General features: G+C 38.9%; 10 protein-coding genes, 2 long non-coding RNA genes and 1 pseudogene across 14 annotated transcripts in view; 4 read left to right on the forward strand and 9 right to left on the reverse strand.

The window, feature by feature from the left end:
* The first annotated feature begins 2,197 nt into the window (after positions 1-2,197).
* On the forward strand, positions 2,198-12,755 carry LOC144635349 (uncharacterized; annotated as a pseudogene). Its single transcript, XR_013567355.1, has 5 exons — positions 2,198-8,810; positions 9,000-9,120; positions 10,538-10,852; positions 11,141-11,319; positions 11,948-12,755. The product of XR_013567355.1 is annotated as an uncharacterized LOC144635349 (transcript).
* A 64-nt stretch (positions 12,756-12,819) lies between these two features.
* On the forward strand, positions 12,820-13,611 carry LOC144634302 (uncharacterized). Its single transcript, XR_013567181.1, has 2 exons — positions 12,820-12,887; positions 13,115-13,611. It is a non-coding gene; the product is annotated as an uncharacterized LOC144634302 (long non-coding RNA).
* Positions 13,612-14,913: 1,302 nt separating this feature from the next.
* Positions 14,914-21,555, reverse strand: LOC144634301 (uncharacterized). The gene is made up of 6 exons (XM_078493219.1): positions 21,433-21,555; positions 20,941-21,031; positions 18,250-18,435; positions 17,148-17,267; positions 15,988-16,149; positions 14,914-15,503 (listed from the first exon to the last, which is right to left on the reverse strand). Exons 2-5 carry the CDS (start codon positions 21,016-21,018, stop codon positions 16,030-16,032), a joined length of 504 nt encoding a protein of 167 aa, XP_078349345.1. The 5' UTR covers positions 21,019-21,031; positions 21,433-21,555; the 3' UTR covers positions 14,914-15,503; positions 15,988-16,029.
* A 1,621-nt stretch (positions 21,556-23,176) lies between these two features.
* On the reverse strand, positions 23,177-28,411 carry LOC144634754 (kelch-like protein 28). Its single transcript, XM_078493772.1, has 5 exons — positions 27,357-28,411; positions 26,093-26,463; positions 25,194-25,402; positions 24,691-25,053; positions 23,177-24,103 (listed from the first exon to the last, which is right to left on the reverse strand). Exons 1-5 carry the CDS (start codon positions 27,990-27,992, stop codon positions 23,874-23,876), a joined length of 1,809 nt encoding a protein of 602 aa, XP_078349898.1. The 5' UTR covers positions 27,993-28,411; the 3' UTR covers positions 23,177-23,873.
* A 3,489-nt stretch (positions 28,412-31,900) lies between these two features.
* LOC144634449 (RNA polymerase-associated protein RTF1 homolog) lies at positions 31,901-44,583 on the reverse strand. The gene is made up of 17 exons (XM_078493400.1): positions 44,456-44,583; positions 44,268-44,378; positions 43,475-43,598; positions 41,304-41,811; positions 40,514-40,594; positions 39,943-40,033; positions 37,581-37,663; positions 37,196-37,283; positions 36,270-36,377; positions 35,647-35,724; positions 35,337-35,458; positions 34,287-34,344; positions 33,828-33,899; positions 33,535-33,633; positions 33,093-33,125; positions 32,841-32,988; positions 31,901-32,058 (listed from the first exon to the last, which is right to left on the reverse strand). The coding sequence occupies exons 1-17, from the start codon at positions 44,555-44,557 to the stop codon at positions 31,949-31,951; spliced, it is 2,016 nt and encodes a 671-aa protein (XP_078349526.1). The 5' UTR covers positions 44,558-44,583; the 3' UTR covers positions 31,901-31,948.
* Positions 44,584-44,702: 119 nt separating this feature from the next.
* On the forward strand, positions 44,703-60,418 carry LOC144635177 (zinc finger FYVE domain-containing protein 1-like). The gene is made up of 11 exons (XM_078494255.1): positions 44,703-44,864; positions 45,062-45,169; positions 46,335-46,863; positions 47,568-47,785; positions 47,961-48,058; positions 48,818-48,929; positions 49,514-49,611; positions 51,262-51,379; positions 57,307-57,477; positions 58,652-58,860; positions 59,862-60,418. The coding sequence occupies exons 1-11, from the start codon at positions 44,751-44,753 to the stop codon at positions 60,259-60,261; spliced, it is 2,175 nt and encodes a 724-aa protein (XP_078350381.1). The 5' UTR covers positions 44,703-44,750; the 3' UTR covers positions 60,262-60,418.
* A 1,056-nt stretch (positions 60,419-61,474) lies between these two features.
* Positions 61,475-66,554, reverse strand: LOC144635237 (uncharacterized). Its single transcript, XM_078494332.1, has 6 exons — positions 66,285-66,554; positions 64,880-64,965; positions 64,160-64,198; positions 63,408-63,500; positions 62,635-62,727; positions 61,475-62,187 (listed from the first exon to the last, which is right to left on the reverse strand). The coding sequence occupies exons 1-6, from the start codon at positions 66,373-66,375 to the stop codon at positions 61,570-61,572; spliced, it is 1,020 nt and encodes a 339-aa protein (XP_078350458.1). The 5' UTR covers positions 66,376-66,554; the 3' UTR covers positions 61,475-61,569.
* A 28,277-nt stretch (positions 66,555-94,831) lies between these two features.
* On the reverse strand, positions 94,832-102,775 carry LOC144635702 (uncharacterized). Its single transcript, XR_013567395.1, has 3 exons — positions 102,489-102,775; positions 96,138-96,188; positions 94,832-95,151 (listed from the first exon to the last, which is right to left on the reverse strand). It is a non-coding gene; the product is annotated as an uncharacterized LOC144635702 (long non-coding RNA).
* LOC144635591 (uncharacterized) lies at positions 96,300-97,820 on the reverse strand. Its single transcript, XM_078494681.1, has one exon. The coding sequence runs from the start codon at positions 97,818-97,820 to the stop codon at positions 96,729-96,731; it is 1,092 nt and encodes a 363-aa protein (XP_078350807.1). The 3' UTR covers positions 96,300-96,728.
* On the forward strand, positions 98,502-99,576 carry LOC144635701 (uncharacterized). The gene has a single exon (XM_078494782.1). It carries the CDS (start codon positions 98,538-98,540, stop codon positions 99,531-99,533), a length of 996 nt encoding a protein of 331 aa, XP_078350908.1. The 5' UTR covers positions 98,502-98,537; the 3' UTR covers positions 99,534-99,576.
* Positions 102,776-114,366: 11,591 nt separating the features above from the next.
* Positions 114,367-143,686, reverse strand: part of LOC144635250 (uncharacterized) — a 91,281-nt gene continuing 61,961 nt past the window's right edge. For both annotated transcript variants that reach the window (XM_078494350.1, XM_078494351.1), the window contains 2 exons: positions 115,485-115,577; positions 114,367-115,167 (listed from right to left, as the gene is read on the reverse strand). In XM_078494350.1, coding sequence (XP_078350476.1) covers positions 114,532-115,167; positions 115,485-115,577 — 729 coding nt within the window. In that variant the 3' untranslated portion in view covers positions 114,367-114,531. The remainder of the gene's footprint in view (positions 115,168-115,484; positions 115,578-143,686) is intronic.
* On the reverse strand, positions 116,612-119,273 carry LOC144635592 (uncharacterized). The gene is made up of 2 exons (XM_078494682.1): positions 118,956-119,273; positions 116,612-116,793 (listed from the first exon to the last, which is right to left on the reverse strand). Exons 1-2 carry the CDS (start codon positions 119,218-119,220, stop codon positions 116,612-116,614), a joined length of 447 nt encoding a protein of 148 aa, XP_078350808.1. The 5' UTR covers positions 119,221-119,273.
* Positions 141,739-143,686, reverse strand: part of LOC144635594 (uncharacterized) — a 3,893-nt gene continuing 1,945 nt past the window's right edge. The window contains exon 4 of the mRNA XM_078494684.1: positions 141,739-142,437. Coding sequence (XP_078350810.1) covers positions 141,814-142,437 — 624 coding nt within the window. The 3' untranslated portion in view covers positions 141,739-141,813. The remainder of the gene's footprint in view (positions 142,438-143,686) is intronic.

The following is a 143,686-nucleotide window of genomic DNA, read 5'->3' on the forward strand; positions in this document are numbered from 1 at the left end:
ATGACGTGTTGTTTTGAATTGTGCCCCTTAAAATGCAACCTTATTTTTTTGTTATTTCTGTAAGCGATAGGAAACAACCGCGAGTGTTTTCTGGAATATAGTAGTGATGTCTCTAGTCTTTTTTTTAATGCATCTTTATTTAAACATACAACATTACACTCGAGGGGCCCTATATCTCCTCAGAGAACACAAGAGCAGAGTCCATTGTGTAACCCAACTTCGAATTTTTGTGAAAATTTCATGTGGCAGTTTTTTCCCTTTGTCCACGAGTTTGCAATACATATTGTTTTCATTTTCACACAAGGTTTGGAAATTGTAGATTGTGAATATCTTGCTTCTATACTTTTGTTTTAGGCTCGTCCCAGTTGATTTGGTAAAGTTTTGAGCAAGTATACTGAGTTAGGACTGAGATTTGAAGCCTTTTATATTGCTGTCCAAGATTTTATATTGCTGTCGTTGCCGACCAGGACAAGCCGATTCTCTGAAAATTGATTATATTGTGTTTGGAATTGCTTCCCAGCCAGACCACATAAGGTCCGTTATTCACATGAATTTTGCTTTGTTTATGTGTGTTTTGTGACACATTTCACGGATGAGCAGGCGCACTTGCTTGCCAGCGGTGTCACTCACTAGTTTACGTCGCTTCCGTTTTTCCGTGAAATCTTTCGATTTATTCCCGGAAGTGAAAAACGCTTACAAAGCACATTCGTTGATTCGTTGTCTGTTTCAGAGGGAGAAATGTAAAGGTAAGGAATCTAATCTCAAATTATGTTTCATTTCATGGAAAATTATCTTACAGCACGATCATTTTAATTCTGTTGAAATATTCCTTAATAAGGTCGAGTGTATGGGATAAAAATTTCTCAGAGATGCTCGAAAACTGCCCGAACGCAGAGCGTTGAGCCGGTCTGGCATTTCATATTTAAATGGGGTTTGAATTAGTCTTGAAATTTTTATTCGAAGGTGGAAAATCCCAAATGACAAGTTGATTCTCAAAGAAACTTAATAGTGTATTTTGCTGTAAATTAAAGAACAAAAATGACGGCCGAAATATGTCGCTTCTGTTAATGTTTAGTGTGAATGGACGGAGTATTTTTATTCCTTGCAAACGGCGAAGTAATATTTTGAACAGGTTTTAGTCACATATTTATATTAATTTTATTAATAAACCACACGTTGCTTTCTGTTAAGAAATTGACTGAATTGTTCGACTTTGTTCTGCTGTACACATATTTGGGAAATATAAAACTCATTATTATTGCTCGATATTTATTTCATATGACATCGCTTCAAAAACGTATTTAATAGTTTAATATTTTTCTTTATTAAATCGTGAATGGTTTTACGTACTAGCCAAAGTGTTTCATTCGCGCGAACGTAGCTACGTAGCTTTTGATTTGTTCATATTGTAAGTTTTCACAAATTGTGCTTTTAATCGCGGTATTTTCAGTCATATTTCTCTTAATTTATGAAATAAAGTTAAAAACCTCTTGCCCTAAAGCCGGAATGCGAGAGGTGTTTTGAAACATATTGATGGAGAGCCAGTTCAAAATACATGCGTGAAAATCATTATTCAGTTGAAATTTAGAAAGATAGTGGCATTTAATTAACGTTGGAACACACGAAGGGACAATTTCTCGGGACAAGTCCCAGGGGAAAATCTTCTGCAAGAGAACTTCCTTAAAGAATTCGCACAGGGGTTTTTCCCATTGCAGGTACACAGCAGGGGACTTCCCGCACAGTGCCGACAAAGCAAAATCTTGGGACAAAGGCTATTATTCTTTCATTCTGTGCCTTACAAAAGTGAAACCAAAATTATAAAGTTTGCAGTGCAGCACTGAAATAGATAAGTGACTACACATTGTTTAACTCTATTATTCAGTGCTTATTAGTTTCGATTTCGATATTAAACGGGTCTTTTTAGCCCGGTGATCTGGATATGACCAATACAGAAGCAAAAAAGGTAGAAAAATTGAAGATCCATAAATTTCATTAAATCTGGCCAATACATCCACTTGATTTATCCCTCTCAGAGGGCGACTTTTTTATATACCTTAGAGCACAGCTTTTTTTATGTTATTCAGGCTTCAAAATTATTCACTGCATTAATTATTCGCGAGCCGCCGTCTCGAAACAAGGTTTATAGGGAATTATAGATCTGTGATTTAGTTTAGTTTCATTTGAGGGACATGTCCCACGATAATCAGTTCACACGAGGGAACAAGCACAATTTTGAGAAACAAGTTCCCTCATTTCTATTAAAAAAACGGTTGAAATTGTGAGACAAGTAGTAGTTTCTTGTAAGAACTACATTTTGGAAATTCTCGGTCAGTTTAAAAAAAAAATGAGATCTGAAGCCCGTGCTTGTTTGCAACGAAAATTAGACTGTTCACAGCCCTCTATTTTTTTTCGTATTTTTTCGATCGAATGAGCGCGGGAAAAGAACGGCGAGAGAACTGGACGCCAGCGCAAAACGGGAGGCGCGAGGGGGGTGAGGGGCGGGGAGCGTTTCGCTCGCTTCGCTCGCCAATTCTCTCGCTTTTTTGCGTTGAAAAATAGAGAGGCTGTGGACAGTCTAACGAAAATAAGCTCTTTCCATGCCCCTCGCCCCACACCCCATAGAATTAAACTCATGAACGAAAAAAATAAAGCTCAGGACTTAAAAGGGTTAAAAGCATGTCGACAAGTGTTTCGGCGATCTTTTGATATATTCGGTGGTAAGAAGTCGGTGTACATTTTTAGTTTTCGTTTTAACGTGACCGTCACCTTTTTTTTTGTTTTAAGGAAACTGTGGGACTTCCCTTGATGACAATGAATAACAAGATTGTCGAAACGCATGATTCCATGTGTGACAGCATTGAACAAAAGATACAACAGATCTGGAAGCAAAGCCCAAATCTTCCTGATACCACTGTCGAGGAGCTAAAAATAATCCTAGCAAGATTAAAATCGCTTCCGTTCAAAGATGAAAAACAGCGGGCTTCACTGTTTGAAAGCGTCAAGTGCTTACAAGGCTACCACATCATTCAGATTTTCAATGTAGGTGTTGCTCGTCTCCAACAATCCACAAAAGAGTCCTCGAAATGCATAGCAAAAATAATAAAGCTGTTTGAAATTTGCTCTTCTTTTTGCTACACCGCTGACGTGTCGAAGCGGATTTCTTTTGAGTACTATCTCAGAGCTTTAAAGCTTTGCTTTCCCTCGGATCCGAAGAAACTCCACTTTTCAGCCGAAATCATTTCCATGTTACTCAAACTTGTACAGATTCTCCAAGAAGAAAAGCTTTGCACTTACCCGTTTATGGATTTAGCAAAACCAGATTTGTGCCTCAAAGGAGCAAGGGATCTGTTCAATGAACTTCTCACGATATTAGAGTCGCGATCGTATGACGAGTCAGATATCATCGACATCATCAGTCAAGCCTTGAGGTTAGCTTCTGCTGATGCTGAAAATCACCCCCGGCCGACCCAATGCCTCTAATGAAGGAATTGCCTGAATTACCTTTTCAATTTGATCAAGCAATGCCTGCTGTTTTCTTCCAAACGTGGATTGACCTTCTTCAGTTAACCAAAGCGGCTGATGTAGCTTTTATTATTCGCGTAGCCAGTGCAGATTCCCTCCGTCCCCCGTCTCTACTAACCGTGTCTCCTCTCTGTTATATCGTAAATGTTCTGCGAGGAATCAAGGCGAATGGAGATGAAGTTGACCTCTCCTACGAGGAGGAACGGCTGGATGGTTTCTTCAGGAACATAACCATTTATTCCAAAACGATTATGAAACAACAGTTGCCTTGCTGAAAATACTTTCGTTTAAAAACATCAGCGATACAGTCTTAGCAGAGGTTTACAAACTGTTTTTGTCCAATGGGTGTACGATACCTTCGCATGTCACAAGGCACAAAGCACAAACCTTAGAATCCATCAGGCAGCTACTCTTTGCACTTCCCGAAGGAAGTCTGGTTGTAAGAGTTCTTAAATTTTGGAATCACGTCTTTCCAAACGATTCAGACTACACCGCCCTTAAAAGGCTACTGGACCTCTTTACAGCACTGAAAACTAAAGGATCAGGTAGCACCGGAGTTTGCTTGGAAGAACGAGCTGAACGTCTGTTGAAATTCATCACAAATGTTCTTTCTCCTGCCATAATGCCCTTTGTTCATTCTTGGGCCAATTTTCTGGGGCTTTTGACTTCGATATTTCCAATTTCGTTTGACAAACTTCCAGTTGTATTGAGCTTCATTGAAAAAGCCGTGCAAACTGCACTACCCCAAACTAAAGCATCGGAGGAATACCAGAGCAAAACTTGTGTTTTTCTGAACTGGCTCTCGCAACAGAAATGCAGTGAAAAGGTCAAGGAAAATATGGCTGTCCTTTACTTGCGTTCCGTCGATCCTATGTCAGGCTATAATTCTCTTTCAGTCGATCTCATCAAATCGTTGTGCTCCTGCAAGCCCTTGTCTCTCAGCTTCATGGAGACTTTTATTCAGGAAATGGTCGGTTTTTCCAAATACTTCGAGCCCTGCCAAATTGACATTATCCGAGATTTCGTGTCCAAGGTCGCCTCATCTAGACAAGGCCTCGTTAACCACGAGGACATCTTCACTGAACTTTGTAACACGATGAAGCACTTGTTTGACGAAAACAAAACTCCAGCGAAATATACTAGAGTGGAAACATTCGAATTTATTTCATTGCAAGCCAAAGTTCCTCTTTCAAGCCTGCAAACAGTGAGATTATTTCAGCTGTCAAGGAAGTCCACGGATGGTCTGCGATGCTGCTTACGCTATTTGCAACTTACCTCCTCCACATCTGCGATTCTCAAAGAAAGAGCTTCGGAACATTTTGAACTTCTATTTACCGCAATGTTTGAGACACTGGATGGAAACAAAAACCTCTGTGAGACCTTTTACATCCATCATTGTAGTTTCACTGAATTGTTTCCTACCAGTTGCCTTTCCGTTGATCATTACTGAACATTTGGAGTTTTGTAGTTGCTGGGCTTCTGTCTTTGGGTTTGTTTAAGGAGAAGGTTGATTCACAGTGCTGCATGCCAGTTCTTGCGAAGGCAACGGGATTTGATTGTCCATACCAAGCTTTACAACTTTATTTCCAGTTAAGGTCAATGTTTTCCAGGGTCATCTGCTTTTTGGCGAGAAAAAATCCCAGTTGGTCTTTTAGCCAGAGACAACGCAAGGATGCATCGCCTTCCAATGCAAAACCTACTCCGATTGTCAACTTAGTTGAAGCTTTGGGTCTAATTGTGCAGTCAGACATCTTAACACCTGGGACAAAACTGCTGTTAATCGACAAAGTGCATGAAATAGTTCTAAGCAATCCGCGGATCATCATTGGAAACATTTTACTCTCTGCACTTGGAAATGTCATTCCATTACACCATACGATCAGCCATGAAGACATTGTCCCGGACCATTTGGAACTTCAACATATCGTTACCATCCTTGAGCGTCCTGGAATGCTTGTGCAACTTGCCAAAATACCATCAGCACAATCCAACTCTCTACATTCCGTTCTTTGCTCCAAGATTCCCAATCCACTCTCTAAAGATGATGTTGTGGAGATCTATGAGTGTATTGCCTCCCTCAAAGATGAGAATAAAGAGTTCTTTTACCACCTGTTGCCGCTGTTAGAATCTATCACCAAAATGTGCAGTTCAGTCAGTGAGATACGAGACCTCCTAATCGAAGCGGAAACAATTCTTCGTCAAATCCCTCCGGAACTGATTCCTCTTTCCGTTTTGATTTTTTCGCATCTTGTAGAAAGCAAGGTAACCAAAGACCACAGAGCAGCATTCATCAAACTGGTTGCTTTGAAGTGGGAGATACCGTGCCATTTGGACGTGTACACCTACTACGAAATTCCTCAACTGCTTTGGAAAGCCCACCAAAGCGCTAGTGGTGCAGGAGGAAAGTCTGAAATAATAGATCACATCCATGAAGTCATCGTGCGAAGCAAAGATCTGGAAGCACATGTACTGAAAGGACAAAACTCTAAAATGAACTGTGTGCAGAGGAGCATTGCTTGTCGTGACTTAGAGTGGCTTACTCTCCATTCCTCTTTAACGTGTGAAGATGTCGCCCTGTGCTTCCATCTATCTTCCTGTTATCCAGGCGTTCGTGCTTTGAAGTGTTTCAATTTAGTATCAGGCGTGCAAATTCAAGATGGCTGCATAACACCAATCCCTTTTCAGCAAAACGATGCACGCAAGCTATCAGACGACAAATCTCCATCGCGCGTCAAAGATGGTGCACAAGATTCGTTTGACGAACGAGCCACACCATCCGAAAAACTGCCGTCACTCTTGACACCAGCTGCGATTGCACACAAGTTGATTGTTGAGTTGAGGCGTCTGCTTGGGGACGACATCAACCTCCGTGATATCGCGGTGCAGCTTTGGAACTCTTTGTTCAACAATCTTTGCCCGCGGTGTCCAGACGATGTCTGCAAATCTTCAAACTGTTTGTCTACTTGTGACGAGTTTGTCAGTGCCTTCCTTTCGGTTCTGGAGAAGGCTCCATACTTAGAGGTTGTTCACCCCTGGTTCAGCAATAACAAAAGTCAGCATCACGTCATACAATGCTCAAAAGTCATTTTGGAGTCGTGTGGATGGAACGGGGAAAACGTAGACAAGGAGGGCCATCTCCGCATCCAAGCTGAGGTCATTGTAACACTAGAGGTCCTTAGAAGTGTCAGCAATGTCCCAATGCTCCCGCTCTCGTGCTTCCGTCTTTTCCAGCCTCAGTTAGAGTGCCTTCTTTGCATTCTTCAAAAGCGATTGCCATTTGAAGTGACAGCAAGCCTTTTGAAACTTGCGAGAATCGACTGGAAAGCCGCAGCCGCGATCACTGCAATCGCTTCGCTCTGGTCTTCCCAGACAGAGAAAGTAGAAATTGTTAGAAGGGAGTGCATAACCTATTCAACGAGGGAGAGATACTTCTGTCCCTTCCATTACAAAGGGATTTTGTTTGGGATATGCTGGAGGCGTGTGGTCGGGTTTACGAAGATTCTTCTAAAGATCTGCTGTACAGGCTTGATTGTCTTATCAATTTGCAAAACCCAGATGAAGCAGATTACGGCCTTTATCGGCTTCCAATGTGGCGAAAGATGATGACAGCAGAAGGATTCCCTGCTCACGTGATTGACAAGTGGTGTGTAGCTTTCCTGTTTACGCCAAGAGAAAATCTGTCATCACGTGATGTTGATGCCGTTCTTGATCTCAGTCCCAGTTCCTTGCAGCTGATCGCACCTGTGCTTCAAAGCATTAAACAATGTCTATTTCCAGAAGATTTTCAAGTTACTGAGGGAGAAGGCATCAAAGACCACCTGATCAAGGAACGCCTGCGACTTGCGAGGTTGCTTGGCGAATTTGTCAATATTCTGAAACTACGTAAGTCCAAAGAGGCTCCCAGCGATGCTGCTGTCACAAACATTGTGGTGGACGCTTGTGAGGAACTTTGCAAGAGCTATTTAGACAAAAACACCAGTAAGAATCTCTACAAAATACACCGCCGAAAGCTTAAAGATCTTTTCGCTAAAGTTTTCGGTAAGCACTCTACGTCCGACGATGAACGAGTCAGTCTTCAAGAGTGTGGTAGAGCAAGTAACAAAGAAGAAAACGAATCAAGAGTAACAGTACCTGAACCATACGATGGCGAATCAAGAATGGCGGTGCCTGAAGCACACGAGAACAAACCAAGGGCGGAAGTCCCTGAAGTACATGAGGATAAATCAAGAGTGGCAGAAACTGAAGCACACGAGAAAGAATCAAGATTGGCAGTTTCTGAAGCACACGAGAAAGAATCAAGAATAGCGGTGCCTGAAGCACACGAGAACGAATCAAGAGTAGCGGTGCCTGAAACACACCAGGACGAATCAAGAGTGACAGTTCCTGGAGCACACGAGAATGAATCAAGAATAGCGGTGCCTGAAATACACGAGAACGAAGCAAGAGTTGCAGTGCCTGAAGCACACGAGAACAAATCAAGAGTTGCAGTGCGTGAAGCACACGAGAACAATCCAAGAGAGGAAGTTCCTAAAGTACATGAGGACGAATCAAGATTGGCAGAAACTGAAGCACACGAGAAAGAATCAAGAATAGCAGTGCCTGAGGCACACGAGAAAGAATCAAGAATAGCCGTGTCTGAGGCACACGAGAACGAATCAAATGTACTGAAGCGTGTGGAAGTGTACGAGTTAATGCTGGTGCTATTGCGGCGCTGGTTATCGAGCATTACTAACAAGCCAGCTCTCGCCTCACTCACTCTAGAGATTGTACAGCTACTTTTATCAGAACACTCTACAAAAAAGGGTTCTTCACTTTTGGACGAATTACACCACAAAATCCAACCTCACATTTTATACTTCCCGGCAAACCAGATTCTTATTTCCCAATTGCAAGCAGCGGGTTACAACCAGACAGATCCAACTGACAACCAAGACCTGTGGGCTTCTTCTTCTGTCGAGCTTTCCTGCTACCTCAGCCAGCGCGAGTCTCTAGGGGAAAAAACACTTGAAAAGAAGTTAACAAATGTCCTTAGACGTCACTGGATGGAGTGGAAGAACCTGCTTTTTATGCTAAATATTGCTGAGATAGAGGTTAGCGAGACCAAGGTGCGGACGAAAGATCTCTTTGGGTTCCAGGCCTGCTTGAAAGAAATGGAGAATCAGGTTGCTGCCGTAAAGGAAAGAGTCAGCCAAGTCCATTCCGAAGACGTCGACAGAAGAGTGAAGCAGCTGATACGCCAGGAGCAGAGACATCGTTACAGGATTAACGAACTCTACAAGAGCAGCAATGTGAGTATATAAGTTACCTCACTATATGCATTCACATCATAATACACACTTACGAAGAACTCATTTTTTTCTTTTGTCCTTTTTTATTCATTTTCGTACCTGGGACAAAGCACTTTTCTTTTTTTAATTTACGGCTTTTATGCATAAATTAAAAAGTATATTATTTTCTTTATTTGCACTTTTTTTCAGGCTGGAGTAGGGACGACAGAAGGCAAGAATGGTAAAGAGAAAAAGAAATTTACGAAATTTGTGGCCGTGTGGGAAAACCAATTTCTAGGCAACGTTAAACTGTGCTCAGAGCGAATCCCAGGTAAGAAAATAAAATACAGGAAATATCAGTGGCAAACCGAAATCATAGAGGTGAATTCATTTCAAATGACAGAAGTAAATTCTCGGCAATAATTCCTTTCTTTTGCATAATCGACTTCGACCAAATATAAAAGATGGCAGAAACTGCATTTTTGCTTGAAACAGTTGTTCCCACGGTTATTTTCCACTCTCAGGCCAAACTACGTTTTGGTTAATTAGGGACGGACCATTAGAAAAGTGATAGGGGGGGTGGGGAATTTTCGGCTTGCACGAATTTTTTTTTCTGTCCATTTCTTGTGCACGAATTTTTTTTTTCGGGTGAAACCCTCTGCTCGAATTTTTTTTAGACAAATGTTTTTTTTTCAGACAAATGCCATGTATTGTTACTTTATGCCATGTTTTTGACAAATGTTGCTTTGTTGATTACTTGCTTAATAGTTTAAATATTTTAAAAATGCTGTTGTTCATTGATTTCATCCGTTAGGGACTGTCAATAAGTACTGAGAGGGGGGAGGGGGGGGTCAAGGGGCGGTGCAATTAGAAAAGTGGAGGTCGAAAAATATGTGACCCACCCCTTCCTTCTAGCTCAAAATTGACTGACCAAGCCCTGATCGAGGGTTGGAAATTACATGATCCACCCCTTTCTACAAAAATAGTTAATAAGGAAGAAGTCTTTTTGATTGTCTGTAATGAATTAGAGGTTTGAATTGATATCAGCTTTTAAAGTGCGATCCCAATCATACATCACCCTGTGTCCCTAATGGACACTGTAATTCTATGTACATATTTTTTTTTAACACACCAAAGCAGGATGAATTTCTCACTTCGTATAACAGATTGGTGTTTTTCACATATTTCTGTGTAAAGTCCATGGGAAAACTTAGACATAAACATATGCAAAAACTAAAACAAAACGTAATAGAAATTCATAACGAATTACTGCAGAAATCATATTTGACAGGAATTGACAACAGAAACTAAAACCACTGTATATCGACCATTCATGCTTTTGCAATCTGTTTGAGAAATGAGTTAACTAGTAAGCAATCTACGCAGGCTGGAGAGAGACGATGTAAGGGAATGTTATGATCACAATTGATGTAGGGGGGTCTGGGGGCATGCTCCCCCAGAAAATTTTGAAATTTCTATGCTCAGAAATGCTATTTTCAGCGTTCTCCACCATATATTTCGTCGAATAATTGATCTCATCAAGTGATAAATGATAACAGGTATTTTCAGAGCTTAATAGGACCTTTCCTTCTGCACGAATTTTTTTTTCTTTGCCTTCCCCTTTGCACGATTTTTTTTTCTTATCATTTTGGCTTGCATGAATTTTTTTTTTGTTTTTTCCCCACCCCCCCCCCCCCCCCATCACTTTTCTAATGGTCCGTCCCTTACTAGCTGTTGTTGCTTTTCAGGATGTTACGCCCCCAATGGTTTCCACTCCGAAAAGCCTGTGATTTGTGCTTTGTCCGTGGACAACAGGATCTTGACCATTTTCAAGGAGGAGAAGCCAGGTCGCAGAGAAGAAATCGAAAATGTTGAAGTGAAGCTTTTTGAAGCTGGTTTGTACGTGTATGGACTGCACCCGAGCGGCCATGATTACGTCACTGATGAGCTGTGGGCCGCATTTTACAAGATGCTGCTGGAAAAGGGATTGGTGCCTAGCATTGTTTTGTCCAATGAAAGTCCGGGGTTTGACTGGATAAAGAATTCGAAATTTGTACAACCTGGTGAGGAAATAATTTCGAAGGGATACTCAATTTTATCTTTTTTTTTTATTTTTTATTTTTATTATTATTCATTTCAATAGAAAAAAAAATGCACAAATATAACGTACAAATATACAAAGAAAATATACAATATACATATACAAGAAAAAAAACTTACAAGTATAATATAGTTATTACTAGATCGAAAATTACAATACATCTTTGGAATAGTGACGCTATTACTCATCTTACAACACACTCTTATTTCAATTTTATCTTATCTCACGAATTTTTTTCTACTTTTTTTAGCGAAAACTCATCCCTGTACGTGGAAGTGGGAATTGCATCGCGGTATTGTTCCACCACAGGAAGATTATTTTGACTACCTCCCAGTACATGCTGCCCTGTGGCCTTTTCTCCATGGACACAGAGAATACCTTACCTTAACAAGGGAAAGCGTCGCAAGGTTCCACTTCAGTGATTTCAAGGTAGCAACATTTAATGCCGGTGCTTGTCTGTCACTTTGTCACCCAGGGATTTTCTTTGGAATATCGTAAACGTCTCTGTAAGTAAGCCCCCCCTCAAGAACACAAAAGTGTCGTCTCGTGGGTTATTTAATTTTCCTGGTTAGCTCATCATCCCATCAGTACAAAACGTAACCTTGGTGGCGCCATCAACACGAATCGAGAGGGGGTTTAAACCCTGACTGCTATCGCTGTTGTATGTTTGTTGGGCAGAACTTAAATCTCGCAGTGTTTTCTTTCAACTCAGGGGTACAGAAAGTTGGCAGCAAATGGGTGGATTAACCTGAGAAGGTGATGGGGATGAATAAATGACTTTTACACTGTGGGTTGGTGTGCAAAGGGGACGCGTGGGGGGGGGGGGGGAGAATTGCAGAAATACTTCTAAGTGGCCTCGTCCTACGGAAGGCAGAAAGCTATTCCATGTCTGGTTGAACACAACCTTACCATTTGTGGAAGGAACCTGTTAACGGGGGGAGGGGGTGGCTATAGGTAGTCACGGGAAGGGGTCAGGGGTGGGAGAAGGCGGGCACCAGCAATTTCCATTACAAAAAGCCTATCTTTGAGAAACTAACTTTTCATATCTTAAACTTAGGACGCCAAAGTCGTCGAGAAGAAACAACAAAAAGCAAAGGCAATAGCTGGAAGCTTGAAGGCCAATCGCCAATTACAGCGTGAACTACATTCGTTGCACGGAGACGAGGAGCTAATCGAGACACTGGCGGGAAAATTGGCATCTGCTGTCAACGGCACAGTTCACAGCATTGTTAATGGGGAGCAGCCTACTACAGAGAGCGTGAAAAAGCTCATTGACATGAAAAGACTTGCGTTCGTTAAATGTAAAAAAGCCTGCAAATCAAATGTAAAAAAGTGTGATTGTAAATTTAACGAGGCTCTAAAAGGTGCAGAAAATTACGCAGCTGTGGTCCTTCGCGTGTGTGCTGGTGTCCAAGAAGCATTCTGTGATACCTAGTAACCGTTACCTCAAACGCACAGAAATTTCTGTCGATGTTTTGGAGCACACCTTATTTTTCATGAATAGAAGTACAAGACCTTTGCTGGCATGTCCGGCAGTGACCAAATAGTCCCAGACAATTTGTTTTCCTTTTAAGTTTTATCGCGTTTAAGTTAAATAAAGGTTTATAGCTAGTCTTTACTGTATGCGCATCGTTAGAGACTAGGCCCAGTACCTCCGTTTCGTTTGGTCGCGTTCCATAACATAAATACAGTATTGGTTTTAGAAAAAGAAATATTGATTCGCAGATGAAACGAAGGTACAGCGTTATTCGGCATGAATTCTGAGCGTTTTATTTGGCTTTGTAATGAGACCATGGAATTAGGGAGGGATTCACGCAAACAGCGGTCGATGCATTACGCGCGCGCACTTCCCTCCAAAACTGCTGCTTTTTCCCAAAATCTTGTACTTTCGAAGCCAAAAGTCACTGAAAAGATTAGCTTTGTACACTGCATATGCATAGAAATTTAGTACTTGCCATCTATAACTTGTCTACTGCAGGACGTGGCGTTAGATTTTTGTTTGACCGCTGTGAAGGTTTAATAGATTAGTTGAATTTTTAATACCATGTATAATGTAAGTCGCAAAATCTGACATCCTGCAAGCGGGACAGTCAGCGGCAGTATAAATGACAAAAAATGTAAATACTACGCTGTAGTCAAAAAACTATTCCCGACATTTCGGCAATGCTGCCTTCTTCAGGGGGACAAAACTATTTCTTATAAATTCAGCACCTACGCTGCGCAGTGTTTCGAATTTTTATCACAGTCAGCGGCAGTTTTGGCGGGAACGGCGCGCGCCGTCCGCACGCGCAGACCGTTTGCATTGACAAGACTGTTCTCGAGCAATGGAAAGTTCCTTAAGTTTGTAAGGTACGTAGGAAAAAGGGTAATAAAGGGTAAGTTCTCGGTGGTTTGTCATATGCTGAACAATGATAACAAGATTTCTTAGAAAGTTTTTCTAGCTTTTTCAGCAATAATCTTACATAGCAGTTTGTCGGTGGTCGTCGGTTTTAAATAGCTTGTTTGGTTTAATTCGCAAAATACAGATCAATACAATGTAGTAACATAAATTCATTAAAGTGATAAACGAACCAATTCTCACAGATCAGAATTAGGCAAGTTGCATTGTAAACCTCTTAAATCCATTTTTTTACTTTACTTCTTAGTGTATTTTATTATTAAGTATTCATTCCACTAGCCTACAGTTGATGAAATGCTCTAATTTAAATAAAACTAAAACTACAGTATGCGTTCTCCCAAAATGTTGTTACAAGAACTTTTATTACTATGGTCTTATCTTGTCAAATCTGCGTATACCTCTCCTCTCCTCTCCTCCTCCCTAGGCATATTCCAAGTTATCAGTTCCCGATTAGGATGGGACACGCTGTGAGGGCACTTTCCATTAGTCAGAACTGGCCGGCTGGTCCGGTGGTTTTGAATATGAAATGGGCCTTTTGCACGGGATTTTCCCCCAAATCCACCATAACGATGTATAATATTTATTGACTGATTTGACGGGACAAATCTGACTAACAGCGGAATTCTGTTCTCAAATATACCGGTCTGGCCAGTCAGTTCTGACAAATGGAAAGCACCCTAATACTTCTAAAACTGCCAACCCATTTTAATATACACATGCGGAAAGAAAGTTATTTTTGCACCATTTGAGTAATTTAAGAAAGTATACAAAACCTACAAAAGTCCCTGACTGCTTAAAAATAACTCCCCCATTAATTTCTACCACATCACATGCTAGTAGGGTTTGACCCTTTTTTCTCCATTCCGTGGCTTCATTTGCACGACAGTCCCTATAGCGAATTTGTCTTGCCCAACAAACCCCACTTGGGGCATTGGGGCATAAACACATTTTTGGATGCAGAAATACCAGATGCCTGACAAAACTTACAGAAGGGGAGACTGATGCATTAGCTTAAAATTGATGTACACCTTATTGAAACTCCTATACTAACTGAGCAAGAAGTGGAGGTATAGATTGAGATCAATTTAATCACTCCAAACCTCTGCAGGTAAAGCATTCTCTATGAATTTATTTTTAAAAATACAGACAAATATTGTGCAGTTCTAGAAAATTATACCTACCCGCCCCATGGATGGTTATTCCATAAAATTCTGAGGGGGGTGGGGACTCATCTACGAAAGTATGAAGCTAAACAGAAAATTTTGAGGAAAGTGGGATAAGGGATTCAGAGGTTTTCTGGAACAAGACATTACAGCGAAATGGACCCACATCAGACAAGCCAGTTTGAGTACTAATGTGTGGCACCATAAATTATCCGTACCTCCTGCAGCGAAGGGATTTTTCTAAAGGGTCCCCCCCCCCCTCTGGAAATTCGAATTAAGCTTCATACATTTCCTTAACGTTTTTGGCCTTTGAGACCCCTCACACTCCCAGGAATTTCCAATCCCTTCTGTGGGGAGTATGGACATTTTCTGGAACCACACAATACTGATTAGAAATACTGCACCACAGAGGGGTGAAGATGCTACTGTACAATACAGTAAGTCTGACTACAGATTGCGAAATCCGTTAGGCAATGTTCAGCTGTATTATATCATTACCCTAGGCATTTTCAATATAAGGGTACATACATTATTAAATACTTCACTTGGTGTAAGGATTGACAGGCCCAACATATAGGAGAGTTAACAGGGCTTTGTCATGGATTCTAGCAGATTTTTGAACAGCCAAAATATATATTTGTGTCATAGAAAATTAAGGTTATCTCTTCCTTCTGATGTTCGAAGATAATGCTTTTCATGGGTTAAGTTGCCTACCACTAATTTTTAGAACAGTTTAGGCCAAAAATCTGCGTAATACCTTTGACATGAAGCTCCTTCAAGGTTCTTTGACATGCAAAAGAACAATAAAATAATTTTTACTAGGATGTTAAACATGTACCAACTAGTGAGAAAAAAAAGCAAAATAATACAAACAACTTAACATTTCAGTACGAATAACAGTGCTGTTAAACAAGAAAATTATGCACAAACATCTTTTTTTTTTACAAATACATACATCAAGCAAATGTACATCTTTGGTGGCGAACAAATTCTAATTCTAAATCCAAATTCCACACTCTCTTCTCAAACATGCAGCTGTTAAATGGCAAGTACTAAAACCTGAAACAACGAAACAAAACGACCGAAACCGCCGAAATGACCAAAACGAAACCGCCGAATAAACCAAAACGGCCAAAACGATCGAAACGAAACAAAATCACTGAAACAAGCAAAACTTCAAGATTTTCGCCACTTACCGTGCTATACACTCCGTTTAGCCTACTATACACTCCGGTTAGCCTTCTATACACTCCGGTTAGCCTACTATACACTCCTGTTAGCCTACTACAGACTCCGGTTAGCCTACTTTTCACTAAGGTTAGCCTACTATGCACTCCGGTTAGCCTGTTTACGGTTAGCTCTTAATAATTGTTACAATGGCTTTTGCTTGTTTCGGTGATTTCGTTTCGTTTCGCTCGTTTCAGCAGTTTCGGTGGTTTCGTTTCGGTCGTTTCGGTGGCTTCGCTCGTTTCAGTCGTTTCATTTCGGTGGTTTCGTTTTGTTGTTTCGGGTTTTAGTACATGCCCTGTTAAATACATGTACACATTTCAAAGTCCTCTGTCATCATGATTTGTTCATCTAGGCTCTAGCTGATTTATCCCCTTCCCAGGCCACCTCAGTCAGTCTGATTTTCCTGACTCGGCGATAGTATATTACACACAGGATAAAGAACACAATTGTCAGGATAAAGCCACAGATCTGCAAGAAAAAAAAAGAAATAATGTTATGGAAGCAAAAATGATTATTGTCTTCCCAATAAACTTCAAGTAGCTTGATCCATACACACTTGAACTGGGCCCACCTTTTTAAACCGTAATTAAGCTAATCTAGGATTAGTGTAAATTTATATTTCAGTTTTATAACTAATGTCACTGAGGTTTTCTCTTTATATTTTTGGGCCACCAAAAGAGGCAATAATCATCATCATCATCATCATTATCATCACTATCACCACCATCATAAAACAAAAAATTATAAGAAAAAAACTGTCCATCAGCTTTGACTTAACAAAACATTGTGTGTATGCAGTTTATAACCATACCCTGCTGACAGAAGGTCACTGTAAATCCAAGGGAGTTCAGGTGGGAGGGGGGGGGGGGGGTCTCAAAAGCCAAACATTTTAAGAAAAGTATGAACTCAAGCTAACAGGAATTTCTGGTCTGGAGAAGACAGGCATTTAAACCAAAAACCTTCCATGCAGAAGGTATGGATATTTTTTGGATGTAACACATTAAAGCAATGAAAAACACTTTTAATTAATCCTGGATTAGTGTTGGGTCGTCACAAAGTGCGAGGCAGTGAGGTGTGCCATCGATTTTGGTTAGCCTAAATATATTAATAGCACTCGGTTAGCCTTATATTGTTAGCTTAGGTAGCTTGCGGTTAGCCTTTTTATTTGGAATAGGGATTTCTGCCCCTCATGCCTTGCATGCCTGGCTGCCTCGCCTTGCATGCCTCGCTGCTTCACACATTTGTAAGACTCATAAGTGCTTCATGTACAATTGTAAGGTAGAAAAACACCATAAATTATAAGTTTTTATTAACTGGAAAAAAAGGATGGTTAAGAATATAAAAAATTAAGACAACTTCAAGTGACAAACTTGGAAAAAAAGGCTCTACACCTACATTGTGCATGTAGATTTATGGTATAACATCAGACTCAGTATGTGGTAAAACCTTTTAGTTCAGTGACTTACTGCAGCAATGATAAACTCCGCTTGTTGTTCTCCACCCACTTCTGTCCACTGAGACAAAAGAGCAGAGGAGAACAGGAAAAAGAAGAAGTACGACAAGGAGTAACTCAGCAAAAATATCCACTGTTGAAACACAAAAACAATTAAAGTAGTATTAGTTCAGTGCTTTTATTAAAACTGTTCTCAGCTGTTAAGCGCCATTAAAGGAGCTACGTCATGGAGATTGATCTTGAAAAAACTGGCAAGTTTTTTGGATGTTTGTTTGTAATAGTTAAAACCATCCATGGTTGTTTTAGCATTTTTATTACTCCTTTGATGTTTTTTTTTATGTTAGAAGACTATTATTTTGAGGTTTCCTTCAACTTGGAAGTACCTTATAACATGAAATTTTCGCGACACGTTAATTTCGTGATTTTGAGGTACGGTATTTCGCGACACTCAAATTTCGCGATTTTGCGAAAGTTTTGTATTTTAAATCACTTAAATTTCGCGTTTTTGAGTAAGACACAATTGACGTTTCCTTGGCAATTATTATTTAACAATAACGTCAAAATTTACAAAAACGCAACGGCGGGACTAAATGTCAAAAGTAACAACAGAGAAATGTCTACAAGTAGGTCATGCTTGTATGTGTCAATTGACCGCAACATCCATTGTACATTGAAAATTCCTCCCTTCAATGGTACTAAACTCATTCTTCCTTGATTATTGACATAATGGGAGTCACTTAATTTTTGCGTCATGTTATGTTCGCGACACTTATTATTTGTGTCAGTTTAATTTCGCGATTTTTTATAAATCGCTTAAATCGCGAAATTAAAGTGTCGCGAAAATTTCATGTAATAAGGTAATCAGAAAAAATATTGTGACACTGCTCCTTTAATTGAACACGCATATTTCACTGTAAAACTAAAAGAAAACCTGTGTGTAATCAGCCCACTATCGTAGCTAGAGCAGGTTGTTTTTTTTTTCAGTCTGACTAGTAATGATAAGTGGAGTGCAGAGATTCTTAAGGTAATGCCTGAAAATGAACTACTATTCCAACCAGCACTTGTACAGTGTACTAGGTGAGTCAAAAATAATTATTAATATTTAAAATATTCACCAGAGAATACTCTCTCTGCCAGACACCAAGTATCTTGACTTTACAGCAGCCAACCACATGGAACAAGATGATGAGAAATGCTCCAATCCAACACAGACCACTGACGACGATGAAGAAGCCATAATGAGAGAAAAGACTGGAAGCATCATGACTCAGAACCAATGCAAATGCGATGATGCCAAGAACCTGAAGATGTTTTAAAATTAAAAATTAGTGCTTTGTAACTTTTCTGTCAACTGGTTAAGGGAAGATCTAAGGCGCGTTTACATGACAAATAAAATTTGGTACGGACCCATCAAAAAATTGGTCCGGACCTGACGACTTTTGTAGAGAAACAGTCAAATCAAAACGGGGCCATAGGCGGCTATGGCCCCGTTTTGAATTGACTGTTTCTCTACAAAAGTGGTTAGGTCCGGACCAATTTTTTGATGGGTCCGTACCAAATTTTTCTGTCGTGTAAACGCGCCTCTAGAGTCCCTTTTAGGGCTGGTCACAGATTTGTAAGAGTAGGGAGTTACCCTCAAACTCAGAGAGAGAGGGGGTTACTGAAAAAATTATGGGGGGGGGAGGGGGGGCAAGAATCCAATAACTTATTGCAATTTAACACCACTCCCTCTATCAAAAAAATAGAAAGATAAATAAACCAATATTAATATTTTTTTATGGCATACATGTATCACCCTTAAATCTGCCTTCCGCTCTCCCACCAAAAACAAAAATTCTACATGTTCCTCTCTCACCCAGTCCCTAACACAAGATAGTAAAAATTTTAGGTGTCCAAAAATTTTTCTAATGGTGTACTTAAAGCAATTTATCTGACATCCTTACACCTACAATTTGTACTGTTCTACTACATTTTTTTAAAAGATGATTTGGAGATGATTGGCACCAGATTTTCTAGTTTTAGCTTAAACAGACGTGAGCTCAATTCATTCCTTGCATAACAGTTGTTTAATTGCATTTTCAATTGGTTGTTGTGTGGTTTAAAGAACACAGTCACTGTATTCAGAGGAGAATCTGATTTCTCAAAACTCCAAGGGAAATGAAAATTGATTCAAGAAATAATTGTGACTTTGAGAAATCAGTGGAGGGAGGGAGGGGGAATTGCTTTGATCGACTGAGTCCCGGCCTGACCAATCGATGAAAATCAATGATCGGAAATCAATCAATCAATCGATAATGGTTAGTTAAATTATATCGATTGGCATGAGTCAATTGATGACCAATTGATAGTCACGAATGAAATTTCCTTAATTACATCAATTGTCATCGATAGCCATCGATATCTTGCAGCGTACAAGGCATCCCCAGAACAAGTGTGCATTTTACTCAAAGCTGCAGAAAAGCAAAATTGATAAATAAATGAACAGAAGCTAGAAAACAGGCTAACCAGGTGACCATTGTGAAGCTACCATCAACAGCAACGACAACAGAGCCGCCGTTGACGACAGAGATCAATTCCTTCTCGCAAAAAAACAATTGATCAATCAATCTCAATGGTTAATTTATATTTTGTCGCAGCGATTTGTCGCAGACGTGTACACACGCTGCAACAATGCTGCTATCGCTCATTTTGTCGCTGTGACGTGTCGCACGAATTTAAACATGTTTGAATTTGTGTAGTTAACTAGCTGGCCGTTTCTGTAAGACCGAAAAGCTCCAGGTCCCTGGAAAGTTTCTTTACTGATAACACTTGATCAAAGGCGGCTTGACCTTCAAGCAGACTCCTGCCGGATTTGTGTTCTGAATGCTGAAATGTCACAATATCCTCGCAAACAATGAACAGACAAGGGCACTAGTAAGTTTTTCTTTGATTTGCAAGCCAAAAAACATGGCCGACTGCATAGCAAGGACACACAAGAGCTGTCAGATTTTATAGGTTTGTAAAGCATCATGAGTTTGAGTGCGGATACAAGTCATCTGACAAAAAAATTGTCACAACAAAATTTGTCCTTAGTTTTGTAACGGACAATAATTCCAATTTTGTCTGCTAGTGCAGAGAGGCCCTATGTCTTCAAATTTGTTTACCATGTGAAACCAAACCCTCAAATCGTTACACTTCTGTTGATATTGCATTTTGCATTATTAATTAACAAATAATGTAGATTTTTAGACCCCCCTCCCCATCTACTACTTGTGTCAAAGAAAACGCTATACTGACTCATTTATCACTTATAAAATAAAATAGCTTTGTCACAAGCCATAATATAGTTAGCCAGTTACGTGAAAGCAGACATCATCGCCTGAACTAAATTACGTTTTAATGACGATTACGTAGGGTTTAATTGTATATATGCATATTATATATAAATTATCAAAATATGTGATTTGTTTGAGAAAACTTTAAGCTTCTCTTACAGGCAAACTGCAAGTCATATTTTTTATATCACATCACCTTGGAATGATCTCGAATTATTTTTCAATCTCAAAACAACGTAACATATCTACGCTACATGTTTTAGACACGCGAAATTTCGCAGTTCACTTGGAAAGAACAGTAGTTGCTGGGTGCGGTGAACAAATTATGATGTTCAAAAAAATACCTGCATATTTAAAATAACTTCGTAGGCAGTAAAATACCTTACTAACACAAATAAAATGTACGCATCAAAACACATAAAATCCACTTAAAGGTATCAAAAGTATACGTAGGACGATTGGATTAACAGAAGTCGTTCGACTTTCACTTACAAGTTGCACCAAATACAGGAGTCCCTCGAGTGAAATCAAAAAATACGTTTTACATCCATAGCTGTCGCCTTCAGCCATCGTTCAGGTAAATCTGTAGCGAAAAAAATGTAAGTGGGAAAGACTATTAAAGTTAAAGCGCTGTTTTCGAACGATACATCGAGAACAGATTGTAAACAATGCTACATTTCAAACTGCCCGGCTTCCGTAGTACAAACGAACAGTCATCGATCTTGAATGAGCGTCGATAGAATCGATAAACTAAAATCGTTTGTTCATGAGCTTATACCCTAGGATGCGAAATAGCAATTATTTCGTAGCATGATGGCAATTTTATCGGAATTTTAACCGGTAAACTCGAAATATGACAAAATTCAGGTCCTAGCCGATGGCATTTCGCTGTCAACAAATACACGACGCTTCCAAGTACAGCGAAAGATCTGTATCGTTACAAAAATTTCCCGCTGCTCTCAGAAATTGCCACTTAACACTTACCACAAGTTTCAGTACAACAAACGTTCACTTAGCCAGCGACAAAAACGAAAACAAACGCTCTTGCCGAAGAGCTGATTCCCGTGTGAAAAATTAGTTTGGAACCCAACAACATGCAAAGCAGACATCCAGCGGATTCTGCATGATTAGCATAATTATTTGCATAAATTAGCATAAAAACCCTCCAGATCATTCCGTTTATGTTTTGAGATGCCACAATCCAAAGTACTTACGTCACGATATTTTCACTTGACTGATTTAGAAAACTGCGAACAGTAAAATCTATCTTGGTTATGGAAATGTAAACGTGTTTGGATCAACGCTCCTTTAGCTTATTTCGAAGTGTCTCTTTTTTTATTCCCCTCATAACATCCACCCCCACCCAGCACCCTGCACCCCCGGATATAAGCCCTCCCGTTTATAAACCCAACCAACCCACCCAAAACTCCTAACGAAGTTGTAAGCCAAGGTTTATAAGCGGGATTTTACGGCATAAGCAAGTGGACGGTGATGTAGCCAAAAGGTTCATTTTTGCAAAAACAACAAAAAAATGTCAACTTTTTTTTCTCTACGTTCTCTTTCAAATTTTAATAAAAGTGTTCACGGTTTTCGTATTCTTTTTTTTTTCATCTAATTTACAAAATTAATTTTACAGTGATGTTCTTTTTAGCTTAGATCTGAATGAACCAATATAAAGGAATAAGGAAGCAGTCCCATAACCTCCTTCAGTCGCTGGTTAGCTATAGGTTTATAGGTTTGCTGTAAGATGAAAATGGACTGAAGTTTTGCATGCATGTTTAGAGCGCTCTGATTTACTAGTTCCACATGAAGAACGTTTTTCGACTCCACTAGACAACGAGCAGCCGGAGCACAGGGTGGTAAAAGAGTTATGCGTGACGCGTGATTTGAGCTAAAATAAGCGCGTGATACGTGAAAACAACTGTCTGCTAGCCGAGTCTGGCATGGCATAACCTGAGATCATGTCTCTCTCATCTTTGCAAGGGAAAAAACGCCTGATCGCAGGTTAGGCATGGCGCTACTGCCAGTCCCTGAACTCTATGTTAAAGGGAGTTCGCGTGATCTGGTTTTTTTTTATTCAAACTGATTTTCGTGAAAACCGAAAATAAATTATGAAGTCAAAGACTGATCTTGTGTGGATTAACTCTTTTAGGGCTTGCCTCACATTTTGTGCCTCCCTGAGAGAACACGCCTTCTACTTGTTTTGAAAGGTAAATACCACGCAAATTAAATAACCAGTAGAAGCTCATTTGAGAAATCGAGGGTTCGAGAAATCGGGATTTCAAAGTTTTCCTTGCCTAGTTCCTAGGTCTCTATTTTTGTCCAGGTAACCCGTCTCGGGTCACGGGTACGAAGGAAAAAGTCATCGAAACGAGTAGTGACGTCATACGATACCGTGAAGGCATACACAGTCTACAGGAACTAAGCAGTGTATTTCCTTAGTGTCTCACTCAAATACTGAGCATCCATTCTCGTTCTTTTATATGCCTTTTCTAATAAGGGGATGGGGCGCATAGGAGATTCCTACTTTTATTGTCAAAGCAAATTTTGGTCCAATCGTGGCTCAGAAGACTTTGATATATCCTAGATCCATTATCGAGACAGGTACAAGACAGAGGCACACAAGCCTACAAGTTATTTTCTGGACTTCTGAAATCTTTTACTTTCAGCTCACTCACATACACCGCCGCGGTACACTACAGAGCTCTTAATTAAATTTGTTTTAATTCAGTAAATAGGTTTTCCATCTTTCTGTCGCAAAAAATCTATGAAAAATACTAATAATTACATATAATAATGATGTATAAAATTTACGCAGAAAATTAAGGCAGAAGTGTACTATACATCGGCTGCATGCGCAGATCTTAAATGTGTGTGCGTACCTCCGATTAAACCAGCATGATGCTTACTTTGTTTGGTCAGTTAATGTTTCAGATATCAAAATGTACCGAGAATATTTCAAGGTCTTTCAATTTTCACATCTTCTTGTTTGCCATAGAAAAATTGCAAATTTAGAAAACAAGAGACAACTTTTTAAAGGCATGTTTAATTTCGACATCAGACTTACGCCACATATTAACGTCTTCATCTCCATTGCTATTTTTGTTTATGCAACTGTTACTAATATTAAAAGTCATGACGAAAAATGTGTTTAAAATTATAAGTTGTGTTGTCAACCTCGTCCCCAGGGCCTTCTCGATGACGAGTTTTCAAAATGGTCATTTTGAAAACTCGTCACCGAGAAGGCCCTGGGGACGAGGTTGGTTGTGTTGTGTGTGTGTTTGCGAGCCATTATAATGGCGGCAAAAACGGTGGCAAACTCAGCCAAAAACCCTTCGACTGAAACCATTGAAAATCGTTTTCAGATTTAGTAGTTTTCGAGAAGAGTACATATTGTGGACCAGTCTTTTTGCTAGCACTGCTGATTACTTTAGTTTCATTGGAGCGAGATGATCACGACTCACTCTACAAGTCACACACCGGAAGCCTTCTCTCGCTACTGGAACTGACGTCACTCGGCTCCATTCTCCTTCCGATATATCAAAGCATTCTATGGAGTCCAGTACTCGCTCGCCTTTATAGTCTCGGCCACCAATGACGTAGATCTTCTTGTTTAGCACGACCGCCTCGGCATCTTGACGAAACTCTGTCATGTCTGAAATATGAACATGAAAACGTATGTTATTGTTATTTGTAATTTAATTGCCAACACGGACATTAAAAGTATGGAAAACGAACCCACGCTCCTTGCCCAAACGAACTCTTCTCGGTGCATTCTCGTCCCTGGCTCTTTTCGCTTCACGTAGCCGGCAGGGCCTCTGCACGAGAAACGAAGGGCTTTGAAGACACAGGATTTCCAGTCCTAGATTCTAGGACTTCCTGTCTTCTTCATGTATGCAGTCATGATACTCCCATATACTCTATGTGACATGGCGTTTTTAACTTCCGTTCAAAAAGATTTCTCTGTTTTTAAACAGTCAATCAAAAATATTCCAGTTAATTCAAAACTCCTATGTTCCCAGAGCCCTTCGTTTCTCGTGCCAAAGCCCTGCCGGCTAAGAGAGCGAAAAGGGCTGTATATATGGGGATGAGGATGTTCTCGGGGGTGGGGATGGGGGAAAAACTGATGACTCGAAAGACCTCGGAAATAGAGCCTATACCTATCCGGACCAATTCCTCATTAATATTTAATTTTACAAGTAAACCGCTAACCAGTGCATGGATACATTGATTAGCAATTACCTTTAGCCATGTTCCACTGGTGAGTATTAACATCATAAACCTCACACTGTCGAAGCGTGGTGTATCCGTTATATCCGCCGATGACGTAAATTTTTCTTTCCAGCTCCACCACGCATGCGCCAACTTTCCCACAATTCATTGGTAAAACAAAGCTCCAGAGGTTGACCGCTGGATCGTATCGCTCCATGCTGATCTCGGGCTCGATTCCTTGGCCCTCACCACCGATGACGTAAACGTGCGTTTCCGTGGCAACCATTGCATGACGACTTCGCGGGATTGTGGGAGGGGAGAGGAATTTCCATTTGTCGTTGATTGGATTGTAAACTTCAAAAGAGTTGCCATGGGAACCATTTGTGATTCCACCTAAAAGAAGAAATGCTTGATAATTTGAACGCTCTCCAATTTTACCTCAACGAGAAGGCCATTGCCAAGATGTTGGGCCAAAACGAAGCACTGCGTATTGCCAAATCTACTAGTTTCAGTGAGTTCGGACCTGATCTTACCTGAGACATAAAGCAGTCCCTCGTGTTCCGCTGCAGCAGCCTTAGCTCTTGGTTCTTGCATAGGAGCCACGAAGTCCCAATTATTAAGGTGCGGATTGTAGCATTGCACCTTTTCTTGAAGCAGCAGGGAAGCCTTGCCCTCTACGGACCCGGCACTTGCGTATACAAATCCATCAACTGCGGCTACCGCATGGTCGTACAACTGTGTTCTAGAAAAGGAATAAGCATTGGTAAGCTAAGACCTATAACCTACACATAGTTAGAACTGGTACATGGAGGAAACGCACGTCTCGATCTCTTGCCCCGCTCTATATGGCGGCGTGGTGGCCGTGGTGTGCTGAACTCGAAAAGTAAATTAAAAAGGAGAAAATTCAGAGTCGAGTGATAGCCAATCAGATACTACTTCTATAAACATCGACAGACTTTGAAACGTAAACTTCTGTCTTTGTTTGTAAGCTGTCTTAGGTAAATCTTGAGGAGAGTAAACGTTCGGCCAGAAATCGAGTCAAATAGTCGTCAGAAAGTAGAAGGACTGGACAGGTGGACCACAGTTTTTTATTAAAAAAACTAGCTATGCTGTATAACAATTCCTGAGTTTTCATTGGTTTACAGGCCATGTTATATGAGCCCATACACCATAGACTAGAAATATGGTGCTCAAATATTGCATTTCTTTGGGTGTTTTTAATAAAGCAATTATTCCACTCGCGCTTGTTGGATATAAGGTAGTTACGTTACGCTACGCCCCTCGTTAGCTATAACTCGGGCTTTCTACCATCTCATATCCAACATGCGCTCATGGAATAACTAAGAATCAGTTTGAGTTCTCGTAAATCCCTCTCGTCTGTGTTAAGTAAAAAATTAAACAAAAATTTCGCTACGGATGTGCCAGCACTTACTTTAAAGGGGCTAAGGAATACCACTGGTCATCCTCAGGCTGGTAACAGAACGTCACACGACCTTCTTTGGGGTGCCTCCCTTTACCCCCAACAAACAGAATCACGTCCACTAGAGTCGAACAAGTTCTAGGCAAAGTCCTTGGACTACTCAAACTCTTTTTCTGGCTATCGTGCGCCGAGTTGAATCTTAGGGCTTCCAGAACCATTTCTTTAGCTGTTGGTGAGCGCTGCACTAGTTGCTGACGCTCGACATGGTCCATTAGCACGCTGGTGGGTAGCAGTGGTAGTCGAACGTGTTGGAGTAATTTGGCAAAGTGAATGCCTCTTTCTTTGCGGTCGTGCTCGGTCCATCTCACCAGGCTGTCGAAAACCTAAAAGAAATGGATACAGCATACAACAAACGTTCTCATCACTAATTGCGTGAACATAGTTTCAAATTAAACCAAAGGTCAAAAATGGTTTACCATCATCTGAACGTAGGAAAACATGATGTAATAATGAACTAAATAACACTGACAACGTTTATTTGAAATGCAAAATTACTAGTTACTACTGCGTTAAACAGCCTGAAGCAGTGGTGTTCGAGAACGAGGAAATTAAGATGGATTATACTAAACAAACCTTAAAACCTGGGTATCACGTGAAAGGCTTGGGGAATGCTTGTCGGAAAATTCGAATTAAACCCCCATTTTCCCATTTTTCATTTTCTGATCGGTCTAGACCGCAAACACAGTATACAGTGAGACCAAAATGCTAGGTTACCTCCCCCCTCCCCCCGCCCCAAGGCAAGACTGAGTAGGAGCATTACCATACCTTTCATACGAGAGCCCAAACTTCGGGAAACTGATCAATCCGAGTATTATCAGTGGCACGCGTTGACTAAACTGCAATTTTAACCGTCCCAGCTTCGAATATATATTACAGCTGTTTTGGCTTTTTAAGGCTGCACAGTTATCGGACGAAAAAAAGGCGGAGACATAATGGAACAGTTTTTCATTTCATTTGTCGAGAAAAGGAGGAGAAAAGATCCTCAGAAAAAAGTACCCCGCACAAATTCACACTATTCTACGATCAGATCATTTCAACACTTATACGCGCTATAAGACAATCAAGTAATTTACATGCCCAGTTCGTGAAATTTTTATTTATAACAAATTGTAAACAAAATGATAGGGTTGTTCTTGCAAAATTCAACTGTGATGTTGCCCCTCGCTCTTCAGGTAATTTATTTCCTAGATAATATAATTTTATAAATCATCACTACCTGTTGCTCGCTGGTGGCGCAAATGTCATTGTTTGACAGTGTCTTTTCCAACTCATCTTGCGGAAGCTCCAAAAATTGCGATGTTTCTGCGACTTTCACAAAATTTTCACACACAAATCTCTGGCATCGCCGATGAAGCTTCTCTTGTCCGTGTATCAATGAAACATCTCGTACATTTAAACAGTTTTCCGGCGTTAGAAATCTAACCAGTACGTAAGAACATTCCTCGATCAAACTTTGAAGCTTGAAGAAACTTGCACCTTTGAAAATGTCAATGGCGTTTCCGATATTTATGAAAATCCTTCCTCCGTACATATAACCAAGCAATGCTTCCATAATGGACCGGTCAATATCTTGAGGTAGATCCACATTTTTTATGAATCTTCCACTTTCGCTGTCTATAAACAAAGAGCGAAAATATGGACTAGCTACGCCAAGGATGTTACGATGACAGGAGAATTTGTGACTTCCGATTCGCAACGTAACATCGCACAGAATTCCCTCTCTGCGCAAGAATTGAAAATACTCAATGATGGAATCTTGGAAAGCCTTATCCACAAACAAATACGTCTCTCCTTGTTTGACTCTGTTGATATCGGTTTGAATATCTCCTACATGGTAATTATTGGAGGGCATGCTGGATTCTTAAAGAAATTTCTTTGGAAAGTTGCTGTTGAGTTATATAGATACGTGCTAAGCTTACAGGTGAAATTTAGCATTTAAATTAAGCTGCGTGAGTTTATAACTATGCTCATTTACATGTCGGATTTTTAAACGTAAACCAACAGGTACCGCGCAAGTTAAGACATGTAGATATGTACAGGTGGCAAAGCATTAATTGACACAATTATCACGCATGCAGAAAATATGCTGCTGGTTAGCTGCCAGTTAGACCACGGACTGTCTAAATGTCTGCCCAGCAAGAAGCAAGAATACAGCCCCAATGTCATGTTTTGGCTAGCGAAAACAGCAAGAAAAGAAAACCTAATTTCCAACTCAGATTTCCTGGGGCCAGGGGCCCGTTTCCGCGAAAGTCCCGGAAACTTTACGGGCCTGCAAAGCATTTATAGCTATCTGGAACTTTGTAAAAAGAAAATCTCGCTCTGTTCATATTAAAAGTATGTGAATAAAACAGCCTCTGTATTCATAAGGTTTAAGATTTGGCTACGGCTTTCCGAGTGCGAGAAGTTTTCGGGAACAAGAAACGGGCCCAGGCCACTTTTTCGCACCACAGGCAGTGTGGGATCTGTGCACAAGGTTTGGGAAAATGCCCCTGTGAATTACTGGAGGCGAAATAAGAAAGACGACGAAGGTGTCTGAAAATTTGATTCTAAATACCATTCTAGTTTGTTTAGCAGTCTATTACATTCAACCCTTTTGCTTTTGCCCTATATACTCGTCAACAAAAGATGGCTTCATATACCGGAACATTCAACTGCACATCAACAGATTTTTGGTTAACATTTTGAGAAAAGCAAACTGTTGGAAAATTTAGTCGTTGGTGCACTATCCAATTTCTGTGTTAAGGTCATGCACTTACAGTGAACAAAAATCAATCAAAGTGCTGAACTTAACAGAAAAAACATCATTTCAACTTACGACTCTACTCATTAAAGCAAATATAAATAATATTCTCTTGTCATAACTGATTGGCTACAATAAACAAAGTTGGAATGTCTTGTTCTCTCAACTAAACCCTAGATTTAAAACTTCTCTGGATTGACGAGTTATTTTCATTTTTAAGTAACGCCTCAGCCATTGACTGCAGGCGAGCATTCAAGAAAACAAATAAACACTCATTTGTCTGTAGTAGAATTTATTACAAAACATTTACAAGAGCGTCACATAAAATGAGTTTCATTCAGAAGGAAGTATAGTAACATATGTAATGCGTATGTATGAAAGGCAATAATTAATTGCAAGGAATTCAATCTCTGGAACATCTACCGTTTTAGGTACGCACAAAGGAAAGTTCGTTTATTGATCTAAGAAACTACTGTTGCTTAGCAACTATTTCCCGCCAAAAAGTCTAAAACAGCACCAAAAACAGTAAACGATCCCTCGAATGGGTGTCATTTGCAGTTCACTGGCAATACAAAATTGTAACTGCTTAGCAGAGCAGGGCTTGTGTGGCTGTTCAAGATTCCAATAAAGTTAGCATTCTCGATTACTTTGAAGGAGTAATCTGATCGCTTGTATAAAATTATCGGCCCGATACCTTAAGCTACCTTATTCGTACTTATTTTCGAGGGAACTTAATTTCGCGAAAATGAAACGTGCATATTTCGCGGGACTTAATTTTCACGATTAGGCCAAAAAATACGTTAAAACAATTAAAAATACGTCAGAAACGTTAAGAATAAATTTTCGCGGGTCTTTAATTTCGCGTTCATTTGAAAATCGCGAAATTTAACTCCCACGTAAATAAGTAACAATAAGGTAAGTCGAAGTTAGGGCTGGCTTAACCACCACTGGCCAGAGGCTAAATTATTTTATCACAACGCAAAGGGGGTGACCCGCACTTCATGATCTCGTTTTCAAGGTGCTACAAACAAGAGTAGGTTTTGGTTCAAATCTGATTAAAAAAATCGTCCTAATATGTGCCAATGTTTCCACTCTTCAATTACTTTAATATTGGCTTTGGACAAACGAAATTGGCAACGGTATATAAATGTACAAAATGATTTCTCATGATTGGAAAAAGAAAAGTTCCTTTAGTACAATTGAGAACAATAAGACTTCAAGAAACCAAGACACACACTCTCTCAAAAACATTTCAAGGACATAATTACAAGTAGTTAATTGTTATTTACAAGAGCTGCCTCTTGAAGGCGAGGCTTATTCGCCAATACAATACAATTACAAATTCGGCACAACGTTCGTAGCCAATCAAACAGAATACTCAACTACGCAACATATAAATTCTCCCTGCTGTCTGCAATGCAGTTCTTTTGGAGAAATCAGTTCTCGATCACTCTGGGGGCTGAATGGATTTTTTTAAATTTAGTGCCAGTGCCGGGAACGTTTTACTCGCCAAAGCACATCTTCCTTAGCTTATTAGTCATACAGTTGTAAAGTTGAGTAAAAATAGTTCTTCGAGGGTTACAGAGACCTTAAGATTCTATTACGAGTACGGCTATGTAATGGATAACGAGATTTAGTGTTCGTCTGTGTACCCGTCGCCATTTTAATTACTAAGAGTTCGCTTGAATGCCGCACTAGCCGAAAAAAAAAAAAGCAAGCTTAACTGACGAGATGGCATACGTATCCCCAGGCAACTTAGCCTCGTGCATTACATTGCTTTTAAAGAATAATAAAGAAAGATTTTCCCTACAATGCTTTCTTAGTACTTCGCTAAAAACTGACGGTCAAAACTCTCGTACTTAGATCTAGAGGTCTTCAATAACTCCTTTAAATCATAGTTTATAGAGGGAAATGGCTATGAAGCTCGGCAAACTTCAAAGGAGAAAATAGAAGATCCCTACATTATGTTGGAAGGTACACGACCATGCACAGTCTTGCTTCGCACTCACACACCTTGAATAATTACGTTTACTGTCACGTTTCTATTAGTTAGGTTCTCAGACACATCTCAGAATCTATTGTGTTTTGTGCACAGTCAAGACCAAAAAGAGCGAACAAAAGCATAGAACAAAGATTTTTGCCGGGCTTCATAGCCATATCCCTTTATAACTATAAATCTTTGTTTTTTTTGCGCCATTCTGACAACATATCAACAGTTCACAGCTTAAAAGGGCTAGACCAGGCTACATCAGGTGATTTTGTTGCATCGAATCAATTCTCTTCAAAAATACTAAAAGGGTAAAAAGGACCATCTTGATTTCGGTCAATTCAACAGAATCACATTAACAATTTTTAAGGGCAATAACAGTTTTTACGTGCACTACAGCTCAAAATTAAAGAACAACCAAACTTAGCAAAACCTGGCCCTTTCAAACTGTCATTCATTACTTTCTAAAACATTTTTCAGTTTCTACACTAAAAGTACTTCTTTCTCGTTGGTAGTAAATGCAAAACCCTGTCAAGCACCAGTACAAGTTAGAGCAGGTTCCGATAGATTATTTTTCGAAGGAAACACACGTTTGCTTTGTTTTTCTGTAATTGCTTAAAAAAAGTTCGTGCAACGTGCTCGGCCAATCAGATACAAAATGACTTTTCTGACGTGCATTTTCCCGCTCTTGGCGCGGGTTGCACGCTTCAAGCGATCAAGCCCTAATTGGCTGACTGCGTTATCTCCGTTTGTTGTGGGCAACTTTGGTTTTCGCTTCACGACAGTGATTAGAAAACCACTCTAGAACTGTTAAGACACTAGATTTTCCTGGCCGTTGCTTTGCGGCAACAAAACACTTCTGTGTTTTGTCGCTCTGCTAGGCTGCTTGGGTACATGAGCTTTACGCCTTAATCAAATAGAACGCACGCACGGACAAGCCTCATCGAAAATTTGCAAGATCGACTCGTCCTTTTTGTTCAACAGAACTAAGGGTAAATACTGAGAATTCTGTTTTGTTCTACTTTCTTGTGTTAAGTGCCGCAACGTTTTCAACCCAAGTGAAGTCCGCATTCCTCGCAGTTTAAATCAGCCCCCTTCGTTTCTTGTAGTCTTCAAGGTTTAGCGATCGTCTTGGTGCCCCGTCCCTCTCGGCGTTTGCGGGTCTTGGAGTTGCTACCGCTGGACGAGACTCTGTTGATAGAGGGCTCGATATCAATCGCATAAAATGGAAAACAACGTGAAGAGGGTCTCAATGGGGTGGTGGCTTTTAAGAAGAAAGAAAGAAAGCCTTAAGCCATGCGGCCCATACTGCCGGAGCTTATCCCGGTTTCGGTACAATTAAGCGGCTAGGAATATCTCTACCCCTCCCCCCCTGAATGGGATGCTAGTCCATCGCAGGGTACACCCCCTCCTCAGCATTATGTCGCCGGTACCCATTTATAAACCTGGGAAGAGAAAATCACTTTCAGAGTAAAGTGACTTTCCCAAGAACACAACACAGTGACCCCGGCCAGGTCTTGAACCCGGACCGCTCGATTCGGAGTCCGGTGCACTAACCATTAGACCACCGCGCCTCCCGGTGACTTTTAAGGCAAACGTTTAATACTTGGCTTTTTTACGACTAACGGTTAATTTCTTTCCATAACAAAAGGGCTAAAAATTAATTTTTTGAGTCTTACGACCATTCTAGGATGAGAAAGTGATCTAGCCTTAGAAGTTTTAGGTGTAATGGCCCTTGGCCGAACTTTTTGGCTTAGTCGTTACGGCTAACATATTTTACGGCAAAAATTTTTCAATTTTTACGCCTAACGGCCAAAATTTTGGCCATATTACGGCTAACGGTTAACCCTAATTGAGACCCTCAGAGAAGTTTTCACTGGCGCCAAATCCATGCCAAGTCTCTCCGCTCATTAAAAAAGAGAAAATTAAGTTCAAAGCCAGAGAGGTTTTGTTTTTAAAAACGAGTGATTTACCTGTACCGGGGGCGGGGATGTCGAGGTTGATGGTAATATCGAAGTCGTGAGCGGAAAACAGATCTTCCGACTGGGACGGTTTTCTTTCAGGGGCCTGGGCTCCTGCTACAGCCACGGGTTCTTGTAACATTGTATCTACATCGGACATCTATAGAGAGAAACAACGAGATATAATGAAAATCAAGCTTGGAAAAATAAGTGAGTGAAAATTAATTAAGTGAGGCAAAAAAAAAAAAAAGGTTAACAACTCACAGCGGTTTCTGTTGGTTGACTTGAGGTGGAAGCCTGAAAGAAAAATTTAAATTGACGTTTTTGTATTTCCAGTGGGGCCTTTATTCATTCTAAACCACAACAACAAATACATCCATGTAGAGAGCCCGAAACATGGCACAGAGCAACAGGTAACACACAAACACAAACGAACATCTGGAACCTTCTAGTTACTTAGTGACAGCCTCCACTATTCCTGCCATCTCAAAACCTTTTCTTGTCATTTCGGGTTTGTTTGGGTACTTAAACGGTTTTATACTGTACTGATTAATTTTTTTTGTCCGAAATCAAAATCATCCGAAAGTTTTTGCAAGTAATGTACAAGGAAAATAATACCAAATTGTTCCAAGGGTAAAATTGAGCCACAACATAAACACAAATTGTCTTACACCTTGTCTGTACAGAAACACAAACCCAGACTCACTCCGTCAGTGCTGGTCACTTGGGGGCCTGGAGATAAGGATGCAGCCTCAATATTTTCTTCGTTTTCTACTCTTGCTACAGGACTTGGAACGTTTTTCACCTTAAAAATAAAATGAACATGTATCCAAACTATTAAATTCTGGTTCAAAAGTCAAACACAGGCAGTTTAGACTTCTTGACACCGGTCAGTCTTTGCCGGCTTGTTTTCGGGGCTTCAACCCTACTGTACATTTTTACCGAAGGGGTTATTGAGTCCACTTTATGCTCTGTTTTTCCAGTGTACTTATGACTTACCATAGAAACAAGTTGAGGAAGTGTTTTTCTCCTTGTAAACGGATCTGCTTTTTGCTCCTCGCTCATTTCTTCCTGTATTTTCAGAAAACAAATAAAAATTAATCTGTTGACCAAGAACACAATACAGTGACCCTCGCCAGGCTTGAACTACATGTAGGACTGTTTGGTCCAGAGTCTGGCACGCTAACCATTGTAGGCCAACACGCCTCCCATTTAAGGAGAAATGTCACAGTATTATTAAGAGCCCTGGATTACGAATGACAAACTTGAAAAAACTTGCCAGTTTTTTCAAGATGCATTGTCTGTGACTTAGCTCCTTTAAAACTGAAAAACAGCATTTGCTACCCCGATTGAAAAATTAACACATATATTAATAATAACTAATTTAACACTATAAGTTAAATATCTAAACATAATATAATTTAACTTAAATAATTATATAATTTATATATATCTTACTGCTGCAGCTTTCTCTGCCTCTACAATATTCCTTTTTCTGTTCCGCTCATTGATGTAACTGCAAATAAAAACAAAACGTTTGAAACTTACTACTCAATAGTGTTATTAAATTATAGTGATCATTCTGATCAATATTATCATTTATTATATGGCTACAATAGTACGCGCGCTCTGATTGGCTGCTGAGCGGGCATTATGAAAATTTTTCTCGGCTCGACGGTTTTTTGAGTTGTGAGTAAAAGCTACTAGCAAGGGGGCAAAAACAACATAAAATGCCGACAAAATATAACTATCTTTTCAATAACTGAAAGAAACATATAAGCATACCGATACTTCTTTAGTATGAGTGACGAAGAGAGCCACAGAGAGCTAGAGCGAGTTTTACCTCCAGTGTTTTTTCCCTTGATTATACTCTTTTTTTTAATAGTGCTTAAAGGCCATATAATAAATAACTTATTAACCTCGTCCGTTCGGTCATTACAGGGGAATCTCAGACCTCGACCTTGATGTATTGACCTCGCTGTCGCTCGGTCAATACATCAAGGCCTCGGTCTGAGATTCCCCTGTAATGACCTCACTCTCGGTTAATAAGTAGTATTTCATTTTTCTTTAAATTTTTATTCAAGAAAATTTAGCAGACAGAAAAAATTGCCTAAAATGTATTATAAACAAATTCTCAAAAAATAATTACTACATGTATTTCATCAATAGCCTCCCAGGGCTGCAAATAACAGTCAGTCATCGGACATTGGCTGATCAAAAATTGCTCATGTCCAACAGAATCCCAAGTGTGGTTGGACATGATGTCCCGACAATTTTTTGATCGTTAATCATTTTAAGGCAACAATGAATAAATTTCAACCTTTTGTTTTAGGTGATGTCCGACCAAAATTTTGTTTTGGCCAACCAAGATGGTGTAGCATGTCTTAGTAGGCCATACATGTATGTCCCGTCAAGTGAAAAACAAATATTTGCAGCCCTGGCCTCCAGAAAAAGAATTAACTTGCTGAGCATGAGGCTGCACTGAGCTTGCACTTTACATTCATGTACCTGATAGCACTAAGGTTCTTTGATCGCACTTTGTCAAGATGCTGAGCTTTCTCTTCCAAATCCTCCAACTCATTGCGAAGTTTTTCAGCTTCTTCCAAATTTCCTGTTTGTTCTGCTATTTCCTGTAGTGAGAAATAAAAAAAACTGAGATGATCAATGGATAACAAGTTTACAAAGACTGCTTAATGGTCTACACAGCTAGAGCTTGTTCCAATTTTGATAACAAGAAGCATTGTGTCAGATTGCCCTGACCATTCACTGGTACTCATTTATATTTCTGGGTAATTATAATCATCTTGTTTGTACAAACCTTTGATCGCATTAAATTATTCTTCTTTTGAGCATAATTGAATGGTGTCTTTCTAAACTTCTGCTTCTCTGCTACAATCTGAATGGTGTAAAAAAATAACTGATCATTACTTGAGACAAATGCATCTGAGGCTTTTCTCCAGGTACTCCAGTTTTCCTACCTCCACAAAAACCAAGACTTTTAGTTTCCAATTGGATTGTAGGGTTTGTACTCATTTGAGCTTTCGAAATTTCATAATTTTCCATGACCTTTTCCATGACTTCTCCAAGTTTTCCATGACCTTAATTTGACCACTTTCTTTGAAATGATCCTTAATTTTGGGTATGTTTTTACCATTTTCTTTGCGATTAAACCGAATTTCTTGTGCTTTTTTAAAACATCATTTTCCATGACTTTCCATGACCCACACTTAAATTCCACGACGCTCCAGGTGTGGAAAATGAAGTCCTAAAATTTTATGACCTTCCAGGTTTTCCATGACCCGTACGAACCCTGGATTGGTCATCTGAGGGCCACTGCTTAAAATTATTATGTGCTCTCCTCATTAAAAAAAAAAACAAAAAACAATTTAATTACTCAATTTATTTGTTTATTTGTAAAACTAGACTTTCTAGTTCACGCACCTTGTCGACATCATCCTCATTGTACATGTAATGTCGCGCCTCATTAAACTGATTTGCTTTACCATCCACGTCATCAAGTGTTGGCAGAGGAAGGCCATGAGATTCACACTACACACAGAAGCAAAAATTCACAAATGATCAACAACTAATATCTCCCCGCAATCTCCATACAAAACCAAGCATTCAGGTGTGGAGAATTCCAGTATCAGAGGTTACTTAATTTTCATGACATTTGAAACAAATTCTCCCAACAAGTATGAAGAGAGAGATACAGAAAAAAAGGAGGAGAGTTTAAATATTGACCATAAAGCTAAAAGAAAGTTGAGAATTTTCGTTGACACACTCACTACAAAGCCCTCAACCATCTCATCATGTTAGGCAAGTACTTAATACATGTTAACGCATTTTAATACTATTATGCCCATTTTCAAGACTTCATCTCTCTTGTGCAGGAAAAAACGAACTTAGAAAAATATATCGCAGCCACGTCTAAATAAAGAGAAAGAGTTTAACAACAAATGGCATTCTTTTCTACCAGTTTAGTTTGTGACTGCTTTGTTTTCTCCTTAACTGGGTCTTTTTATTTTTATGTTTTCTTTATTTATTTGCTTAATTTTTTGTTTCCATTTCTTAGAAGTCTTTTTTTCCCTGTGTATTTTAATTTCAATTCAGCTATGTAACTAAAATTCTTAGTAGTTACACTGTATTTGTAAATTTAAAGGATAAAAGTAGATTGTAAAAAATAAGTTACATGTAGTAGAGCACGTAAGTAAATAGAGCAACTAAAATTGTTGTTAAGCAGAGGTAATTGTAATGTAACATGACGTACCATTAGTGTTTGAAGTTATGTAAGTTTTTGTTGTAAGAATGTCTTTGTGTTGCAAAAACAAAAATAAAAATTAAAAAGCAAGTCCTCACATCCATACCTCTTCTTTCCACCTTATAAACTCTGTTTCTGTAAATCTTTGGTTTGATACAAACTCTAGTCTAAACACCCTTTCTTGGTTGCCATGTCTAATAAAGGAATCAGAGACAATGTAAACTGTATGTCATGGTTTAAATATTGGTAAAACTTATCAATTGGTGTGGTTTAAATTAAATTTTGGTTATGGCTTGAACATTGTTGCACACAAAGCCAGAGACAAATTATTTGTATTTTTTTATTCACCCAACAGAGGGCAGTCTATGGTAATTCAACTCAATTCAAAATTTTATGTTACCTTTGTGTAAATTGATACTGATTGTTATACAATGTAAACAACTCCATTTAAATTACTGACAGTAAAATTTGCAACCTGTAAAGTGACTTACTTTAACTTTAATCCTTTATTTGTTTTTGTATTTCCCAAAGAGTACACTTTGGCTGTTTCCACCACATCTCTTATCTCAGCAACCTAGAAAATAGCAAGATTAAAATACAATAAGACGAAAAAGTGTTCAGCAGTTAAAGTGCATATGAAGCGAAATATTTTAATGCATATTTTTAAAGTTTAACATCTTATAAGAAATCCCTGAAAGTTTGAAAAGAAAAGAAAATAAATTGACGATTTTACAACCCAAAAAAGTTGCAGCATTTGGCTCTAAAATTGGCCGGAAAATCGCGCGGCCAAAATACCACGTGATCTCAGCTCGTGACGTCACGTTGGTTGATTGTTGATTTCACTCCAAAGCATCAGATATGGCGGACAGGGCAAAAACTACGCGAAGAGGGGGAGAGGTGGCCCGAACAACGAGAGTTGTTGAAACGCAAGTTTTACTCCGGGTGTTACAATGCACCAGTGGAGTAATTACAAAATGCAGGGCCATTTTTGAAGCGATATAATTCGGTGGCTCGGCGGCTCGACGGCTCGGTAGTCGCGTTAAGTGTTTAAAGAACGAGTAAGGTATATAATTCGGCGACTCGGTAGTCGCGTTAAGTGTTTAAAGAACAAGTCAGGTATATGATTCGGTGGCTCGGTAGTCGCGTTAAGTGTATAAAGAGCGAGTAAGGTATATAATTCGGTGGCTCGGCGGCTCGGTAGTCGTGTTAAGTGTTTAAAGAACGAGTAAGGTATATAATTCGAAGGCTCGGCGGCTCGACGGCTCGGTAGTCGCGTTAAGTGTTTAAAGAACGAGTAAGGTATATAATTTGGCGGCTCGGTAGTCGCGTTAAGTGTTTAAAGAACGAGTAAGGTATATAATTCAGTGGCTCGGCGGCCCGACGGCTCGGTAGTCGCGTTAAGTGTTTAAAGAACGAGTAAGGTATATAATTCGGCGGCTCGACGGCTCGGTAGTCGTGTTAAGTGTTTTAATCCGTTCTATTTCATCGTCCTCTTCGTCTTGATTGTCACCTTCGTCTTCTCCCGCGAGTGGTTCGTCGTCGCATAGTTCGTAGAGTTATAGTTACTTACTATGGTCTTCGTAAGTGGCAAACCGGCTACAAACTATATTGTACTCTTCTTCATCTGTTTCTTCTTTACTCTCTTCGCAGAGTCGTAAGTCACGCTAAATTCCAAATCATTACAGCTGTCACTCGACATATTTCCTTACTCAGCGCTTACTGTAAACAAAACCTTCGCAACCAAGCTACCACCAAGGTGACTTCACAACCAGGATTTCGCAATATAAACTCAACCCAGTCTCCGGACACTTTTTTGACAGAAAAACAGTATTTTATAGCCACAAAATTCGCTCGAATCTTTGTTCAGTAGAATTTTTATTTTTACAGTGTTTTTATATACATATTGAAGAACTAAAAACGACAGAAAAAAATTTTGCTTCATATGCACTTTAATATATGTAGGTAGCGGTGTCTAATAAATGAAAATGCTACTGACACTGATTTACAATGTAGCCTAATAGAGGGTCAAGGTAACGTGACACCAGTCAGTTCTGAGATGATAAAACTGAAGTGCAAGGGGCATTGCTGTATACTTCTACAATAAATAATTTAATATTGTTATAATTATTGGTTCACTTCAAAGAGTAGTTTTCACACAAAAAAAGAAGGCTTCGTTGCAAAAAGGGCAGAAGTGATTTTAGACTAAAAAGAACATTGACAAAACGACTCCAAATTTTGCATGTGGGTTTGTTGACGTATATGAAACTTTGTACTGTATTTATTTTCCCTGGTTTTTGCTTTGTTTTGTAGAGATAACATACAGTGTATGCAAAAAGCTCTGTTTTTCAAGTTAGTGTTTTTAAAAGTTTTTTTGTTCCATTGTAACAAAGAAACTTCTAAAGATGTTGACTGGAAAAACCTAGTTTTTTGCATTATGTTATTTCTCAGAAATGGAGCAAAAGCCGGCAAAAACAAATTCATTACTAATGTTTCACTTACGTAAACAAACCCGCATGGAAATTTTGGAGTTGTTTTGGCAATGTTCATTTCAAGCCAAAATTTTTTCTGCCCTTTTTGCACCAAGCCCTTCAATTGTTGAGTGTTGTAAACCAAATACCAAAGTAAACATTCTGGCCAATCACAAAAGACATGGACAATCCAGTGAACCAATCAAAACTTGACATGCACAAATGGTTTCTGTTTTACCTCTAATTGGATGAGAAAATAGGGCCAGATTTTTAAACCAATTTTAAAGCAAATTTTGTTCTGCACTCAAGTCAAAACCACTTTAAAAGATCTGAAGTTGTTAGTAGAAGTAGCATATGAACATACATTTACTGGTGTAAACTTTACCCTATAAACAGGCCGTGCATCATGGCTTCCAATACCAACACGAACATAACATCCAACTATTATCTTGCCAAAGAATGGCATGTGTACCCATCTGCAAAACAGCAAGTAGCAACACCAGTGAGTGCGTGAGTCAGCAAGAAAGCAAGTATGCGTGGTTTTGGACTGGCACTGCATGTAGGAATGTGCGTGCAATGTCAAACTAAGTCTTTTCAATGCAGGTGTTCTCCCCCTGCCAAAACTTTACCATTTAGCATTACCAGACACTCCAAAATAGCTTCCCAACAAAAACGGCCTTCAACAATTCCTTACTTACTGCTCTAGATCTGAAGTTATGTGTAAGAACTGAAGAACCCCCCTTAGTTAATAACAGTATTTCCACATGGTAGCTCTTCATGTGTTATCTACTATCAAAATAGTAATTAAAATAGTTAATAATACCCTGCTTATTAAAATAGTTATAACAATCTACTGCATGCATAAAACTATACATGAAAAATCCTACTAACATTTAGCACTATTTTCGATGTAATACTAGAACACGAATTCATGCATAGATACAATGTACAAGTACCTTTCAAGTTTGTGCCGTGATATTCTTATTCTTTCAAGATCATCAACTGTTGACACCCTTTGTGGCTCACCCTCACCTTGCCTGGAAATTTAAAAAAAAATAATGTGTAGGTTTGGATTATAATATATCACTTGCACCTTCCAGTAAACCAACTGCATATAACAGAATAACCTAAAAAATAGGATGAACAAAGCCTGCTGGCCTTACATGTATTAGTACTAATTTTTGCTGGCACTTAATTTTGCAAAAAAAAAGGATGGCATATTCCGCAGGTCTTCATTCTTGCAATTTGGGTGCAAAATTATTTTCTTAGGAAATTTATTTTTGCGTATTAATTTTAATGAAAAAAAAACACGTTTTTTTATTTCGACAATTTTATTATTATTTTACACTTCTTATTGATGAAAATCATCAACTCATAACAAAACCAAACTATAGAACCTCATTGTGTACCTATAGGCATAGTCAGTCCACCGCCTCTGAAGCAACTCAGTTTGTAAAATTTGACTGTTAAACTGTTGTTTATCATTCTGTAGGCATGCCGTAGAGCTTTTACAAATTATACACAACACATAGACATGTGTTTCTTCCTTAGGCGGGTATTAATTTTCGCAACATTTAAGTTCATAAGAATTTTTATTTTGTGACGCTTTAAGTTCGCAATTTTTTTTAAATTGCAAAAATTGCGAAATTAAGGCGACACAAAAATTAGTACCAATAAGGTACAAGTCATAAGTCAATTCATTTGTCTGCAGATGTAGTAAAAAAAAATAATTAAAAGAAAACTTACTCTTCGTCAGAGTCTCGGAATGATCCCTCTCCTGAACTTGATTTGCTTTCATCTTGCTCCTCGTCATTCTCGTCGTCTGAATATACATCGCTAGCTTTCAACTGTGGCTCTTTCTGCTCCGCCAATGATTCTGCAACTTTTCTTTCCTTCTTCTCCGATCTCTTTGCTTTTAAATCATCGAGCGCCTTGGCTTTCTTTTCCTCAACATGTCTTTTTCGCTCCTTTTTCCTCAGAGCTATACCCTCTTTCTCAAGATTTGCCTTTTCCTTTTCACGTTTCTTTTTCTTTTCTTTTCTCTTAGCTAGCCGCAGTTGCCTTTCAATTTCAAACCTAGTCTTGAGAGCCTCTCTTTTTTCCACACGGTTGAAGATTTCCTGTTCTCTCTCTTTTTCCGTCATTTTTTCAAGTCTTTCCCTGTCTGCTTCATCCCCCATCAAGTTATCATCCCAGCCGTCATGATACTGTTCGTCTTCTTCATCTTCTGATGATGACGATGACGATGATGACTCTGATTGACACAAGAAAGAACAGTTAACATTACCTTATTCTTACTTATTTTCGCGAGTACTAATTTTCACGATTTCAAAATAATCACGAAATTAAGTACGCGCGAAAAAGACATTGCGCGAAATTTAAACATGCGAAAATTAATACCATATTATATATCAAAACAGTAAAAGTTTTACCGTAAAGTTCCGTGTATAAGCCGCACCCGTAGATAAGCCGCACCCCCGATTTGGAAGCTCAAATTTTGGAAAAAAATATACGGTCCATAAAGTTTGAAGTTTAAGTGAAGTTCTATTGGTAAACAAACAAGGGCAAACAAGCACGGTTTCGAAACACTGACACGGCAGTTGTTGCAATGTTTAATATAAATTAAGTCTAACGAAAGCGAAATTTCACTTGTCATACCTCCCTTTTAGTTTGAGTTCACAATATCTTAAACTTGGATGCTCTCTTGATATCAATTTTTTCGAGATTATCACTTCTAAACACTTTTGTAATTCGTTCAAATCGTACGCGAATGATGAATGCTTAGTAGCCAAGCTTTGAATTGTAGAGAGGAGTCTGGGCAATAAAATCAAACATGGCGGCACTTTCTTCGGAAGAAACCACGTTTTTATTTCAAGATTCTTGGAAACTGCTACCCGCAACAGGATCAAAACTTCATGCAGAATAAGAGTTTGTTAATCCAGCAGATGCATTTGTTGTGAAGGTCAATAAAAAAAGCGAAGCGGTCGGCCATTTGCCTTGTGAGTACTTGCGTTTATCTTGGTGCTTTCTCGCACGCTGCGGAAAGACATGATTCGAAGTGACCGGCAGGCTTCACTGCAAACAGTTTTGCAGAGGAACTAAAAGGCAGTGAACAACAAAGTTTTCAGGTTGTTATATGTTTATTCAATGACGTCTTGAGAAGTTTTTTTATGAATATTAATTAGGCCCTTGAGAACTCCAACCAGAGATGTTTCCGTAGATAAGCCGCACCCCCGATTTTTGACTTGAATTTAGAGGAAAAAGGTGCGGCTTATACACGGAACTTTACGGTAAATGTTTGGAACTGTAACCATCTACCTTTAAAAATATCTTTCCGTCTTGGTTTTGACTAGCACCCTTCCTCTGATTACTGTTTCGAGCTTGTAAATTGGTTCAAAACCTCTTAAGTACAGTCACTAAAGTTTTCATTTACAGGCTCCTTGTAGTTACATTGAGCCAGACCTTTGTGTATTTCCAGTGGTTCCTTAGTCTTTGATGACTGATCCATAAAACACTTACACAATCACTAAATTTAATACACTTTTTCTGTAATTTTTCTTGCAATCGCAAAAATTAATACTCGCGAAATTCGCCTCTCAAATTTTCGCGAAGTTAAGTACGCGCAAAAATTAGTAAGAATAAGGTAACAAAGTCCATTCTTCCAACAAAATTCCAAGAAAATACCTGTGACCTCTCACACAAAAACGTACACTAACAGCTTTCTGTTAAATGGGTAAAATACATGGCTACCGAATGGGTAAGGAAAGGCTCATAAAGCCGAATGAAATGGGTGAAACTGAAGGGCTGAACAGCTTACAATTTATTCTGAATGTATGATCATGAGCGACTGAATGGCTGAAAGGATAATTTTCAAATAAATTAAGAAAAAGAAGCTTGATCATAAATACGTCTCTCACCACCAGATGATGTTTCACCACTTTCCTCTGATGAAGAACCAGATGATGAAGCCTTCTTAGCCCCTCTTTTCTTTTCTTTAGCTTTGGCAGCTTTACCTTTACTATTTTCAGAATCCATTGTCCACTGCAACAAGAAAACAATCACTTAACTCCAGCATAATTATATGCATACAATATCCCTGCTTACGCTGTACACATACCTTTGCACCATCCCTCTGCCAAAACACCTCCCCATACCTGCCAACTCCCAGAGTACAAAAAACTGGAAATGTCTAGAAATCTTTGCATTGTGAGAATGTCATTTTCAACAATGTCTGAATACCTGTACTCTCTGAACATCGGACCAGAGATTTGATGAAAAACTTGGAGACTCCCGGGAAAACCAAGAGAGTTTGCAGGTATGCCTCCCCCCTCCCCAACAACTAAGCATAAAAAGTCACTGTCGTTCTTGTGCTTTCTGATATACATGTATGGAATGGCCAGAGTAAAATGCTGACATTCAATTTTACAAAGAGCTACATGTACTCGTGTACATGTGTCTACATTTACAACAGATTTACTTGAGAGAACTTAACTTCATAAATGGCATCTCAATAATTGTACTATAAACATGCTCTATAGCTATTGCTATCAAATAAATCCAGAATCGTGCTTGTGAAGCTTCTCAAGTATTGCTTTGCAAATTATTTTGTTTGGCGTCAGATCACTACTCAGGTATATACAGTGTATAGTAATTGAGGGTTTTAAATTGGAAACTCAAAGAAATGATTGAATGAATCTTGTCAGTTCTTACCTCATCATCACTTCCCTCTGACGAATCCAAGTCGCTGTCTGAATCTCCTGATCGCTGCGGCTTGGAATTATCTTGCGCCTGTCTCGAGCGCTTGGCGAGTGACTTGAGTTCCTGTAAACAACAACATTCAAAGTCAAGTATCACTTTAAATCTCAAAAACTCTTGTGATCTAAAGCATTCTGGGTCACCTCCTCTAAGTCTTGTTCACTCTCGTCATCGTCGCTACTCGATTCGACTGCTACCCGCTTCCTTTTACGTTTGGAATCACCGCTTTCCTTCGTTTTTCCCATCTTGGCGCTTCGAGAACATGGACGGGAAGACCAGGTTACTAAGCTAACACGCGCCTAAATGCATTATGGGATAGAAAATGACGGCGTGGCTACCAAGTCTGTTGTCGTACCCAGATCTTTTTGTTATTTTTTCGAGTCAGCACTTTTCAAAGCAAAAATTTTCTTCCATTTTGTATTTAGGACGAATGCCTCCATGAAAGTGACTCAAAAAATGGCTGCTACATTACCCGATGGCAACAATGTAGATGAGGCTATACTTCCAAGCCATTCCACAACTAAATCGTCCTCTCGAAAGAGCAAATTCAAGGTATACAAATGTCGTAATGTAACCATTTTGATATTGTTTGCTTGGTTGAATCGAATCTAATTTTTTTTATCATATGACAGCTGGTTTATACAAGACAGAAACCAATGCTAAGGACTTTAAGGACAGTAAGGATCATTTACTCGCTTGTAACGTGTCGAAAGTCTTGATTGATGTTTTTTATTTTAATTGTTACATAGGACAGTAAATCGCCAAATTCAGAGAAATCTTCAGCATCTTCAGCGGCAGAAAACATGGCCGGGGACCAAAGAAGCTTCTTGCTACTTGACGAAAAGGAAAATCTTCAGGTATGCCCGAGTTTTGTGGAAGCAAAAACAATAACTAAGCCCTACGCAATAACATTACATAATCAAGCAGTACATGTACAAGAAATGTGAGATCTCTTCATTTAACCTCTTTATTGCTCAGTTGCACTTTGAACCCGAAATTTACATACATGTACAACTGTTGCTGCATGTAACCTATTTTTTTAGCGTCGGATTTGAGTGTACTGTGAAGTGTACAATGAATTGTGCAGCCGGAACTGCCACACACAGGCAATTTCACTGTGAAGGGCTGGAAGGGTAAAATATTTTATTGCAAACTGCTTACTGAAGTAGCACTTTATGTAGCCTCAGTTCTTCCCATTCAAATATTGCATCATCCTGGTTTGGTCACTGCAATGAATTGACATATGTAAATTAAACTGAATTGAGCTCAATCAAAGTCAGTCCCACAATCAGTGTGGTAATGGGTGATTCCAGAAATTATCCATACCCTACCATGGGCAGCATCAAGAATGTAACCCCCCCCCTTGCCTTCGGAAATTCCAAAATGTGTTATCCCCCAATGCCCACGGAATTCCAAAATATTGTTAACCCCGTCTCGTTTGGATTTTCCATTTTTTCATCAAGCCCTTTGGAATTACTAGGAGGGTTCGCAAAGATGCCCAATTTGGCGTATTTTACATCAAATTATTTCGATGACTTGATTTCTGTGACAGAAAGAGTCATTATGACTTAAGGGAGATTCTTCGAAATGTCAGCAAAACAAAAACTAAATTGAAATAGCGGGAGTTCAAAATAGCATATAGTAAATGACTGAAAGGCAAATCCAAGGGAAATCAGTTCAAAGTTTCAAGAAAGCCATCAAGACCTTTTTATTTTCAAAAGCTTTTTAATTGTACATTTCTTTTTATAGTTATATACTTTTTAAACTTTTTTGGCTTGTGAATTTAAATTTAATTTTTTTTTTTTTAGCTTTTTATTTTTTAACTGTATTGTAAGATTGTAATGCGCAATTGAAAATTTTTAAATTGATAATTGCACAATATAAGTTAAATATTATCTATCTATCATAGGTTTTAGTTCAAAATAGCTGGGAGTTAGAAATAATTAGTGGGTTCAACTGTAGTGTAATTGCCTGTTTTAATAATTTTATACAATTTATATACTGTACGTCTTTTTATTCTAGGTGCATACAGTAGACGACTTTATAACAAAGCTCTCATGTCATGGTGAAACAGGCATGAAAGTTGTTTCCATATTTGGCAATACAGGTGATGGAAAGTCACACACCCTAAACCACACATTCTTTGATGGTGAAGAAGTGTTTGCAACTTCATCATCTCAGCTTTCCTGTACAGTAGGCGTGTGGGCTGCTTATGACGACATCAATCGCGCCATTGTCTTGGATACGGAGGGGCTGTTGGGCGTGTCTGGAAACCAGAATCAGCGAACAAGACTCTTGTTGAAAGTCCTGGCAATATCGGATATTATTGTCTACAGAACAAGAGCTGAAAGGCTTCATACAGACATGTTCACTTTCCTTGGGGATGCGTCAGATGCATATCTAAAGCATTTTACAAAGGAGCTCAAAGATGCCACTGAACGATGCCACATGGATGTACCTCTATGTAGTTTGGGGCCAGCGGTGATCATTTTTCATGAGACACAGCATACCCACTTGCTGGGAATGTCACAGAATGAGTCTAACCCTTCAGGTTAGAACACTTTGTATTTGAGATTTTTTTTTGCTTTAACCCTATTCAGACCGGGCTTTTTTGGATCTTTTAAGACCGGGTGGGGGGGAGGGGGGAGGGCGGATTCCCCCCCCCCCCATAACTTCCAGAATATTTAAGCAATCACAATGAAACTTAGAGAATAATAATATAGTATGTCTGAAAATCTATCTTTTGGTATATGTCACGTGGGATGATGATGTCACATCACGTGACAATTACATCATAATATTATGTCAAAACAGCCACCAATTTTGGATTTCGAAATTTTTCCAAAACGTCAGAAAACTGCCCAAAATTACTGCAAAGTACTCACAATCAATAAAACTGTGCTTAAAAACCGTAAAAAGGTGAAAATGAATATTGCATTAAAGTTTTTTTTCATTACATTGTAATCGAAACATTGGGAAAACATGCCTGTCAAAATGCCGTTGCCATGGTGACGTCAAGTTTCTGACACAACAACCTATCCTATCAAATTATTTCGAGATAAATTTTAGATAAACTCGCAAAGTTTGGCAGCGTTTGGATGAATCTTGAAAAAGTAATAAGCGTTCAAAGTCAGTGCGGGCACTTTCCGCCCACCCCTGGTCTGGATACGGTTAATATAGACTAACAGGTTTTTGGGAGGTGTACATGTAGTTGCACGAATAATAAATTATATTTAAATTTTTATGTTTCCTCAGACACAGCAACTGTGAAAAGTCCTGATGAGATTATAAAGGAAAGGTTTGCAGATGTTGGCCGAGTTCCTCATGCTTTCAGCTCTATCAAGTACCTGGGCACAAGAACCGAGTCACCACCAACCGACTTCACGGAACTGAAACAAGCTGTGAAGGAATGTTTGGCTAACAGCTCTGTTCGCTCATCGCGCTCACCTGCAGTCATATATAAAGCCTTGATGGTACATGTTATTATTTACTGACTTATAATTTTAATTGCTGACTATAATCTCCAGCATACATTGCAGGCCTGTGCGCTTAACTGCTAATATTCAGTTGTTTTGTATTCATTTTCTGTTGCACAGTAATGTTTTCTTAGCTATAAATTGTGTTTTTTATTTTGACTCCTTTTAATAGCTTCTGAATGAGAAGTTTAGTGGTGGAATTGAAAGGACAATACCAAACACCTTCCCGGATGCATATTTCACCTGCCAGGCAACCTGTTTGTCATGCAAGTAAGCCTTATTAGACAGTATAACTGCAGTATTTGAGGAGCAGGTTGTCATATGCAGCCGCCATATGGGTTGTCATGCAACACTAACACGTAACAGTGCCAGACAGGCCGTTATTTAATCAAACAAATGACATGACATACCAGCATAGTCTATGATGTCATAGTATTGATTATATGGAGATCGCAGAAATGAGCGAGTATCATATCGTTGTCACATCGATTTGAATAACTGGTATCAGCCCACCTTTTGACTGGAGTAAAGTGTCTTGTCCAAGATCAGCAAAGTGATCCTGGGCTCAAACATAAACCGCTCAAATTATGCAGAGCCCAGCACACTAAAATTAATTGAACTACACATTATTATCCTGGCCAGACTGGTTGAGACAAGTGCTACTTTAGTGCAAGTAGTACTCTTTCTAGAATGCCACTGCTAGAAACATTTAAATTTGTCATTTTTCCCTTCTCCCCGTTCAGTGTTGTTCCAGAAGGTTGCTTCTGTACTTGATTCGTGATTCTTGATTGCAAACATCTTCGAGGAGCGGGAAAAGGTTGAACTAAAGGTAGCATACTCTAAAACTTTTATATGTTGGACGAAAGATAACAGTCTCAACAGTTTTGTCCAGGATTGGTTACACTGAACTATTTAAAGTTTCCTTGAAGATTAAATTGAACATTTACATGTATTTTCCAAAACGACATACGCTTTACCATGGCAGTCAGCCACTTTAAAAGCTAACATAAAGATTATATGTGATTACAGTGCACGCTGTCAGAAGAGCATGAATCACGAAAACGACGAATCAGCCGAACATCAAAGTGATGGCAGATGCCATTATCAAGCACAATATGACAACAGAATATTCACTTGCAGGGTAAGCTGCTTTTTTCTTTACTACCGTTCAGGACAGAAGAAGCCTTCGACCACCCTGCTACCGCTTGTTTTCTTTGGCACAAGAAGAAAGCGTGGAAAAATTCGAGCAGCGAACAGCGAGGCCGCAAAAGATTTTCAAATTTATTGGTAAATTTCCGTTGAAAGTGCGAATTAAGCAGTGGTATATTTTAATTGTCTAAAACCCAAATCACTAAAGTCATTGCAGAGCCACTCGCGATTGATAGTTACAACGCCTCACTTTCACGTGGAATTGAACAACCAATCAGAGACACTTCACGGATCTCTTTTGTGCTACGTCATCAGTGTGGAATGTTTAACTCAACTCTTCGTCTTCGGCAATAGGCTTCTTTCGATATATTAAAATTCAGCTTGGTAGCGAGGTCTAGAGGACACACACAAAAGAAATGGATAAACATGCTTGTAAAAAAATTTTTGTTTGTGTCCTCTAGGCCTCGCTACCAAGCTGAAACGTAATATATCGAAAGGAGCCTATTAACTGTTAAATGTTTTTCACTTCTTTGCCTGGTGCTCCTGTCTTATTTATTTTGTTTCTTTGCAAACTAGGCCTGTTATGAGAGAGGAAAGCAGATTGTAGTCGTCCCCAAAATGTGTTCTTCCGGTGATTCTTCTTGGCTTGGGTTTGCCAAATATGCCTGGTCTGGGTAAGTACCGTACTTATTCGTTTAAGCGCCCTGGGCGCTTATTAAATTTTTGGACCCTGAGAGTGGGCGCTTATTCGAGGTGGGCGCTTATTCGAGGCTGGGCGCCTATTAAATTTTCACTATTTTTAGCAAGTAGTACGCTTATTTTGCAAGAAAAAAGTAAATAACAACAGAAGGAGAAGTTGTCCAAAAGCCGAATTTTTACTGATCATTGAAAGTTTTCTGTAAATTATTGAGAAAGCTTGGTCTTCGGGGTAGTCTCTTGGTAGCACTTTGTCAATTTCACTCCTGTCATTTCACTCCTCTCGTGTACTTCAATTTTTTAGGGGGTGGGCGCTTATTCGAGGCTGGGCGCTTATTAACTTTTCCTACCTACAGGGTGGGCGCTTATTCGAGGTGGGCGCTTATTCGAGGTTAGGCGCTTAATCGAATAAATACGGTATTTGGTAATAATACCGCCGTCGCTAATTTCCCTTTCGTAACAGTCGACGCATCACTGGTAACCAAGCTTTTCGTCATGGACGATGTCATATGTGAGCACTCTGGTTTAGGCTTGGACTAGGTCGAAACTGTGCTCTGATTATTAGACGAAATTAAGCCTAGATGAGATGATAAAACCTAAGTTAGATTCTCGCTTGGGCTAGGAATAGGGTCAGCTATTATAGATGTGACAGTTAAAGAAAGGAATCCTATTTTCGCGATTTCAAAATAATCGCGAAATTTAATACGCGCGAAAAATACATTGCGCCAAATTTAAACACGCGAAAATTAATACCATATTATATGTATCAAAACAAAATGGATAAAAAATTTTGAATGTTTAGAACTGCAACTCTCAACCCTTGAAAATACTTTCCGCTTTGTTTTCGACTAGCACCTTTCCTCTGATAACTGTTTTCTTCAGCTTGTAAATCGGCCAAAACTTCTTTAGTACAATCACCAAAGTTTCTTTCATTGAGCCAGATCTTTGTATATTTCCAGTAGTTCCTTAGTTTTTGACGACTGATCCATAAAACACTGACAAAATCGCGAAATTTAATACACGTTTGCCTTAATTTTCCTTGCAATCGCGAAAATAAATACTCGCGAAATTCGGCTCCCGAATTTTCACGAAATTAAGTAGCGCGAAAATTAGTAAAAATAAGGTAATTATCGCGGGGATTTGGCGGATCAACATGTTGGTGAAATGGCGAGGGAGGGATGCTACAGGATGCTAGCGGGCCAGAGGTTCTGGGTTCGATTCTGGAGTCACGTGTATTTTTTAGTAGTGTCAAAAATGCTATCGGGAAACGTGTACCACCGTCATAACGAATAATTAAATGCAACGCAATGATATTTTGATAGCCCCGTCTGACTATGCTCTATTACTCGGACAAAAGATTATTTCAGCAAAGCAAACGACTGGGACAGACAAAAATTTTTAACTTTATTTCCAGCACATTGGTACTGTGTTCTCGTACAGACTGAGGGAAAGAGAAACGAAACTAGCCTGAGAGCACGGGAGGGGGGGGGGATATAAACTGATAACACGTTTTAACAGCTCTTTACACCATCTAACTGGAAAAAACCTTGTTGAAGCATGGTTTTGGAAACCTTTTTTACTACCACTTGTGGCACAGTTATATATCCATAATTCTATGACTTTTTCAGGTATGTTTTGGAATGTGCTGAATGTGGTGTCATCTATCGAAGTCGTCAGTACTGGTTTGGGAACGATGACCCAGTCAACACGGTCGTCAGGACCGAGCTTCGTCACGCGTGGCCTGGGGTAAGAAACACGACTCTCTCTTTGCACGGCACTGCTCGATTCGCTCCATTTGGCGCGAAAATATTTAACAATTATCTTGCGAAAGTAAACGGAACTTCGCCCACTTAGCCGACGAAGCCTTATGCGGCCGAGTTGGCTAAAATCAATCAAGATAACACAAGATTGAACAGGATAATCGGGCTATTTGTGTGGACAAACGCGCGAATGAAAAACGGCAAAGGAAAACTGGGAGATATCTTAAAGCTGATTTCCAGTCCGTACTGCGCAGACTCCGGATTTGTTTTCGTTTTTGTTTCGAATTTGTTAAAACGTTACACTTCGGTAAAAGCATACATGAAGAGTTTTAGTCCGCCATTACGGTTCGTTTCGTTCAAGAATTTCCGATGAGCTGAAACGTCTACCTCGTTCCCAGGGTCTCTCTCTCCCCGAGACCCTGGGAACGAGGTTGCTGAAACGTCGGTTTGAAATAGCTTCGAGGTTCTCCTACTCCTTATTATTGTTTTGCAAGGATATCTGGTGCTAATAATGAAGAAAAAGGTAAGTTTGTCACAGAATTTTTAACTTTGCTAGTAAACATTCCTTCGAGTGAGACTCACATAAACATTGCAAGCGGAGATTGCGCAGTACAGAATGGAATTCATCTTTAATTTTATTGATTATGCCTGTCCGTATATCTCTAATTAGACCGTTAAGCTAGTTCCAGGCTTTCAGTTACATGTAGTTGTGTTGCAGCATGACGAACGGAGAGTGGAAAAACAGCGAGAGGGGGGCTGCTACAGACAATGAGACTTCCCTCCTTTTTCGTAGTTTGTCGAGCCTAAAGAGAAACATAAAGCGCTTGTGGGAAAATAGCCGCGCGCAAATTCCGGCACGTTTATCCCCCCATTTTTTCGACTTTTTGGCTTGTTTACAAGCAAAATGAAGGAGAATAGCGTTTAAGTGGGGGTAAATATGAAACCACATTCTTGTTAACTCTCAAGGGACTGTTTTAATTTCTCAAGGGAATACTTTCCGCTGTGGGTGATCAAAGTGCATGACTTGTAAAGTGTCACTATAGTTGTGCTTCAGCACTTCCGTTCTTGTAGAAAAAACGTGACTTCTTTTAGTGTCAAATTTACAATCGTTATATAACAATCAAAAACGTGAGTAGCCCAAATCTTGCGTCACATAACCAATTAAGAATGTAAGGGGTTCAGCGCTCGAAGGCAGCGAAGTTTAAAACGATTAAGAACGCAATTTGTACTGGTACAAGTCTTTTGTCAAATTTACAAACGTTATATAACAATTAAAAACGTGAGTAGCCCAAATCTGGTACAAGTCTCTTTCACACACTAAAACTTTAATAATTTCTTAAGGGAATACTTTCCGCTGTGGGTGATCAAAGCGCGTGACTTGTATAAAAGTGTCATTCTATAGTTGTGCTTCAGCACTTTCGTTCTTGTAGAAATCAAAGATCTCTTCGAGATATCGACTTTTTTGCATGAAATTATTATGAGTAGAAGGTTCATCCTGGGCATTGTTGTTCGAACATATCATGGAAGAATTCAAACGTCTTTCAGTTCAAGCATTTTTTTTATTTTCGCGGAGGAAATGCTGTATTTGTCAGTCGCGACGGCTGGGTGATTTGCGACTCATATACTTTGGCTTGGTTAAAAATGGTAAACTTTGACGTTTGCCTTTAATCCAAATAGTTGTTTCCTTTCGAGTTAGAAAGATTTCTACTTGGCTTAATGCAGGGTTCTCGATAAAGGTTACGCACGACAGAGTTACCTTTTGTCTCGTCACGCAATCTTAACCCCACATTGAGAAGTAAAATTTCGTTTGGATATTACCAAAAACCGCTTCTCCTCGCGTTATTCTTTACCTTACGGCTACACATGCCATTTCTAACGACTACATTTCCAGTAAAACAGTTGCTGTTTATTTTTCTAATGGCGATGCAATATTTTCTGAATACATTCTTCATATATACCCACACCCCCGGCCCACACCGAAAAGAAATCCCTTCAATTGAGAACGCGAATAAATGATTATTTACTCGTGTTTAGCGTGACTAACGCAATAGATTGTCGCGAAAACAAATCCTTTAGGTTGAATATTAGCGCCGCTTTAGTATGTGAGACGCTTGTACCAGTACAACGCTTTAGACTGTGAAAGACTGAACCACTCATTCTCGACTAGTTGTGTCATATTTCATTTGAGATACTCACGATAAAAATAATTGTTATATAACATTTATACATGTGACAAGTCACGTTTTTAACACGAGATCGCAAGTGTTGACGCAATACTAATGAGAGACCCTTTCATCATCTACAGCGGAATATGTGACAAGTCACGTCTTTAACACGAGATCGCAAGTGTTGACGCAATAATAATAAGAGACCCTTTCATCGCCCACTAAGCGGAAAGAAATGCCTTGAGAAATTAAAACAGTCCCTTGAGAAATTAAAAAAGTCCCTTGAGAGTAGACAAGAATGTGGTTCCAAATTTTGCCAACATAACTCCTATTCTCCTACTTTCGCTTGTAAACAAGCAAAAAAAGTCGAAAAAACGTGACTTGTCAAATTTACAAACGTTATATAACAATTAAAAACGTGAGTAGCCCAAATCTTACGTGATATAACCAATTAAGAATGTAAGGGGTTCAGCGATCGAAGGCAACGAAGTTTAAAACGATTAAGAACGCAATTTGTACTGGTACAAGTCTTTAGGCGCTAATCTTAATTTAACCTAAAACGATTAACAACGCAAATTTGTACTGGTACAAGTCTTTCACACTAAAACGTTGCTAATAGTTAACCAAAGGGAACTCATTTCGTGACAATTGATTATTTCTGCTGAGTTGCACAATTTAGAATTGCAACATCATTAAATGTGTTAAGTGATATTTACTAGGGGTAGTTGACACTAGAAGTGCCCCCGGTCTTTTGATCTTATCTGATTTGTATAAAATAGAAACTTGTTTGTGTTTATTTTTGAGGGTTGTAAATGTGCGCGAAACTGTAGCGTGTGGTTTAGTGTTAGTGGCTATCGCATCTGGGCACTGGGTGAGGCATTGATGGGTAGTGAGAAGTTGAAGATAGCTCAATTTTATTGTAAATTATTCACCGGTTTTTCGCTTTCATTTTTAAAATACTAAACTGTATAATTTTTGACGTGGCAGTCACGTAATAGATCACAAATCTTGCTACTGTAGTGCAAGTTGGTTACGATTGCTGGATTGAAAGACTCAGTACAAATCTGCGATTTGTCAGACACAAATCACACACAAGAGCGACTAAAAGACTCAGTCGAAAAACCAAGTTTACATAAAGAAAACAAAACACTCGTACTGCGCAGTAGCTCAGGGTTTCTGACTTTCTGCTTATTTTTACTATTCTCGATGTTTTCTTGATGTAAACTGAATCTGTTCAATTCAGCAATCGTAACCATGCAACTTGCTCAACAATCGCAAGCTTTGTAATCTATTTCGATAGCAACAAAATCCAAACAAATATCCTTACCTTGCAAAAGCTCAAAAAAGACTGCCACGTTAAACTTCTCTTGTACAAGCTCAAAAACTCGACTGCCTTTAGGGGTGTCTCACTTCAAAACACTGTAGCGCATCCGGGTTGAATTGTAGATACATAAAACCCTATATTAAATTAAAGCTCACAGAACTGGCTATCTAAATATTTCATCTATTTTGTGAGGTCTAAAGACGAAAGTCGGAATCGGCAATTGAAAGCTTTAAAATTCGCTAATTTGATTTTTTCGAGGGTTTCCGCTCCCAAAGTGTTAAAAAACGTGTCGGCGTTTTGTCGTATTCGATTTATACAGTAAAAAGTTACAGAGCATTTTCAAAGAAGGGCTAAAAAACATGGATTGATCGTACAAAAAAGCTTCTCAACGCAAAAGTTTTTATAAATAAAACAATCGCCGACATGTTTTTGTTGCTGACATATTGTAGTAATTCCTCTGAAGATTTGAAGTTAATTGAACAAAATCCCTTGGAGTTTTAGCTACCATGCGAAAAATATAATTCGAGAAAATAGCGTTTTAATAGAAAAATCTATCGCTTCGCAAACAAACACCGCCCACAAACTGCCCGCAAACACGTTCTCAGATGACCGGGCCAAGCAGTGCTTGGTTTTTTTTTTCGGTCACCTCCTGGGGGAAGTGTTCATGCAATTCAATCTTCGCACAAAGCCCCGAATTTCTACTAGAAGTGTAGCGACCGAATACAAAGCCCTGACTAAAAGATCGAACGTTTTCCGCATCAAGTATCGCTTTGGGTGTTTATTCCCGACAAAAGGTTAACGTTAGATTGTTGTGTGATAATTACATGCGAGTCTGCCGATGTCACGTAGGCTCTTCGGTTGACACATTCTAATTAGCTTTAGAACACTTTAGCCTGGTTTTCACCAGCGACGCAAGCACAAGCGCAAACGCAAGCACACGAACAGGAAAAAAAATGACCCTTGTGCTTGTGCTTGACAGGCTTGACACAAGCTCAAGCATAAGCATCAAAATTCATTTGCGTTTGTGCTTTTGTTTGCGTCGAAGCCGTATTCACGGTGAAAATTATAGCCGTTATCTGGTTATCCTTACGCTTGTGCTTGCGCTTGTGTTTGCGTCGCAAGTGAAAACTAGGCTTTTGCGGACTAAAAAGTTAAGTTGAAAGAATACGTTTTTGTCGGTAACTCGCGTGCGTTTCAAGTTTTTTAAACAATCGTTTTGGTACATCGGATATAAACTTAAAATCTTTCATCCGGCTTGAAAATTTTGGAAAAAAATCACGGTATACGTCTCGCCAAAATATGATCCACTACATGTGCGAGGTGAGAGTTGTGAAGACGCGTAATCCGGGAAGCTGCTTGAACGTCACCATTACCCAAAACCCATAGCGGGCAAGTAATATTGCAGGTCATCATTACCCGAGAACACCTTGCGGGCAAGCGCTTTTGCTACGTCATCATTACCCGATACTATTTGCAGGCAAACCCTATTGTTACGTCATCATTACCCGATACTAGCTTGCGCGCTCACTTCAACCAAGTCGAGATTTTTTTTGGCTTCTGACTGTATGCCCTGTATTTTTCCCTGTATTTCCTCTGTATTTTCCTCTGTAACTACTTATACGTGGGGGACACTATAATGCCTCCTCGGGCTTTGGCCTCTGGGCCAAAGCCCTGCGGGGGCAACAAGTGTTTTTGTAGCCTGTTGTGAAATTACTTCCGGTGGAAGCAGTGAACGCTAAACGTTTTTGCTTCTGTTCAGAAGTTAATGCATCGCCATTAGAGAAATAAACAGCAACTGTTTTACTGGAAATGTAGTCGTTAGAAATGGCATGTGTAGCCGTAAGGTAAAGAATAACGCGAGGAGAAGCGGCTTTTGGTAATATCCAAACGAAAATTTACTTCTCAATGTGGGGTTAAGATTGCGTGACGAGACAAAAGGTAACTCTGTCGTGCGTAACCTTTATCGGGAACCCTGCATTAAGCCGAGTAGAAATCTTTCTAACTCGAAAGGAAACAACTATTTCGATTAAAGGCAAACGTCAAAGTTTACCATTTTTAACCAAGCCAAAGTATATGAGTCGCAAAGCGCCCAGCCGTCGCGACTGACAAATACAGCATTTCCTCCGCGAAAATAAAAAAAAATGCTTGAACTGAAAGACGTTTGAATTCTTCCATATGTTCGAACAACAATGCCCAGGATAAACCTTCTACTCATACTAACTTCATGCAAAAAAGTCGATATCTCGAAGAGATCTTTGATTCGACTCACCCTGTTCTGTTAACTTTTTTTTTCTTTCACCCTCGTCTTTCTACTCGCGTTTCTTCGCGCTACTCTTATACAAACCGAACGCCTATACTGGCCTGTAACAGGCTAGAGACAGCTTAGTGTAGTTCTATGTAATAATATTTATGTCGTTATTTTAGGACAACTTAGCTCCGCTGGATGGAGGTAACGCGGCGCGCCGTCTTTTGGACAATGTCAGTTACGTCACTGAAGCGGTGAGCAGTTTGAGCAGCCCCTCAAGTAGAGCGCTGACCAACTGGATCACGGACCAAGTGGCTCCAGATTACTGGGTCCCTAACTCAGAAATAACGGTCAGTTAAAAACGTTGCTTTGTAGATTCTGCAGCATTGGGGGTTCCACAAGATGACCTTGCGTTCTGCTTTCAAGAGATAGTGCCGAGAATAATTGAATGAAATGTCACGGCTGAGTAAAGTTTATTTTATTATGTTTTGCCAAATACTCGCTATATATTAAATTTAATGTTTGCAAAGAAATTACTTCTATGGATCTAAATGACAAAACCATAGCTTCATTGCAATCAAATGTGTTTCCTGGGCGTTGTAATTTAAAGATGTTAGCAAACGAGATGAACTTTGAAAACTGTTCAGCCCAACAATATTTCAAAAACCCATATCGCAATCCGTTTCAATCTTCGTCATTTTTGCCCATCCGTACCTTCATTTGTATTTGCCGTGTTACTGAAATGTTCCTTCACTATTTTTAGATGTTATTTTTTATATTTCGTGGGATAAGATGGTCATTCCCCATGCCTGAATTTTGCAAAAATCCGTGATACAGTCCCTTTTAATTAATTGGGGATAACAATACTTGTCCATAAGTAAATTCCTATCAAGCCGAAACTATAGCCAGTATAATACTGTGAATAAAACACTTAGAAAGGGGCCGCCTCTATTGAGTGGCCGCGGCCACCTTTTAGCTGTCCCGATGTTGATGATTTTCTCCTATAAAACAGTCACTTAGAATTTAATATTAGTAGTTTGGTCTTGTGTTTAACAAGAGGGTCAGAAATTCAAGGTTGCGACTGGCTTCGCCGGTACCCATTTATACACCTGGGTGCAGAGAGACCATATAAAGAGAAAAGTGTCTTGCCCAAAAACACAACACAATGACCCCGGCAAGGGCTCGAACCCGGACCGCTCGATGCGGAGTCCAACGCACTTACCATTTTGCCACCGCGCTTTGAAACCATATTCGTATTCTCGGTATTGGGCTGGAACTAACTTGCAATGGAGGCTAATGCTGGGGAATATCATTAAAAAGAGCTTCAAGTCATTTGCATTTGAAAAGATTCCCCGAATCAGCCTCCATTGCTAGCTAGTTCCAGGCCAATACGGAGAACACGAATATGGTCTATTACAATAACAAGATAAAAATACTGTACACAGCGGCTCAGTGCCATTTCCCGGAAAGCGTTCGCGATAATTTATAAGGAAATAAAAAATGTTCTCTCTTGACATTTTGCAGGCGTGTCAGGAATGTCGTCGCCTTTTCGCCGATGAGGAGACTAAGCACCACTGTCGTGCCTGCGGAGGCGGAGTCTGTGATGCATGCTCAACCAATAAGAAACCTGTACCAGAGCGAGGCTGGGGTCAGGCGCCTGTGCGGGTGTGTGACCGCTGTTTCGGAAAATCATCTACAGTTGAGATTCAGCCGCAACCGGCTTGTGACTTGAGGTAAGGGTCATTGTCAAATGGCTGGAAATCGAACTCTTCCCTCCCTCCCTCCTTCTCCTTTTCTCCATTTAGTTGCACTTTCTTCCGTTGACCAAACTGACTGGCAAGTTTACTTACATGTCCACGAAGGCAAACTCTCCCAAAAAAGCCGTTTCCGTGGTATGGGTCGGCTCTGTACCGCACAATACGATCGAACGAACACGACTTGCATGGCAAGTAGCTATTTCAATATAAATTTTGGAAAAAATTTAAGTGTCAAATTTTAAAAGTCCATAACAACAAATGGCTTGTGATTATCTTGCGGCAACTTGTGTTGAGTGGGAAAATCGTGAAAAGCTTCAGTGTGCAAACTTTTTCTCCCAACGGAACGCAAGTGCACGCACGTTCTGCCCTAGCAAAGTTGCACAATGCACCTCGACACAGGTTGGGGACGTGTTTCCAGGCTTAACTTAAATCAGAACTCAACGTTTAAAGTAATCAAAGTTCAATTTACGGTGGCAACGGTTCTGCGTGCATCTGTGCTAATCCCATTACAGTCGAAGCTCTCGTAAGCGGAAACCCTCGGAACGCGAAAAAAGTGTCCGTAACTGGAGCTGGCCCCTTACGAGAATGGTTCTCGTAAGCGGCCACTAGAGGTGTAGGGGATAGATCGCCGCTTAAGGGAGCTTGCCCAGCTAACAATAACAGAACGGACGTGGATGATGAAAACAACGAACACTGAAATATTGTGACGAACGGCGATGTGAAGTTGATTAATGAAAACAAGATACAAAGGTTGTTAATAGGATTTTCGTTGGGTTGTCCGCTTACAGGAGCTTAAAATCTCTGAAAGTGTCCTCGGCCGCTTACGGGAATGTCGGTTACGAGAATGTTAAAATACAGAGTTTGTATGGGAGTTAAAACGGGGTTTCAAACAAGCTGGCCGTAAGTAGAGCTGTCCGTTAATGAGAATGTCCGTTTAGAGAGCTTTGACTGTATATTATTTTGCGTTACTTTTTCAGTGATCTGTCAGATGCACTAGAGGAGGAAACGCCCCAAGAAATTGTTCACACTGAAGATTATAATTTGTATTCTGACCAGCCGTTTGGACCTGTAGCTGCTAGAAAAGTCACGGAGGTCGTCCAATCGGCTGTCGGGATTTTAAAAACAGCCATAGATTACCCGCGGGAATTGATCACTGACGCGGCCAGGCCTGGCTACTGGGTACCAGACTCCGACATTTTAGCCTGTAACTGTTGCAAGATTGATTTCAAGGAAAATGATACTAAACATCATTGCCGTGCCTGTGGTATGGGCGTTTGCAGTAGCTGCTCAGAAAGTAGGAGACCTGTGCCTTCCAGAGGATGGGATCACCCAGTCAGAGTTTGTGATCAGTGCGCTGAGAAGAAAGGACAGCTTTAAGAGTCGTAGTGACCAGATTACTCAGTCAAGCTGTTCGCTTACGTTTTATAAGTTCACTCTGTTTTGTATGTAAATATTAGTCCTAATAAATATACTTGTAGAATTATCCAATCCAGATAATGACCCTAAATCGGAGTGGGTGAAAGTTTTCAATAGCCAAATGGGTATTGAGTATTGAATATCATCATTATATGTGGGAAGGTTTTATAAGCTTGCCTTCGTACCTTGCGGACATAGCTAGCAGCACAGATATCTAAATAAATTAATTCTGCAAGCTATCTTTAGAGGCTCTTCTTTAGATGTAATATATTAATTTATCGCTATGTAGATATCAATAAACTGTAAATAAAAAATTTAAAATAAGTATAACAAAATATTCACGTATTGCGCTATTTCTATAAAGTCCCTTGGTACCTGCTTAGAGTGGCTGGCCTGTTTCAGTCAATCCCCGTGCACACTTATTAAGGGGGCATTATACCTGGACCTGCATCTGGACTCGGTAGTTCGGAAAATTCTACCTAGTAAGCAAATCGCAGAAAGGATCGAGATTGGCTCACCTGTATGGCCTACCTAAAATGAATATACAATCACTGACACCTTCCAGTTTGCTGATGAAATCCGCGAGATGATCATCAACGATGATGATATATTAGTATCATATGACGTTTCTTCCTTGTTAAGAAACCATCGAGATTCTGGCAGAGAAGGCTTTCTGTAATAACTGGTTTAATGAAACACACAAGCTGGAAATAACCAAGTCCGATCTCGTCCAGCTTCTTAAAGTAGCTACAAAAGATCAACTCTTTCAGTTTGACGGAAAATTATACGAACAGGTTGATGGCGTAGTGATGGGGTCGCCGCTTGGGCCGCTTATGGCTAACACGTTCATGTGTTCTATTGAAGAGAACCTCAAGCGCCAAGGGGGTGAAGCGACGTTACTCTCCAAATGCCTCTTGTTTTGCGGCTGTGTGTTGAAGGATTCAAAAGTGTAACGAGGAAAATTCGAAAAGCGCTCCACATTCTTTCAATACCGGTGTTATTTCAGCAAGCAATTGCAAATATAGCATAAGTTATCATTGAAAACAACACTACAATTTTAACATGGCATAATATTAACAAGCCTTATCTCTTAAATTTCTAATTTATTCGAAGCTGTTGTTCTTGATTCTGCAGTTTAGTACTATAACTAGTAATTTCTTTATCTGTTTTTTCTACAAGTAAATAGTTTTCCTTAATTGCTACACTGTTTACGATTGTGTGCATACTGAGCTAGCGGTTTAATAGATCTTGACACGCTGATCGTTCACACTAAACATCTTCTACAACAGTGACTTCGATGAACCTGATCCCAACTCGCTCGTTTATGGTTCCTTTATAAACCTCAAGAGTGAGCCCGTTGCTGAGCACCAGTCGGTTTTTGTAGACAGCGGTTCTCATGAGGCCCCCGTCATGTGCAGTGTAGCATGAGCCCCAGTTTTCATGTGCATCCAACTTGAGAGTGATGACAAACTGGCCGGGATAGAAAGTGTCGCTTGGTCCGGACGCTACGATCCATCTTATTTTAGTTAAAGTGGCACCAGAGGAACCCTCATTTTCAGTACAGGGCGCGAAGTTATGGTATTCGTTTTTATCTACAGTCCAAAAACCAACAAAGCTTATCCCGTCAGACAGGCCATATTTGATATCGCTGTCCTCATTTGTTCCGATATCGACATCATTGGAAACCACAATTTTAACTGTTAGCTGGGTGGAATTGTGCAAGACATTAGCAGGAATCATGGGTACTTTAAGGAGAGCGGCGTGATTTTTTGATTGTCCTGCGGTGAACGTGAGCTGTTCAGTGGTGCTCAAACGATAAATGCTGATGTAGGACGCATGCGCCACAAGCCAAGAAGGAGTCATGGTCTGATGGTAAATTACTTTCTCCTACAAAATAAAATTGTTTAGATATTATTTAATATACATTAGTTTAAAGTTTCACCCAGAAAAATAGTAAACGATTTAAATTCATCTCACACCTATGGACCACCGTAATTTCAACATTTCGGCCACTTACGGGGGTACTAATATACCTCATTTCTTTCCTTAGGGATACCTAAATACCTTTAAAATGCAAAAACGTTGACAACAAATACCTGAAATTATTGTAAATAGAATACCCTGTACCTGAACTGGCCCTTTACCGGGCCTGGTAACTACAACTTGGGGTTGCACGCCTCTTTTCCTTATCACCTTACATCCAACGTGCGCTCATGGAATAATTCTGTGTCGATTATGTCATTACGATAAACTCCATTAAGGGCAATTCAGAGTTAAAATGTTAACGCAACCTTGTTTGTAATTAAATGCAAAGAATGAAAAAAATCTTCTTACTTTTGTCTGAGTACTTTTAACTTCTGCAAGGTCAGTGGTTGTCCTGTTCACTGCGGACTTCAACCGAGTCAAAACAGCATCAAGATATTCCAGCTGAAATGAAGAGAGAAGAACACCTTTGACTCTCTGACTTACACGGAAACTCAGATAACTGAAAAGGCAGTCTTCTTTCAAAAGCAAATTCCTTAATTTGCTCAGACGTAATTTCTACAAGAAAGGGAAAAAATGAAATGAAAAAACCGTAGAGGAGTGACATCCACGCTTCTCTCATTCCGTACGCCAAATGGCAGACGTTTCCTGTGCACTCTTTCCCTGAATGGTGGTATTGCTTTTAATAAGACATTTTTTACAATTATACTTTGAAATTGCATGGAATATCGCTTAATACTTAGCCGACGAGGCCGTAGGCCAATTGAGCTAGATTCAGACACTATAACCTCGACAAAGATATTTGTTTTATTATTCAACAAAGTGTCAACTAAAAGCATTTTTATAGCTACATAAACTTTTGGTTATGCAGCATTTTGCAGGACGTGAGCACAATATTGGCAAGCTAAGAAATCGCAGGATATTTGTCATACACGGATGAAAGACAACAAGGACGCCCTGACCAGATATGGGCATTGGGTTAATTAGTTGAATAATAAATCAAAATGCCTGACAAATTACTAGGTAGCTGTCAGGAAATGAAAAAAAATCAGACAAACAAACAAAATAACCAACCACTGACAGATAAATCAAGCTAAGCAAAAAGTAACGACTTGTTAACGGACCCTTGATGTGAGAGTTATGTTGTCAGTCACCAGCAACAACTCGCTCCTCGTGATGTTAAGATCATCTCGGAGAGCATTGTACCCAGCCTCTGTCTGTATTTGATGGAAATTAGAAAACTCAGTAAGTCAACCATACACAGAACTAGATTGCTAGGAATGTATTTAAAATAAATGGCAAGGAGCATAACGAGCACACCGAATTTTTGGTATAGATGTTCTGGCCCGTTTTCTGGTGATATTAAACTGGCATCTTGTTGTAGTAGCCTAATTACATTTTTTCCAGGGTAGTGAAAACAAGAAGATTCAAATATTCGAATTATCGTACTAGGCTGTAACATGTTCATAACATCAGTATTGTGTTTTATCTATAAAGACACATTCGCACTGCACATAGCCTAGTCCCTTGGTCTTGAGTCTGTTCTTATCATTTACGTCGCCGAATAGTGCTCTCTTGTCCGCTCCCGCCTCAGGCTTCGCGCGGACAACGAGATCCTAGTTTCAGGCCTCGCGCGGTGAACGAGACAAGAGAGAACGACGAGGTACTACGCTGAATTGTACACTCAAGGCGATTATTAATTTCAGTAAAGAAGGGGTAGTCGTTTGAAAAGTGACAGAGTGAATCTTGATTTTGTATAGGGTCAGTGGCTCGGTCAGCCAGTTGGTAAAGACAAACCTATTTACGACAAAGCGATTTTAAAAGAAAAGTAAATAATGCTCTTCAAAGAGATATAGCTATCATGAAAATTTTGTACCTTTATTTCAAATTTTTCGAGGTCTTCAATGCGCTCCATCTGAAAACAAAAGAAAGGAACAAGAAGTTCTGCTATAAAAGAGATGGTTCCTCTCACATTTCACGCTTCCGGGCGCGAAATGCAAAGTTTAACTTTTGCAGTCAGGGCCCTTTGTGGAGTCAAAAACCTGCAAACTGCTCAAAGTTTCATGAAAGCAAAATGCACCCTAGACAAAATTATGACACAGCTTGCTAATGTTTGAACAAAATATTTTTAGAAAACATTAAACTCATTTTTATCAGTAATCGCTGTAGAAAATACGCGAGATGTTTGTTAGCTACTTACGATTTGATGGTTGACTGACAATTGCGCGAGTGAAAAGCCAGGTCAGGCTGTGTTATTTTAAATTCTTTATCACTTTATCACTTATGCTTTTACATTTAAACTGCTGCTTCCGATGCCGATGGCGCCATTATGTTGTTGATTTTGTCAGCCAAAACAAATAGGCCCTTTGCAGCTAACGGTCAAAACAAAAGAAAGTCAAGCATGACTGGATAAAGTCGCTTTGTTTTGGATGTTCCAGCGCGTAGCTGTAGCTAGTTTGCAAAAGTCCTTTTAGGGCTTAGTGTCCCACTCTTTTCTGTCAAGAGCATGCAATTTATCCATTTGTGATTGTGGGATATGCGATAATTATAACGGGATCATTGGTTAGTAAATTTTAATCACAACACATGTCCTTACCAAACTGACCAAACCCAATTGAAGGTTTGTGATATTCTCCTTAAGGGCTGAATCCGTTGCCAGGCTTTTAGGAGAGGCAGAAGAAGCTAAAAATAGAAAGAACCTTAACCGTGAGCATATACATTTGAAACCCCGTACTTCTACATATATTTAATAAACTGATACCAGCTTTTTATGTGCCTGTCCTCTTGTTGATGGTAAATTTCGTGATACCATTTTCAAAGTAGCTGTGGATCTACGAGGCAGAGCCAAGTTTATTAATATACTACTTTGACATGTAATTGTGACATTTATAAACAAAAAGAGGACAGACGTATCAGTAAAAAATGCCGTCAATTTGTTTTGTGTTTTATAATTACAAAAGCCAAAACGAAGTGTAGACTTCGGACGAAAAAAAACGCTGCGTTAAAGTACGAGAGATCCTGAATATCTTTAATACAAATTGATCTCAAAACTACCAGCATAGTAAATTTCAAACTACGTTCAATAACTCAAAAATAAGAGGCATAATTTTTTATCTAGCCTTAAGTTAGGCCTAGACGCAAAAAGCCGGATTTTTTTTTTAGGATTTTTAGAGCATCAGGAGATTTTTAGAAATGTATATGGGTAGCTCTTAGTAAGAATGGTAACGCATTGTAGTTTTTTCCTTCAAATAGTTTTGAATTTCCATGTAAAACAATATTTTCGATTTCACCTTCAGACTCGATTCAGCGGGATTCGGCGAGTCCCGACTGGCATGAAAATCGACCATTCGATTCGCCTGTCGAAAATATTGAGCACAAAAACTTTCTAATACTGCCAATTTATTATTTATTCGTTGTCTATAAAATACTTCTGTTATAATGTTCCCTTTCCTTTTCATTGACCGAGGGCCTACCACGTGACTGGCAAATAACTGCCTATAATAACTGTCTGCTCGTGCCCATTGTCTTCTGACAGCGATTTAAATATCTAACCTAAAGCTTAGACAGCTTCCATTCGTCGATGAAGGCCATTTTTCGCCTAAAAAATATTCCTTAGATCTCTGAATCATAATAAAATGCTCAAAAACCTGCTCAAAACTCCTAAATTGCGTTTTGCAACATTTCTAGAAAATTATGCAGCAATTTTGTATCAAAGTCCTTTCGTATAAATTTCAAGGTAGTGCAATATTTTTCAGACAAACGATATTTGCTGCTGTGCCTTGCTTTGAATTAGGGAACTATTGATCGAGCCACCTTAAAACTCGAAAACTAAGCGCCTTTAGGTAATTCCCCATAAAAAGTCAGAATCTTGCTCTGGCTTATTACAGACATTACCTCTACTAAGTTTAAACGCAGGAAGATGATATCCGCTGACAAAGAAATACAAAAATGATTTAAATAACTTTTCGCATGCTTCTAAGTACTTTTAATATCTTTGGTACCTTCGTCTGCGGAGCAGCCACATCCGTCGCCGATTTTCCCGAACAGCATCAATAATGTCAGCAGAAGAACCGCGAGAGAAATTAAGCACATAGCGATGACCAGCGCCAACAAGGAACGATTTGATCCTTGTGCAGCGTTCACATGGCTAGCTTCTTTCTCTGCCGCGTTCCCTTCCCGTTTTTCCTGTTTCAGTGGCTTGGTTTTGACCGAGGTCGCCTCATCGTCTTCCAAAGTCGGATTTATGAAGGATCCCTTAGTAGATGCGTGCATCTTGTATATCGCCTGTCGGTTGAATGTTTTCGAGAATGGTGCCTCTTTACAAATAATTAACGTCGGCACACTATACCATTCTATATCATCCCATTATATAAAGTTATCTTACTCACTTCATAGAAGTGCCACTCTTTTTGAAAAATCCGCTTTTAAGACTTTTTTAAAAGTAATACCGCTAGTACTCCTTAAATGTGCGCACTCTTTAAGACTCCTTAAATGTGCATACTTTTAAAAACTCTTTAAAAGTCTCGCTTTTGAGACTTCTTTAAAGTCCCGCTTTTAAATATGATTATCTTAAGACCCTGACAAGCGAGGACACATTGTTGTGGACAAACAATTTGTGTAAAATTTGTCCGAGGCACACAAAAAAATGACTCTGTTTTTTTTCCAGAATTATTTTGTGTCCGCAACAAATGTTTTGCCGGTTTTCGCAGCGTGAAAAAACACACGTTTATTTTGTGTCCCGCTCCTTTGCTAACCCAAGAAACATCACGGCCAACAGTATGGCTCGTTTGCCGCGGCCTTAATGGCTTTGGTCTTAGTTTTTCATTCGTTAAACTACCTTTTAAAGAGCTTACTGTATGGCACTTTGCCTATATTTTCGCGGGAGTTCAATTTTGCGAATTGGCCATTTTTTTGTACTTTGCGGAATTTGGTTGGTAAAAATGGTTAATCTTGCAGTGAATTAATATTTGCCACTTTCAGGAAGTCAAATTCAAGTATAATTACAACATTTTTGCTTAAGTGACAATAAAAAAAACTAAGTGGCAATCTATTACACTAACGTATTGTTTTGGAGTGGCTGACAGCTCTGTTAATGGATTATGAACAAGTTCTGTTCCATTTCATACATTATCTCCCGAGTTATCGCTAAAAAAAGTCGAAAAGAGACGTTTTGATAGAAACCAACATAATTTTTGAAGCATATGTAAAGATGATACTGATGTAGACTGAGATTTCTACTATGGAATGTATTTTTGCGGTAAGATTTTTGCGGTAATAAATATTTGTGGTAACATATATTTCTGTGGCATATGAAAATATAACCCGCACAAAATCGCAATCAAGTGCCGCACGGTTGCGTAAGCGAAATTCCCCCTCCCCCAGGCGACATTTGCAGCTGTCAGTGTTTTAAAAGAGCTATGGTAACGACGGCGCAACTTTAAAAAATGGTCTCTTTTCATGGTTGTCGTTCGATGATCTGTCTAAAGCGTCCTCAATTTTGAGTTTTAGTATTGATCGAGTAATCTGAGAAATGATGGAAATCAACTGTACCTTAGCCAGCGAAAGATAATAACAAGATCGTCTTGGCTTGTTAGCGGTCGTAATCATCAGCGCAGTAAAGGAAGTATAAACTCACTAACTGATTAGGAAAGCTAAACATATTTTGCTGAACAATTAGCATGGGTTTTTAATAATCTCGAGAGTCGCAATATACCTTTTCACTTCTCTCTGTACCTTAAAGTGCGGTTTCAGAAATGAACATTGAGTACTGGCTAGGAATAATGAATGATTGAATTAAAAATTGAATATCGACAAGAGTTAGGGATTGAGTATTTGTGGATAACGGGCTAGGAACAATATATGGACATCGACAAAGTATTCCAACACAAAACCTCTGATAATTTTGTTTTCTCAAATATTCAACGAGTTTACAGTTTATGTGAAAACTGAGCATGAATAAAACTTCTCAGCGATCAGCTTCTTGTTTTGTTTGTTGTTTTATTTTGAGCAGCTGCGGTCTCAGCCACCGCCAGCGTACGTAGGAGTAGATATAATTTACTCACCTTAAAAAGATCGTTTAACAGTTTAGGGAAATGTTAGCATTTTAAATAAAAACATTAGAGTTGGTAAAAACGTATAGAGCTGAATTTTCGGTACTCTCTGTTACCTTCATCAGAGTTAAAATTGGTTCAGTTTTTGCATAATAAGTTTTTATACGCCGCCGGTCTCCAGGGATGTTCCCAATGTTAATTTAACTTGTGGGAAATGCACATGCTCATTCACACAGTTAATGTCCTGGATAGAATGTAGCGCTTCTAGGAAAAGGCGTTGTTGCCTATTGTTGACATTTCTTTCTAAAATTTCAACATAATGTGGATGAATGTCATAGTCTGTTGTTTCCGCGTGAAATCTTATTGCGCTTTCGTTATTAGATCTTGTGCCAGGCTTGTGCTCTGCGCCTGCGTCTGATTTGTGGCGGGGCGGTCTTTTGGTTTCTTAAAGATACTGCCCAGTGTTTTAACAGGCTTGAAAGTGGTTCTTATGTTTTCTCTGCTAAGCACACGTCGAACTCTCTCGGAAACCCCCTTTATGTAAGGGATTGAAGCGTAACCCCTTGGACTCTCTTGACTTTCTTGGTTTTTGGCTGTATGGTTTCTTGAGCCGAAACAAGACAACGATCGATGAAACTTTGGGCGTATCCGTTGACTTTAAGGTCACCGATTACTTGTTGTTTTTTGCTCTGTTTCCGCTCAGAGGTCGAGAGAAGATATCTGGAACGATCCATTAGTGTCTTTACTACAGCTCGTTTGCTTTGCGCGGGACTATGTGACTCGAAGGCGAGATATTTGTTCGTGTGCGTGGGTTTCCTGTACACGCCCACTTCCACTTGACCACTCGCAGATACTGTGTTATAGTATCAAGGAAAGCTATGATTTGGCCTTCCGCGCCTGTAGTTGGCATTTCTATCGTGAATTGGATATGAGGGTTAATGGAATTCAGATGGCTGTGAAAAACTCTGATGCTTTCCTCTTTAGGCACGCATTAGAGTCGTCAACGTAGCGGCGCCACCAGCGCGGTTTTACTTGTGCAGAGGCTAAGGCCTTTTCCTCAACTTCTTCCATGACTAATTCGGCGATCACTGCGCTGACAGGCGATCCCATTGCACAGCCAAATACTTGGTGGTACTGAGTTCCTTCAGATGAGTAATTGCTGTTGTTAAGTACGAAGGACTTAGCCTCTGCACCAGTAAAACTGCGCTGGTGGCGCCGCTACGTTGACGATTTTAATGCGTGCCTAAGGAGGTTCAAGAAATTATACAGCCAAAAATCAAAGAAAGTCGAGAGAGTCCAAGGGGTTACGCTTCAATCCCTAACATAAAGGGTGTTTCCGAAAGAGTTCGACGTAGGCTTGTACCGAAAGTGCTCGTAAAAAAAAAAAACAATAAATGCTAAAAGAAGTGCTCGTTTTTTGCCAAAAAAGTGCTAAAATAATGCTTATTTTTTTTAAAAAAAGTGCTCGTGGGTAACATAAAAATGCTCACTTTTTCCGATTTTTTTTAAACATAGAATATTAAATTTTTCAGATTTTCAGTTACATTTGTCAACAATAAAATGTAACGATCAATGTTTGATGTCAGAGTACGCTCTCGAGCTATCTCTGCCTTGGCTGGCTGACTTCCATTGTTCCTCGATGACAACGTGGATGGCGTCATCTTAGAACGAGTGTGATGGACTGGGTTTCTAGAAGGCAACCACTGACGTATCAAACCTATTCCCCAGGCCTCCACGGCTCCTTTGACTAAAATGAGGGCTAATGCATCTTTGGCTCGGGATCTTTGGACGCCATAAATAAAGTCAGATTGTGCTTTTTAACACAAAATTAGACCAATAGTCAGTCGAAAATCCAAAATAATGCTAGCAGTGCTTTTTTGGGATAAAATCACAGGGCACAGAGGAGTCAAGTTTGTCCGCAATTCAAAATCTCTACCGTGCAAAACGACCTTCAAAAGCTTTTCAAAGCGATCGTGTAAGCCGTACGCGCTACAACGCCGTCATGCGATACTTAATGTTTACAGATCGCCTGGTCCGATATCACCAGACGATCTGCAAACAAGTATCGCATGACGGGGCTGTATCACGTACGCTTTAATACCAATCGCTTTGAAGGTCGTTTTGCACGGTAGAGATTTTGAATTGCGAACAAACTTGACTCCTCTGTGCCCTGTGATAAAATGTAAAAAAAAAAAAATGCTTGCGAAGCCAAATAATGCCAAAAAAAATTCTAGCACTTTCGGTAAGAGCCTAGTTCGACGTGTGCTTAGCAGAGAAAACATAAGAACCACTTTCAAGCCTGTTAAAACACTGGGCAGTATCTTTAAGAAACCAAAAGACCGCCCCGCCACAAATCAGATCAAGGGAATTGTGTACAAAGTCAAATGCAAAACATGTGATTTTGCCTATGTGGGAGAGAGCAAAAGATCATGGAATTCGCGCGGCGCAGAGCACAAGCCTGGCACAAGATCTAATAACGAAAGCGCAATAAGATTTCACGCGGAAACAACAGACCATGACATTCATCCACATTATGTTGAAATTTTAGAAAGAAATGTCAACAATAGGCAACAACGCCTTTTCCTAGAAGCGCTACATTCTATCCAGGACATTAACTGTGTGAATGAGCATGTGCATTTCCCACAAGTTAAATTAACATTGGGAACATCCCTAGAGACCGGCGGCGTATAAAAACTTATTATGCAAAAACTGAACCAATTTTAACTCTGATGAAGGTAACAGAGAGTACCGAAAATTCAGCTCTATACGTTTTTACCAACCTTTTAAACCGATTTTAAGATCAGATACAAACCAAATTTTTATTATAGAAATATAAGTCTTGTTTTTGTTTAAAAAAAAAATCAGTTTTCTTTTCAGACTCTTTCCATCTCTTCCCTTAGTTTTCTTGCCTTCCTTTTATTATGATCTGGCTGGCCGGCTGGCTGCTATAAACTGTTTTATTATGAATCCTGCTAACTGTCCCCTTCAAAAGTGTCAGGCTCACTGAAATGTAAAGCTCGTAGGGGACTGGGAACGAATACACCAGTTGTAAACACAAGATGGCCGCAGCATTTATCGATCTCGGCTCACCGTTTACTACTTATATGCGTGGTAACACTAATCTTTAACATGTCCCTGCAAACGTTTTAAGAGGAATATGCCCGATCAAAAGCAACTATGAGCAAAACTACGGTCAGCGATACAAAGAACTTCCACGCTTCTTTTATACATATGTTGCGATCGATGTGACAGTCACGCTACTAAGATGTGTTCGCCGGGAACGTGTACAAACCTACAGCTGGAGGAAAAAGCTATTAATTCTGAGGATACCTAGAATTCAGAGATGACTGTAAAGGCTGGAACAGACATTCTAAAGCCAGGTAAGAGAGCTTAAGGGGTTATGGTATGCGAATTTATCAGAAGAATTTGTCACGACGAAGATGTTCGTTACCTATAAATTTTGAAAATTTCCTAAATTTTAAGCGGTTGTCAGCTTTGTAGACTTGAAGTGCTGACAAATTTTATTCTTGTTTTCAAGAAAGGGTCATTTATAGATTCTGTTCATGCAATTAAGTAGTCTCAAGCAGGTGCCACATTTTCAAAATTTGCCTTCAAAGTTGGGCTATTTCCTTGTTTCGTTCAAAGCTGGATTAGGCGGGTCGGAAATCGTGTTTTGTCCTATGAAGAAACAAGAATGAATCATAATTGAAACATTGCTAAATAAACTACAATGATGATTATATAGTTTACAAAAAGAACTGGATCTTTTAAGCGAATATTTATTTTTTGAGAGCAATTGCAATATGTGCTATTTTAACCGTTTCGGAAGGCGGGTAATTGCTCTGGATCAAACCAAACTTCGATAGATCCTAAAAAACATAAAGTAGAATTTTTAATCAAATGAAACCCATTTTATTAATTAACTAGGTAAAGGCTTTAAAATCCCAGCAAATGAGACAATTCAAATTCTTGAACCAAAATCGATGGTCGGAAATAAACGAGACGCCCTCTTAACTTGCGACAATTGATTTTTGTTGACAAGAAACAGTTAGCCGCGTTAAACGGTTGCGTTTTTTACTTAAGACATTTATATCTCCAGACAATAAGTTGCCGTTATTGTTTTGTCTTTTTGTTCATAGTTAGGGAATTTTCCATGCACTATGTATGGAAACACACGAGAATGAAAGCGTTTTTTGTGTAAACAACGAACCGAGACAGTGTACATCTAACCCGTATCAAAATATACAATGTTACTTTTCAGCAACAGATGTGTCATTTGTAGTGAAAAGCAAAAGCTATTGCAAGCTTGACATAACCATTACCAGTTATCACGATTGTCCTTGACACAGACGTGTTTCCATGACACCTGAAATAAACGGTTCCCAGGTTCCGAGTTCCCAGCGAAAAGAACTTACAATCAAAAGAATTAGTATTCTTGCACTGAAAACATGACATGTCCACAGATGGATGTAGATATCCACGGCACAAAGGCGGTTAAATGACTTTAGGGGAAATTTTTATTTATTTATTTTTTGCTTTTTTATTAAGTGCTGCGGAGTAGCGTATCGTTGTTGTACATTTTTCTTTAATTTGAACTTCGTCTAGCATAAAAGGCGGAGTTGAAAAGTGCCACGTTGCTGATGGTTCTTTTAGAGAGTTTACTGTGTATTCGTGGAAAGCCAGGCAAAGCAACATGGCTTTAGGCTCTTTGGTAAAAAAGAAACTAAAGTTATTTGAAGTTTACGAGTAGTGATTCCAAAAAATTGGAAATACTGTTTGTTAATATTTCGTGAAACGTGAACTGCAGTCATTTTTGAAGAAAGAAATGGCCGCGGTCTGAACGATCCGCTTCACTGCTTCGGGCGAAGCTGTGCAAAAATGTGTATTATTTTTTTAATATTTAGTTTAATATTTATATATTTTTCATTTTATTTTAATTTTTTTATCACACTTTTTTTATTTTATTTTTATTTTATTTTTTTTTTTAATTTTTTTTACAGACTCCGCATTTTCGGACTCCGCACTCCGCACTCCGCACTCCGCACTCCGCGTTTTCGGAACAGCCGAAATTTGACAGTTATTGTAAAAGACTAAAAAATAACACAGAGCAAGCAAGTGCTGTTGACGTAATGATGGCGTGAGCAAAGAGAATTTACTTTGTGATAATCAAAATAAACGAATGATGTTTCGTTCGTTCTTCTCGCAGTATTTTCTAAACGAAATAGAGACCTTTTATCCATGTTTCTATTGTGTTGTAGAAACACTTGTAAATGTTTGGGAGAAATAAAAAATAGCTCTGTAAACCCTTGCTTGTGGCTCGTCTTCTCGCAGTATTTCTCGGTATCTCAGACTTTCACTCGTCAACAAGGCTTGCTTCTATAACTCGACAGAAACACGGAAGTTTTTCAATATATCTTTATAAATGCATATATATTTTCCTATAAAACTGTTCTGTAAATTGTTCTATAAAACTTTGGGTTCCCATTTTTTTATTCCACGGTACTAAGTCATGTGAAGACAGTGTGAAAACTGAACAACACACTCGAGAGAGAGAACAGCCAAGCATTTAAAGCGGCTCGGCAGTTATTTTGGGCGCACTTGTCTATGACAAACCATTTGGTCATAACTTTGTTGGGCTTTGACGAGATGCCTAAAAAACTTTAAGAAAACGTTCATTTTCACTTGTCATTTTATATTGCTTTAATACATAAGCCAGCCAAGTTTTCTCAAAGTCGTTGACGCGAGCGCACAGAAGTGTATGCTGAACACGGTATAAAGGTAATCAAAATTCAAGCCTAATTTTGTTTTCATATTTGATGCAAATTGACGAAGCCACTGGTTGACAATGCGAAGAAACTCTTTTCAATGCTCACTTAATCGGAGTGCTTGGCCGATTGTCGACCGTGCGAACCGTTAAAAAGCACTTTCTTGTTCTGTACATATCAAAAATGCTCTAAAACCTACTCAAAGGAAAAGAGAAAGTTGCGTTCTCCAAAAACAAGGGAAGCTCCTTTCATATGAATTTCAAAGTTATGCGGGCCTCTTTTTTGTATAACTTTTTCTGCCCTATGTGCCGCGCTGTGAATTAGAGCCGGAATTTTCGAGTCACCTAACAACATGAAAACGAAGCGTTTTAAGGCAGTGGCTGATATCCACTGACAGAAAAAAAAAAATAAAAAATAGAGAGGCTTTTCAGTACTTTCAATATCATTTCTACCTTCGTCTGTGGAGCATTCACATCCGTGGCCGATTTTCCCGAACAGCATCAATAATGTCAGCAGAAGAACCACGAGAGAAATTAAGCACATAATGATGACCAGCGCCAACAAGGCACAAACTGATCCTTGTGCAGCGTTCACACGACCTGTTTCTTTCTCTGCAGCGTTTCTTTCCTGTTTTTCCTGTTTCGGTGGCATGGTTTCGTACGAAGTCGGCTGGTCATCTTGCCGAAAGGTCGTGGAGGGGGGTGAATAGGGGTATGTAAATCCGCCGATCCGTCACAATTTAATGACCGAATCCGTCGATCCGTTGTAATTTAATGACCAAATTCGACTGGAGGATCCGAAAATCCGTTTAAAAATATGCTCTGAATCCGAAATCCGGGCCAAAATATAGTCAAAATCCGTCGATCCGTTTTCCTATTCACCCCCCTCGTCGTGTTTATAAAGGATCCTTTAGTCAATGTGTGCATCTCGACTCTCGATTCGTCTTTATCTCGACTCTTCGTCTGCATCTCGTCTTGTCTGCCTGTTGAATGTTTTCAAAAATGGAGCCTCTTTACAAATACCACCCTTGTTGTCAATTGATATTTTTCACGTAGATATGTACCCTATATCCAGGTCTTGTCTGCTTGAAAACCATATATTTTACAGCCGCACATACCATTATAGATCATATTTTGGAGTGATAACTCGGCACACTCAATCTTTTCGTGCTTCCAATACCGACGTGTTAAACACCATTTATATTTTAACCAAAAATAGGAATTTAGACTTTTTTCGATAAAAAGCTTAAGATTTCCTTTCCGGGCAATTTCGAGACCATAAAGATTCTAATAGCCATGGTCTTAGTTTTTTACTCAATAACCTATATTTAAATGGCTTATCCGGCCCGTGTTGTTACGTGCGCGAAGTCGCAAGCACCCGACATAACCAGCCGTCAGTGTTTTAAAGAGAAATGTCAGGAACATCTCAAAATGGTCAATACTTTTTCAACGTTTAAGGTTGTCGTTCGCAATATTTCTTATGCTTCCTTAGTTGTATTACTTCAAAAAGGTTTTTCTGCCCTATAAAACTTTTTTTAATTATTTGAAAGAAATTCTGCACATTAGAAAACAAAAAAGATCGACTTCTGGCTTTGTATTCTTGAAGATATACGATAGAATATTTTATATGCATGGAAACAATGTTGTGGGGCAAAGAAATGTATCAGAAAAAATAAGGTCTCTGGTCGCTTATTTTGTCCAAAGTATTTTCTGGTTTTGTAAGACGGGTGCCTCACGTCAGTTCGAGTTAAGGAGTGAAGATAAAGCAGAAGTGGCCTTACATAGAGTTCGAGATAGCCGAGTACCACTGCGAAAGTCCAAAGTAAGTGTAAACGGTTTCAAGTGAAAAAGTTTCAGTTCGACATAGCCACAAATAAACTTTTTTTTAAATTATCTGAGACTTAGTGGTAATCTACTGTACCTTAGTGAGCGAAAGATGATAAGTTGACAACAGGATCGTCTTGGCTTGTTAGCGGCCGTAATTTCAGCACAGTAAAGGAAGTGTTAATTCACTAACTAATTAAAAAGCTGAACATCTGCTGAAGAACAATTTGCATGATTTTGACATTGAAAGTCGCAACAACCGTTTTTACCTCAGTATACTTTTGTACCTCACGTGCAAGTAAAAAGGAAAATTGAGAACTGGCTAGGAATAATGAATAGTGAATACCGTAATTGGAATGAATATTGAATATCGACAGGAATTAGAGATTGAATACTTGTGGATCGATGTGGATAACGGTCTTAAATGCGTTTTACAGTTTATATGAAAACTGAGCGGGAATGAAACTTCTCAGCGTTCAGCATCTTGTTTTATTTTGTTGTTTTGCATTGAGCAGCTGCGGTCTCACGGCCAGCGTACGTAGGAGTAGAAATATTTTTTCCCTCAAAAGACCGTTTAAGTGTTAAAGCCAGTAAAAATCATAGATGATCGTCAAAAACTCGGTCATAGAGCCCAAATATGATTTCGCCCATACTTTGTATATTGGTAGACCCAAGTCCGATACACATGCCAAGGATATTCATTTACTGTAATATTCACTTGTTTAAGAGAAAAAAGATTAAAACAATCTGCAGTATTTTCTTCAAAACATTTTCGCAAATTGACACAATTTGTGGCATTGTCAAGTCAGCCAGGCGACAGTTTGAAATGATTTCCACACAGGTTCAGTTTGATTGATGCCTGTGTAATTGAATGACAGTGAAAGCGGTCCATTATCTCTGCTCACAAATTTAATATATTTTTTTAAATAAGTGTACCTAAATCCTCTCTGAAGAGTGATCGTTGGGACATCAAACAAACTCGCCAAAAAATGCATGTGGTACGCAATGAATCTCAAAAGAAAAACCTTCTGTGGCAAGTTTAAGGATGGTTTTAGTTTTTTACCGTTTAGTTTTTTTAGGATCTTTTAAAGCAGTAAATTAGAGCATGCCCGAAGTTAGCGAAATTACACTATTCGCCATGATCCAATATGCAAATTAGGTCAACACTCGAAAGATTTCCGCCTTCGCATTCGCAAAGAATTTGACAATACAAATCCCCCTTCGCGTTTATTGGGCGACGTAAGATTAGCAGAATGAAGCAAATATTTGTCTGAGCGAAATGTTGAGATAAACTGAATAAAAACCAGTCGAGCATTCGTAAACATTTTGAAATTCGCTTACCTCAGTGTCCTCATTCAACAATCCTTCGTGATGTTTGGCTGCGTTTTGTTCGTTGTGTGGTAATTTTTGCTATATCCTTAATGCAATTGAAGCTTAGTATTTAAATAAATCCACCACATCCAGCAATACTTCCTTTTAAAGCACTGTTCAGTGCAGGCCATAAACAAATACTGTTACAGTTCGTTGTTGACATGTTAGCAGTCTTCACGGTCCAGTGGTATCTGTCACGCAATACGAATACAAACTGTGACTGAATTATGTCAACTATTTTTCGTCTCTTTTTTTTACCAGACTCCCTCTAGTAACAACATGTTTCATCAAGTAGTTCCTTTGTTCGGCCGACAAAAAAGTCCCCTTGACTGTCTCTAAATTTGACTTATAGAAAGGATTTCCCTATATCTCTCTTTTTATTATTTTTTTTTTTTGAGGGGGGGGGGGGGGAATTACGGCTCGACTGATTATGCACCCTCACATAATAATACAAGCTGTTAGGAGCGTCTGCAGCATTTCGGAAAAAACGATGCCGCAGTTATCCCAATCAACGTCACAGTCAGGCGTTACAGTAATCAATATGTGGTTGATTCAGGCTTTTATATAAATTCATTAATAGAATAAAAAGTTTTTAGAATTCGTTTTCTTTAAGTTGTACCCACAAGAAAATGAACTGGCTACATTGCAAATTGTTTTAAGTTGAGAATGGCATGTGCCTTTTTTTAGTCAAAGATAAACCAGATTCAAGACCGAGGATCCTACCTCGTGAGGTAAGCCAAGGACCCGAGCGAAGGGTGGGGTCCATGCGTGCCCGTGACGCCAACTTTATCATGATGAGGTTTATATACTTTTAACAATATTCAAATCTCTAATGTTCACTGTTAAAATGCACGAATCCAAATTTTCGTATTTATTTATTTATTATCGTTAAGAAACGGAGGTATTGATGTTTTCGTGTAAAACCTTCAAGATTAATCAAAGACAACCGGCGACTTTTTGTCGCGCCGACATGTAGCATCTTGCATATTTCTGTCTTTTCCAAACGTTTTGCTTTTGGAAAAAAAACTGAACTGCAGTTATTGGTAAACTAACAAGCGAATTTTGTTTTCAACTTACCGAAACCCTCACTGAATTCTAAAAAAAAATGAGTTATTTTCGACCGGAGAACCAAGAGAACCTTTTATTCTATTCGCAAGGCAGGATGCTTTTGTGGAACAGTAGCGAGCATTTTTTGAGTGCGGTCTGTTTCGGAATTGACAAAAACGGGTTTTTGTACAGTCTGAGAAGCTATCAGTTATTTATTCTCTTCTTATTTTATCGTCCCGCGTTACGCCTTGCATTCAAAGCTGCACATTTAAGGATTGGAATCGGTTATCTTTAGAAATGGTCAAGTGTGTAAGAAATGGAATATTCAAAGAACGGAGAAGATTCTCGCAAGCTTATTGCTTTGGAACTGTAACTAGTATAATCCAAGCCATAAGCCTGAGCGCTTAAAGCCGAGATTAGGCAGAAAACTGGAGAAAAAGACAAAAATCGTGGAAGAAATTTTAGGGTGAGATTTTGAACGTTCTCCCCGTACAGAAAATTCATGCCACATCACTACAAAGTTTTTCCTTAGCAAATAATTGGTCATGCGGGATCAGTAAATTTTTGTGTCTCTTTTGGTATAAAGAAACGACAACAATAAAATCAACAATCTTTCTTATTCCCTTTTTTTTATGATACAATATTTTATAAGGGGCGGACCATTAAAAAATAACAGGAGGGGGAGGGGGGATAAAACATTTTCTGTGCAGAATCTTTTTTTTTTTATTTGAAGGCCTACTTATCTACAGGAACTTTTTTTCTGGCGCTGAAGCTTTGCATGAATATTTTTTCGCCCAAAGATACATTTTTTTGTAACGTATCTAAGATTCATGCAACAATTATCATTAATAAATAGCATCTCATTGTTACATTTCCGCAGATTTGTTCCTTGAATTGAGCGACACTGATTCAAGGACCGTTCATTTTTCTATAGGGGAGCTGAAGTGATTGGATAGGTAGTGCCTGTTTAATATAACCCCCCACCCCCCTTATTAGAAATGTAAACCCTGGTCTCCCTGCAAAAAAGATGAATATCAGACAAAATTACAGTTTAAAGTGATGATAATACTGTTTGTGCTTTTGATTTACTGTTTACTGATGGGAGGCCGGCAATTGTTAGTGTGGGTAAAGTGTGTTTGCAACCAAATAGTTGATAGTATTGAGCTGATGCTGTTCGCTTGGTATTTCTCAAACTAGGGGGGCATGATCCCCGGGAAAAGAACCTCAAAAACGCTATTTTATTAGGCATTCTGATGGGCGGTTCATATATGCCATTATACAACACTTACAGGTAATAGGCTCCTTTCGATATATTAAAATTCAGCTTGATAGCGAGGCCTAGAGGACACAAACAAAAGAAATGAATAAACATGCTTTTGAAACTTCTCTTGTTTGTGTCCTCTAGGCCTCGCTACCAGGCTGAATTTTAATATATCGAAAGGAGCCTATTCCATTGCACGATTTTTTTTCAGTCACAACCACGTACAGGATTTTTTTCTGACAAGTTTCGCTTGCAGGAATTTTGTGGTAAAAGTCACCCCCTTTCGGCTATTTCTAATGATCCGTCCCTAATGTTCAATGTACCCCGATATTAGGGTAATAAGAAGTTATGTTTCCAGGTTATTTTTAAAAAGGACGTTTAGGGTGCCAAACTTTAGCAGTTTATAAGAAAGAACAAACGTCACACTCTGTGTATGTTTTTCAAAATTTTTCGGCCTATTTCAGCGTCAAATTCTCCTAACCTAGTCACGGCTATAGTGTTGCGTGACATTTAGCAATTGGACCGTGAAAACTGCCAATATTGTCATGATGTTTACAGCGAGATGTTGTTCTGCCATGCAACAGCGAACAGTGCTCTGTTATGAAACATTGTCGGATAAGGTGGATTTCTTACAGTATCAAATTTGACTGGTGTTAAGGATATGGCAAAAATTACCGCGCAACGAACAAAACGCAGCCAAACATCACGAAGGATTGTTGAATGAGGACACTGAGGTAAGCGAATTTCAAAATGTTTACGAATGCTCGACTGGTTTTTATTCAGTTTATCTCAACATTTCGCTCAGACAAATATTTGCTTCATTCTGCTAATCTTACGTCGCCCAATAAACGCGAAGGGGGATTTGTATTGTCAAATTCTTTGCGAATGCGAAGGCGGAAATCTTTCGAGTGTTGACCTAATTTGCATATTGGATCATGGCGAATTGTGTAATTTCGCTAACTTCGGGCATGCTCTAATTTACTGCTTTAAAAGATCCTAAAAAAACTAAACGGTAAAAAACTAAAACCATCCTTAAACTTGCCTCAGGAGGTTTTTCTTTTGAGATTCATTGCGTACCACATGCATTTTTTGGCGAGTTTGTTTGATGTCCCAACGATCACTCTTCAGAGAGGATTTAGGTACACTTATTAAAAAATATATATTAAATTTGTGAGCAGAGATAATGGACCGCTTTCACTGTCATTCAATTACAGAAGCATCAATCAAACTGAACCTGTGTGGAAATCATTTCAAACTGTCGCCTGGCTGACTTGACAATGCCACAAATTGTGTCAATTTGCGAAAATGTTTTGAAGAAAATACTGCAAATTGTTTTAATCTTTTTTCTCTTAAACAAGTGAATATTACAGTAAATGAATATCCTTGGCATATGTATCGGACTTGGGTCTACCAATATACAAAGTATGGGCGAAATCATATTTGGGCTCTATGACCACAATTTCTTTGATTTTTACTGGCTTTAGGCCATCCCAATAAAGTGTTTCGTTTCCCATCGCCCCGTCTCTTGTGATGGTGGGTCGGTCGGTTGGGCAAAAAAAAAAAAAAAAAGAATGAACACTTGAAGGGTTCTGGGTTCCAGAGAAGGCCGGGCTGCTTAGTAAGAAAGCCTGATTACAAAGTCAACTCGAAAACGTGGTCGTTTCGTTCGTTATTCCTTAACAGTCTTTAAATAACGTAGTATCGATGTTTATTAAAGACAAAGACATCACATCACACCAATTGTTGATAAAACAAGATCGTGTGCTTGTAAATTGAAGTACTTGCTTCTTTGACTAGTGAATCTGGAACTTTTTTTTTTTTTTTACTTTTCGAAAAAAATGGGTCGGTCGGGCGATGGGAAACGAAACATTTTATTGGGATGGCCTTAACACTTAATACCGTGAAGCTCAGGGATTATTTAAATGAAAGCAAAAGAGTAAAGTGTTTTGTTTGGGAATGATAAATAAATTATTAAATAACGATATTTAAACTGGAGGTAATTTCACACCAAACGGTTCAAACCACACAATGTTCGCCTTTCTTTTTTGATAGGTTTGAAGGAGGAAGATATTATTAATTATTGATCACAAAAACAACAGTTAATGTGTGACTTTCACAAAATGATTGACGGAAAAATTAATTATTTGTTACTAAATATACTGATATGCAAAACTATCTTCGACGTTGGCGCCCGTTGTGCAAATAAACCAACTTTTCACTGTGTTATTTTACTGCGTTTACTATTTTCTCCTCACAGAACGTGAATTTGACTCGCGGCACTACTTTCACTTTGAAACCCAAGCGTTTGGTTCCAAGCAAATTATCTTGAACGCAACAGGCGAAGTTAATGAATGTTTAACATTTGTTCTACAATCCACAACCGTGCATGATTTTGGGATAACTACTAACAGAGCTACTGCAGAAAGTAATTTCCTTTTTGTACGCAAACCGACGAATAGATGTATATAATAAGTGTAATTTATAATAATCATATGACCCGTACGGCCCCGCTCGCGAAATCCTATAGAAAACGTTAGGGAAAACTGACGTGTGTAGGGCCAGACGGGTTGACGTGAGCCGGTCCGGAAAAAGCCGCCCGGCCCGACTAGAAGTCGCCTGCCTTGTCTTTTTTTCTTACTTTAGTTGGGGGCGATGACGACTATCGAGGAATTACGGGCCTCAAAACCCCATAAAAACACAAAATATCACACAAAAGATGAAAGGTACATGTAAGTGAACTTTATTTATCTAGCTTACATTAGATCAAAGTTTGGGATGAAAAGATGCGAAATTCAGTATTTTATGGAGCATTTCTTACGATCAGTTGACTCAAGCGGAGGTCAATCGTTACAAATTACAGTGAACGTATGGGATCAAATAGCGCATACCGTGACGCTTACGTCACGCGGCCTCAAACACAGAGACTTGTCTGCCTGTGGTATTACTAAGACGTCGCGGATGTAACGGTCACGGCGATAGGCAACCATGCAAGAACCTGCAGGGCTTGCCTTTCGCGCGCGCAGCTTAGAACTTTAAATCTGTTTTTCGTGGCGTCAGTAAGATTCTCAACGAAACAGCAACTTGACGTCTACTGATGAATGGCTAAGCCCGAAACGTTTGGAACGATATATTGTTAAATTGGCACTTTATGCTCGAACACGAGAACTTTATTCGCTGTTTTCACCGTTCCCATAATACATCTTGTTTACCCCCCAAAATTTTTGCATAAGCATTGTTTTCAATTTCTCTTGGGATTTACAATGACGTACAATCGTCCCAAGAGAAATTGAAAACACTGCTTAAGCAAAAATTTTTTTTGGGGGGGGGGGGGGTAAACAAGATGTATTATGGGATCGTGAAAAAAGCGAATTTTACCTTAATTGAGAAAAAAGATAAAGACAGGCGGGACCTAGCCAACTGGAGACCGATCTCACTTATCAATGTAGACGTAAAAATTGGTTCAAAAGCTATCGCCAAGAGATTAGAAAATGTGTTACCAAATATTACACACCACAATCAGTCTGCATATGTCAAGGGTAGGACCATTTCTGATGCGGCTAGAACGATCGAAGATGTTATGGAATTCTCTAAGAGGTACAACATTGAAGGAAGAATGATTTGTATAGATTTCAAAAAGGCCTTTGACACCGTAAGTAGGGATTTTTTATTTCGCACCTTGTCCGCCTTTGGCTTTGGACCATCATTCACGCAGTGGATCAACACATTTTACAACAATATCTCAAGCTGCGTTTTGAATAACGGATTTTCTACTTCATCACTCGCTGTTGAAAGAGGAGTAAGACAAGGTGACCCTCTATCCGCTCACTTGTTCATTATTGTGTTAGAAATCTTATGTATTAGTATACGCACAGGCAGCCCAAGCTAACGGTAAGAGCCACAGTTCTCTAAGACTCATTTTATAAGGATTTGTATGGAAATGAAACAATTTTCTTTTACGATATAGAAATTCGAACGTTTTATGAATAAAATTGACTTACACTGTTGCTGTGTCGTGTTCTTTCTTGTTTGCCAGCTCCTCGAGCCAATTTGAAGCGATTTGGACGAGTTATTGCTTTGCGAAATTTTGAACACGTGTACTTTATTAAATATTCCCAAGGCTGGAAACCACAGGCAGCCCAAGCTAACGATAAGAGCCACAGTACTCTAAGACTCAATTTATAAGGATTTGTATGGGAATGAAACAGTTTTCTTTTACGATATATAAATTCGAACGTTTTATGAATAAAACTGACTTACACTGTTGCTGTTTCGTGTTCTTTCTTGTTTGCCAGCTCCTCGAGCCAATTTGAAGCGATTTGGACGAGTTATTGCTTTGCGAAATTTTGAACACGTGTACTTAATTAAATATTCCCAAGGCTGGAAACTATTTTCGACAGCATCTCACTCGAAGCGAAATATCTTCCGTGAAATTGGTCAAATCGCTGCAGAAATTCCACCACCGTAATCTCTGGTAATTTCTCTTTCCTATCGTTGTCCATTTGGTTCCGAGTGCCCCAGTGAAGCGTAGAAAATTCTTCCAAAGTGCGAGTTTTACTTTTCTTGTTATGCGCGGCCCATCAAACCACACACAAAATGGCGTCAGGTCGACAAAATCGCCTCAGCGGTGGGGGGCATGGAGTTATTGTTACTTACTCCAAAATACGCTGCGAGACCCGGAGAGGTCGATTTTCTACCGGAAATAAAAACCGGCGTTTAAGAAATCACGTGCCGGTGATTTTCTATTTCCTGTAGAAAATCGTCCTCTCCGGGTCCCACAGCGTATTTAAGAGTTAATGACAATATCGCCAAGTCCTCCGCTACTGAGGTCGATTTTGTCGACCTGACGCCATTTTGTGTGTGGTTTGATGGGCCGCGCATAACAAGAAAAGTAAAACTCGCACTTTGGAAGAATTTTCTACGCTTCACTGGGGCACTCGGAACCAAATGGACAACGATAGGAAAGAGAAATTACCGGAGATTACGGTGGTGGAAATTCTGTAGCGATTTGACCAATTTCACGGAAGATATTTTGCTTCGAGTGAGATGCTGTCGAAAATAGTTTCCAGCCTTGGGAATATTTAATAAAGTACACGTGTTCAAAATTTCGCAAAGCAATAACTCGTCCAAATCACTTCAAATTGGCTCGAGGAGCTGGCAAACTTGAAAGAACACGACACAGCAACAGTGTAAGTCAATTTTACTCATAAAACGTTCTAATTTCTATATCGTAAAAGAAAACCGTTTTATTTCCATACAAATCCTTATAAATTGAGTTTTAGAGCACTGTGGCTCTTATCGTTAGCTTGGGCCGCCTGTGCTGGAAACTATTTTCGACAGCATCTCACTCGAAGCGAAATATCTTCCGTGAAATTGGTCAAATCGCTACAGAACTTCCAGCACCGTAATCTCCGGCAATTTCTCTTTCCTATCGTTGTCCATTTGGTTCCGAGTGCTCTAGTGAAGCGTAGAAAATTCTTCCAAACTGCGATTTTTGCTTTTCTTGTTATGCGCGGCCCATCAAACCACACACAAAATGGCGTCAGGGCGACAAAATCGACCTCAGTGGTGGAGGACATGGCGATATTGTCACTAACTCTTAAATACGCTGTGGGACCCGGAGAGGTCGATTTTCTACAGGAAATAGAAAATCACCGGCACGTGATTTCTTAAACGCCGGTTTTTATTTCCGGTAGAAAATCGACCTCTCCGGGTCTCGCAGCGTATTTTGGAGTAAGTAACAATAACTCCATGCCCCTCCACCGCTGAGGTCGATTTTGTCGACCTGACGCCATTTTGTGTGTGGTTTGATGGGCCGCGCATAACAAGAAAAGAAAAAATCGCAGTTTGGAAGAATTTTCTACGCTTCACTAGATCACTCGGAACCAAATGGACAACTATAGGAAAGAGAATTATTACTGGAGATTATGGTGCTGGAAATTCTGTAGCGATTTGACCAATTTCACGGAAGATATTTCGCTTCGAGTGAGATGCTGTCGAAAATAGTTTCCAGCCTTGGGAATATTTAATAAAGTACACGTGTTCAAAATTTCGCAAAGCAATAACTCGTCCAAATCGCTTCAAATTGGCTCGAGGAGCTGGCAAACAAGAAAGAACACGACACAGCAACAGTGTAAGTCAATTTTATTCATAAAACGTTCGAATTTCTATATCGTAAAAGAAAATTGTTTCGTTCCCATACAAATCCTTATAAAATGAGACTTAGAGTACTGTGGCTCTTATCGTTTGCTTGGGCTGCCTGTGGTATACGTAACAGTAAAGATATCCGTGGTATCAAGGTAGATAACGAAGAAATCAAGATGAGCCCTTTTGCAGATGATTTGACTGCTTTCTTGAAAAACAATCTCTCTGTAAAGAATTTTCTAAATCTCCTAGACGAATATGGAAATTGTTCTGGCCTGAAGATTAACCATGAAAAGTCGGAAATGTTACTTTTAGGTAATCACGCCTATACCGTACAGGAAGATAAATCCGTTCCAGGTAATTTAAAAGTTACAAAATCGGCAAAAATTCTAGGAATACACTTCTCACCTACGCCTCACAACTCAAACAAAAGTTAAATGTCGATGAGCTGATGAATTCTATTAAACAAAAATTACGAATCTGGAGATGGAGGGACCTAACTATCATTGGAAGAATCCAAATTGTTAAAACATTTATCATCCCTATATTTTTATATTGAGCCAGCCTGATCTCAACTGATAAGGAATTTGTTAAAGAGATAAACAAAATAGTTTTTGACTTTATTTGGAAGGGAAGGGACAAAGTCAAGCGTCTGGCCCTTTTTAGTGAGATCCAAGATGGAGGACTGAAAGCCCCACATCTGGATTCTATAATTGAAACGCAAAGGGTCCTTTTCTGCAAAAAAAATAGCGAGCGATCAACCACAAAGTTGGAAAACAATTCTCCTGCATTATCTAAGACCAATAAGAGGCAAATTTGTTTTATGCTGCAACTATGATTTGAAGAAATTACCAATAAAGCTGCCACCGTTTTATGAGGAATGCCTCAAAAGTTTTGCAAAATGCTCAGCAACAAATTACGAAAGTGTGCAGAAAATAAAAGACCTTTCAAAAACCATTTTATGGAACAATAAGTTTATTTGTATTGAAGGCAAGTCTGTGTATTTTAAAGCACTAGCAGATAAAGGAATTCTTAGAATGAGGGATTTGATCTCCGATAACAATGCGCTAATTTTAAAAAGCAATTGCAAATTGAGAGAACTGAATATCTCGCCATTAGATGTTTTTAGGCTTGTTACTCTAATTGATGCTCTACCAGTAGAATGGCGAGAATCATTAAAAACGTTTGTATATGTGGGTGATGAACCTTTTTCCATGCATGATGAGATTAAGGTAACTTTAAACGGGCAAAATGTTTTAATCAAAACTGTGGTTTCCAAATCTGTCTATAAGGAACTTCGAGATAGAATCATCACCCCACCAACTGCTCAGCTGAATTTTAATGCGCGATTTATAAATGAAGTCTTAGAATGGAAAGAGATTTACGCCTTGCCTTTTCGCGTTGCATTAGATACAAAACTGCGTGAATTTCAGTATAAATTACTTAATAGGTGTCTTGTTACAAATATTCTTTTATACAAAATTAATGTCGTACCATCTCAAGCCTGTTCCTTTTGTGGTGAAATGGACGAGTCCCTAGAGCATTTTTTTTGTATTGCCATTACTCAAAGATTTTCTGGACTGAAGTTATCAAATGGCTCGATGATCTTGATATAAAGATTGAACAAATTTCTGACAAAGATATAATGTTTGGCATTCTGAAGTGCGAGGACGAGTTATTTGTTAATCATATATTGTTAGTTGTCAAACAATATTTATATTCTTGTAGACAAAGCAAATCTTTACCTTTAATAAGAGTATTAAACTCAAAAGTTACATTGATTTACCTAATAGAGGCAATGATATCAAAATCAAACAACAGGTTATCAGCTCACAATAAGAAATGGAGCAAGTATAAAAATAAATTAGTATGCAATCCTGCACCGGTAGCCACAACACAATAGCATTGTAAAACAGCATTTAAATAGATGAATGAACGGAGAACTCTTTTGTGTACACATATTTTTGTTTTGTTTTTGTAGTATTTATAGTGTCTGTAATAGTTTAGTAGTGTAGTTTATAGTGTAGTGTAGTACTTAAAATATTGTATTTTATCCATATTTATTTGTAGTGTTTTGTAGTAGTTTAGTAACTAAAACTTTGTATTTTTTGAAAACTAATAAAAAATAATTAAAATACAAAAAAAAACTCATTTGCTAGAGCCTTGATCAATCGAGAAAGGGTAGTTGCGACATTTTTAATGCATATTGCTTTCTATTTCATCTTGAAAGTGGTTCAGCCTCAATTGCTCTATTTATAGCACATTTTAAAAACACGAGTGGGCTAAAAAATTTGCAGGCCCGGGCCTACGGGACTATAGGCTAGATACGCCCCTGGAGTTGATGTTTGCGGGCGTAAATATATTTTTGGCCCGACTCAGGCCCATTTTAGCCCGAGACGCAGGCAAGGGCTAAAATGAGCTCTGAGAAGGGCCAAAAACATATTAATGCCCAAGAACATCAACTCTCTTACTATTATTGCCAACGAGGCAGCCGAGCCAAGAGGCGAGGCTGACTCGGCGGCAGAATCATAGAGCCGCGTGTATAGCAGAAAAAATCTCAACTTCTGCGTAAGGGACTTTTTTTAAACCATATTTGGGTGTAAGTAAAACCCCATATTTGGGTTGTATTGTTCTTCCAAACTGGTTCCCAGTCTCTCTCTCCTTGCTAAAGTACAAATGACCAAAATGGCGTCCACGCGGCTCGCTGTTAAAATTTTCAATGTGGTCATTCACTCCTTTGACGATAAATGCACCTTTATTCTGCACCTTAACTCTCAATGGAAAGAGAATACCCTACAGAATACTTGACTGCCAAAAAAGGAACATCAAGGTCTTCAAATCAATGAAATAATCTTTCGACTTTGGAGTTGTTTGATTTCTGAAGAGAGGCGAAAATCAAAAGCGGACTGCTGACTTTAAATGGAGTTTTCTTGACTTACGAGAATGTAACGGTCCGGTAAATGCTACCTTTAAGTTTTGATTTTGTTTATAGCAATTGTTTAACCGATGATTTCATCCCAAATCAAATAACATTTATATTTTCGCTCAAAGGAATTAAGTCAATACCAAGCGACACTCACTAAAATTACTGCATGTTGACGTCATACACGCAAGAAAATTGAAAGCCGTTTTTTGCTGCTAACGGCAAATGCAATGTTAACTTGAATATAAATTCTGTCTCCACATATTCCTTGTCCGTTTTGGTTTTGTTTTCTATTCATATTTACGCTTAGAAATTCAGTTTTGCGTAAACATGACAATTTGCATGCAAGACTGAAATCTGAGCCATCCATGCTTGATTATTGAAAAGCGTCTAATCTTAGCAGTTTTGATTTTGGGATTTTATTTATAAGACGTTCTTGAAATGCAACTATCCCTTTTGTGTTTGGAGACATTTTAACCATCGCGTGTTGCAATAAAAAAAAACAGCGATTAAAACCTCATTTACTGCCCACATTTTGGGACATTTTTAACGTTGAAAAAATTAAAAGATTGGCAAGAGTTATCAATCTGTCAAACTCGTGTCATTTAATATGAACACCAGAGAAATAACGCTTTCTTCTCGTATTACCTAACATACAATTAACCAAATTTTGGTCATTTCAAATTAAGTTCTATCGGAAACCATTCAGTATTCGTTCTTACGAGCAAACATGAACATTTTGCTCGTTGGCACTTACCGATAGGTACAACTGGTAATAATTTCAGAGGGCATTTAGTTAACCCAGGGTTGGGGCAGAAAACTCGTCAAATTTTCGTATCTGAATCATCCAAAAAAATATGACGTAACATCCGGTCAAAATTCAACGCGGCGCTCGTTTCTGCAAAGTTGAAAAGTGAAGTTTCGGTCGAGTGTGATTTCTTCGTATTTGCGAACCAACACTTTCATGGTATTTTATTATGAGGATATCAGCAAGTCGCAGAGACATTGTTTCGACTTCATGAGCAAAGATTTTGGCAAGAGAGAAACGTTTCGTATCAATTTGTAGGGGAAAAACAGAGACGAAGTGCCATATCATGGCGGATATTTCACACCTTGAAAACGAGTGGCGTTCCAACTTTTGGCTCTAGTAATTCATGATGCATCGATAACATCATGTTCTATAGCCTATAATCTCTACAGCATCATGGATGAAATACTGGTGGTCATAGTTTGCAGTGTTAAGTAGTAGAAGTCATTACCCTCGCCGTAAAGCTATAGAAGTCGCTGTCACTAGAGTGTTGTTGTTATTCGTCCACGTGTGTACGTTCAGTCGAAGAGGGAAGCTAAATCTCATGCTGTCTCCCATGCTGTCTAAATTTCGTTGTTTCTAGAAAGAAACGCTTCATATCCATTAGGTTTTGGGGAATATCAGCCGCATTTTTGTGCCGTGATCATGAATTCATCTACTATTTATAATAACATTTCAGTATTTTGTATCATAGACCGTTTTACAGATATCGACTTTGCCCCCTTCGCATCCTATAATATATATATTTTCTTTTATTATGGTAATTGCAGAATTATCACAATAAAAGAATAAATTATTTCAATGAGCATTATAGGATGCGAAGGGGGCAAAATCATTATGGCCGCCGTATCCGTAAAACGGCCTATCGGCCTCCCCTTGAAGGGTATGTAAAAAGCAAGAAGCATTCCTGATCTTCTCCGGGGGTAAGGCCAAGTCTCCTGATTTATATTTTCTTCAACGGCCAATTCTTTTATTGTACAGTCCGACCTATATTAAGCGGCCACCTATTATGCGGCCACCCTCCATTTAGCGGCCACTTTCCAAAGTCCCGATTTATTTGTCACTAAACTCTCATCAGGGTTTCACTAAACCATGTTAAGATCTATTCTTTAAAGTCATTTAAAAAAATGCTTGAACAGTTTATGTCCCTTCCTCTCCTGTGCTTGTAAAGGAAAACAAAATATACAATATTCTTTAATTTTTTATTGTTTTTATCCAATGGTCAATACACTTAATGATAAACATCATTACAAAAAGAACAACTTTTCACACACACACAAAAAAACAAGTCAACAACAAAAATATAGAATTTTTCATCCGAGTTTGAATACTCTGAGGATTTTTTTAATTCACTTAAAATACCTTATTATAGGAAATTAACGCTTGTGTTAATTAAGGTATTTGAAATTAACGCGACTTAAATTAACGCGAATTGAAGGAAAAACTACTTCACAATAAAGGAAATTAACGCGAAAGAGGGGGTAACATTTCAAAATGAAGGAAATTAACGCGACGTACACAAAGAAAAAACACTTGTTGAAACAACAGGAACAAGTTTATTTCATTACTAGGCGTATAATCCTAAACGTGGGGGCCAAGTGAAGAAATCTGACCGTCTCGAGCGTTCTTCACAGTTTCAGTGATACCGGCAGTTTTCCACCCTGATGAAAATATGCCTTTTTCTAGAAGTCAAGAAGGTCTGGACTGTATCGAGAAATTGGGGCCAAAATAATGGAAATTAAGGTCATGGAAATTAACGCTCCATTTAATTAACGTCTCAGAAATTAACGTTAACGAAAATTAGTGCGACTTAAATTAACACGAATTTTTGAAATTCGCGTCAATTTCATGACGCGTTAATTTCCTATAATAAGGTAGAAAGAAACCTTTATTGTTCAAAATGTAATCTCACTGGTCAAAAACTCTTCCTCTGGTATGAATTAATCTTTTTGCCCTCATTGGATAGCTTGAATATTCAAGTCAGTGTCTGAGATTTCAGTCAAGCTTCAGGAAAAAAAAATCATAAAAAAGAGTCTGCAGTTGCATGAAGTACATGTAAGTTTCATATCGCCCCAGAATTTCTCAAAGTCCAGATACAAAACAAAATTAAAAAATGCACAAAGGTCACTGAAATTGATTCTCTGCACCCTGTGAAGAGCTGGTTTGAGTCAACCACGATGAAACTTAGGGCACATTTTTTTATTTACAATTCTGGAATGAGAATGGCCAGAAAGTGAAATGCATGCAATTTTCTATTCTGCATTCCTATTCCGGAGTGGTCATAATGCCATTCTGTCCATTCTCCTCCCAGGCGCAGAAAGAACAGAATGCTGCGAATGTAAATCCAAGATGGGGGACGGCATATCCTGTGATTTGAGCAATGTTTCTCCTCTTCTTTGTGAATAACACTGCCAGAACATTTGGAAGGTCCGCTAGACTCCATAATTTCGTTCTCCTCTTTATTAAGTAGAAAAATTGCTCCAATAATAATGGCTGCGATGACAGCCGCCACCATTTGTTACACAATGTTTACTCGTGCCAGGACCGTAATATCATCTTGACTACATGGGCGTTTTTTAATGCAGGCAATCTGAGTTATTCCCATCATTCTGTACCAACACACTTCTTATTCCAGGATTGTGGGTAAAAAAAGCACCCTTAGAGCTTAGAGCTCAAAGTCCAGCCAAAAGGGGTGAAAGAACCTAACAGTCATTAACAAGCTTCTTCTCTGCAGTTTTATTGCACCTGTGCTTAACTTCATTTTCATCAGTGCTAAATACCCCCTGACACAATTCTATGAAGGTTTTGTTGATGTAAATAACGTTGAAACAAACTATCATTAACCAAATGTATCACAAAATGAAGCCCTAATTCAATTTCAGTCCTCACTTCCCCCACCTACAAAATGTGGATATGCCAGGCATCACAGTGTTCTCCCACAACACTTCATTCCAATCATCCAACAGAATATGACATCCAAACAGCCCATAATTTTGTATTCATTCGTTAAAAAATGATGATTTTTTCCAATCAGCTGCAAAATTTATCTTTTGATCTTGCCAAAGAAAATTAAGTGTTCTTTTTCATCACCTTATTGCTTGGCCGTAACTAGCAAGGGGCAAGACGAGGCACTTGCCTCGTCTATATTTAAACCCAAAATAAAATAATAAAAAAACTTTCAGGTGGGAAAATATATAATTCCCAATTGTACCTGAATGATTTTTCTGAAGAAATACCACACGACAAATGCTAAAAATAGTGTCTCAGAGCTTCTAAACTTTTTCCAGACCTTGCTAACTGCTCGTGTCTTCGACACTCACAACTTTTGCCTCCTCTATGTCAAAAGTCTGGCTACGGCCCTGCTTATTGGTTTAAAGAAATTCCAAATGAGAACAGAGGATCATCTCTTGCAAATGATCATTAAAAATGTGTTGTTTTGGAGGTACATTTTCTTTCATAATGTCTACATTTCTCCGTCACTGAATTCCACAGGAGTATTTTATGCATATAAATGTTAAGAATTTGTGCTAGAATCCACATTAATAGGTAGCCTACTGTCATTGAAGTTTTATTTGTTCACCCAGAGAAATGTGCCAGTGCTATTATAAAATTCATTTAATATTCAGTTTTGCCAATATTTTTAATTGTCTTAAATCAACATGGCCATTGTGCCATTTAATCCTTTATTTTATTTTCAGTTAAAATCACGGAAAAAGAGGAGGAGGAGATGATGGCAAGGGCACCAGTTCAGTGAATCTGAACTAAGTGGTTGTCTGCTCAAATAACAATTTAGCTAAGATAATATAATATATAGATTTAGGCAAGCCTAAAAGCGGAGCTCCCCAGTTATTTCCCCTTAATAATTTTTTAGACTGTTTTTTATTCATGTTATTTTCTTTATATATGATACGTATCCCTTTTCACCATGAACAACAGCACCAAATAAGAGTTAAAAAATCGATCAATCAAAAATATCATAAGTAGTCTATGCATAACCTTGGTTCTATAGATACACTCGCAATTCTCAACGTTAAACAAGAACAAAGAAAGGGTTGCTCTAGAACATATCCATACCCCCATCATAACTGGTATGTTACAGCTATACATAGCATACAACTGGAAAGTTTTGCATGTAGCTTCCCTCCTCCCCCAAATGGGGGCCCTATACGATTGAATGGTGACAATGACAGTCTTATTATTCCCTAAGGGACCGGTCATTATTTATGTAGAGGGAGGGGGGAAGGAAAAATATGTTGAAAAGATCAAAATGTTCTGTAAGGCCCCCCTTCCAGGCCATGTAAGTAGCAAGTGACCCCCCCTTCTTTATTCAATATTTACGTGATGACCCCCCCCCCCTCACCTCATATCTCCCTTTATATGCCTTAAGTAATTATTAAATGCATGTTACATACAATCTTAATTGCACACTTGTTCTAATGCACAAAGGCTGGATCAACACTTAGTCAGCCAAGGCTTCTTTGCTATGGATACTCTTCCAGTTATAGGGCAAATTTTGGATGAGTTATGTGTATAGTAAACATACCTCAATTATTAACTCCTTAACTTTGGAAAAGTGATAGTTTTTACAAATTATGCTCTCACGGTGAACACAAATGTAATAACCATGCAAAATATAATTCTTTTCCAATGACTTTCCTAAATTGTAAAAGAACTACTTTCTTGTTGTTATATCATGTTTTATTACTTCTTGGGCTATTGCAGTGATAATCATTTTGTAAAAAGAAATAATTTCAGTCAAACCAGATATTAAAGCAGATAGGTCTGGATTCTTTATTTAACTAAAATTTGAGATAACAATGGAGTTTAGAGTGCAAACAGTATTTCTGTAAAATACAAATCACTAAAGTTGTACATAATAGTGGAGTTTAAACAAAAGAAAACAATAGAAGTTATAGCATAAAATTGTACATTTTAGCGTCACTGTTTCACTCATAGTGTTTGCACTATTCTATTTAACTGTTTTACCCACCTCAAACTGCTGATACCCCTAAACTTCTTTGTAAAAAATTTTAGCCCCCCCCTCTTGCCACTCTGAAATAGCCTTGACCCCCCCTTCTTTTTTTCCTCCCCCCTCCCCCTCTACATAAATAATGACCGGTCCCTAACACCAAAAATAACAGCTTCCTGCTAGCAAACTGGAGTAAAAGGTAGTGGCAAACAAAATATTGACATTCTGTCATTCTGCCAAATAGGGTCCCCAAAACGATAACACCTTTTTCCTTTATATGAGTCCCTTTGCCCTTTGCTTAATTACATGTAAACTTAGCAAAAATTCTGGAGAGGCATAAATACTGTTTGTTAGTTCTAAACTCAGGTACAGATTGCTTGGCAAAAAATTTACCACGCCATTTTACCATTTTACCATGCATTAAGAGATTGATGAGATGTGTATCTCATTATCATAATTATTGTTCTTTGCAGTGTGGGCACTGGGAATTAAATGTTTAGGTAGCAGGATGATTTTTTTTATGTACATGATTGTACCTTATCTGGCTTTATTTCATTAACTTTAAAATTACACCTGTCCTTATAAATAAATTGTATTCTACACACAGTACATTTGTACATGCAATGAAGAATAAAATATAATAATCTGATTGTTCATTTATCTCTTTCTGTGTCTGCAACTCTGTGGAAATTCTGCTACTCGTGTTAACCCTGAAAAAGGCAAAAAAGACATAAGATTTGTTGATGAACATTGGCATCAAATGAATGTTTATAATTTTAAACACTCTGCAGATGCATAAAAAAGAGATATATTTTTTCAATTTTTGCCTGGGCCAGGGACTGTGTTGGGGGATATGTTCAGAACCAAAAAATCCTTTGACCTACTAAAGGCATAAATAGTGCTATCAATAAGACCTGGCATATGAATGAGCTTTGGTGGGTGTTTTAAGGTCAATCACTGGCTAAAATTCATGATTTCCCTATTAAATGAGGTGTCTTACGTAAGACTCTTATATTGCTTTCTGACAGGTGCTGTTGAAAGCACTGTGATTAATTCCACGAAAGCTTACATATTCTCCCCTTTCTGAGTGATGTAGCTAAGAAAACACTACGCTGGCTCATCAACAAGCCCAACTGGCTTTTCTGGCCTTAGCAGCTCTAAAAGTTTATCAATTTTTTGTTTTCATGTGAAATTTCAGCTGAGTTAAAATTCTATTTCTTTATTCGCCTAGTACCACAACAAGACAATTTATGTTAAGTTCGGGCTTAAGCTTACATGTAGATATTAAGGTTAGGCGGAATTTGAACAGGTCAATTTGCACTTCTCCCACAAAATAATTACAAGTATTCCAGTAATTTGTCGAGTCAGGTAGCAGATCTTGTTGGGTTTTTTGCCCTCCTACCCCTCCCCCATCCCCTCTTTTCTTGAACAATGAAAACATTACATTTTGTATGTATATTTACATGTGCTGTTACATGTAAATTGTGTACATGTATATTAAATTTCTCAATAGGAACCACGATTTTAAGGAAACATAAACTTACCAAGCAGTTAAAACACTTATCATTTTTCAAACCCCAAAATTTTACACTTAAAAAACAAGTTTCATGCACTAATGTAGATTCACATAAACTAAACTCTGTCACAGAGCATTTAGAGAAATAAAGGTATAAACTGACACTAATGTAATGCTTACCTTCATCACCACAGACATTAACTGCACCCCTTGAATTCCTGTTTTCCCTCACTAAAAACAAAATGTACACATATCAAAAACCCATAAAAGGTATGGAAATCCTAATATAGCAAGTTTTAGAAATGCAACAGATTTGCTTATATGAAATTAATAATAATAAAGTATTTTTCGTTTGTCTCACGACGTAGTGTCACTTGTGATGTAGATCGAGACGTTTCGACTGCACACTGCTAGTCTTCATCAGGCGATAAGGTCGACTGGTTGTGCGTGAACTTATAAAGCACGCTGCTGCGCTGTGATTGGTGCATTTAGATCCTCGCTGTTTCTGTGTCCTGTTGTTCCCTCAGCGGTGCGCTGTCGTACAGTTCTCCTGTTGTTGTGTTTTTTGATCGTGGGCATCCATGCTTCAGGAATTTCAATTCCATTATCCCTGTTGATATTATTAGGGTGAAGTCTTATGTGAATTGCCTCTTTGACCCTGCGTGTGTACCAGTGTGGTTCACGATCAATAAACTTTACCTCATTCCAAAGCGGGTAGTGTCCGGTGTTTTGGGTGTGCTCTGAACCGGCGGAGGTCTGGATACGGGCGAGTCAGATGTCCCGGTCGTGTTCTTTGATTCTGTCTTGCATAGGTCTTCCAGTCTCGCCGATGTAAACTTTGCCGCACTCACAGGGAATTCTGTAAACAACGCCATCTTGTTTAGTCGGATCAACGGCGTCTTTCGGCTGTACTAGGTGTGATCTTAATGTAGTTTCCGACTTGAAAACAGCGCGTACGCCTTGTTGTTGTAGGCAGCGTCTAAGTTGTTCGGAAAGACCTTTGACATAGGGTAGAACCGCAGTAGATTTAAACTCGGTCGTAGGCTCAGCACTGGTGCTCGGCTTTCTGGTCTTGGTGATCTTCTGCAAGAAAGAAAAAGGATAACCATTAGAAACAAGAACAGATGACAGATGTTTTTTCTCCTTGGATATAACAGATGGTTTTGTTACGAGGCGTTTAGCACGATCGTAAAGACAATTAGCAATACCGCGTTTTACTGATTGAGGGTGGTGTGAATCATACGCTAAGTATTGATCAGTGTGTGTTGGTTTTCTATATACGCTGGTGGTGAGCCGGCCGTCTGGTTCTCTCGAAACTGTGGTGTCGAGGAAGGCAATTTTGCAGTCATTCTCTGTTTCCATGGTGAAGCGGATGGAAGGCTGCTGGTTGTTGAGATGTTGTAAGAAGCTGTCGACTCTTCCGCGATCCAAGATGGTGAAGGTATCGTCCACGTAGCGTTTCCATATCTTAGGCTTGTAGGATGATGAAGTTATTGCCTGCTCCTCAAAGCTCTCCATGTAGAGATTAGCAACAACAGCGGAAACCGGACTTCCCATGGCTGCGCCTTCCTGTTGTTCGTAAATTGATCCGTTATACTGGAAGTATGTGGATCTCAATACGAAATTCAGGAGGTCAGCGATCTGAGCAGGTGTTAGCGTTGTGCGATCGGCAAGGCTGGGATCGTTCTCTAGTTTCCGTAGCGCGGCTTGTACAGCGCCGTCGATAGGAACGTTTGTAAACAGCGACTCCACGTCAAAAGACACCATGATCTCGTTGTCTAGGATCGTCTCACTGTTGATGGTGGATACGAAGTGGGCTGAATTGGTCACTGCGAATTCCGAGTTACCTGTTAAAGGAGACATGTATGTTGACCAAACTAACTGGGTTATTAATTTATCTTCTAGGTCCCTCAGCGACGCCGAGATAGCTCTGTTGCGGAAAGGACTGAACTTCGCCGTAACTCCTACGAACATCCCTGCCAAGGAGATTATCGCCAGTGTCGAATCAACTGTCAGACAACTCAACACAGAGCAAGCAGACCTTGTCAGAAGAGCCGTCAACAACATTCTTCAACAGGCAGAACCACCAGAGCCTAACATCACGAAAGAAATGCGAGACGGGCTTAAAAGCCTAAAGGAGGATGATTCCATCATGATTCTCCCAGCTGACAAAGGGCGTACTAGCGTAGTCCTGGACACTGAGACCTACCACACTAAGATGTCTACCTTGATCGAGAACGGACCGTACTAGCTCCTGAACGAAGACTCGACAGACCGTCTAACCAGAAAGCTGACCGAGAAGCTGCTAACCCTGAAACGAAGCGGAGATCTATCAGAGGCTGTTTACAACAAGATCAGACCTCGACACAAACAGCCACCAAGAATCTACGGTTTACCAAAAATTCACAAGGCCGACGTACCTTTAAGACCTATTGTATCATGCGTTAACACCTTTGCGTATGATTTGTCAGCCTACCTAGCTAACATATTGTCTCCTTTAACAGGTAACTCGGATTTCGCAGATTTTCAGCCCACTTCGTATCCACCATCAACAGTGAGACGATCCTAGACAACGAGATCATGGTGTCTTTTGACGTGGAGTCGCTGTTTACAAACGTTCCTATCGACGGCGCTGTACAAGCCGCGCTACGGAAACTAGAGAACGATCCCAGCCTTGCCGATCGCACAACGCTAACACCTGCTCAGATCGCTGACCTCCTGAATTTCGTATTGAGATCCACATACTTCCAGTATAACGGATCAATTTACGAACAACAGGAAGGCGCAGCCATGGGAAGTCCGGTTTCCGCTGTTGTTGCTAATCTCTACATGGAGAGCTTTGAGGAGCAGGCAATAACTTCATCATCCTACAAGCCTAAGATATGGAAACGCTACGTGGACGATACCTTCACCATCTTGGATCGCGGAAGAGTCGACAGCTTCTTACAACATCTCAACAACCAGCAGCCTTCCATCCGCTTCACCATGGAAACAGAGAATGACTGCAAAATTGCCTTCCTCGACACCACAGTTTCGAGAGAACCAGACGGCCGGCTCACCACCAGCGTATATAGAAAACCAACACACACTGATCAATACTTAGCGTATGATTCACACCACCCTCAATCAGTAAAACGCGGTATTGCTAATTGTCTTTACGATCGTGCTAAACGCCTCGTAACAAAACCATCTGTTATATCCAAGGAGAAAAAACATCTGTCATCTGTTCTTGTTTCTAATGGTTATCCTTTTTCTTTCTTGCAGAAGATCACCAAGACCAGAAAGCCGAGCACCAGTGCTGAGCCTACGACCGAGTTTAAATCTACTGCGGTTCTACCCTATGTCAAAGGTCTTTCCGAACAACTTAGACGCTGCCTACAACAACAAGGCGTACGCGCTGTTTTCAAGTCGGAAACTACATTAAGATCACACCTAGTACGGCCGAAAGACGCCGTTGATCCGACTAAACAAGATGGCGTTGTTTACAGAATTCCCTGTGAGTGCGGCAAAGTTTACATCGGCGAGACTGGAAGACCTATGCAAGACAGAATCAAAGAACACGACCGGGACATCTGACTCGCCCGTATCCAGACCTCCGCCGGTTCAGAGCACACCCAAAACACCGGACACTACCCGCTTTGGAATGAGGTAAAGTTTATTGATCGTGAACCACACTGGTACACACGCAGGGTCAAAGAGGCAATTCACATAAGACTTCACCCTAATAATATCAACAGGGATAATGGAATTGAAATTCCTGAAGCATGGATGCCCACGATCAAAAAACACAACAACAGGAGAACTGTACGACAGCGCACCGCTGAGGGAACAACAGGACACAGAAACAGCGAGGATCTAAATGCACCAATCACAGCGCAGCAGCGTGCTTTATAAGTTCACGCACAACCAGTCGACCTTATCGCCTGATGAAGACTAGCAGTGTGCAGTCGAAACGTCTCGATCTACATCACAAGTGACACTACGTCGTGAGACAAACGAAAAATACTTTATTTATATTGTACTCTACCACGATGATTAACAACAACATTTTTTATGAAATTAATGATAAACTCAAACTGCCTCTTACAACCTCCATAAATACCGGTCACTCAATTAACCTCGTAAACCTTGATGTACATTTGAATGTACATGTATTTTAAATTTGCTTTAAATGATATTTTCCTCATCGCAGACAGGCACATTTTAAACTTTTTTTTTTTGTTTCAGGATCGAAAACTAACCTGCTACTCTTGTAGAAAAAATAATTCAGGCAAAAATATCTGATTAGTCACTGCTTTAGGCTGGAAAACTTTGAAAGGATTAAAAAATTGTACCAGTCACAACCGTCAAGATAGCAATACTAATAGCCACAATTCCCCTCCGGATGTTCGGGGCAAGTAGATTTCCCTGTCAAGCAATTAATGTTACATGCCTGCTTGCATAATGGGTAAAGGCCCAGGCATGTCATGATCATCTGACTACAAGTTAATTATACAGTCACAAGTTTACTAATACACAGTGTCACATGCACTGTTCTAGGCCAGCAAAATTTGAGAGCTGCTTATTGACCACAGGGCTAACTGGAATTTTTTTCCAAGTCCTTATCCTATATTATAACTGATCAATTTGGTTGTTATAACAAAAAAAGTTCATGATCTTACACATAACAAATTAGAATCTGTGCTTTTTTCTTTATTGTAATTTATAAGAATCCAGGCGTAGTCAATCGATAGAAATCGATATCTCAAATCTGTCGATACAATCGATATCTATTGATATCAATCACAAATTGATAATCGGTAATCGATAACAATAGAACTCACAGAAAAAATTATTATCAATTGTTATCGATTGAGAAAATCGATAAAAATCGATACTACTGAAACAGATAGAGCGCAAATTTAAAAACATGCGTAACGGTTGTTTTCAGCGCCAAACGGCAACGATCTGCATCACGTGGCTTTGCTTGTCAAATGAAAAAGGTAAACGCACGTGGTTACATTCCTTTGCGTTCTGACTTCGTGGTTCGCGCTAAAAACAACCGTTACGAATGTTTTTGAATTCGCGCTATACCTGTTTCGGTAGTATGTGTTCCTCGGGCCACCATCAGCAATAATCGTGTCGATTACACTGCCTCTTAGGCTGTCATCGATTGGTTTTCCTAATATAAATGTCCTGCATTTGCTGTTTACAGAGAACGCCATCATCGAAAGCTTCATCAAATGTTGAATGAAACGTTCAGGAATGTGACTGTGTACGTTCACCTTTTTCATTTGACAAGCACAGCCACGTGATGCAGATCATTGCCGTTTGGCGCCAAAAACAACCATTACGAATGTTTTTGAATTCGCGCTCTACCTGTTTCGGTAGTAGCAATCGACAGTAGTCAATAACAATCACTAATCCTAAGGAGCCCCTGGAGGTGTAAATGTATATTCGTTTTAAGGTGATTTCCTAGTATTGCATTGCGCATCCTTACTGCGCAGAATTTTACGCGTAATTAGCACGCGCACATAAACGAAATGGCGGCTTCTTTCTATGCGGCTTGGCTCGCGAGAGAGAGAAATCATCATTTTCTCGTAAACGAGTTCGGTGACCTATCATTTTTTTCTCTTACAGTAGTTCGAAAGTAGCGATCCAATTCTTTCTATAAAATGAATACAGATCAATTTCTATGGCAGAATAATACATTATCACCGAAAAGGTGCACTTTCAGCAGTACTCGCAAAGGAAATATAAGGAATTATATGGTAAATACAAGGTCTTCCTGCTCCTAAACGAATACGGTGACGCCCATTTTTTACTTCAAAATTTAACTTCCCTTAAGGTAAACAAACAACTGGCAAAGTTTAGTTGGAAATCTATGAGCAGTTCTATTTCTAGGGAATTACCTTAAAGATATTAGATGGCGTTAGTATTAAGTAAAACAATACGAAGATTGATATCGATTGCTATGGATTGTTATCGATTATCGGTTTATCGATTGTCTACGCCTAGAAAAATATGAATAAAATTATCAATTTATTCCCAGAACGGCTGTTACAAAACTTTCACAAAACATTTTCACTCACTAAAATAAGGAAAACTAAGCAAAGTTCTCATTAAAAAATAGTACATACATGTAGGTCATTGAGAAAACTATATTTCGCTAAGGCTGTCAGCTAGCAATGTCCCCTATTGTATCTGACTCGAACACATTCTTACAAATTTGCAAAAACTCATATAAATTTTGATCTTGTAGTGTAACTCACTGTGTAACTGGAAATTTGCTCTTTCCAACGTTTTAAAGTGCTGTGTTCCTCCTACTTCGGTGATTTAATAACAGGATGAACAAATTTATCGCAGTAGAAGCTGTCTGCTTTGAATACAACTCGTGTTTAAGACAAAACGAATTTCAATAAGTTTGTATGCCCTTGTTCTGACATACCGATTACACGAACGAGCGCTATTAGATGGAATGCTTGTTAATCTAAATAACAGAAACTTTTCTAATCTGTTAAAAAAGGAACATCAATAATAAGCTTAGCTTACCTTGTTTTCGTAACGGGATTTTGTCTTTGACCGTCTTTGCTTTAAACTCAACAAGTAGCTTGGAAGATTTACGTCCATTTCGATCGGTCACAATCCGTTTTTCTTTGGCTGCTATCCCGGGATAAACGAGGAATACATGTACATCCAGAAATAATTTATCTGTAATAAACTGTCGTGTGCTTTTCAATCGCGGAGCCCTCTCGGTGAACTCATTCGTACGCTCGGTAAATCGGCATGTTGTGAGTTTGTTTCCTGACTTTTAACTCTGAACCATATTCAAAATTCTGCTGTTAACCTTGCCGTTGTTAACCAGAATGGCCATAAGTTCAAAATAAGCTTATAAATTTTTAGCCGAGCCGACAGCAACCAGCGGACCTCCCCAATTTCACTTCCCGCTTCATGTAATTCCAGCCAGAAAAGTACTTGCGCCCGCGATTCAATAGTGAAACGTCACTTGGTCAGCGGTCAACTTTAAAAAAACATTCAACCTCGATGTGTTCTACATCTGAGCCCGCGATAGGGTCATGTATAATTCTGGTCAGCGGAAACGTTGTTTTGACAGCTGTCAATTGGCCATAACAAAGACGTCCAATACTTCCAATCATGTCTATTAGTAATGATTTTTCCCGCCAAAAGACGCGGGTTGCCACCGGAGCCTAGCTCGTTCCCAGGCCTAATCCGTGCGTACATACGTACGGACGTACGCGACAACCAAAATTTCTCGGTTCGATAGGATACCATTTGCCTGCCTATGGATGCTCCGCTCCGGCGCCTTCGGCGCCGCGGGAGCTCCGCTATAAGAGGTGTGCTAGGCATCATGCTTAGATATATAGACCCACATCTAACAAGAACTTCTACTTTATCAGTCTTTTACTCATATTGTTGTTAATCAAACATATATTTGCATTCAAAATAAATTTCAGATAATGAAAAAAAAGCCCACTTCAGAATGTTTTTTAATGTTTTATTACATTATAATGAGGGTTTGATGACTGATATAATGTAGAGAATATTGTAAAGAAAAGACACTTAAGGATTAACACAGAAGATTTGTATTTTCACTCACAAAAAAACATGATGTAAATTTCCCAATCATCTATTTCCACCCCATTGCCTCCCCCTTCTGGCATCTCTTTCTTTGCTCCCAAAAGCAAAGAAATAAACCTAGAAAAATGGCCTAGTTCGCCACAAGTCTCCTTGTAATGTATCTCAATGGTTAGAACATCAGACAGGTATTTTTTTTAATGCTTTATTGAATAAACAAACATAACATACAATACAAGTGATAAATAAAAAAAAAAAGAAAAACTATATACAGGAAAGCAAAAAAGCAAAAATAAGTACATTCAAATGCATTCAAGATGTAAACAATATAACATCGAAATAAACGGAAAAACAAATAAATGCTAGGCGCTATTAAAAAAACTACATAGGTAGGTAAAAGAATTATGACTATAATTATTACTGTATTAGACTAGATTTCGGAGACGTTGGTAGTGGCAAAGATTGCTGGGATAAAGTTTTTCGCGATAAAGCAATGCCATTTGTCATTAAACGGCTTGACAGTTTTGTCCTTAATTGCAATGTATCTTTCCGTCATTATGATTTCTCGAAACTGTAGTTTAAATAGTGAAAAATTCAAGGAATCTTCAACCAAGTTGCATTTGTAGATAAAATACTTTGCCACTAACAAAGCCAAGCTAAGCGATTGATGGTATTTAAATGAGTTAACAGGTCCATAAAGTCATATAAAGTCAGTTAAGTGAATATTTTCGTTGGTGGTTTTTGACCACCAATCAAGAAATTCGCTCCAGAATAAGGTTGCGTGAGAACATTTTACAAGCATGTGCTCGGTTGTATGTCTTCGTTTTTTACATAAATGACATAAATCGTCAGATGCAAGATTTGCTTTTTTAAGTTTGTCTTTCGTATATAGAATATTGTGATTAATCTTAAATTGGAACATTATTAACTTTGTATTCTTAGTTGTAGAAAAAGGCCAATTGTATATTGTTTGCATATCAGTGTCATCCAATCCATAGCTGATGATTCGGTTTTCATTAGTTGGTGGTTGGAATTTATTTTCAATAATTATATTATGCAGAGCAGCATTGGAAAGATTTTCGTCAGTGTCATACCAGCTTTGTTGTCGCGATTGTCTCTGATTTTGGATTGACGGAATTTTCCATTTGCTTTTGATTGCGCTAAGAAGTCCGTAATATTTAGTGAAATTTGTCCTTAGGTTAAATCGATTGATGAATTGGTGATACGATAGAAATTTTTCTCTGGTATCAACTAAGAGGTGTTTAACGTTTTGTACAACTGCCTAGTACCACGACTTGTAAAAAAACCGGCTTTGTTGCAATTTTTATGTTGGGGTTGTTCCAAATTGTGACATCGTACGGATCCATTTTGTCTTGATCTGTTTCGAATTTGAATTTTTTTATCATTTCCCAACAATTGAGAATTTCTGTATAAAAAGAAGGGGTGTTATTTAATGTAAGTTCATTGGTTTTGTAATTGCAAGATAGTAGAAACTTGAAACCACCTAAGTGTTCTGTCGAGTAATTTGGGATGATTTTCCACGGCGCGTCAACATTGGCACTAAATCTTCTCACCCACGAAGCTTTCAGGGCTTTATTTATAGAGTCGAACTCTGTCATTTTTAAACCGCCATTGCTTTTGTCTCCGATTAAAGTGTTCTTTTTTATCTTATGTGGTTTGTTATCCCATAAGTCGAATGTTACCTTATCGACCTTTTTGGAGAAGTTTAAAGGCAATGTTAGAACCAAAGCGTTGTAGATTAACTTGGACAATCCCAATGTTTTGACAATGTTAATTTTCCCAAGCAAGGTTAGTTTTCTTCTTCTCCAAGAGTTAAGAATTTTCTTCAGTTCTTCCAGTTTCTTTTCGAAATTTAGTCTATCAGACAGGTATGCGGAAGATAAAGGAGATTTTTTTCTTGCCCCACTCTTGTTAAAACAGAAAAATTACATATTAACCCAAAAAACTATAAATAACCTTATTCCTGAGAACTCACAATTTAGTTAAAGATTAAGCTAAGAACTAATTTTTTTAGTCTGGCAGCATGCATTTCAAACTGTAGACTGTAGAGGTAAGGTTGTTGTTGTTGTTTTTAAAAAAGTGCTGATTGAAGTGAGTTTTAAGCTTTACAGTTTTTTCTCAGGAATAAGTAAAGGCTACATCTATCAAGTCCAGTTTAGGTAGGCAGTCTGCATTTTGAATCACCTGATAGGTTTCTAATTTTTATTATCCAACATTTTTCTTCTTTGAACTGTGTTTGTTTCTCTTGGACTAAGGAGTAAGGAATATGAGGTACCAGGGTACCTTTATACAGGAAACCTGTATACTAAACTGGGCTTCAAGAGTATACAAACGCACCAAGGGATATTTGTACCCCTGCATATATCAGGGAGCTGGGGTGGTGCAGTGGTAAGAGCGCTTACCTCCCACCAATGTGGCCTGGGTTTGATCATGGCCTAATGGCATATATATGAGGGTTGACTGTTGGTTTCCACCATTGCTCCAAGGGAGTTTCTCTGGGTTCTCCAGTTATCCTCCCTTTAGAAAAAAACAAAAACAAATTCTAATTCGTTCTTCGATGCACGTACACATCCTAATGAGCTCCTAAGAGCTCTTCTGTGTTACACGAGTAAATAAATTACATTTTAAATTTACAACCTATTAGCCAGTTAAAGTGCAAGTTGTATTTTTTAAAGTTGTGCTTATTATGTAATTAACCTCTTGGGAGTTAAATAACTCTGATCTGAGGAACTAATTAATATTCTTTGTCCTATGAGACTGCGCATATGTAAATTTCAACTCAGTTCTAGTTTAGTTTTTTTCTGCATTAAAGTTCATTTGCTTTTGAGAGTCGTTTCAACAGTGCTGTATTTTGATGAGCCTGCAGGGTGAGTTAAAAGAAACAAAACCATACAACAGTAAATGCTTCTGTGTAATATGAGATTTATTATCCAACTGATCTCAGACCACACAAACAACAAATAAGAAAGGGATGTGCTTTTGTTTCCATGACAACTAAACTAACTGAACTATATCTATATCATGGCATATTGGTACTTGTTTCTTGCATTATTTGTATTCTACTGATTGCAGTTGGATAATAATCTACGTTATTATTCAACAAATGGGTGCGCTGCCCAAATATGGTCAAAATGTGATTGTTATCTGTCATCCGTACATGACATATATCCTGCGAGATACATAGCTTGTCAAGATTTGTCCAAAAATTTGGAAATGCTGTACCACCCAGTTTTTTCTAGCTGAAAAAGACACAATTTGTTGAATAATAAAACAATTATCCTGCTCAATCTTGCGTAATATCGACTGATTTTAGCCAACTCGGCCTTCGGCCTTGTCGGCTAAGCATGGGACGATATATATTGTGCGCGATTTCGCAGAATAATTGTTAAGCACTCTACTAATTGCAGTTGAATGATTCAAACTAATTGAACTACACTGAGAAGAGCAGGATATAAGTTCCTTCTACTAATCAGCTCAGGGTAATTATAATGGGCCAATTAATGAGAAAATCAAGGAAAGTGTAGTTCTAGGGAGTAAAGGGGATTGGCCGTTGAAGAAAATATAAATCAGGAGACTTGGCCTTACCCCTGGAGAAGATCAGGATTGCTTCCTGCTTTTTACATAATACTGAAATGTTGATTATAAAAAGTAAATGAATTCATCATCACGGCACAAAAATGTGGCTGATATCCCCCAAACCCTAATGGACATGAGGTGTTTCTTTCTAGAAACAACGAAATTCAGCAAGAAAGACAGAAAAATAAAACACGAACCTTCAGCATGGGATTTAGCTTCCCTCTTGGACTGAACACACGAGGACGAATAACAACACTCTAGTGACAGCGACTTAAACGTAGTGACAGCGTCTTTAACGTAAGACAAGCAGAGTCCCTTGGGCAATTGAAAAAAACTAATTGAACGAGTACTCTAGGGCACGGCATTCGTGGAAAGCAGCTTTTTATATTTGTACATATATTTTTTATATTTCCCCCCTTTCTTGTATATATATATTCATAATTAGATTGTTGTATTGTAGCTGATGAATTTGACCGTGTTTTTAAATAAAGATTATCCATCCACTTCTATAACTTTACGGCGAGGGTTAATGACTTCTACTACTTAACACTGCAATCTATGAACACCAGTATTTCATCCATGATGTTGTTGAGATAATAGGCTAGAAAACATGATGTTATCGATGCATCAGGAATTACTAGAGCCAAAAGTTGGAACGCCACTCGTTTTCAAGGTGTGAAATATCCGCCATGATATGGCACTTCGCTCTCTTTTTTCCCCCTACAAATTGATACTAAACGTTTATCTCTTGCCAAAATCTTTGTTCATGAAGTCGAAACAATGTCTCTGCGACTTGCTGATATCCTCATAATAAAATACCATGAAAGTGTTGGCTCACAAATACGAAGAAATCACACTCGACCGAAACTTCACTTTTCAACTTTGCAGAAACGAGCGCCGCGCCGATTTTTGACCGGATGTGACGTCATTTTTTTTGGAAGATTCAGATACAAAAATGTGCCAGGCGTCGCAGAGTGTTCTGCCCCGCCCCTGGGTTAACCCTATTCAGACCGCGCTTTTTTGGATCTTTTCAGACTAGGGGAGGGGGGGGGAATCCCCCTCCCGTCCGTAACTTCCAGAATATAAAAGCAATCACAATGAAACTTGCGGGATATATAGTATGTCCGAAAATCTAACTTTTGGTATAAGTCACGTGGGAAGGTGACGTTACATCACGTGACTATTACATCATAATGTCAAAACAGCCGCCATTTTGGATCCGCCATGTTGGATTTCGAAATTGTCTAAAACGTAAGAAAACCGGCCAAAATTACTGCAATGTACTCAAAATCAATGAAACTGTGTTTAAAATCCGTAAAAAGGTGAAAATAATTGCATTAAAGTTATTTCTCATTAATAGAAACACGAAAATTACAAATTTGGGAAAACATGCCTGTCATAATGCCGTTGCCATTCTGACGTCAAGTTCCTGACACAGCAACCTATCCTACCAACTTATTCCCAGATAAATTTTAGATAAAGTCGTAAAGTTTGGCAGCGTTTGGTTGAATATTGATGAAATGCCCGATGAAAATGCCCGATGAAATGATTATAATTATATTTAACTTTGGAAAAGGATGCCATGCAAGGTCAAGTATCTGTTTCTCACATTTTCAGTAGTTTAGCAGAAAGACAAGTGTCGTTACTTTCAAGGATCTGCTTCTTAGCTGATATCCTTGTAGCAGATAGCTTCTTTATAAGGGGGGAGGGGACGAACGTTATTTTCCGAATGGCGTGCTGTGTGATAAATGATTCAAAGGTGGAACGAGAAAAATTCGTCAGGCATTTCACATTTTTGTAACACTTGTTATATTGGAGCGCATGCGGCAGCATGGCGTACGGACGAAATCTCTAACGCTCCGCGAAGTATGGGCGCTCATGTCAGTTCTCGAAGCAAGTAGCAGTTAAATCAATTTCCGACTACTTAGTTCAAGTTTCAAGAAATGCAAAATATCTAATTTATGGCAAATAAGAGAAACAAAAAAAGAAAACAGAGAGGATCAAACTCTTCGACTCAAAGCGAGTCCGACATGATGAACGAAGAAGGAGACCAAGAAAATATCAAAAGCTCTATCGATGCTTTGATCAAAGCGATGGAAGCCGGTTTCGCCAGCTTACGTGCCGACTTCGACAAACTCAGACAAGAACTCAAACATGAGATTGAAGAGATGAGAAGCGAAGTAACATCGTTGAAAGAAAGCGTGAGTTTTACACAAAGCGAGGTGGACACGCTGAAGGAAAAGGCGAAGGAAAACACGAAGGAAATGAAGGATGGGCTGGAAGATCTCAGCTTGAAAGTAGCTCAGCTCGAAAAGAAATTGGAATCCGCAGTAGAAGAAAACATCAAGCTAGAACAGTACACCCGACGAGAAAACTTACGTTTCAACAATATCACAGAGTACGAAGGTGAAGATTGCAAAGCTCTGATTTGTGGTGTAATCCAGAACGAAATGGGCATGGATGCGTCGAACATCAATTTCCATGCAGTGCACAGAGTGGGGAAGAAAATCGACAACGGGGGGGAGATGTAGACCCATCATCGCCCGATTCATCAGCCGTGAAGACAGAAACGAAATTTGGAAAAACCGAGGTAAGATAAAGCGATCAGAAAATTACCCTGGTGCGTACATAACCGAAGATTTTGCGAAGGCGATACAAGATGAAAGAAAAGTATTAATTAAAGCGATGATGAAGGCAAGGGAAACCCAACAGCATCCAAACGCGAAGGTGGTTGGACGATATCTTGTAATTAATAACGTGAAATATGATTATAAGAGTATCCCTGCCTACTTAAAATAATTTTTCTCCTTTCCTCTTTCTCTCTATGTAACTTTATTTTTTACAAAAAAGCCTATGCAAATTGATCGCAAGGACTAATGAGTTGACCCATCTACCTATTATTATGATTACGACAGTCAACTCTGCTGGGACTCGAACTGACAATGGAACGTTTTTACGTGTGCTTTTTTTGTCGCCTTTTTTTTTCTTTGTATGTGTTTCGCTTGTTTTAAAAACACAAACATCATGTTCTGCTATAATAACCACAACAACATTAGTTTACTTTTTCTGCATGGTTTTTTTTTCAATGTTTTCTCCGATGTTTTATTTACGGATCTTAAAATAGGTTCTCTTAATGTGAGAGGACTCGGGGATAGACTAAAAAGAAGAGAAATGTTTAATTGGCTCAGAAGGAAAAAGTTTTCAATTTACATGCTTCAAGAAGTGCACTGCTCAGAATTCACAATCCCTGTTTGGTCTGCTGAATGGGGATACAAAAAAATTTTTAGCTGCTGCACCAGTGCTAAAGGAGGCGTCGCTATTCTATTCAACAACAACTTTGCTTTTCAACTCGAACGAACATACGTGGATCCCAATGGTAGATTTATTATCTGCGATATCACAACAGATAAAAAATGTGTAACCATAGCCACACTCTACGCGCCTAATGAGGACGATCCTGACTTCTTTTCGAATTTTTTTGACCATCTTAATGACTTTGAGTGCGATGATGTAATAATTGGAGGGGACTTCAATTTGGTTTTGAACCTGGATGTAGATAAAAAGGGCGGACTCGCTAGAACACATACAAAATCGGTTAAAGCTCTAAAAGAGCTTTGTGCCGAACTTGATTTAGTGGACGCATGGCGAATCCTAAACCCGGACAAGCGCAGATATACGTGGCGGCGCAAACGCCCAGAAATTCAATGCCGTTTGGATCTCTTTCTTGTCACGCAAAGCTTAATGTGTAATGTTAAATCAGCTAATATCGCCACCGGATACAAAACAGACCACTCTTTAATAGAAATTATAATTGCCACCCACTCTAATGAGAGAGGCCCGAGCTTTTGGAAACTTAATACCTCGCTTCTATCAGAAATTGATTATATAAACCAAATACGAGATACAATCAAAGATACTCACGAAAATTACAAAAATGATTGTTTTGTCGACGATGCCCTTATGTGGGAAATGATAAAACTAAAAATTAGAGAACAGTCTCTAAAATATTCAACAATTCAAAAGGCAAAAGTGTCACGGCATGAAGAAGAACTTGAAAAGGAAATTAATAATCTGCAACGCTTCGTTGAATCCAGCAATATCGAGGACAAGGATAAGGAAGACACGCTGCACGCTTTAGACTCAAAAAAATTAGAATTAGAAAAAATAATTGAACACCGAACAAAAGGTTCAATCTTGCGAGCTAGATGCCGATGGCACAATGAAGGTGAAAAGAATACAAAATACTTTCTAAACCTAGAAAAACGCCATTATAAACAAGGGACAATAAGCCAATTAAAACTGGATAACGAAAACTTTGTCAGCACAGACAAAGAAATTCTGAACGAGTGCGAGAACTTCTACAAACGCCTTTACAGTTCAAACAATTGTTCTCAAAATGAACTGACAAATAGCATCTTCTTTGGTTCTCAAACGGAAAAAAAACTAAACCTAACTGAACAAAAAGGTTGTGAAGGTTTACTAAATAAAGCGGAATGTCTAAAAGCACTAAAGGACATGGAATGCAACAAGACCCCGGGCTCTGACGGTTTACCAGCCGAATTTTACAAAGTCTTTTGGAATGATATCTCCGACCTCTTCTTAAATTCGATAAACTACGCCTACCGTATTGGGCAGCTTTCAGTAACTCAAAGGAGAGGTATCATAAAACTCATACCAAAAAAAAGATGCAGAACTCAACTTAATAAAAAACTGGCGCCCGATATCTCTCCTTAACTGCGATTACAAAATAGCAGCTAAAGCTATTGCTAACAGATTCAAGCAGGTTATCCCAAATATCATTAGCCATGATCAAACCGGCTTTCTTAAAGGCAGATTTATTGGAGAAAATATTCGACTTATTGATGGCATTATAAAGCATACAGCCGCAAAGAACATACCAGGGCTCCTACTCTTTCTTGACTTTGAAAAGGCCTTTGACACGGTAGAGTGGTCTTTCCTACAAAAAACTTTACAGTATTACAACTTTGGACAATCTGCTATAAACTGGATCAGGCTCTTTTACCATAACACAGAAAGCTGTATTCTCAATAACGGCTGGTCTAGCAATTTTTTCAAACTTGAAAGGGGGGTAAGACAGGGTTGCCCTCTGTCTCCATATTTATTTATTCTCGGTGTAGAAATATTAGCCGAAACAATAAGGAAAAATAAAAATATTAAGGGCATAACAATAAACGAACAAGAAGTAAAGATTAGTCAATACGCAGATGACACTACCCTTGTTTTGGATGGATCATCCGCCTCTCTAACAACCTCTTTACAAATATTAGACCTCTTCAGCGAGATTTCTGGTCTTCGATTGAATAGCAAGAAAACTGAAGCTTTGTGGATCGGTGCCAATATTGGAAAAGAAACACATCTCTGTCCTCAGAAAGAGTTTAAATGGGTAAGAGATAAGGTTAAGGCTTTAGGGGTATGGCTCTCCACCAACCCCGAAACCACCATAGAAGCTAATTACAGCGAAAAACTAACCAAAATCAGAAATAGCTTAAGCTGCTGGGAACTGCGCCGTTCATCCCTACTAGGCAAAATCAGTCCTAAAAAGCCTTATTGCTTCTCAACTGGTCTACATCTTGTCCCCTCTGCCATCCAACCATAGCGCTATAGCAGAAATAAATAACATTTTCTTCAATTTTCTATGGGATGGCAAGGGAGACAAGATAAAGCGTGATATAATGATCAACGATTACAAGAATGGAGGGCTTAAGATGATTGACATCAAACTTTTCAACAAAGCCCTTAAATCAAGTTGGGTAAAAAAATATCTAGATCCGGAAAATCAAGGTAAATGGAAACTTTTGCTCGATTCTGAATTACGAAATTTCGGTGGTGTCGAACTTTTTCGTGGCAACCTCAATAAGCAAGATCTGTTAAAAATTATCAAAACAACAGACAGCTTTACTTCAGAAATACTCCACATCTGGGCAGAAATCTCACTTGAAACTAGCATTTCCTCTATCGATCAGCTAAAGGCGCAAAGTCTATGGCATAACTCTCTTATACGTGTTGGAAACAAACCCATATACTACCGTTCATGGTCTGTAAAGGGAGTTAAAAAAGTGGGTCATTTAATGAATGATGCGAACAGCTTCTTATCATTCTCTGATTTCACAGAGCTTTACAACATAAAAACAAACTTTCTTACTTTTCAAGGCATCTTATCAGCTGTTAAGGCCTTACAAAAAAGCAACGGAGCAAACTTTAACAACTGCAACACTGCCTACGAATCTACTTTTGAGACCTTTCAAAAGACGTCAAAACCAAACAGACTAACGTATAAAATCCTTACGAGCAAAAAACAAAGGAGCCCAGTTGAGGTCCAAAGAAAATGGGCCACACAATGTATATCTGAAACACCAGATGATATCGACTGGAAGGCAGTTTACAAAACACCCTTTCTATGCACCAAAATCTCCAAATTAATTGTGTTCCAATTTAAGCTACTACACAGAAGACTAGCGACCAACATTTTTCTTACCAAAATAAACCTCAGGGATAACGAGCAGTGCACTTTTTGTAAAAAAGATAAAGAGACTCTCATCCACTTATTTTGGACTTGCGATATTTCCAACCTTTTTTGGCAAGAATTTAAACAATGGATAATTAATCGTGGAGAACTTTCGGAAGCTTTCAATTTGTCGGCATATATTGCACTTGGGCTTAAGCCAAACGATGACAATAAACTAAACTTCTACTTTTTGGTCGCTAGATATTTTGTATGGATATGCAAAACACGCAACACCTCTCCGGAGATAAAAAGCTTTCCCCTTTTCCTCTCACATTATAACACAGCGATCCTTTCCGCGTAAATTTTGAGGAAAAAAAAAACCATGCTCAAATCACTTTATGTATTTGCTTTATATTTTATTTAACTTAGTTTACCTATATTTCGATGTTTGTCTCTTTTTTTTTCTTGATCGTTTTTTTTTTTCGTTTATTTATTTAATTTTTTTTTGTGTCCTTCTAAACTAACGCTTTTCAAAAGTTTGTAAGCACTGCACTGTATAAATGTACTATTAACATAATAATTATTGTACTATAAACGTCTTGTAAGTCTTGTAGGTACTGTGTCCTTGTAAATATTGTAAGTAAATGTTTTGCAATATCAATAAAAAAAAAACACTTGTTTTATTTCAGCAAGCAAAAATTACATAAACTGCATTAAAAACAACATGATACAATAACGTGACATCCTCAAAGACATCTCTAAACCTTCCACTGAATTCGAAGCTGTTGTTGCTAGTATTCAATGCTGTAGTTTATCAGTTTCTTTTTTATTTAGTTTAGCCACAAATAAATAGATTCCCTTACTTGCCAAACTGCTTATGATTGTGTGCATACTGAGCTAGCTGTTTAATGGATCTTGACAAGCTGATTGTTCACACTAAACATTTTTTACGACAGTGACTTCGATGAACTTTATCCCAGCCCTCTCATCATTGGCGTCTTTGTAAACCTCAAGAGTGAGTCCGTTGCTGAGCACCAGTCGGTTGTTGAAGCCAGCGGTCTTCACATATCCTCCGTCAAGCGCAGTGTAGCACGAGCCCCAGTTTTCATGTGCATCCAACTTGAGAGTGATGACAAACTGGCCGGGATAGATCTTGTCGCTTGGTATGGGCGAGGAGTAGCTGATCTCTCTGTATCCAGTTATATGGGTACCAGAAAACCCTTCAAATCCAAAACAGGGGGTCATGGGGCCGCGGTCACGCGTGTAAGTCTCTTTGTCCACAATCTCAAAGCCAACAATTCTTATCCCGTCAGACATGCCATATTTGGGATCGCTGTCCTCATTTGTTCCAATATCAACATCACTGGAAACCACAATTTTAACTGTTAACTGGGTGGAATTTTGCAAGACATTAGCAGGAATCATGGGTACTTTAAGGAGAGCGGCGCGATCTTTTGATCGACCTACATTGAACGTGAGCTGTTCAGTGGTGATCGTACTATAACTGTTGATGTAGGACGCATGAGCCTCAAGCCAAGAAGGAGTCATGGTCTGATGGTAAATTACTTTCTCCTGTGAAATGAGGTTGTTGAGATCTAATTTAATAATATTATAAACTAAGACAGTACAAAGCTTCATCCAGAAAAAAAATAAAGAACAACACAATTCTTGTCTCTTGACTGAGAAGAGAATGATCTAAGCAGTCTCTTTTAGAGGAGACTAAAAGGGACAGAAACTAGATAGACTACGATCAGCCTCTCTTTTGCTGTTAAATAAGTGGGACGAACGCAAAAAAAAAGCGAGCGAGCGAGCGAAGGCGATTAAGGCTAATCCAGACTTAACGCAACCTGGTTCTTAATTAAATGCAAGGAATAAGAACATTTCTTTACCTTTGTCTGGGTACTTTTAAGTCTGGCAAGGTCAGTGTTTGTCCTGTTCAAGGCGGACTTCAACCGAGTTAAAACAGCATCAAGGTATTCTAGCTGAAATGAAAAAAGGAACTTCATTTGTGGTTTACACCGTAGCTAAGATTACTGAAAAGGCAGCTTTTTCAAATAAATTTTTTTATTTAATCAGAAGTATTTTCTATAAGAAAGGAAAATGAATTAAGTAAAAAAAAACAAGAAGAAACATCCACACTTCTCTCATCGCGTACGTGTTAGTTTCCAGTGAACTACTTCTTGATAAAAATGCATTTCTCATATAATTCATTACAATAAAACAATTCTTGTCCTTAAGGGGAACAATAACAAATATTTAACAATTTTCCTGTTGAATTCGTCGGAGTATCGCCATTTATGCTGAACGACGAGGCCGCACGAGCAGGATAACTGTCAGATAGTACTTCGTAACATTGAGCAGGATAACTATTTAAGTTTTTGCAAACAACGTATACAGCTTAACCCACCAAAATTTAAAGACAAGACCGAAAGGTAGTATGGGTAGAAGAAGAGAGCAACTTCACGTGATGAATGCTAATAGATATAATGACAAGAAAACGCAAGTTTGCAAGTTTTCTTTTTCTTCAGACAAGTGGGAACACGGTACTTTTAGCAACACTGAATTTAAGAAGACTTTTCAAAACTCAAAGCTACTCGATAGCGAAAGTAAAGGTACAGGAAAAGGCCTCCTGAGAGGAAAACAAATTTATGAATTCTTCACGTGCAAAAATACAAATTTGTACATTTCCTATAGGCCAATATGCAAAATTCCAGTGAACCTGCAGACTACCAATCGGTCTTATCTTTAAGCTTTAAGCTTTCATCTGACAACGTTAACTGAATTAGCTGTATCGCAGGATGCTCACGGATTACTGATAAAAATGAAGTCCTGACCATATATGGGCATTGTGTCAATTTGTTGAACAATTAATCTAAATGTCTGACAAGTTACTCTCCGGCCAAAATCTGTTAGGAACGAAGAAACCTAACAAAGATATCAATTGATCATACAAACAGTTAAATCAAAATAATGCCAATGCCATTCGTGCTATGTTAATTTTGTGACCTAAAACAAACTAAGCCTTAGTGTCCCACTCTTTTATGTGAAGAGCAATTATTCCATTTGGATTGTAGCTAGGATATATTTTTATCACAGTCCATGTCCTTACCAAACCCAGTTCAAGGCTTGTGATATTCACCTCAAGGGCCTTTATTTTGGCTGTATTCGCTGCCAGGCTTTTTGCGGAGGTAGAAGAAGCTGAAAATAGAATGAAAAATCCTTAGCTGTAAACATACATGTAATTAGAAAACAATCTGTAAGAAAGCTTGCGCTAAAACTCGTACTTCTACATGTATTTAACAAATTAACGTCCGCTATTTTATGCGTCTGGCATTCTTATTGATGATAAATTTTTGTCATAACATTTGCAAAGCAGCTGTGGATCCACGAGGCGAAGCCAAGATGATTCAAAGACTACTTTGACGATGTTATGGCAAAATTTGATTTCGATAAGAGAAGAGACACATAAAAAGCTGGTGTTAATTTGTTTTTCATGCACAGAAACAAAAGGCTAAAACGATCAAGCGTAAACCGCCGTCGAGAGAAAACGCTGCAAGGTAAAAATACGAGAGATCCAGAATTTCTTTGAGCCAAAAAGATCCCGAATCTCACAGCGTCGCAAACTTTAAATTGCCGTACGCTCAATAACTCAAAATTAATAAAAATAGTAACAATGAAAATAGAAATAAGAGAGATGACTTATTTCACTGGGAAAATGGCTGTTTCAGAGTTTTGACGCGGCTATTCGGCATAACGTTTTAGATCCTAGATTTGATAACAATTTACCACGTGGAATATCTAACATATGCATAAGGATTCGATTCATTGACGGATACTGTTTTTCGCCTCACAGTTGAATCCATTCTGAATTAAAAGCCATCTTAAAAGCGATTTTGCTGTTTTTCTCTATAAATAACTGCCGTTTAGAAGCAACTTGTCACTTATTCGAGAACTAACAGCGCTAAACAAGCTGTTAACAGCTAGGCAAAATTTCCAAGATCCGTGCACGTTTACGTCATCGATGTCTCTGTACTCTTATGGACGATAAAAAATAGCCACTTAGCTTGCGAGAAATTTGACAGCTATTTTAAACAGATTTGAAAGAAACAGAGCAAGCACGAGCTCTGGATGTGATGATGACGCGAGCAAAGATAATCTACATGTTGATAATCAAAAATAAACGGATGATTTTCCTTTTTTCTGTCGAGCAGTAAAGACACTCGTGAAAATTTGGGAGATTTCGGAAAAGCCGTGTACACCCACGCTTATGACTCGTGTTTCCACAGCGCTTCCCGTTCTCTCAAACTTCCACTCTTGTACAAATTTCTATAACTCGACAAAAACAAGGAAAATGTTTTGTACCGATTTGTTATAAAACCGTGACTGTTTATTTGTAATTGCTACGGTACCAAGTCATTCGAAGACAGTATCGAAACTGAACGATACAAACGACAATGAATAGCTAAAAGCATTATTTTAAGAGCACATAAAGTGGCTCCGCAGTTTTTCTGGGTGCAGGTGTCGAAGACAAACTTTGTTTTATAACTTTCGCGGCTTTGAAGAGATGCTTAAATTTTTTGAGAAACCTTCACTTATCATTCAGCGATTATATACTAGAATTCGAACAGATTCAATTGAGAAAAAAAAAATTATTTGATGCTATTGGAGTTAAACTGGAGCCTTCTTTTTTTAACAAAATCGCACCCAGTGAAACATTTTGCTCATATCCTTTTATTAAATTTCAGGGATCATTTTACATTGTTGTAAACATACCCTAACCAAGTTTCAGCAAAATCGATGAACACGCAGAAGTGCAGGAATATTAAGGTCATCTAAATTCAACCCCAAAATTCCCTTGAAATGTTCTATACTTGATTCAAATTGACGAAGCCACTAACCTGAATTTCTGGGAGAAGCCGTCCCAACGCTTGCTAAATCGGAGTGCCAGGCAGATTGTCAAACGTGCTAACTGTTTTAACCGTTTTTTAGTTCTGTAAACATCATTAAATGCTCGAAAATCTGCCCAAATCTTCAACATTTTTCGAAAGTTATGCATGCGCGCGTTTCGTGCCAAACTCCTTCAGTTCTTAAGAATTTCAAAGTAGTACAGCACTTTTGTAACGGTTTTTTAATGCTGTGTTGCACTGTGAATTAGGCAATTTTTAAAACACAAAACTGGAAAACGAAGCATCTTATGGGAATGCTCCATAAAAAGTCTGTAGCTTATTCTGGCTTATTTCAGTCATCGCCCTCTAGTACATCTAATTAAAGGCAGGAACTGATATCCGCTGACAAAAAAATACAGAAATGACTTACACTATTTTATAAATGCTTCTAGATACTTTCAATATCTTTTGTACCTTCCACTGCAGAGCAGCCACATCCGTCGCCGATTTTCCCGAACAGCATCAATAATGTCAGCAGAAGAACCACGAGAGAAATTAAGCACATAGTGATGACCAGCGCCAACAAGGCACGAACTGATCCTTGCGCAGCGTTCGCACGGCTAGCTTCCTTCTCTTCTGTGTTTCTTTCTAGTTTTTCCAGTGACTTGGTTTCCACTGAAGTCGCCTTATCGTCTTCCAAGGTCGGGTCTATGAAGGATCCCTTAGTTGAGGCGTGCATCTCGAATTGTCTGCCTGTTGACAATTTTTGAAAATGGAGTCTCTTTACAAATAATTAACGTACCACCCTTGTTGTCAATTGGTAATTTGCGCGTTCGCATAAATGTACCCTATCCCAGACTTATCTGCTTGAAAGCCGTGTCTTTAACAGCGGCACATACCCATATAGCTTAAAATGGGCGGACTTGCTTTTAGTTTGAATATCGGCGCACTAGTTTCTTTTTTCTTTTATTTTCCTGCTGCCAATACCGACTTTTTATTATATTATATCATCAAAAAATAGGAATAGGAATTCAGACCTTTATTCTGTAAAACAGTTTTTCTTTCTAATAATTTTATTTCGACGCGAGTTGTAGCGTTACACGAGCCAACCGCGAGCCCGAGTCAACCTCGAGTCACGAGTCAACCTCGAGTCAAGCCAAAAATGTTTTTTTTAGTAGGAAAAATATATGAATATATACTGTAGGAAAAATAGTCTCCTATGCTAAAAAACTCCACTGAAGGATAACAAAGGTATGACTTCCCTTTTCGGGAGAATATCAGTTTTCCTGGTTCGACTACCCGGAGCGATCGATCAGCGGTGAACAAGCAGCTTTTTCGATGCACAAGTTTTACAACATCAAAAACAAAACATCAAGAGGTTTCTGGATGAAGCAAGAACGGCGGATCTGAATGAAAATGGCCTGTTCGTCGAAATACGTAGTTGAGTTAGTAGGTGATAAGTCTAGGACAGACCCCCAGGACACGACGAAATGAACAACGTAACTTTCTGTTACTAAATTTAGAGTTTGTTTTGAATACGCGGTCATAAATTTTGTACTTTTCGGCATTATATCTGTGAATTTCGTGCCGAACTCGGAAGCAATTAATAAATCATTGTCAAATAAAAACCTTTAACAGAAGACAGTGTCTGCTGCGCACCTCAATTTTAGCGATTTTTCTTTTTCAGGAAGAATATTTCCATTAAACGTTCTGCGATTTCGCGGGGCGAGCGATCAGCGCTGCCTAAACGACTGAGCTTCTGAAGTGGACAGTTTTAAAACGACTCCTCGCAAATACTTACCAAAAAAATCAGTTTTGGCTTGACTCGAGGCTGACTCGTGACTCGAGGTTGACTCGGGCTCGCGGTTGGATCGTGTAACGCTACAACTCTTTCGACGCACAAATGACTATCTAATAGCCATGGTCTTTAACTCGATAACCTACGAGTTTCAACTTGATAACCTATATTTAAATGGCTTAGCTCGTGTTGTTTGGCGTTAGCGAAATCGTATCCACCCATTGCAACAATTTCAGTTCGAGATCCAGAAATTTGAAGCAGTCATATGCATTGTTCGAGTTATATGAGATATAGTGGAAAACTACTGTACCTTAGTCAGCGAAAGTCGATTTTTAGATCGCCTTGTTTGCCTGTTAGCGTTCGCAGCCACCGGCACACTAAAGGAAAAGTTACTCCTCTAACCAATGAAGAAAGCTATAAACATCTGTTGCACAACAATTTGCATTAATTCGACATAAAACGTCGCAATAAACTTTTCACTTCTCTCCGTTCGTTGACGTGCGATTTGAAAGGAACGTTGAATGCTGGCTGGAGATGGTAGAGCATTTTACTCAGACGCCGAGTGTCGACCCGGAAAAAGGGATATAATACTTAATTGTGGATAAGCGGCTGGGAGCAGTAAATAGATATTGACAAATTAAAGTGTTCCAACATTTACCCCTGAAAAGTTTTGTTTTCTCTAGGTTTCACGATTTACGTCTAAAAAGAGTTCAGTTATGCGAGAACCGAGCGCGAACTCAATTCAGCGGTCTCAGCTATTGCTAGCGTAGGAACAATTTATTTCGCTTAAAAAGACCGTTTAACGCCGGGTAGCCCAGGGAAACATTAGCATTTGAAATAAAAGAAAGATTGCTTTGTTTGGGACTAGTACTGATGACGGCTAAAGATTAAACTGGAGGTAATTTTACGCCAGATGGTTCAAACCACACAAGGCTCTCTTTTCTGATAGGTTTAATGAAATAAGATATTTTTAATTATTGATACCAAAAAAATCGAAGAACAGTTGGGTATCAGTTTCTTAAAGTCTTAAATATACCTTTATGTAAAACACTCTTCGGCGTTGGTGCGCGTGATACAAATTAAACCATCTGCTTTTGTCTTACAGAACGGGACTATTCATATTTGAGTGGGTGTGTGCTATTTTTATATAATTTCATATTTTCTTTCCAAATATTATGATACTATAATAAGTAGGAAGACGAATGTGCTTTTACCGGAAGTGGATGGTATTTCGGAGTAAGGAACTGGGACGGTTTTTAGGCTGTGCATCCATTTTTTGCTTTTTCTCGGTAATATTTTGATTCTGGTAGCTGCTTTGCGATGTTGTTTTGACTGTTCGAGCTCTCTTCGCTTCGTGGACGCCATGTTTGATTTGAAACCTATTCCCAGTTCTAAAAAGTCAAAATTGAGCAACCGGAAGTCTGGGGCGAGTACCGAACCTAGCAACGCATAAACAAACAATGTTTCTGCAGTCTGTAAGCCTTTTAGACAGCGGAAATTCATCCAATATGGCGGCGTTGAACTCGAGTGAATAAAAACTCTTCAATAACACGGATTTTGGAGGATTTTTCATCAAATATTTACCGCATTTAAGTTAAATGTGGACTTCCTGCTGAGCAACGTTTCAGAAAATCACATTTTATTTCTCAACAAGAACACATTTTCAAATGAAACTTGGCATGTAGTTTGTACTTGTATCAGTCTACAATCGTGTGCTTGGGAAACGAGCAAGGCTCAAAACTGTGGTTATGGTGGCCACAGAAACTTAACAGGGCGTCTCCTTTATTTCCGACCATCGATTTTGGTTCGAGAATTCGAATTGTCTCATTTGCTGGGATTTTAAAGCCTTTACCTAGTTAAGCTATAAAATGGGTTTCATTTGATTTAAAATTCTTATTTGTATTTTTTAGGATTTATCGAAGTTTGGTCCGATCCACAGCAATTACGCGCCTTCCGAAACGGTTAAAATAGCACATATTGCAATTGCTCTCAAAAAATAAATATTCACTTAAAAGATCCAGTTCTTTTTGTAAACTATGGACTCATCATTGTAGTTTATTTAGCAATGTCTCAATTATGATTCCTTCTGGTTTCTTCATAGGCCAAAAGAAGATTTCCGACCCCCCTAATCCAGCTTTGAACGAAACACGGAAATAGCCCAACTTTGAAGGCAAATTTAAAAAATGTGGCACCTGCTTGAGACTACTGAATTACATGAAAGGTATCTATAAATGACCCTTTCTTAAAAACAAGAATAAAATTTGTCAGCACACCAAGTCTGCAAAGCTGACAACCGCTCAAAATTCAGGAAATTTTCAAAATTAAAAAGTAACGAACACCTCGTCTTTACAAATTCTTCGGATAAATTTGCATACTAAAACCTCATAAGGTCTCTTACCTGGCTTTAGAATGTCTGTTCCGGTCTTTACAGTCATCTCTGAATTCTAGGTAACTTCAAAACTAATAGCTTTTTCCTTCAGCTGTAGGTTTGTACACGTTTAGAACCAGTTGCATCTTCGTAGCGTGACTGTCACATCGCAACATATGTATAAAAGAAGCGTGGAAGTTCTTTGTATCGCTGATCGTAGTGTTGCTCAAAGCCGCTTTTGATCGGGCATATTCCTCTTAAAACGTTTGCAGGGACATGTTAAAGATTAGTGTTACCACGCATATAAGTAGTAAACGGTGAGCCGAGATCGATGAATGTTACCGCCATCTTGTGTTTACAACAGGTGTATTTGTTCCCAGTCTCCTAGGAGCTTAACATTTCAGTCAGCCTGACCCTTTTTGAAAGGGACAGTAAGAGATATGAAATATCTAAGATCCGTTAACAGGGTTCATAATAAAACAGTATCAAAGCCTTCACTGGTAAAAAAAAAAATTCGTTAAAAATTTTATCGGTCGTAAAATACTGTATTGTATACCGGTCAGTATAAAACATGGACGGACTGCGGACTACGGACTACGGACTGGGTATAAAACACGGACTGAGGTATAAAATACGGGCTCAAACTGCGGACTAGGTATAAAACACGGACTACGGTATAAAATGCGGACTAAGCATATAAAAGCGAACCACTGCTAGAAATAACGAGAACACATCAAGGATGTACATACGTGAGCATAAAATTAATTTTTACGCAAAACTGTGCAGGTGACCTCATGTCACGCAACGGCTTTATGTGACCTTTGTCGGCTCGTAGTACGTTGATGTTTGTTATCGAAGAGAGTAAATAAATCTTGTTCAGAGTTTACCGTTTCGTCGTCCGTTGAACTTCGTAGGGATTCACCCCGAACAATTATGATCTTCCTCGGCAAAGTACCTTACAATCAAAACAAGCTACCTGACGGTTTACGGAGCCCCTTACAGTCAAAACAACTGAAGGGTTTTTTCTCGTTCAAATCGTTGTTTCAATGTTCAGGGATTTGATTTTTTTTTTCTGCAATATTATTTTCGCTGCTTCACCAACATACTAACACACAGTTTGTTTTCACGTTTAGCCATTCGCTTATTTCAACACTTCCATGATAGCAAAAAAGAAGCACGAAATTTTGATGTAGTAAAGAGGCTAAAAAAAATCTACTGGCAGAAGAGAAACATACGGGGAAAAAACGCCTGACCCGGTTTTCATTGTCATGCAAATTAGGGTTGTTTGTCAAATACTCACGTGCCTGCCGCTTGATGCATATACAGTTGAATCACGATATCTTGAGCCTTCAAGAGAAATCGAAAAAGGGTTCGAGATATCGGGAGTTTGAGGTAGCGAGGGTAATATTAGTATAAAAAAACCTGGAGGGGAATCGGAGAAGGTTCGAGTTTAGCAGGAGGTTCGAGTTATCGAGATTTAACAGAACTGTAATGAAATCAACAACATTTTGAGTTTTGATTCGAGTCTCCACTACACGACTAAAACTCCAAGAATGAAAGACTTAAGCAAAGGAAAAAAAAAACAAATTTTAAGTGCCTCACAATTGGAGGAAATTTTAAGGTGTTTTGACAGTACTTTGGCGTAACCTCCTAGCAGGCTTTCTGCAGGAAAAAGGCTAACTTTGTCGATCAACTTACAGCCTTGCTTCTCGTTATTTTGACCATCAGGTCATGTTTGTAAGCAGTTTGCATGCTTAGTCCGCATTTTATACTGTAGTCCGTATTTTACACCTAGTCTGCAGTTTGAGTCCGTATTTTATACCCCAGTCCGTGCTTTATACCCAGTCGGTAGTCAGTAGTCCGCAGTCCGTGTTTTATACTGACCGGTTTACAATATAGTATTTTACGACTGATAAAATCTTTAAGGAATTGCCTTTAACCAGAAACATAACTCTTGTTTTTTGTTGCTTTTAAAAAATTTCAGTTTTCTTTTCAAACTCTTTCCTTCTCTTTCCTTAGTTTTCTTCCCTTCCTTTTATTATGATCTGGCTGGGTAGCTGGCTGCCAAAAACTTATATTTTTTTTCTTTTACCAGTGAACACTTTAGTACTGAAATGTTAAGCTCCTAGGAGACTGGGAACGAACACACCTGTTGTAAACACAAGATGGCGGTAACATTCATCGATCTCGGCTCACGGTTTACTACTTATATGCGTGGTAACACTAATCTTTAACATGTCCCTGCAAACGTTTTAAGAGGAATATGCCCGATCAAAAGCGGCTTTGAGCAACACTACGATCAGCGATACAAAGAACTTCCACGCTTCTTTTATACATATGTTGCGATGTGACAGTCACGCTACGAAGATGCAACTGGTTCTAAACGTGTACAAACCTACAGCTGAAGGAAAAAGCTATTAGTTTTGAAGTTACCTAGAATTCAGAGATGACTGTAAAGACCGGAACAGACATTCTAAAGCCAGGTAAGAGACCTTATGAGGTTTTAGTATGCAAATTTATCCGAAGAATTTGTAAAGACGAGGTGTTCGTTACTTTTTAATTTTGAAATTTCCTGAATTTTAGGCGGTTGTCAGCTTTGCAGACTTGGTGTGCTGACAAATTTTATTCTTGTTTTTAAGGAAGGGTCATTTATAGATTCCTTTCATGTAATTCAGTAGTCTCAAGCAGGTGCCACATTTTTTAAATTTGCCTTCAAAGTTGGGCTATTTCCGTGTTTCGTTCAAAGCTGGATTAGGGGGGTCGGAAATCTTCTTTTGGCCTATGAAGAAACCAGAAGGAATCATAATTGAGACATTGCTAAATAAACTACAATGATGATTCCATAGTTTACAAAAAGAACTGGATCTTTTAAGTGAATATTTATTTTTTGAGAGCAATTGCAATGTGTGCTATTTTAACCGTTTTGGAAGGCGCGTAATTGCTGTGGATCGGACCAAACTTCGATAAATCCTAAAAAATACAAATAAGAATTTTAAATCAAATGAAACCCATTTTATAGCTTAACTAGGTAAAGGCTTTAAAATCCTAGCAAATGAGACAATTCGAATTCTCGAACCAAAATCGATGGTCGGAAATAAAGGAGACGCCCTGTTAAGGTATGAAAAAAATAACAAAAATTGTTTATATCTTTTTGGCAATTTTAGATATCCGATTCCCCAAACACAGATTTTTGTGTTGTTTGATGAAGAATGAAAACACAGTTCAATCATTGGCCTGTTTCTTAATGGCTGCTAGAAAAACTTGAAAATGTAAAAGATATGCTGTTAATAATAAAGTTAATTATTAACATGTTGAGGTACTATAATGTCAAGAAAATGTTGGCAACACATTCATCAAATAACAATGACTATTTGTGGAAGGTTTGGTGAGATTAGAGTGAAAATATCCCTATATTTTGTATTGTCAAAAATGCACTAAATTTGCCTGGGCAAGTACCTGAAAATAATTTGAACGTGAATGATTCTCATCGACTTATCTCTTAAACTACTACTGGATTGGAAGTTGTTGTTATCACTTAACTCTGCAGTTTGTCTGAGTTTCTATTTAATTTATTTTAACGACCAATGAATTAAAGTGTTCCTACTAACGACATTGATTAATATGTTTGCGTGTATACTAAATATAAGCCGCTTAGTACATGTACGTAGATCGTGCGGGCCGCTTTAACATCAGCGACTTCGAAGAACTTGATCTCAGCTTTAAAATACACCAGATAATATCGACAACGAACACTTTACTGTGATCCGATTTGCATGCTCTCATACAAAGTTAACTTCGCTTTTAAAGAAATATATTGACCGTAAGGTTCCGATGATAAAATGGGTTTTATCCAATATTGCGTTATTACTCCCCTAGTTGGGCAAGTTTAACTCGCTTGGACTCCCAACAGTCTTGGATTCGGACCAGTATTCAAAATTTGAGAGTATTCTCATACAAAGCCTAGCGATATTATGGGCGTCGCCGAGACAAGAATGACTACATATCACTTAGATGTTATGGTTTGGTAGAGGGGCAAAAATATGCTTGTCGCCTTCGTATGTAAGCACCGATTTCTGGGACCTCTGGACAGACCATGTTAACGCGTTCATTGAGCTGGCACGAAGCCCTGGAAACTTCACCTAGCGAAGTGGTATTTAGTTGAGCGCCAAGAATGCCGTTAGTGCTTGAATTAAGTACCCAGTACACAAACAGAATACATGCATTATGTGGGAGCCACTTAACGTGAACAGCCGTTGGCATGGTAAGTGATCTCAAAGCAAGCTTCGCTCTCAACGGAGCGAACGAATCGGTTGAAACCTTTCACACTGTTGGCAAATCAAAATGTCCGCGAGGGATGAATGAACAGCAACTGAAAGTTTTAGCATCGGAGAGTTAATCCGTATCTCAAAATTTCGAAAAACTTCTCGAGGGAGTATGTGTAACGCCCTGGCTGAAGACCATGAGGTTTCTAGCATTAACACCAAGTGGGAAACCATTAAGAAGACGTACGTTGAGACAGCCACCAGTGTCTTAGGCTACCGACAGAAAAAGAACAAGGAATGGATAACACCTGGTACGTGGAAAAAGATAGAAGAACGGAAACAACTGAAAGCCAAGGCACTGAGCACAAAGTCACTCAGGGTCCAGCAGCAAGTCCAAAAAGCCTATAAGATGAAGGACAAGGAAGTGAAGAAGAGCGTTAGGAATGACAAAAGAGCCTTTGTTGAAGAGTTAGCAGGTGAAGCTGAACGTGCTGCTGTAAGGGGAGAGATGAGCGCTGTTTACAAGATCACAAAGCGACTCTGTGGTAAAAACATCAACCAGTCTGCCCCTGTCAAAGACAAGGACAATAACAACCTCACAACAGAACGTGAGCAGGCTGCAAGATGGGTACAACACTTCGGTGAGGTACTTAATCGCCCAGAACCAGATGATCCTGCTGACCCTCCACCGGCAGAAGAAGATGTTCTCAACATCAACATCAGTCCCCCTACTGAAGCTGAGGTCAGGCATGCCATCCAAAACACGAAGAGCGGGAAAGCCGCAGGCATTGATTCCATCCATGCTGAAATGCTAAAAGCTGACCTTTGTACGTCAACCAAGGTCCTCACGGACCTCTTCAGAGACATATGGGAGACAGACACAATACCAGATGACTGGACCAAAGGCCCAATTGTCAAGATTCCTAAGAAAGGTGACCTCCAAAATTGCGACAACTGGCGGGGCATCACACTGCTGTCAATTCCATCCAAGGTTTTCTGCAGGATTCTTCTTGCCAGAATAGACACAGCCATTGACACTAAATTGAGACAGGAACAGGCAGGATTCAGAAGAGGCCGCGGATGCATAGATCAGATCTTTGCTCTGAGAAACATCATCGAGCAGTGCATCGAGTGGACCACCCCTCTTTACATCAACTTCATTGACTTCCAGAAAGCGTTTGACAGTGTGCACCGTGACACCCTATGGAAGATCTTGCGATCATACGGAGTCCCTCCAAAGATGGTCACACTTATGAGCTCATTCTACCAGCAGTTCGAGTGCAGTGTCATTGTTGATGGCAACCTGTCAGAATGGTTTCCTGTGAAGTCAGGGGTGCGTCAGGGATGTATCATCTCACCCATCCTCTTCCTGCTCACCATCGACTGGATCATGCGCACAACAACGGCCGACAGACCCCGTGGCATTCAGTGGACACTCTTTTCCCAACTGGAAGATCTTGACTTTGCGGATGACCTTGCTGCTCTCTCCACCACCCGTCATCATCTACAGGAGAAGACCGACAGGCTCAACAGGTTTGCCAAACAGGCAGGCTTGCAGATTAACACCTCAAAGTCTAAAGTAATGTACATCAATGCCATCCCTGATGTACCGATTACGGCAGATGGTGAACCACTTGACTTTGTTGAGGAATTCACCTACCTGGGTAGTCTTGTCGCAAAGGATAGTGCAACACGGAAGGACATCAAGGCAAGGCTTGGGAAAGCCCGCGGTGCCTTTGCCCGCGGTGCCGACCAGCCCGTCTGGAGATCGAAGCAGTACAGCCTTAGAACCAAGCTTAGGCTATATAACAGCATTGTCAAGCCAGTTTTGTTGTATGGCGCCGAGTGCTGGCGTGTGGTGAAGAGCGATATGAACAAGAATTAACGCCTTCCACAACGGCTGCCTCAGGAGGATATGCCGCATTTTCTGGCCTAACAAGATCTCGAATGAAGAACTCTACAAGAAAACAAAGAGCCAAAGTGTGGTGCTTGAGATCAAACGCCGCCGGTTCCGTTGGCTTGGACATGTCCTCAGAATGGACCAAGACCGTATCCCGAAGACCGCTCTTAGATGGACACCACCTGGAAAAAGGAGGCGAGGGCGGCCGAAGACAACCTGGAGACGTACTGTGATGGTGAGGCACAACTTGTAGCAAAAGATCGGTCCCGATGGAAGCAGATCGTTGCCGCCTTATGTCCCACCAGGGACGAAGAGGAATAAGTAAGTAAGTATACGTTTATTGTCTCAGGGCGCCTATGGATACTAGCTTCGTTGCTAAATGGGCTACCCTGGTAAAATAAAGTTTCCTACTTACTTACAAAGTTTCTAACTTACGTTTGAAGAGCGTGGAAGAATGAGCGTGATCGCATGTTTATTTAACAGAGATTTACTGCTAGTATTGTGGAATTTCCAAGTCGTTAGTTGTCACGACATTACCGTATTTCTTCTGTCTGGGGGAATAAATTAATACTTAAGTAAAAATAAAAAACACACTGCGGTGACAAACATGACAAGACAACGTATGTCGGAAAAAACTTTGATTTTAAACACTTTTACAGCAGTTAAAAGTGTTGTCACAATTTCCAGGATATATAGACGACTTTAGAGGAGATTATTGGATGAAAATCTTGGGAAGAAAACTCTCGCTCGCTTTCCTCGTGTGTTTCATTTAACTCAAGAAGTGAACACCACGCCACAAATTTTCCCGCCTCCTCATACTATCACTTCGTTTACATCAAACTGAAATGTCCAGTCGATTTAAACTTAAAGAAGAATTTAATAAAACAATTATTCTATTCGCCCTTGTTGGATACGAGTCGTTATAGCCAACTCGGCGCTTCGCGCCTCGTTGGCTATTTACCACCTCGTATCCAACGCGAGCTCATAGAATAATTGTTAATTATACTTTGAAATTGCATGGAATATCGCTTAATACTTAGCCGACGAGGGCGTAGGCTGGTTGAGCTAGATCAAGACACTATTCCGCAACCTCGAAAGTGTTTTATTATTCATCAAATTGTCAACTAAAAGGATTTTTATAGCTCACAAACTTTTGGTTATGCAGCGTTTTGCAGGACGTCAGCGCAATATTGGCAAGCTACGAAAGTCGCAGGATATCTGCATACACGGATGGCAGACAACAATATCTGATCTTGTATAGGCATTGAGATAATTAGTTGAATGGTAAATAAGAATGCTTGATAAAATAACCAGGTAGCTGTCAGGAAATGAAAACTAACCTGACAAACAAAACAAGTTAATCAACCACTGACAGTTAAATCAAGCTAAGCAAAGAGTAACGACTTGTTAACGAACCCTTAATGTGAGAGTTATCAGTTGTTATCAGTGATCAGCGACTACTCGCGATCGCTCCTTGTCATGTTGAGATCACCTCGGACAGCACTGTACCCAGCCTCTGGCTGTAATTGAAGGATATCAGAAACTCAGTAAGTCGCACACACACACAAACTAGATTGTTGTGAATGTATTTTAAATAAATGGCAAAAGTTCATCATCAGTACAACGACTCTTTCGTATAAATTTTCTACAACAGTCTTTGGGTGGTGGGGAAAGTGATATAACTGGCATATTGTTGTAGTGATCCCTGAATTAGAATTTTTTCTAGGGTAGTTTGACAAGAAGATTCAAATATTAAAATTATCTTACTTGGCTGTAACTTGTTCATAGCATCCGTATTGTGCTTTGTTTATTGATCCACATTTGCACTGTACACAGCCTAATCCCTTGGCATTCTCGCTCTTTTAAAGAAGCAATGCCACGGTATATGAAGTCATTTTTCTGATTCCTTTCAAACTGAAGGAAACCTCAAAATAATAGTTTTCTAACATAGAAAAACAACAGAGGAGTAATAAAGAGGCGAAAATAACCGAGAATGGTTTTGACTGATAAAGATTAAGACAAATTTCGAACGAAAAATTTGCAGAACTTTGCCAATTTTTTCAAATTGTGTTGTTCCTGACATAGCTCCTTTTAGCCTGGAATCTGTTCTTGTCATTGACGTCACCGAATAGCGATCTCTTGCCCGCTTCCGATCCAGGCTTCGCGCGGACATCGTGATCCCAGTCCCAGACAAGAGAGAACACTCAAAGCGATTATTTATTTCAGTAAAGGGCTGTCAGTAGTTTAAAAAGTGAGTGAATCTTCATTTTGTGTAGGGTCGGCGGGTTGGTTAGTCAGTTGGTAAAGGCAAACCTTACTACGACAAATCAAATTTTAAAAGAAAAGTAAAGAATGCTCTATAAAGAGATACAGCTATCATGAAAATTTGTACCTTAATTTTAAATTTTTCGAGGTCTTCAATGCGCTCGATCTAAAAATAAAGAAAAGGAACAAGACGTTCTGCTATAAAAGGGATGGTACCTCCCACAGTCCTGACACTTTGTGGAGTCAAAAACCTGCAAACTGCTCAACGTTTCCTGAAAGCAAAATGCACCCTAGACAAAATTATGACATAACTTGCTAATGTTTTAACAAAAATATTCTTAGGAAAGATGAGAATTATTTTATCAGTAACTGTAGTATAACATACGCGGGTTGTTTGTCAGCTGCTTACGCTTCGATGGTTGACTGACAACTGTTTGGTGACACTCGACAAAATTTTAGTAGCTAGCCGAAAAAAATCGTTCACACTAAACGCTGTGAACACTGTGAACATAGAGTCGTATTTTCCTTGCTATTTGTTGAAATTCCTCATTCGTCCTCAGTAAGATGTCACTTAAACTTTAAGAAAGTCAACATCTTTAGGTGAAAAGAGCAAAAAAAAAAACAAGTTGACACGATTCTCGATTTATCAAATTCGTTATTACTCTTATTACTATTTCACTTATGCCTTTACGTTTAAACTGCCCCGTCCCGATGCCATTGGCGCTATGTTGTTTATGATTCTGTCTCCCAAAACAAACTAGGGTTTTGTGACCTACTTTTTCTGTCAAGTGCAATAATTCTATTTGTGATTGTGGGATGACAAACTGATTTTAATCACAATTCATGTCCTTACCAAACCTAGCAGAAGGCTTGTGATATTCTTCTCAAATGCCTCCTTTTTGGCTGATTCCGCAGATGAAGCTTAAAATAAAAATAACCTTTTCTTAGGTGATGTTGATATTGATAAAAATTCCGTCATAACACTGTCAAAGTAGGAGCCAGGTTGATCAACAGACTTATTTAACAATGTTATGGAGAAAATTATCATCAATAAGAGGACAGACTCATAAAAAGCTGCCATCTTCTTTTTTACTAAAGAGCCAAAACGATAAAAGATAAGTACCCTTTTTATCTTTACTTGACGAAAACTGAAGAAAACCTAAATTTCTTGAAGAAGCCTTCCTAATCCTTGATATATCGGAGTGACAGGTAGATTTTCTATCGTGCGAACCGTTAAAAGTGTTCCTTACTTCTTTCAACAGATAAAATGCTGGTAAACCTGCTCAAATCTCTAAAGGTGCGTTTTTCAATTTTTTTTCGAAAATTATGAAGCAGTTTTGATTCTTTCATATGAATTTCAAACTAGTGCAATTTTTTTAGTGCAACGAAATGTGTTGCTGTGCCTTGCTGTGAATTAAAGACTATTTAACCACTTAAAAACTGTAGAAATAAAACAACTTATACAATGCTTGACAAAAGTCTGTAGCTTTTTCATGCAGTCATCGCCCTCTACTACATTTAAAGACAGTGAATGTTATCAACTGACAAGAATTACAGAAATGACTTACTAAATAATAACTTAACAAATGCTTCTAAATACTTTCTATATCATTTATACCTTCGTCTGCGGAGCAGCGACACCCGTCGCCGATTTTCCCGAACAACATCAATAACGTCAGCAGAAGAACCACGAGAGAAATTAAGCACATAGTGATGACCAGCACCAACAAGGCACGAATTGATCCTTGTGCAGCGTTCACACGGCTAGCTTCTTTCTCTGCCGCGTTCATTTCCCGTTTTTCCTGTTTCAGTGGCCTGGTTTCCACAGAAGTCTCCTTATCACCTTCCAGTGTTGGGTATATGAAGGATCCCTTGGTCGATGCGTGCATCTCGAATATCGTCTATCTGTTGAATTTTTTCGAGAATGGAGTCTCTTTACAAATAAGTAACGTACCACATGCACTAGTTGTCAATTTGTAATTGCATGTCTACGTGTACGTCAATTTCAAAATATATTTTATTTCATGAAAACCATTTTATATCATCCTAGTATATAACGCCATCTCACTCACTTCATAGAAGTGCCACTTTAAATTTTAACATTTTAAACTTTTTACAAAATCCGCTTTTAAGTCATTTTTGAAAGTAATATCGATAGTTCTCCTTAAATGTGTGCACTTTTTAAGACTCCGTAATTGTGCGTACCTTTTAAAAATCATTAAAAGTCCCGCGTTTAAGAATTCTTAAAGTCCCGCATTTGTGCGGGAGTTCAATTTTGAGGATTGCCCATTTTTTTTTTAATTTTGCGGAACATAGTTTTTTTGATTGGTAAACGAATAGTTTACCTTGCGATTTTAAGGAAGTCAAATTCAAGTACAACATCTTTAATTTGCTTGAGTAACGATAAAAAATATTCAAACTAAGTGTCAATCTATTACAATAACGTCTTGCACTTGAGTGACTGACAGCTCTGCTAATGGATTATGAACAAGTTTTGTTCCATTTCATACATTATCTCACTTGTTATCGCTAAAAAAAGTCGAAAAGAGACGTTTTCATACACCCCGACATAATTTATGAGGCACAAGTAAAGATAATACTGATGTGGACTGATATTTCTACTGTGGAATGTATTTTCGCCGAAACATTTTTGCGGTATTTCATATTTGCACGTATTTTTTCAATCATGAAAAAAAAAAGAAAAATGAAACGCAAAAAATCCTAAAAATTAGAACCCGCAGAAATTACGTGCAAGACAGGTGGCGCCAGGGAAGTTGCAACCACCTGACATAAAACGTTGCCAGAGTTTGAAAAGAGCTACCTTACGGACAACGCTGAAGAAAAACATGGCGAATTATTACCTCTTACTAGTTTTTTTTTTCCTTTTTTACCTTAAAAACTATTATTTTTAGGGTATCCTTTAATTTGAAAGAAATTTTGCACAACAAAAAAAATATGACTTGAAATATCGTGACAACTCTTGGACGATTGCAATGGTAAAGTTAATAATTTAGTTTCCCTAAGAACAAAGGCTACCTTCTCTACATTTAATTATTGTAAAACAGCAAATATTACCAAGGTATTAAGTGAGTTAAAAGTTTAAATAACGGGAAATTAGATAGGGCCGCTGGCTCGACTGCGGTACAAATACATCGTATATATACCTGAAATGTACGGTAAGTATTTGATATGCATGGTTACAATATATTGGGGCAAAGAAAGCTCTCAGATAGAAGTGGAAAGTCTCAGAAATGGACGTGAATTTTGTCCAAACTATTTTCTGATTTTGAAAGGCTGATGTTTCATCTCTGTTCTAATTAAGGAGTAGAGATATAGGGTAAGAAACCTTACATATATATCGTTCAACATAGCCGAGTACCACCGAGAAAGCCCAAAAAACGGCTGCAAGGGTAAACGTTTTAAGTCGAGAAAAACGTTCGAAACAGCCTTGTTCAAGTTTTCTAAAACATAGTGGAAATCTACTGCACCTTAGTCAGCGAAGGATGGTAAGTTGATGCTGGGATCGCCTTGGCTTGTTAGCGGTCATAATCACCAGTACAGTAAAGGAAGTATAAACTCACTAACTGATTAAATTTCAAACATCTGTTGCAGAACAATTAGCATGAGTTTGATCCTGAGAGTTGCAATATACTTTTTCTACTATACTCTGTAACTTGACATGCGATTTAAAAGGAACATTGAGTACTGTCTGGGAATAATGAATAATTGGAATGAATATCGAATATCGACAAGATTTAGGGATTGAATAAATGGAATGACCAAAGAATTCCAACGCTAAACTTTTGATAACTTTGTTTTCTCTAAAATTTACAATCGATCATGGTTTACGTCCTCAACAAAGGTTTTAGTTTATGTGAAAACTGAACGGTCTCATCCACCACCATAAGCGTAAGATCAGGAATAATTATTTTATTTTGCTCAAAAAGACCATTTAAGAGAGAGCTCCGGGAAAAAAATAGCATTTTAAATAAAACCATAGAGAAATTTTCTTCGTTGGGACTGATTTCATCCGACAGCCCACATTTAAAAATCTGGAGGTAATTTTCGCCAGATGGTTCAAACCACACAACACCTTTTTTTGCTGATCACAAAAAGGACATTTAAAGTGTGGCTTTCTCGATATAATTGACGGTAAAATTCGCTATTTGTTACTAAATATAGCCATATGCAAAAAAACTTGTCAACAATGGCGCGCGTTTTGTAAATATACCAACTGTTTGATGTCCAATATTTTTGTCCTCACAAAACGATCTGTCTCGCGGCACGCCGTCTATTCATTTTGAGACTCAAGCGTTTGATTGCACATAAACACAACAAGCGAAGTTACTGAATATTTAACATTTGTTTTACAACTTTAAGTGTAACGTAGATGATTCATTTTTGTGTACAACAGGGTTTCATTTTGTAGTATTTAAAAAAAAGGAGGGATACGACTAGTATAGTAGGGTTGTTTTACTCCTGTTTTTTGCAGTGGAATCTCGTTAATTTGCGGAGGAACAAATTATCTTGGTGACGTCATAGACTCATGAATAAAATGCGGTGGGTATTATTAGATTGTGAGTGATGCCATGTTCTATTTTTATCTTGGCCAGAGCAATTTGCTTTTCTATTTTTAAAAGGGTAAATAGGAGCGCAAACAAATGAAAATGAACCTGTTTGCAAGTTAAAATTAACAAAAATCTTTAATTGGCAGTGCAGGATTTTAAAGGTGTTACTTGTTATACATTATCGTATTTCTCCTGTCTAGCACAACTATTCACCTCAAAGTCGGTGGCTAGTAGTGGATATTTACCTAGCCGCGAAGATGTGAGATAATATTTCCCGAAAGGATGATTTTTGACTAGTTTATTCCTGTAAAAAGTTAAAATTTTCTCGCTCTTTGCTCGGAGGTGAATAGCAAAGGAAATTCGGAGTTTGAGTAGCCCATCAGCGAAAAAGCGAAAAATTTCATGCAGGGTCAAGTATCCAATCCCCTCAATTTCAGCAGTCTTGCAGAATGGCGCGTCAAGTTGATGCCGCTACTTTTGAAGGGTTGTTACTTTCTGGGATCGGCTACGTCTCGGATATACTTGTAGCGGAGAAATGTTATCGCGTAGTGAGGACCGTTACTTTCCGAACTTGAGTAAGAGGACGAGGAACGTGCTACAGAATGGCGTGTTGTGTGGTAAAGGATTCAAATTTGTTACGAAGAAAATTCGTCAAGCTTTCCACAATTTTTTTCACCAACGGGTTTATTTCAGCATGCAAATATAACAATAATTACCATTGAAAAAAGCAGCATTTTAATTTTAAGATAAAATTTCCCTAGTTTGAAGCTGTTGGTATCATTTCATTCTGCAGTTCTTTTTTTATTTATTTTTACCGCCAATAAAAAAAATTCTTTTTATAAGTGCTTTTACGCTCATTTTTTCATGCATGAGTAAGTTGCATAGTAAATCGTGGTGCTGAGTTCTTACACTAAACATCTTCTACAACAGTGACTTCGACGAAATTGATCCCAGACCTCTCCTCTTTGTCCTCTTTATAAACCTCAAGACTGAGTCCGTTGCTGAGCACCAGTCGGTTGTTGTAACCAGCAGTTTTAACGAACCCCCCCTCGTGCGCAGAGTAGCACGATCCCCAGTTTTCATGTGCATCCAACTTGAGAGTGATGGAAAACTGGCCGGGATAGAAAGAGTCACTTGAGCTGGTCCAATAATAGTTGATATACCTTCTTCCAGTTAAAGTGGCACCAGAGGAACCCTCAACCCTTGTACGTCCGAGGGTTAATTTTATTTGGGTCAAAATATTCTGTTTTATCGTTGCTAAATACTTAAAAGAATTCTATGCAGAGAACTGAATGAATGAAATTCAGTTCTGGTAAGCAATGTTTGCGAATTGTTTTTTTTTTTTTCAATTTACTAGGTGCTGCTCACAAAGACGTGACTTGTTTTTGATCCCCTGGTTGTTTCTTGCGACTGAATTAGCACAAACTATTTTCTTTTATCGTTGTTCAATACTTTAAAGGAGACAGAGCGAGGGATATTAAAACAAAAAAAATTCGTCTGCTTGTTTTCTTTACGTCTTTACTTCAGCCTAGAAGTGAACAAAGCGCCAAGCTTTGGCCGCCAAGAAAATGCTCCTTCCCTCTGTTGGGTTGCCTTGAGACTCCCCTCCCTCTTTCCCAGTGTTCGCACGGTCGGTCGTATGGTGATGTGATACCTAAGATTTCTCGCATCGATGGGTTACCAACATTTCTTACCCAACCGGTGCTCCGCTGACATGATTATAACAGAATCATTGGTAAGTATATTTTTATCACAGTATATGTCATTACCAAACCCAATTGAAGGTTTGTAATATTCTCCTTGAGGGCTGCATCCATTGCCAGGCTTTTGGAGGAGCTAGAAGAAGCTAAAAATAGAAAGAACCTTTGCTGTAAAGATACACATGTTAAGAAAACAATCCGTAAAAAAGCGCTCGCTGAAACACGTACTTTTACAAGTATTAAGAGTGAATGTAAGCAAAAATCAAACACAGCGCGACAAAGATGAAAGAATCGACTTCGCTCTCCTTTTGCATATATGGGAAGCTCTTAGTAAGAATGGTAACGCATTGTAATTTTTCCTTCAAATAGTTTTGAATTTCCAAGGAAAATAATATTTTCGATTTCACCTTCAGACTCGATTCAGCGGGATTCGGCGAGTCCCGACCTGCATAAAAATCGACCATTTTTAATACTGCCAATTTATTATTTATTTCTTGTCTATAAAATATAAAATATAAAATACTTCTGTTTTAGTTATTGGATTACATTTGTTATCATTCGATCCATGTTCCCTTTCCTTTTCATTGACCGAGGGCCTACCACGTGACTGGCAAATAACTGCCTATAAATAACGGTCTGCTCGTGCCTATTGTCGTCTGACAGCGAATTAAATATCTAACCGAAAGCTTAGACAGGTTCCATTCATCGACGAATGCCGTTTTTCGCTTAAAAATATTCCTTAGTTCTCTGAATCATAATAAAATGCTCAAAAACCTGCTCAAAACTCCTAAATTGCGTTTTGCAACATTTCTAGACAATTATGCAGCAATTTTGTATCAGACTCTTTTCGCATGAATTTCGAGGTAGTGCAATATTTTCCAGAGCAAGGATATTTGCTGCTGTTCCTTGCTGTGAATTAGGAAACTGTTGATCGAGCTACCTTAAAACTTGAAAGCTAAGCGTCTTAAACTTTACACATGCTTCTAAGTACTTTTAATATCTTTGGTACCTTCGTCTGCGGAGCAGCCACATCCGTCGCCGATTTTTCCGAACAACATCAGTAATGTCAGCAGAAGAACCACGAGAGAAATTAAGCACATAGTGATGACCAGCGCCAACAAGGCACGATTTGATCCTTGTGCAGCGTTCGCACGGCCAGTTTCTTTCTCTGCCGCGTTCCGTTCAAGTTTTTCCTGTTCCTGTGGCTTGGTTTCCACCGAAGTCGCCTTATCATCTTCCAAAGTCGGGTTTACAAATGATCCCTTAGTCGATGTGTGCATCTCGAATATCGCCTATCTGTTGAATGTTTCGAGAATGGAGTCTCTTTACAAATAATTAACGGACCACACTAGTTGTCAATTTTTAATCTGCACGACGTATGTGTTCGTCAACTTCAAAATATATTTTATTTCATGAAAACCATCCTTTATCATCCTAGTATATAACGTTATCTCACTCACTTCATAGAAGTGCCACTTTTAATTTTAACGTTTTAACCTTTTTAGAAAATCCGCTTTTAAGACTTTTTTAAAAGCAATACCTATAGTACTCCTTAAATGTACACACTCCTTAAGAATCCGTAAATGTGCATACCTTTTAAGACTCCTGAAAAGTCCCGCTTTTAAGACTTCTTAAAAGTCCCGCCTTTAAATATGATTATCTAAGGACCCTGACAAGCGAGGACACATTGTTAAGGACACACAATTTGTGTAAAATTTGTCGGAGGCACAATTTTTTTTTATTTTTTCCAGAATTATTTTGTGTCCGCAACAAATGTTTGCCGATTTGCGCAGCATAAAAAAACAAAACATTTATTTTGTGTCCCGCTCATTTTCCCACCCAAGAAACATCACGGGTGACAGTGTGGTCTCGTTTGCCGCGGCCTTAATGGCTTTGGTCTTAGTTTTTTACTCATTAAATTACCTTTTAAAGTGCTTACTGTATGCACTGCATTTTCAGGGGAGTTCAAGTTTGCAAATTGGCCATTTTTTTGTACTTTGCGGAATTTGATTGGTGAAAATTGTTAATCTTGCAGGGAATTAATTTTTGCGATTTTCAGGAAGTCAAATTCAAGTACAATTACAACATTTTTGCTTGAGTGTCAATAAAAAAATATTCAAACTAAGTGTCAATCTATTACAATAACGTCTTGTTCTAGAGTGGCTGACAGCTCTGCTAATGGATCATGAACAAGTTCTATTTCATTTCATACATTATCTCACTAGTTATCGCTAAAAAAAGAGTCGAAAAGAGACGTTTTGATAAAAACCAACATAACTTTTGAAGCATATGTAAAGATGATACTGATGTGGACTGAGATTTCTGCTGTGGAATGTATTTTTGCGGGAAATTTTTGCGGTAATAACTATTTGTGGTAACAGATTTTTTTGTGGGATATGAAAATATAACCCGCAAAAATCGCAATCAAGTGCCACACGGTTGCGTTAGCGAAGTTCCCCCTCCCCCCAGGCGACATAAGCAGCTGCCAGTGTTTTAAAGGAGCTGTGGTAATGACGGCGCAACTTTAAAAAAATGGCCATTCTTTCACGGTTGTCATTCTCAATCTTTCTTAAGCGTCCGAAATTTAGAGTTTTTAGTATTAATCGAGTTATCTGAGATATGGTGGAAATCAACTGTACCTTAGCCAGCGAAAGATAATAACTTGGTACTAAGATAGTCTTGGCTTGTTAGCGGTCGTAATCACAAGCACAGTAAAGGAAGTACAAACTCACTAATTGATTAGGAAAGCTTAAACATCTTTTGCAGAACAATTAGCATGCGTTTCTAATTATTTCGTGAGTCGCAATATACCTTTTAACTTTTCTCTATACCTTGAAGTGCGATTTGATAAGAAAATTGAGTACTGGCTAGGAATATTGAATAATTGGAATAAAAATTGAATATCGACAAGATTTAGGGATTATACACTCGTGGATAACGGGCTAGGAATAATAAATGGACATGGGCAAAGTATTCCAACACTAAACCTCTGATAATTTTGTTTTCTCAAAAATTCAACGAGTTTACAGTTTATGTGAAAACTGAGGAGCATGAATAAAACTTCTCAGCGATCAGCTTCTTGTTTTGTTTGTTGTTTTATTTTGAGCAGCTGCGGTCTCAGCCACCGCCAGCGTACGTAGGAGTAGATATAATTTACTCACCTTAAAAAGATCGTTTAACAGTTTAGGGAAATGTTAGCATTTTAAATAAAAACATTAGAGTAAAATGCTTTGTTTGGGACTGGTAAATAAATAATTAACGATATTTAAACTGAAGGTAATTTTACTCTAGATGGTTTAAACCACGCAACGCTCTCTTTTTCGATAGGTTTTAAAGGAGGAAGATACATTAATTATTGATCACAAAAAGAACAGTTAATGTGTGGCTTTCACAAAATGATTGACGGGGAATTTAGCTACTGGTTACTGCATATACTGATATGCAAAATACTCTTCGTCGTTGGTGCCCGTTATGCAAATAAACCAACTGTTCACTGTGTTATTTTCCTGTGTTTACTATACTATTTTGTCCTCACAGAACGTGAATTTGACTCGCGGCACGATCGAGTTTTCACTTTGAAACCCAAGCAAATAGACCTTGTCGCGATTTTCGACGCTATTTTTGAATGGTAGGCAAAGCGGTTAGAAATTACAGTGTTTGTATGGGAATCGGACGGCAAATAATATTTTCAAAAATTGAATTCTGGACAACTTGTGATGGTAAAGTTAAGAGTACTCGGCAAAAGTCGAACGGGGCGGCTGGCGTTCACCTCTCTCCCCCCTTAAACGTCCGATGGTAAAACGCTTTAACATAATCTTTGCGCGCGACCAGAGCAACTTTATCGTGCTATTTTATTGTCTTTACATGTAAAGAAAATAAAGTGTAAATAGGAGCGCGAACAATATCGTATTTCTTCTCTCTTGCGGAATAATGTACATTTATGTTTTTTTAACGGATGTCATGTAGGGCCAAGTATCTGATCCCAACTATTTTTACAGTAAATTAGCAGAAGTCAAGTAAAGGTTGTGGTCGCTACTTTTGAAGAGTTGCTGCATTCAGAGATCGGCTTCGTCTTGGATATACTTGTAGGGGAGAAATTGTATCGCTACTTTATAAGGGGGGGGGGGGTGGGGAACGTTACTTTTTGATTTGCCGCTGTGTGGTAAATGATACAAAAGTGTAACGAGGAAAATTAGTCAGGCACCCCACATTTTTCCAACACTGGTTTTATTTCAGCAAGCCAATATAACATCAACTACGTTGAAACAACATGATACAATAACATAACATCCTCTACGACTTATCTTCAAAACTTCCACTGAATTCGAAGCTGTTAATCCTGCAGTTTATCAGTTTATTTTTTATCTTGTTTATAAATCAATAAATAGTTGTCTTTACTTGCCGCACTGCTTATGATTGTGTGCATGCTGAGATAGCTGATAAATAGATCTTGACAAGCTGATTGTTCACACTAAATATCTTCTACAACGGTGACCTCGATGAACTTAATCCCAACTTTCTCGTCTTTGCCGTCTTTATAAACCTCGAGAGTGAGTCCGTTGCTGAGTACCAGTCGGCTGTTGAAGCCAGCGGTCTCCACGAGGCCTCCGTCATGAGCAGTGTAGCACGAGCCCCAGCTTTCATGTGCATCCAACTTGAGAGTGATAACAAACTGACCGGGATAGAAAGTGTCGCTTGGTCTGGATGAGTATCTGCTGATCTGTCTTATTTGCTTGAAGATTGTACCAGAGGAACCCTCAATTCCAAAACATGGGGGGCTGTCATGGTAATTAAATCTATCCAAAATCCAAAAGCCAACAAAACTAATCCCGTCAGATATCCCAAACATGGGATCGCTGTCCTCATTTTCACCGATATCGACATCATTGCAAACCACAATTTTAACTGTTAGCTTGGTGGAATTGTGCAAGACATTAGCAGGAATCATGGGTACTTTGAGGAGAGCGGCGTCATCTTCTGATGGATCTGCGGTGAACGTGAGCTGTTCAGTGATGTTCAAACGATAACTGTTGATGTACGATGCATGCGCCACAAGCCAAGATGGAGTCATAGTCTGATGGTAAATGATTTTCTCCTACGAAATAAGATTGTTGATATTTGATTTCATAGAAATTGGTGCAAAGTTTCATCCAGAAAAAAGGAAGTAAACGATTTAAATTCATCTTACACCTATGGACCAATATTTCGGCCTCTTATTTACCGTAATTGAGCCGTTATAGCCAGTAAGTCCAGTAAACTCCACAAAAATTTTTTATCCATTCATCTTAAAAAATTAAACACCGCGCCACTTTTTACTCAAATCATTTATTCACCTGGCAGATACAATTGCATTACGTAGATCGAACTTGAAATATCATGCAAACGAGTAATATTTATAATTTAAAAAGCTCCATTAGCTAAGTGATATTGGAAATTACCGTACCCAAATTCGCAAGTAGCCAATCAGAAGCGCGATCTACTGTCCTGATATCATACGATATCAAGTCACTGACCTGATATGCCACCATATCACGGTCACTTTGAAGTAAAGTAGTGTTACTGTACGATGAATTGAAAAGAGGTTTTACCAATAAAACAGAACTTCGTAATTTAAATTTAGACTCAGTAAGTCGCACACACACAAAATAGATTTTTGTTAATGTATTTTTTAAATAAATGGAAAAAGTACATCATCAGTACAACGACTCTTTCGTATAAATTTTCTACAACAGTCTTTGGGTGGTGGTGGTCGGGAGGGGGGGCAGTGATATAACTGGCATATTGTTGTAGTAATCCCTTAATTAGAATTTTTTCTAGGGTAGTTTGACAAGAAGATTCAAATATTAAAATTATCTTACTGGGCTGTAACTTGTTCATAGCATCCGTATTGTGCTTTGTTTATTGATCCACATTTGCACTGCACACAGCCTAATCCCTTGGCATTCTCGCTCGTTTAAAGAAGCAATGTCACGGTATATGAAGTCATTTTTCTGATTCGTTCAAACGGAAGGAACCCTCAAAATAATAGTTTTTTAACATAGAAAAACAACAAAGGAGTAATAAAGAGGCGAAAATAACCGAGAATGGTTTTGACTGATAAAGATTAAGACAAATTTCGAACGAAAAATTTGCAGAACTTTGCCAATTTTTTCAAATTGTGTTGTTCGTGACATAGCTCCTTTTAGCCTGGAATCTGTTCTTGTCATTGACGTCACCGAATAGCGATCTCTTGCCCGCTTCCGATCCAGGCTTCGCGCAGACATCGTGATCACAGTTTCAGGCCTCGCGCGGTGAACGAGACAAGAGAGAACACTCAAAGCGATTATTTATTTCAGTAAAGGGCT

This window comes from Oculina patagonica, chromosome 13, assembly GCF_052425735.1.
Source record: "Oculina patagonica isolate OP01 chromosome 13, crgOcupat, whole genome shotgun sequence".
Lineage (NCBI taxonomy): Eukaryota > Metazoa > Cnidaria > Anthozoa > Scleractinia > Oculinidae > Oculina > Oculina patagonica.

Coding starts and splice junctions, on each gene's coding strand:
- LOC144635591 (XM_078494681.1), bottom strand. CDS start 97,820: ATGTCTCCTTTAACAGGTAACTCGGAATTCGCAGTGACCAATTCAGCC.
- LOC144634301 (XM_078493219.1), bottom strand. CDS start 21,018: ATGGCTGAAGGCGACAGCTATGGATGTAAAACGTATTTTTTGATTTCA. Junction 18,436..20,940: donor TCCTGTATTTGGTGCAACTT/GTAAGTGAAAGT, acceptor AAACATCTTCAG/GTTCTTGGCATCATCGCATT. Junction 16,150..17,147: donor CGGAGTTTATCATTGCTGCA/GTAAGTCACTGA, acceptor TTTTTCTTGCAG/ATCTGTGGCTTTATCCTGAC.
- LOC144634449 (XM_078493400.1), bottom strand. CDS start 44,557: ATGGGAAAAACGAAGGAAAGCGGTGATTCCAAACGTAAAAGGAAGCGG. Junction 35,459..35,646: donor ATAATTTAATGCGATCAAAG/GTTTGTACAAAC, acceptor TTCTCACTACAG/GAAATAGCAGAACAAACAGG. Junction 32,989..33,092: donor GTCAACCAACAGAAACCGCT/GTGAGTTGTTAA, acceptor TTCTCTCTATAG/ATGTCCGATGTAGATACAAT.
- LOC144635592 (XM_078494682.1), bottom strand. CDS start 119,220: ATGCACGCCTCAACTAAGGGATCCTTCATAGACCCGACCTTGGAAGAC. Junction 116,794..118,955: donor TGGCTGCTCTGCAGTGGAAG/GTACAAAAGATA, acceptor TTCTATTTTCAG/CTTCTTCTACCTCCGCAAAA.
- LOC144634754 (XM_078493772.1), bottom strand. CDS start 27,992: ATGCCCTCCAATAATTACCATGTAGGAGATATTCAAACCGATATCAAC. Junction 25,403..26,092: donor TATTCCTTAGCCCCTTTAAA/GTAAGTGCTGGC, acceptor TTCCTTTTCTAG/AACACAGTTGTACGACCATG. Junction 24,104..24,690: donor CCAGTGGAACATGGCTAAAG/GTAATTGCTAAT, acceptor TTCATATTTCAG/ACATGACAGAGTTTCGTCAA.
- LOC144635701 (XM_078494782.1), top strand. CDS start 98,538: ATGGTGTCTTTTGACGTGGAGTCGCTGTTTACAAACGTTCCTATCGAC.
- LOC144635177 (XM_078494255.1), top strand. CDS start 44,751: ATGAAAGTGACTCAAAAAATGGCTGCTACATTACCCGATGGCAACAAT. Junction 45,170..46,334: donor ACGAAAAGGAAAATCTTCAG/GTATGCCCGAGT, acceptor TTTTTATTCTAG/GTGCATACAGTAGACGACTT. Junction 51,380..57,306: donor TTCGTCACGCGTGGCCTGGG/GTAAGAAACACG, acceptor TCGTTATTTTAG/GACAACTTAGCTCCGCTGGA.
- LOC144635237 (XM_078494332.1), bottom strand. CDS start 66,375: ATGTGCTTAATTTCTCTCGCGGTTCTTCTGCTGACATTATTGATGCTG. Junction 62,728..63,407: donor ACATAACTCTCACATCAAGG/GTCCGTTAACAA, acceptor TCTTCATTTCAG/CTGGAATATCTTGATGCTGT. Junction 62,188..62,634: donor TTAAAAGTACTCAGACAAAA/GTAAGAAGATTT, acceptor TTTATTTTGTAG/GAGAAAGTAATTTACCATCA.